This window comes from Neofelis nebulosa, chromosome 6 (genome assembly GCF_028018385.1).
Source record: "Neofelis nebulosa isolate mNeoNeb1 chromosome 6, mNeoNeb1.pri, whole genome shotgun sequence".
NCBI classification, from domain to species: Eukaryota; Metazoa; Chordata; class Mammalia; order Carnivora; family Felidae; genus Neofelis; species Neofelis nebulosa.
In genome coordinates, this window is record NC_080787.1 from 53,916,872 (window position 1) to 54,061,050 (window position 144,179).

The window sequence follows — 144,179 nt, forward strand, 5'->3', positions numbered from 1 at the left end:
TAGATAGTAGAATCTACCTACCTGATTTGTTTTCAGTGCCCAGGGAAATCCTCAGCCCTCAACCCTTTGCCCACCCACTCAGTTGTAGGTTAAAAAAAGTGCCTCAACAAAAATCCCTGAGCTTTAAAATAATAGAGCTTTAAATCTCAGTTTAAGAGAAGGTTTATATGTAAAACACTCCAGGAGGAGGGAAACAATTGGCTTACATTCAGCCTTAGCTGTAAATGACTGATACCAAGACCCTGTCCTGACAGCAAGGTAGTTTGTCAATTTTGTTCATCTTTTCAAACAACCAACTCCTAGTTTGGTTAATATTTTCTATCGTTTTTTATTTTATTTCATTTATTTCTGCCCTACTCTTTATTATCTCCTTTCTTCTGCTAACTTTGGGCTCAGTTTGCTTTTGCTCTTCTTTTTCTAGTTCCTGATGGCATAAAGTTAAATTGTTAGGGATTTTCTTGCATCTTAATATGGGCATTAATTGCTGTGAACTCCCCTCTTAGAACCATTAATACTGCATCCCACAGGTTCTAGTATGCTGGTTTTCATTTGCATTTGTCTCAAGAATCTTTTTTATCTCTCCTTTAATTTCTCCTTTGATCCATTAGTTGTTTAGGAGAGTGTTGTTTATTTTTCATGTGTTCTTGAATTTTCCAGTTTTGCTCTTGTTGTCGGTTTCTAGTTTCATGCCACTGTGGTCAGAGAAGATACTTGGTGTGATTTCAGTCTGCTTAAATTTGCTAAGACTTCTTGTTTGGTGGCCTCACATATGGTCTATCCTAGAAAATGTTCCATGTGCACTTGAGAAGAATGTGTATTCTGCTGTTGTTGGATAGAACATTCTGTATATGACTATTTGGTCTATAGTAGTATTCAAATCCACTGTTTCCTTATTGATTCTCTGTCTGGATAATCTACTCATTGTTGAGAGTGGTGTATTAAAGTCCCCAACTATTATTGTATACTGTTTATTTCTCTTTTTACCTTTGTTAGTGATAGGAAAAGATAGCATAAAATAGGCAGAGAGGGAAAGGATAGGGCCTGAGGTCCCTGGGTGGGGAAAAAAAACCTATTTTGGAACAATGCTGGGAATGTCAGACCACAGCAAACCCCCTCAAGCATAAGGTTCCTCTTAAGAATGTAACAGACCCACCTACTTCCCCTCAGGTTTCCCTCAGGAATTTGACAAAAGACCTAAGTATGGCATAGACCACCAATGGAAATGAGCCAATCAGGAATGGACAACCCAGCACCTAGAACTATAAGGTCAATAAGGGTGGAACCTGAGAAGGAACAAGGGGGAGGGATGGGGGGGGTGGGGCACGACCAGAACCTTATAAAACAAGGACCCTAGCTTATTGTCAGCAGGCATTCACTTTCTAGTGTCCCCTCTCTGTAAAGAGAACTTTCCTACTATTCTTACTTTCTAATTTATACTCTAATAAACTTTTGCCTGCTGCTCATTTTGTGTCCACCTCTTCATTCTTCGAAGCGGCAAGACAATGAATCCAGGGTATTGTGGTAAAGAATCCTGCAACATTAGTTTTTGCCTTATATATTTAGGTGTTCCTATGCTGGGTACATAAATATTTACATTTGTTATATCTTCTTGATGTATTGACCCCTTTATTATTATATAATGACCTTTTTTCTCTTTTTACCATTTTTAGTTCAAGGTCCATTTTGTCTGATATAAGTGTAGCTACCTCTGATTTTTGTCGTTTATTGTTGTTACCATTCACTTGGAATGTCTTTTTCCATCCCTTCACTCTCAGCCTCTGTGTGTCTTTAAGACTGAAGTAAGTCTATTGCAGGCAGCGTATTATTGAATTGGTGTGTGTGTGTGTGTGTGTGTGTGTGTGTGTGTGTTTACCCATTCAGTCATGCTATGTCTCCTTTAACTGGAGAATTTATCCCCTCTACAGTAAAGTAGCTATTGATAGTTAAGGACTTACTAACTGCCATTTTGTTCATTGTTTTCAGATTGTTTTATAGATCCATTATTCCTTGTTTCTTATCCTGCTGTCTGTTTTTGTGCTTTGATGTCTTTGGTATCAGTATGTTTTGACTTCTTTATCTTTTCCTTTTGTGGAATGACAGCAGGATTTTCCCTTGTGGTTACCAGGAAGCTTACACAAACTGGCAACTTACATATCTTAAGCCGATAACAGCTAACCAATAGAATTCTTTTTTTCCTGAGTTTATTTATTTATTTGGAGAGAGAAAGAGGAGGGAGAATCCCAAGCCAACTCTGTGAGGTCAGCCCAGAGCCTGACGCAGAGCTCAACCTCACAGTTCGAACTGTGAGATCATAACCTTAGCTGAAATCAAGAGTTGGGTGCTTATCTAATTAATAGATATTATCTACTATCTAATTAATAGAATCTTTAAGCTTTACACTAGTACTTTTCTCCCCCCTTCACATTTTAGGTTATTGTTGTTACAATTTACATGTTTTTTTATATTGTGCGACTAATAGCAGATTATTGCAGTTACGGTTATTTTGATTACATTTGTTTTTGTTTTTAACTTTTAAACTAGAGATTTATGTGAATTATGCATCACTATGATTATATAGCAGAATCTAACTATGACTACATATTTATCATTACCAGTGAGATTTATGCTATCTTTTCATGTTTTTATGATGTTAATTAGGGTTCTTTTACTTTCACTCAAAGAAATCTTAGCTTCCTTCATAAGGCAGGTCTGATGATAATGAATCCCTCTGCTTTAGTTTGTTCGGGGAAGTCTTTATCCCCCCCTTCATTTCCAAAGGACAGCTTCCCTAAGTAGAGAATTTGGGGCTGACAGTTATTTTCTTCCAATATTTTGGATATGTCATCTCATTCTCTCCTAGCCTGAAGAATTTCTATTGAGAAATCCACCAGTAGTCTTATCAGGGTTCTCTCATATGTAACCTCTCTTTAATTCTTTCTTTGTCTTTAACTTTTGACAATTTAATTATAATGTGTCTTGGTGTAGCCCTTTTTGGGTTTAACCTATTTAGAGTCTTTTGGTCCTAATGGATCTGGATGTCTACTTCTCTCCCCAGGTTTGGGAAGTTTCCAGCATTATTGCTTTAAATATACTTTCTGTCCCTTTCTCTTTCTCTTCTCCTTCTAGAATTCCCATAGTATGAATACTGTTTCATAGTGTGTCCCATAACTCATGGTGTCCCATAATCCTGGTAGGCTTTTTTCACTCTTTCATTCTTTTTTTCCTTTTGCTCCTCTGACTGGGTTATTTCCACTGTTTCATCCTCCAGGTCGCTGATTCTTCTACATGGTCAAGTCTACTTTTGAAACTGATGAATTCTTCAGTTCAGTTATTGTATTTTTCAACTCTAGGATTTCTAGGGTTTGGTGGGGTTTTTTTGTGGGTTTTCTTTTCTTTTTTTTTTTTTTTTTTTGATGGTTGCTATTTCCTTGTTGAACTTATTATTTTTCATGCATTGTTTTCCTAATTTCGTTTAGTTGTCTGTGTTTTCTTAGAGTTCACTAAAATTTCTTAAGAGTATTATTCTGAATTCTTCATCGGACAGTTCATAGTTTTCCATTTCCTTAGGGTCAGTACTCGAAGCTTTATTCGTTTCCTTTGGTGGTTTCATATTTACTTGACTTTTTTGGGACCCTTGATTCCTTACATTGGTATCTGTGTATTTGAGTAATGGGGCTCCTCTTCCAGACTTTATAGATTTTCCTTAGGAGAGACAGTTCTTCACCAGTCAGCTCAGTTTGGGTTTCTGGGTGTATCTGCTGGTAATGTCTTTGGACAGAAGAGGCCTACTATTATGGTCTATTTTTGGGTGAGGCAACTGTTCAAGCTCTGAGGATGGGGATGGGAGAATGTGCCACTGGCTGTGAACAGTTGGCTAGGACTGCTGGCTTGGTTCCCTCCCTAAGTGAGGCTGTAGGATGGGCTCCGCAGTTGCCTGACTTCTCTGGTGAGGCTTGCTAGATGGTCAGGACTGGGGACTATATTCAGTAATAGATGTGTCTATGAATTAATTTCCTTGCCTTAGCAGGATAGCAGGACAGAACCAGGATCTATATCTCATTGTTTGCGGACCCAAATCAAGCCAGAATGTGCACTGAATTTTGTGGTTAAGTAAGGCCATTGGTTTTGTTCTGCAGATGCAGAAAAACATGGCTGTGCTCTGTGCTCAAGTGTCACCATACGTGGGAATGTTGAATGGGCGACACAGTTCTCCGTGTGTGCTCTGGTTAGGTTCCCTCATTGGATACCCTGAAGCCTGTATTCAGTGATGAGCAGAACTATGAATCAGATTCCCTGCCTGGGTACAGCAAGGAGAAGCACATCTAAAGCTGGTAAAGCTCAGGGTGCCTGGGTGGCTCAGTCAGTTGAGCGGCCGACTTCGGCTCAGGTCATGATCTTGCGGTCCGTGAATTCAAGCCCCGCGTCGGGCTCTGTGCTGACAGCTCAGAGGCTGGAGCCTGTTTCAGATTCTGTGTCTCCCTCTCTCTGACCCTCCCCTGTTCATGCTCTGTCTCTCCCTGTCTCAAAAATAAATAAAAACATTAAAAAAAAAAATAAAGCTGGTAAAGCTCTTTATTGTCGTCTTAATTCAAGCCCACCTACACCCCAGTTCCCTGACCAAACAGGTCCACTGGCTTTGCTCTGCAAACTGTAGGCTCTGTCTGCTTCTAGGCTTGTGTACTGCTGGCTTCCAGGTGTTTTTGCCAGCAGCCCTTATGGTCAGATGGGGCCAGAAGACACTCTCTACAGCTAGTAGGGCCAGGTCTCAGCTCTCTTGCCTGGGTGGGAGGGGGAGGGACTGCTCCAGGCTACAGTCAATTTCCCCAAACTGGCTCTCAGGTTAGGAGGAGCCAGGAGCTACCCTCAGCCTTGGCTGTGAATCAATCCCCCTGCCTGTGCTAGCATAATACTCTGCACCTGATACTGGTTTTGCTCTTGTAGGGGATCAGCTCTATTCAGCCACCTCTTAGCTTGGATGCTGCTGGGCCACACAGCCTCCAAGAGTCATTGCCAGCCCTCCTGGGCAGATGGCGCTGGGAGATGGTCCACAGCAGATAGGGCTGTGATTCAGCTTCTTGCCTGGGCATGGACCAGCTGAGCTCAGTGTCAGTTGAGCTCCACTGGTTAGCAGTGTTCTGATGGGAGGGGCACGCTCTGGGATTCAGCAATTCATGTTTTGTAAACCACGTTCTTAAAAAATTCTTTCAAGGATTCAAAGAGTGTTTGGGAAATGAATTCCCAGTGGAATCTGGTACGTAATTCACAAAGTGATGAGTTTCTTTGGAAGGTTTATATTGTACATAGGAGTATGCTGTGAAAAGCTAAAATCATACAAGGTAAATATTAATCATGCTGAATGACAAAATCGGCAACAAGAAATTGTTTCCACCTCTTTTTTTTATATATATATATATTCCTACTCACCTAACTTGCTAAATGCTAAATTTAAAAAAGCCTCCAAAAAAATAAATACAAAAATGAAAGTCTCCAGATTGCAGAATAACTCTGCACACTGCTGCTCTAAGCGTATGCTTCCAATTTCATGGCAGGAACACTGCACTAAGCATTAAGGAGAAGTTATAAAATGTCAAAATTCCACATTAGGAAACACTTATCTTTTTTTTTTTTTTTTTTTCAATTTTAGAAGCGGGGGAGGGGTAGAGAGAGAGCAAGAGAGAGAATCCCAAGCAGGCTCCAAGCTCCGTGCAGAGCCCGATTTGGGGCTCAATCTCCTGACCCTGGGATCATGACCTGAGCCAAAATCAAGAGTGGGACGCTCAAATGACTGAGCCACCCAGGCGCCCCCTAATGTTATCCTTTGATGGAAGAATAACGAAAATAAAAACAGAACATTCAATCATTTTTTTTTCTTAAACTGTAACTTTATTTGGAGAATTTTCCTTACATAAAGTTAACATTTTTAAACACTTTAGGACAAACTATTCAAAAAGCAACATTTTATTTCAGAAGGGGCTTGTTTCAGTGGTTTTCTGTCCTTCTATCTTCTCATCATTATGAATATTTGCTTTATAAATAAATATATTCTCAGTGATTCCCTTGTAATCAAATCAGGTGACTAAACTGCTATCAGTACTAAGATATCTGAGATCAGAAGACTGTTTGGGTCATCTCAAATTCACATTAGCACAGTGTCCATAAGAAACTGATAATACAGATTAATGCGATGCTTGCCTCCAGTTTGTCTTCTGAATGGTTTCCATGAGAAGGTCCTCACAATAAGTTATATAAAATACAGTACTTTGGTTGGATATTGTAAAAATCATTCTAAAAATTAACCACATATATTAAACAAACAATTTGCTACAGTATGCTTTAAATGATATAAAATAATTAGCATGTCAAACATTTTCTTATAAACATATTGCTTTTGGTCATACACTGAGCTGGAACATACAGGCTGCACTCTTTTTCTCTCCTAAATGGCACAAAACAATGGCTTGATGGTAGGGAAATGCTACTTCATGAGAAAAGGTGGTGCCCATGAACTCTAGTGGTACTGGTGTTTGTACTTAGGCATTACCTTGATTTTATTCAATTTTTGATAACGTCAGAAGATGACACAGTGTTAATTTGTTAGAAGTATATAGTCCTTTAGGCTTTATATATGAGATGTGTCTAAAAAACTGTTTGAAAATCAATTTTATTCCTACTTAAACCCTATCATACATAAGCTGGGTGAGTGCTTAGTGATTAATGGAATTTTATTGTCAGATGAACAATCATACCAAGATTAGTTTTTATGCCCAGGAAGCTTGCCTTGCAGTTTACACATGTACCCCTTGGCATACCACCATCACTGGACCTTTGGGCTTGGAGTGAGAGCTGTCCTTGTACCATTTCCTAACATCCCAAAAAGCTTTCTGACTGGAAATGAGGTATAGTCACGAATAGGTACAGTGAAAAAAAATAGATGTACCAGGTAGCATGTGATTTTCACTTACCAAAAAATGGTCACTATTCCCTTTTATAGTAAACAGCTTGTATACACATCTGCCCTTTATCCATTTCAGGGGGAAAAAAAGAGAACTTCCTAGGATTTTGCTAGTTCTTTAGAATTCACATTGCTTTTTCAGTCTTCTGTTTTTCTAAACCGCACATCTGCTGCTCAACTTTCGCGTGGATAAACATGTTCAGCTTCCTAAGGGGAGTTGTTTACTCACAAATAAAGGAAAACGTAAGAGGATGAAAACGGAGATATTTTCTGAGTTTGGGCCCACAAAAGTATTAGAAAAACAAGTTTATAATGTGTAACAACCAGGTAACTAGGTTTTTTAATTTAAAAAATGTAATGACCTTAACATAAGCTAGAGGGCCACACATATGATATTCACAATCCATTAGCTTCTCTAAGAGGTATGTACAATTTAAAACCAGCTTTCCAGCAAGCTGGGTCAGGTTACAGATTCACTTACTTTTTATACATAATACAGAAAGGGAAAATAAATATTAATTGCAGTAAAGGACTCATCTCTGAAAACACACTTTCTGTTGCTTTAGATAATGAATTGAGCATATAATACAGAAGTGAATTCAGCTTCAAGTTGTGCTTACATATACATATTTGTTTTCTGAAGCTTTGCTGCCAGTTTGTGAACAGAAAATATTACCTACCAAATCCACATCCATCATGTACTTTTCTTGTGCCCCTAGGGATCATAGTGCTTGGTCAAGTACATTTTTGAGCCAGATTCTCCAAAGCAAAAATTACTCCGTGATTTAGATTAGGGCTCTTCGGGAGCCATGGCAATTTGTTCAGGCTGCAACACGTTACTAATATGTCAAAGCAGTCATTTACCAACTTATTGGGTTGAATCAAATCAAAGTGCCAATATTCACTGCAATGTATCTTTTTAACCTACAGAAATGACAACTTCATGTGGCTCAATTTGCTATACGTTGGAACCTGGAACCAAATAAGAGTAGCTTGGCGGAATGTGAGTCAATGCGCTATTGAGTTTGTATCTTGTTCACCGGCGGAGACCTTCCCTCCTGCCTTTCAGGTAACCATGGGTGGAGGCACAATGCCCTATAGAGATGGATGAAGAGTGGACCTTTTGTCTTTTTCTGTCTCCAAACTAGCTTTGTCATTTTCAAAATTGCTGTAAACATTCCTCTCAATGGAACAGCCTCTGCCCAACAAATAGAGTTCCCACTGTGTGAAGAAGCTACACAAGGGTTAAGAGTTCAAATGTGGCACGCTATGGACACTAACATCATGGTAACCGTGACTTCCCAGGTAAGTTCCTGCTCCCCAACGTGCCCTGAGAGTTTAGCTAGGACAGAAGATTATTCATTGTTTGTTCCTAGCCAGGCCTGGAGAACTAAGCTGAATGCAAAATCTGATCACTTATTATAATAAAAAACCCTTCTGCTGCTTTGAAACTTAGCTTTTTGGTCATGCATCCTGGCAGGGATCTAAGTTTAACTGACTGTGTTAACCTTTATGTTAAAAACCTGTTGGCCTGAAAAGCTTCCCTTCTGTGGGAACTTACACAGTTTGATTTCAAAAATAGAAGAAAAATAGAATATGACGGCCTAGCGTGGTAAAGCTCGGTTTCATTCGCTTATCTCCAACCACCGTAAAGCGTTGTTGTAAACATTTCAAAAAATATTTACTTAAGAGTTCTTTCATTTGGGAAACACAAAATGAAATGAACTGCATAATGGTACTTTCAGAACAGCACAGTGGTATCAAAAAAGTCAAACGAATAACATGATATTGAGAAAAGCAGAAGATCATTTCTCTAGGGCTGACACTGGTCCAAGAGAGCCTGAAGTGCCAATGTGCCACATTTAAAATTTAACCACTTCACAAATATCTGCACGCATTGAGTAAATAACCCTCTATCATGTAGCCTTAAATTGCACCCCTGTTGCAATACTGCATCAATATTATTAAATTTTTAAAAATCTGTATAAAATATTATCTGGAACCCCAAAGGAAAGTCAATTAATTTTTAAAAAGTTCATTACAAAGTTGACTGTATAAAATGCTAAAACATAATCCATATATACAAAATGCCGCTGTTTAAGAAAATAATGGGACCCAGTTTTAGAATAAAATAATTTTGTACAAAAAAAGGGTACTGCGTTCAAATCAATATTTAAAAAAAATTTTTTTAAAGAATATTGAAATGTCTTCGTTCAGAAGAACAACTATAAAGTGTTGGTTTGCTTTTACACCATCCGCAAGCTTCTTGCCAGCAGAACACCAGTTGGTGGAGGGACCGTGTCCTGCTTTCCTGCACCCCCAGAAGCTTCGGCACAGTCATCGCCGAGACGCGTACTTAGAAGCCCAGTCCGTCCGGCCATGCACTGGCTGGGCAGCCGGAGGCCGGGGCATCAACCCGGGAGTGCTTCTAGGCTGGGTGTGGAAAAAAGGTCGCCCAGGATGAGGTCTCACGGCCTTCAGGGAAGAATAGCCTGCAATAGAGAGGAAGGCAGGTCTGACTGATGTGGGGACTCATGCAAACAAAGCAAGTAAATGCATCTTGGCGACAAAATATCGGAAAATGAGAGTTCAAGAGAAGCACCGGCCTGCGTCTTACAGTCTTCCCTCTCTCAGTCAAGGACGACAACACTCTATAGTTGTCAGGCCAAAAATACTGGTGTCAATCCTGACCCCTCCCTTTTTTTCACATCCCACTTGTCATTGGTCAGCAAATGCTCCTGGCTCTACTTTCCATATGTACTCCGAGCCAGACCAGCTCAGCTCCTAGCACTCTGGCCCACCATTCCTTGCCTAGATCATGGCAGCATCCGGTTTGCTTCCCTGCTTCCAAACTTGTTTCCCACTTTCAGTCTAGTGACAGCCAGCACTGCAGTGAGGCTGGAAGATGGAAGTCCGATCATCCCACGCCTCTGCTCGAGACCCTCCAGTGGCTCTTCCATGTCATTCACGGTGAATGACAGAACGCTTACGGTAGCCTGCAGGGCCTCATACCACCCGGTCTCCTGTCACCCCTCTCTCTTGCCCACTCCCCTCCATCATTCATGTCACCCCTATCCTCCGCCTCCTTGCTCTTGCTTGAACAGGCCTGGGCTCTCCTGCCTCCAGGCCCGTGCACTAGGAACCCCGTGCTGGGGACAGTCTCATCCTCACTGACTGGGTGGCTCACTCACCTCTTTCACACCTTCACTCAACATCTCCTTTGCGGTGAGGTCTTCTTTGGGCTATGCTCTTTAAAAAATACAGACTCCAGAGGTGCCAGGGTGGCTCAGCTGGTTGAGAGTCTGACTCTTGATTTTGGCTCGGGTCATGATCCCAGGGTTGTGGATTGAGCCCCTGAGTATGGAGTCTGCTTAACATTCTCTCTCTCTCCTTCTCTGTCTCTGTCTCTCTCCCCCACTCTGCCCCTCTCCCCGGCTCATGTTCTCTCTCAAAAAAAAAAAAAAAAAAAAAAAAAATGCACACTCCAACCTCCACATTCCCTATACCCTGCCTAACTTTATTTTTCTCCCTAGCATTGGTGAGCATCTGATTCGGTTGTCTGTAGAGTGCAAGTTCATGGGACAGGGCATCCTGTCTGTCTCCTTCACTGGTGGATCCTGGCACCATGGCAGCAGACACCGGGCCTGGCACAAAGCAGCTACTCCATAACCACCTGCTGCATTGAGTCATGAATGATCTGAAATAGAACTTACCAGGGGAAGGGTCTGGAATAGGTGCCAAGTGTACCCTCTGCATAGCAGAACCAACTTCTTTTTTTAGAAAGGAGGGGATATAGTTTCCAGTCAGTCCACTAGAACTTGTAGAGCTGGAACCAACTGATACACAAAAGCAAAAGCTCATTACTACACAAAGACACATGCATGTAACATCAACAGGGTTAAACAGGTGCGGAACAATACAGAACTGGGACCTTACTTTTACAGGGGAAGTATGATAAGAACAGTGAATTCCGAGCAGAGCACTCCTCCACAGCACACTGTTGGAAAGACTGGGGAGAGGGACAGCAAAGACAGTGCCTCTCCTATAGCCTGCACCCACACCAAGTCCAGTTGGTTGGCTGGTCGGTTAAGAAAAAGGAAATGCAAAGTTTTCTTTCTCTTTTGGGATAATAAGTTTAGCCTGTTCTGAAATCTGTGTTTTTTTCATTCCATAACACAGAACAGTTATCCTTCCTCAGTATATACAAATTCTAGAATACAGCTAAGAGATAATTAATTTAGCCAGCCTCTTACTGATCAGCACACAGATTGTCTTAATTATTTAGCAATTACAAGTAATTCTACACTAAACGTTATTGTCTGTAATCAGAAAAGTTAATGATTATTACATTATATTAAATATATTCAGCTCTTATGGTGCTTTTCTATTGAGACTGCTTTAACGGCTGGAACTGTACGCTACTTATCTTAGTTATTCTAGGAGCTCAACAGGATGCTTTATAGATAGCCAGTAATCAATACACATCAGATGGATGAATGGATATCTAGAAGCCTTATCACTAAGACTTAAGGTACACACAGAACAATGACAAATGTTATTATGGGCCATTATACAAATGGGAGTTACAGCCAGTAGGAAAAGAGGGAATTTGTGGTAGAGTTGCTGTGTGTCTTCACAACTCAGTGTTCCTAGCAACTGCTTAGTTAAGCCAGAGTGGCAATGCAGGTGTGAGGAGTTGTATTATGCTAGAGCACATTTTGCATTTTTGGTGAATAGATATGGAAAAAAAAAAAAAAAGTGGGAAGAGAATTTGAACAGGTCCCAAAAGGGAAAAAGCGTATAGCCAATAAACACAAGAGAAGATGCTCAACTTCATTAGTACACGAGGCATGCAAGTTTACGCCACAAGATGCCATTTCACGCCCATCACATCAGCACACATTTTGCAATCTTGACAGTACCAAGTGGCATCAAGGATACAGCACAACTCCCAGACCCTGCTGGAGAGCAATTTGGCAACATCTGTAAAGTCAAAGATGAGCACACCCTTTAACTGAACATGTTTACATTTATACCCAGAGGAACCTTCACACAGGTGCACAACAATGGGTCCACAAGGTTCCTTCGGCGCTCTAATAGCAAAGATTGTTCACAGTTTACACACTCATCAAGAAGAAAAGAGTAAATAAATTATGATCCAGTAAAAGGTCATGGTGTGGCAGTTATATATATTATATATGTTATACAGTATATAATGTTATGTATCTTACATATATGTGTGATTGCTACATCACAATATACATCCAGAATTATGTTCACATTAATTTTTGAACATGCAAAAACATACTATGTCTTTCATGTATCTTTTAAAAATGCATAGAAACAATTAACACCCAAATCAGGAGAGGGGAAGAGAGAAAGGGTAAGAAGGCCTAGAGAGTGGGCTTCATGTGTATTTGCCAACTTTGATTCCTTGAGTTGGTGGGGAGTATGTGGAGGTTGATGCATCATTTTGTTCTTTTTTGGGTTTCTCAAAATAAATGAACACATAACGGATAAAGCCAGAAGTGATACCCAGATGTTTACCTGACAATGTGGAAAGGGAAGCAGCATGTGGCAGGGTTGCCTGAGTGAGAGAAAATGACTTGGTGGACTGGTCTGCTGGGAACGGGGTTAGCCAGCCTGGAAGGCTTATGAAATTCACTTACTCATTTAAAAAAAAAAAATGAGGATGGCCTTCTGAGCTGTCCACCTTCCAACCAGAAGGGGCTGGGGGGCTCTGGGTCATCTGGATCAAGGCGGATGGGGCTGAGGTGGATGGCCAGCAGGGCAGGGCCTCGGGAAGTCAGACGAGCCCCCCCCCCCCCCCCCCCCCCCCCTCCTGACGGCAGACCCTGAAGCAGCTGGCTGGGTCCCCAGAGCCTGCTGCCAAGAAAGAGACAGGATTAAAGGCCTGGAAAAGGGGCCCTGGGTTTCCACACCAGAAAACTTTCGTTTCCACAGCTTGTCTCTCTGTACCCGCCCTGCCACATTCAGAGAATTTGCCTCTTGTCATTTAGGAAGTAATAATCACTACTCACCTGAATTTATTTTGCTGATTACCGATACTGTCCCTGAAGATTTTCCAGACAAACCAGAACTAGACCATGGGTTAGATGGAATGAAATCCTTGCCTGGATTTGGAAGTATGCCATTTCTTATATTTATTCCTAGTGGGGAAGAAATGATTTTCAAATGCAAAAAAAGTACATCTTAAATCTTGCACCAGATTTTGTGACGAAGTTCTCACAGAACCCAATTTGTCCAAACTTCCTGTGGTTCAACAATTGGAGCAAGAACCGACCAGGCTGTTTTCTGATCGATGGCAGAGGAAAGATGCAATCCTTGGGTTTAGCATCCTGTCTCACTGGTGGGCAGCCTGAGAGAGGTCTCCTAAGCTTCTCCCGACAGGCATGTCTCACGTCTCCTGTCCTGGCCTGTCTCGTGCTGTCCTGACATCCCTACCTGTACCCCTTCAAGGGCCACTGCCTTTCTGTCACCTTCCCAAGGTTTTTTTCCACCCCCTTCCACCCCACCAGCTCTGCAGCCCCTGCTCTCCTCTCTGCATCCAGTCCCCCAGATCCATCTTCTCCACTGACCTGGACCATTAGCGCCATCAAGTGCTGGTGACTCGGGTCTGCACCGGTGACCCTCACTGACTCCCTCGTTTCCAAGGCTGCCTTGACCTTAATCAATCACCTCAACTTTAAGCCAAACCACCCACTAGACCGCCCACTTTCCCATTTATGTCAAGCACTGCAGCTATTTTTCAGAACTGAAAGACTGAATTCATCTTTTATCCTCTTTCCTCTCCTAGAGCCAAAAAGAAATAACTCTCTAATTCCCTCCCTGCTCCCTTGGGCCTGCGGTCACTGTAGCTTGAGTCTTTGCACCTGACACCTGGAACACTGCTAGACCCTGCCACCTGCTCTCTCTTCTTCCAGGTCATCCTGGGAGGCCAACCAAGGGCGAGGAGTCAACACATCAGCAGGGCCTGCCGTTCCCACCTCTTGTCCCTGGGACCCACAGTCCCAGCTCCGAGTCACCATGCCCCTCACCTGCATGAGAGCTATGGCCTGCCCTCATCCACTCAGCACACAGATAGACATAAACCCAGCATGCTCCCCAACTAAAACCCTTTGACAGCTTCTTGCTGCTTATGAAATAAATTCCAAATGTCTTACAAGACTCCCAAAGATGCCTCATGCCTCACACTATCACCCCCTTACAATGCTCTGGCCACACTGGCCTCTCTGCCCTTCCCCTCACAAGCCACACCCTTTCTTGCCTCCCCGGCCTTTGCACTTGCTGCTTTCTCTGCCTGGATTGTTCTGCTCATTTTTTCTTCCCCATTCTTTGGGGCCCAGTTGCTCAGAGAGGCCCTTCCTGAGCCCTCTATCTACAGTCGTGCCTCCTCCCTGCCTTATATCACTCTTAATGTGACTTATCACCACCTGAACTACTGGTTGTCTACTTGTTTAGGGTCTGTCTCCCCCCCACTAGGATACAACCTACATGGGGGTGAAAGTATTGTCTGCAGGGCTGCTGTATGCAGTCACTGCATGGACTGTGATACTACTGCAGACTGCGGTCCCCGTAATTTCCTGAGTGCCTAGCACACATCAGGTTCTCAGCACGTATTTACTGACAGAATGAACTTATGAATGAACGGTAGGCTGTAAGCTTGGAATCTGGAGAATCTGGAGAGGCTCGGGCACCCATCAAACTATAGCATTTATGCTTACCCCCTGTAATACTGCCAGAGAGTGTGACTGAACTCTTACTCTGGTCTCCTGAGAGCACACAGGGCTGCAAATTTTTCCTAAACCTGGTCTGCTGCCGGGGCTTCGGGCATGCCGCCTGGCTCTCGCCAGTTCCTTGCTCCCAGGGGCTGGACCCAGTTTCCACTACATTTTTTTATCTTAGGCAACTCTAGAACATAAAAACGTGAGGCCTCAGCAAGTATTTTTATGATGTTCCCACCAGTTCCGAGGTTCTAGAAGCCCCTAAGCACTTGCCTTCCAAAACAGAATCTTTGTGAATATGACTCCAGGCAAATGGTTTGTTAGCAATGACAAGAGCAAAGGCAAGTATTTCCGTTACCGGGCAAGTATCGGGAGTGCTTCAAGTAGTGCTGCTTGGCCGCGGACCTCAGGGTCGGGGTGTCTCGCCTCTGATAAGAGGTCTGGGTGGGGGCGCTATTTCCTGTACCGATGGGCTCAGAGGGCTTCAGGTCCAAAACACTCTCAAATCTGAAGCAAGGGAAGGTGACTTAGGTCAGCATGAGATCAACAGCATCATCAGAAAGACACAGATCATTTCACAAGTCCCAGATCTGATCTGTTTACAGACGTCAGGTGTACACTTGCCTGCAGAGGGTCTCTTCGCTCTGTCTCTTCTTGTTTTTCAGGTCCATCCTGCTGAGGGATGGACTGAAATCCAAGTCATCCAAGTCAGCCCAGTCATCGGAATCCTTTGTGGACCGGGACACAAGACCCCACCTTCTCCTACTCTTTGGCTTGATCTCCCCATTTTTGTGTTCCAGGCCAGCCAGCATTTTCTGCGTATCCAAGCATTGGGGGGACAAAGTAATACTTGGCATTAATGGAGCTCACCCATAAGGAATGCCTATTCCAAACTTCTTCGCTTATGAAAAGGAGGATCCGGGGGGGCATATCATTCCCAACATGCACTGCTTATCTGAAAAGGTAACCACAGAAAGCATGTTCCCAGACCTCTGTCTCTCACATACCCTGCGCCGGTCACATCAGTTTGCATCCTATGGGGGACAACTGTTGTACAAGATAAGGATTTTAGAAAAGAATATAAGGTACTCCTCACACACGGGGAAGATGGCTGGGTTGTCATCTGGGCCTCATCCCTGAAAGTATTAACATGCTTTAGTCTGTCCTAGAGATGCAGGAGAATTACAGCTCAGCTCAGACGTCAGTCATCCTGCTCTTTAACAGAAAACACTGCAAATAGGCCTTCTTTGCCTTTTAGTAGACCTGGATACTATTTAATCACAGAATTAGCTACAACAAGAAATTTCTAAATACATGCTGCTTCCAAAGTTGTGGGCTGGGGTAAAGCGAACAGCCTCACACAGTATCTCACAGCATTGGTTGGGAGCCAGCACTCAGTGAGAAGATCAGAAAAAAATACTACTTTTGCATAAAGGGTTAGAAAATTAGACTCGCAGGGGTGCCTGGGGAGCCCAGTCGGTTAAGCGTCTGACTTTGGCCCAGGTCATGATCTCACAGTTTGTGAGTTTGAGCCCCGAGTCAGGCTCTGTGCTGACAGCTTGGAGCCTGGAGCCTGCTTCGGACTCTGTGTCTCCCTCTCTCTCTGTCCCTCTCCTGCTCATGCTCTGTCTCTCATTCTCAAAAATAAATACACATTAAAAAAGAAAGAAAGAAAGAAAGAAAGAAAGAAAGAAAGAAAGAAAGAAAGAAAGAAAGAAAGAAAAAATCAGACTGGCAGACAGCATTATAAAGCTAACCAGTCACCTGATGCCCTGGGTTATTATTGAATCTAACCCAAACTGTTTTCTTTTGAGCACCAGCCCAAGAGGAGAAGAAAGATCTGGGCTCAATTAACAGCCCAGCATTAGCAGCATTACTTGATGGCATTAATAGGAATAATAGTATACAAATTTTATTATAGCACTCTGTGGTTTTTCAAAACATCTTCACAAGCAGCAGGACATTTGATCCTCATGCCTGGTCTGGTGGGCAAGATAGGCATGATGATCTTCCTTTTACAGATGAGGAAACTGAGTCCTCAGGGATTAATAATAACAGTGACTAACATTTATCAAGTTCTAACAAAGTGCTAGCTACGATTTTAAATTCTTTCAAGTATTAACTCATTTAGTCCCCAAAAGAATTGTTATCAGGTAGACAGCAATTGTTATCTTTGTTTCACAGGCAAGGAACTGAGGAGCAGGAAGGCCAAGGAAACTGCGCAGGGTCACAGAGCTAGGAAACAGCAGAGCTGAGACTGGAGCCTCTGGCAGTGTGAGTGCGCTGGGTGGCTCTCAACCCCGACACCACGGTTGCCTACCACGCGCACTGCTATTAACAGGCACAGCCAGAACCTGAATTTAGAACTTCAACTCCAAGGCCAAAGCTCTTTTCACTATCCCATGGTATTACAAAGATACATTTATTATAATTAGACTCTATGCTGAAAAAGAAAACATTCCACACAATAAATGGGGTCAGAGGAGGAACAGGCCAGACAAGGCTCACTAGCAAATCGCTCACCGACTGAGGATTCTTGGTATGGAGGGACGGGAAGAGCAACGGGCTTGGCTTGTCCTCTGGAAGATGGTTCAGGTGGTCTGTCCTGGAAGCCTCTGTTTTGTAGGGGTACATGAGATGCTGAGGGGGCTGGCTGGCCTGATGCTGTCTCGAAGAAATCCGTGTGTGTGGCTTGGTTGGGGGCTGGGCAGGTGGGATCGGCTTAATGTGAGGAGGGGGGCCCGCCTTTTCCAGGACATCCTTCTGTGGTTTTCCTGAATCCTGAAGGCTCTGTGTGGTGCTCCCTAGCGGATGCCCAATCTGGAAGTAAGGATATCGAAGCGCCTGGAATAACACATAGGGCTGCTTTAGGAGGAAAGTCTAGCCGGGAGGACTGACAGCATCAGGCTCACTGAGCTACATTTCATGGGACCATTTTACTACAGTTTCTTAGCCTAACCCAACCAGAAAACAGCATCTCGAATGTGTGACATTCTTTATGATTTTCCTTATTTAAAATATAAAATGTATACACTTAAAATTATTTGGATAAAGCAGCCAGTTATACTGCCATTACCTTTGCTACTTCTGAAAAGTATTCTTGCTCAACACAGATAATGGCTTGGTAACTTATTTACTATGTGCCTTAAATATAATGTTTCACCTTTCTGAGCCAATTTGCTCAGCTCACAAAAAGAAAAAAATAATATAAAACAGAGAGAGCCAATAATCCTGGAAGATTGAAGAATCAAGTGTAAAATAAGCAGGTACATTACCCCAGGAATGCCAAAAATGTAATACAGATATAGTTAAAACTTGCCTCTCAAGAATCACGGACAAACCTTGTTCTTCTGAACAATCCAGTTTTCTAGATTGTGCTGGGGTTACCCAGTGCTGGGGTTGATAATTCTTTCTGAAATATTCCCTGTATGCCCTAGTTTTTTTTAATGGAAATCACTGAACATAACATAACCCTTCTTGATGACTCTGGGACATAGTTATAAACATTTGCAATTATTATATGTAAGTGTAGATACAGAGGCCAATAATACAGATACTCTGGTACTGATCTTAAACCCTGGCATCTAACTTGAAAAAAAGCTCAACCAACTGAGCCACCCAGGTGCCAATGACACTATTCTTAAAAGTACACATTGTTCTCTTGGTTCCTTGTTACAGAATTTCTTCTTTTCTTTTTTCTTTTAAGGTTATTTATTTTGAGAGAAAGAGAGAGAGAGAGAGTGAGCACAAGTGACCTGGAAAGAGAAGGCGGGGAGAGAGAGAATCCCAAAAAGGCTCTGCTCTGTTAGCGCAGAGAGCCTGATGTGGGGCTGGATCTCACGAACCATGAGATCATGACCTCAGCTGAAATCAAGGGTCAGATTCTTAACAAATGAGCCACCCAGGTGCTCCAGAATTTTTTGATCTCTTGGGTACAACTTTAAAAAACTGGGTTCATCAGGAAGCTTTTCTTCTGCCCTCAGAATATTTGTGAATTTTATCCCCTGAAGTGCACTTCTGAGAGCTTTCCAACCCCAGCCACCCAAAGTTTTATGGTACCAAATTATGCCTTTTTCTTTTCTGAGCCTTTGGAAACGTGCTTTTCTATAATTCTTTAACCCCCAACTATCATCTCTCCAGTGAATTCTACTGTCACATTGGTCCTATCTTCACATGTCCCTGTCACTGTTGTTTGGCCAAATCATCCTCTCTATTAGAACTGGTCACCTTCGGGGCGCCTGGGTGGCGCAGTCGGTTAAGCGTCCGACTTCAGCCAGGTCACGATCTCACGGTCCGTGAAGTTCGAGCCCCGCGTAGGGCTCTGGGCTGATGGCTCAGAGCCTGGAGCCTGTTTCCGATTCTGTGTCTCCCTCTCTCTCTGTCCCTCCCCCGTTCATGCTCTGTCTCTCTCTGTCCCAAAAATAAATAAACGTTGAAAAAAAAAAAATTAAAAAAAAGAACTGGTCACCTTCGTCATTCTGAGCAACGTAACTCGCCAATGAGACAATTAGCAAACTTGAGCCTTGCAAGAGGCACGGGAGTGGTTGAAGCCACAGCATTACCACGCCCCTCTGGATGCATTTTACAATCTAAGACAAAGTGGCCTGGGGGAAGGCAGATTGAGAAAACAGGAGGTATGAGGCCAAGACCTACCATCTGCATGAAGGAACTGCAGTTGGTTGTACTATCTGTACTAGTTACTGGATGAGTGACTAGGGCAAACTGCTTACACTTTCTGAGACTCAGTTTTCTCACTTACACAGTGAAAACAATAACACTTATTTCATGGAATCTTCATAGGGTCAGAATCACGTAAAAACTAAAGCATCCACAAACTCTAAAGTGCTATAAAATGCTCATGGTGGTTATCATCCCAGCTCTATCTCATCTGTTGTTCTGTGTCATCTGTAAAAGGAGCAAGTTGGATTTTACAAGATATTTTCAAATTCCCTTTCAACAACCAGTACTGCCTTACAAGCAAAGTGCTACATAATCTTAACTGAGAGAGAATATATTTGAAAACATTCTCCAAAGAAAGGTAAATATATCTGTTTATTTTCATTTCCATGTATGTGGTGAAAATGAATGTATGTGGCATAGAGTTATGCCAATTTTCAAGGCCACTATATTGCTTAAACCATTAACTATATACAGTGAGTTTCAAACTATTTTATGTTTTTATGTATTATACATCATTAATGACATTCAATATTATTTTCCACCCATAATACCAAATAAAATATTTCCTATGAGATTGATAAGAATTATTCAGAGTCAGATACGAACTTAATAAGAAATGCATCAAACAAGGAAATGGAAGAAAACCTGACTAGCTGTTGGCCGTTTCTTGGGATCCCACTGAAGCATGTCTCTCAGGAGTTGAATGGCTTCACTGCTAGCATTTGGAATCAGGGTCTTTAAGTTATTGGGTACGCACTGGGGCCAGCGGAAGTTCATTGCACTTGAAAGTTGGTAGCCTTCAGGCCAGTCGGTCTGAAACAAGGAAGACATAGAAAATGTTGCTTAGCTGACGTGTTGTGATAGTTTACATTCCGGTACATGTAGCCATAATGGAAAAGCAATCATATCATTATCATGTTCATACGGTGCAGCACTGTGTGTGATGAAACCCAGGGGGATGCTAATGGAGAGACTACAAAGAACATGAAGTCTGGGCAACAGTGGAAAAGACACTGAATTTGCCACCAACTTGTTTTATAACCTTAACATGAGATGGTTCAAATTAGTATTTTCCTAATTGTGTTCCATGAAACAGAGGTTTTAGAAACTGCTAATGAGAAATTTTGCAAGGGGGGGGGGTGGATAATAAAACAAAACACCTTGTCTCTAATTAAATAAATTTGTGATACCCTACATATTACAATATCCCCATCTTGAGGATTCAAAATAAATATGCTAAGAAGTCCAACAGTAAAAAAAGCTGTTTCACTCAGTCTAAAGGTCTCCACTGCATCATGCATCATTCCCATGGGACACTAAATTTTGGAGGATATGACAGAAAGTGATGAACAAATAATCTTTAAGGTCCCTTCTAGTTCAAACACTCTACTATTTTAGAAAACACATTCTGGTATAATTGCTTTTATTTTTTGTAAGGTAAAGTGGCACTAAGGCTAGATTATATGATTTATTCACTTAGATAGTTACTGGGTGCTTACTACATGCTTAGCCCTTGTTGGGTATCCAAAAATAATCCAATATAAATCCTGCCCTTAAGGATGCCACTGTCCAAAAAGAGAAAATGAAACATTTATTTAAAAACACAATAATTCAGAGAAAAAAGTGATCACGGTCACAAGCGAGGTACAGGCATCCAGAAAAGGGAGAGATTCTAGCAGGAGACTCTGGAAATCTTGAAGACGTGGCACTAATGATTTGTTCAAACGATCAAAAAATTTTTGAGGGTCTGGTTTGTACCAGTAATGGTGCTAGGACCTGGGAAAATAAACACAAGGCAAAGCCTAGCCCTGGGTAAGCCTATGGTCCAGGGCACAGAGATGTACACAGACAATGATATTACAACATGGAATACAGCTGAAATGGAGAGGAGACTACAGCAGCAGAGAGGACGTAAATTACTGAGGAGCCTGGAAAAAAGAGTGAAATTAGGTCAGGTGAGACATTCACGCCCGTGTGCAGAGCGCGCCTGCGCAGAGCTCGGAAGTGGGGCGCCGCAAGAGCAGAGCCCAGAGGGCGCAGGTACCACATGGGAGAGAGGCCATAAGAGTGAAGAAGGCTGTGAGGTGGGGACTCAGCAGATATTTTTAGCAGGAAGGCCGGGACCAGGGCTGACGTTTAGCTAGGGGAATCTAGCTGCAAGATAAACTGGGGGCAGGGCTTGCGGCGAAGATGCCGCAAACACAGGCGGTGGGGCAGTCACGGCTGGCCTGCGCTGGCGGTAGTGGGGCTCCCAGGTGAGAGCTGGGCATGATGCGGCGGCTGCTTGCATGAGGGGAAGAGGAGTGTAAGAGAGAGAGAGAGAAAGAAACTCAGACCGAAGGCCGGCGTGCTGGGATTATGTGGGACCGCGGGCACAAACGGTCAATGGGGGAAGGAAGATAGCCGGGAGTAGGCAAAACACAATCTGTGTCCGATGTGTTGAGTCCAAGTTGACGGCGAGGGCGGGAGGAAATCTCACAGTCGGGTAAATACGTGAATGCAGCTAAAAGGAGGGATTTCACTCAGGAGACTTCAGAACAGATGCAGGAGTCGTAGCCATGATGATAAGAGATGGTGGAAAGAAGAGCCGAGGGAACCAAAACACATACACTGAAGAGCAGGAGGGAGGGAGGCAGCTGCTTCTGCAAACAAGGGCAGGGAAGGATCACTGAGGTGGAGGGAAAGACTGCAAGACCAGCAGGTGATCCACGGGGCCAGAGCTCTCCCGGGTGCAGGAGGAGCAGGAAAAGCCGCTGGCTTTAGCCAACAGGCCTTTGTTCCTTAGCATTACCTTTTTCGGTGTCCCCAACAGTTGGCAAATTTTGAAGATGGTGTCAATTTCACTGGCCCCAGGGAAGAGTGGCCTGAGGGTGTACACTTCTGCCATGATGCAGCCCACTGCCCAGATGTCAATGGGGGAGCTGTAGTTGGTAGACCTCAGGAGCACTTCTGGAGCCCTGTACCTGGAGGGACAAAGGAACTGCTGGTTATTGCTTCTCCAGGTCAGAAGTTCAATGACACACTACAATCAATTCTCAGTGAAAAGCATTCTATATTTCCTTTTTTAAGTCTTTATTTATTTATTTTGAGAGAGACAGTGCAAGCAGGGGAGGGGCGGAGAAAGATGGGAGAGCGAGAATTCCAAGCAGGCTCTGCATTCTCAGTGCAGAGCCCGATGTGGGGCTCCAACTCAGGAACCGAGCGATCATGACCTGAACTGAAGTTGGACACACTTAACAGACTGAGCCACCCAGGCGCCCCGACCTTGTTTCTAATTTCTGTCTAGCTCAGTGTGGTAGGTGGACTCAGGAAGACTTGGTGGCTGCTGTGGATGCTGTCATATACTAGGGCTTCTCTGTTTCATGGTATTTTCACTGAGCATTTCTCTCCATGACTCTTCTGTACAGCATCCTTAAGAAACAGTAAGAGTGAGGAAGAGAGAAGAGATAACATAAAACTTGTTGTCTGTAGGCCACTTCTGGTCATGGCCAGCTGCTTAAATTCTTGGGGTCTGAAAGTTTTAACAATAGCAATTAGCTGCTTTTTTCGGACAGGTCTTTGGAGAATCTTCTACACAACTCTTCCAGGAAATAGTCTTTAGTAAGGGCTATATATAAAATATTATTTATATCAGAGGGAATTACTTACAGCACAAGCTTTTAAACCTGGTACAACACCAATATACCTACAAATATGTGTTTCAAATTGTACTGTTTTTGTTAGTGAAGATTTAATATTTGTGACATTCAAATTATCCTCAGCATAATAGTATATATTTTTTAAATTTTTAAAAAATGTTTTATTTTTTATTTTTGAGAGAGAGAGAGAGAGAGAGAGAGAGAGAGAGGAAGAGGGAGAGAGAGAGAATGAGCAGGGGAGGGGCAGAGAAAGAGGGAGACACAGAATCTGAGGCAGGCTCCAGGCTCTGAGCTGTCATTGCAAAGCCTGACATGGGGCTTGAACTCACAAACTGTGAAATCATGACCTGAGCCAAACAAGGTCTGACGCTTAACCAAATGAGCCACCCAGGCGCCCTATAATGGTATATTTTTAAAGAAGTGCAATTAAATAATTTTGAGGAAAGAGTATTTACCATCTGGTGGATACATAGTCTGTGTATGGGGGTCTTGATCGGATCTCTCGGGCCAACCCGAAGTCTGCAATTTTCACAAGTTCTGGGCCCATGCAGAGGAGGTTCTCAGGCTTTAAGTCCCTATGAAAGAAGCCTGTGGAGACAGTGGAGAAGGAATCCAAATGCACGTTTGCTCCTACATTGCTCTTTGCAGCCGTATTTCTCTTTTTGTAATAGCTGTAACTTGAAAAGTAGCCTGGAATGACACTGAAGGCTCTATGCACAGGACTTCTTTCATTTCCCACTGATGAATTCAAAATGTAAAACAGTTCAAAAGCTGATCTTCATAATTTCTTTTTTTTTTCTCCCAGAGAGAAAACAACTTTTAAATGATCAAAACTCAGTTGTGGGCTGAGAGAACTTTGCAAAAAGAAATTGTCACTCAAGGAAAAAAAAAAAAATCATGCCTACCCTGGCCAAGTCAGCCAGAAAGAATTTGAGATTAAAACCGTTTCAAAAGACAAAAGTCTTACGAGTTCTGAGAGTTTATATCACAAGAAAACCACAAATGCAATTTTTGATTAAGGAACAAGAGATCTGAGAATATGACCTACTCATATCTGAGATTCTGGTGTGTTGCAACAAATGTTTAAGTGTTAAATGCTTATTATTTGCCTAATGAAGGAGAAAAGGTGTATCTGCAGCATACATTGTGAAAGGCAAAGACAGCTCATCAAATGGGAATCTTGTCTCAGTTGCAGCAGAGTTTTGGGGGTGTGGGCAGGTCATTCAACACACGAACCTCCAACTGTTGCACTCCAACACCCACTGATCGGTGATAAATGCCTCTGAAAACCTAAAACCTTCCACTTGTACAGAGCATCACTGACAGAGACATCATTCTATGTGACTCTAAATCTCACTGGAACACAAAAACTGGAAATACAACTCCATGAATGCCGCTGATGGTGTTATTTGTCCTGTGCTGTCATTATCAATGTTGTGAAAGGTGGATCCCAACTAGCACATTATGGGAGTAATCACCAGCCAGCACGGAAGAGCCACATTATTCCTTGACAACTTCTATGCTGAAAACGCTCAGATCTACATCTCAGATGTGCCTTTCCTACCCTTCTCTGGACCTGCGTCTCCAACAGGTTATGTCACTGTCTCCCCCCATTAACCTGTTCCAAACCACTTTTCTCCTCTCCCCAATCATCTCTCCTTCCCAAACCTTTCGATAAGATATCCCAGTTTCTTGTAGTTATATTGGATCCTTTCCAAACAGCCATGGAAATATGTTCTGTTTCTCACCCAAATATCTCCATGTGACCCCTCCTGCCCTTTTATACTCTTTCCTCCTAAATCTTTGCTTTCCTCATCCATCCCTACACTGCCACTTTCTGGTAGGCCTTTCTCACTCCAGCTTCTCTGGATTACTACACTTCCTGATAATTTAAACACTGTCTTTCCCTTGTCACTGACACACACACACACACACACACACACACACACACACGCATCCATGACTCCTTTAAGTTCTTTAAGAAGCTTGAACTCCTTTCAGTCTACCTACAGAGATAGACTTCTTTTCTAATACTTACCACCAGTATGTGTAAAGTGTGTTCCAATCACATAAAATCCCTCATTTCCTTCAGGTTCACTGCGTCTATTCCCATTAACAATGTTGTACCCTTGTTCCTTTTTATCTGTGTCAATCCCAATCTTTGCCATCCTTTGAGACCTGTTTTGAGTTTCCCTTCTTCCAGGAAGCGATTCAAACTATGCTAGCCTTCTTCACTCATTCATCCTACCAATAAATATTCACTGAGGGCCCACTCCAGCCCAGGTACTATGTGAGGCTCCGTGGATTGAGAAGCAACTTCAATGGGCATAGTTCTTGCCCTGGTGGACATGACAGGCTCTCCCTTCTGAACTTGAGCAGACTCTACCATTTTCAAGTATATTGACCATCTCTCTATAATTAGATGGAGCACTTTAAGGGTAGAGGCTACAGATCTATTTCTTCTGAATGCCTAGCACTGTGGCAGGAGCATGATGGTTTCATAAGGTAGTCTTATTGACAGAACAAAGGACTTCAGTAGGTTTGTAGGGAACATGAAGGAGCTTAACGGAGACAAATCTATCTTGGTCAAGTAGACAGGGACAACAGAGGGAAGACCAGGAGGCAGGAAGTCTCACAAGATAGCAACTGAGAACTGAGAAGAGCAGTGACCCTGAAGTAGTGTGGGAGACATTGAGGGCTCAGAGCAGGAAGTCCTCAGCATGGGGGGAGTTCCAGCAGGACTAAATCTACGAGTCAAGGCTATTTCCCCAAAACCCTCTCTGCTCTAGAGGAAGGGGAGGGTAACTGTGACGTAGTCATACTTGAACATGCACTAGATGTCATGCACTATGGAAAGCAATAGTGTTTTTTAATCAAAAGACACTCCTCTCTGTTCACCTGGTGAAGACACCAGAGCTTGGTATCAGGTCACACTCCAAATGGATGGTATTATGGCATAATGATGCATCTGCAGGCAAACGGCTAAGATGCACAAAATAAAATATAAGTACAGAGCACACAGAAGAGGCTGAAAGTGCAGAAGGGATCATATATATTCAAGAGGGCCACAAGTGAGAAGAGGAAGTACCTCTTTTGCACCAAATGGCTGCTTCTGTTTTCCATTATCCAAGGCATAGAGAAGATCAAAGGAGTCCTACCTGGGTTAGACCAGAGATAGGCACAGGGAGTTGGCTATTTGCATATGTGTATGCATATGCATATGTGCCTTGTTTGTATGGGAAGAAAAAAAATACATGTATATATTCCATTGCTTCATTCTTTATCCCGCCATTATACCAATGTATGCCTCATGGCCTTCTTCACACCAGTTCCTTAAGTATCCTAACCAAAGTAATAGTAAATTAAACCTAATTTATAGTAAGAACCAAACTTGAGGCTATCAGTATATTCAAAGGGTAATGCAGTATTTGTCAAAGATGGCCTTTAAAATGGAAGAAAACAATTTTTTTAAAATGTTTATTTTTGAGAGAGAGAGAGTGCAAGCAGGGGAGGGACAGAAGGAGAGAGAGAGAGACACAGAATCTGAAGAAGGCTCCAGGCTCTGAGCTGGCGGCGCAGAGCCTGATGCGGGGCTCAAACCCACGAACTGTGAGGTCATGACCTGAGCCGAAGTCAGATGCTTAACTGAGTCACCCTGACGCCCCAAAAACAATTTGTGATGTGGATAAGTTTGGATGGCTTATCAGACAAATTAAAGATTGTTAACGCACACTAGAGTGGGCAGTTTCTAAGACTCAGCATAACTGAGTCATCGTGTTCGGACCCTCTGTTCTTCAGAGCACGCTCCAGCTCCCAGAAGGCCTGATTGTATGCTCCCATCTTGGAACCGGCTTAAGAATGTGCAAAGGCACAAGCAGTTATCAGAGAGTGACCTTTCGTCAGTGCACACAGGAAGACTTATGTCACCCTGAAAATATATGAACTGTGGGTCCTCTCTTCCTAAACATTCAGAGCCTTAAAAACACACCAGTGAAAAAAAGAAATAACAAACATCATTTTCTTACTGAACAGATGGGAAAAGTGAGTCACCGGAGCTGGTGAAGGTGGGGCGGTAGTTAATTATTCACAATCTTATAAGAATGTACTAGAGCTAATGTACTACTCTGCTCTACTCTGTCCCTCTCAATCCACACAGTTAAATCTTGGTTTGTGGTTCTAGTCCTTTCAAGTCCAGATGGACGCTGTTTCTCCTCTTAGACTCCCTGTTTCTCCTCTATTTGGGTGAAATTATTATTTCCAAACTTATGTGGCATTTCCCTTATAGTGAGTCATTTTTCCTCCAGCCTCCAAGCCCCATGGCAAGCTCCCTCTGCACCCACGTGTAACACCCACCTCAACAAAGCTGCACCTTATCCTTGCTCAGTTCATCCCATTACATCGACTTGTACTGGGATACACCTAACCTCTTGCACTCTGGACCTTGTAACTTGCTTCCACTATAGGTCATGCTCCTGTGAGCACTAACTACCTCCTCCCATCAGTCAAGCTTTATCCGGTCCCTCACTGCTAACTCCTCTTTAATCCTACTAGAACAGATGCACTAATAAAATGAGGAGCATAAAGATTCTGGTCCCCCGTGTATCTAAGCGGCTTCACGTTCTATAGATCATACTTCAGGCCCAAAACAATCAGAGGAACAACGGCTAGGAAAAAAATTAACTGCAAACAGACTTTTAAAAATGACTAACGAAAACTGTATTTTTCAGCTGACATATGCTGTTTGTTAGACTGTATTTGAGTATAAGCCTTTTATAACTAGAAAGCATTTGTGAATATATCTGTAGAAGACCTAGCCTCCTGTTCTTTCCATTACTAAATTAGCTATTATTAGCCTTATACCGATGATTTCTTTTTTTTTTTTTTTTAATGTTTATTTATTTTTGAGACAGAGAGAGACAGAGCATGAACAGGGGAAGGTCAGAGAGAGGGAGACACAGAATCTGAAACAGGCTCCAGGCTCTGAGCTGTCAGCACAGAGCCCGACGCGGGGCTCGAACTCACGGACCACGAGATCATGACCTGAGCCGAAGTCGGCCGCTTAACCGACTGAGCCACCCAGGCGCCCCTATACCGATGATTTCTATTCCTTGGTAACTAAAATTATAAGACCCTCGTGTCATGTACATTTATTATTCATCTCTATTTTGACAAAACATTTAATTTCCATATGAGAGGCAATACAGCACAGTGGTTAAGTGTGGAGACCAATCAGGTTGCCCAGTTTCAAATCCCAATTCTGTTCACTGTCTGGCAGATCACTTAGGCTCTCTGTGCCTTATTTTCCTAATCTGTAAAATAGGAAAAAATAGCATCTACCTTAAGGGCTTGTTTTGCAGGACCAAATTCGTTAATTTTGCAAAGCTCTTAGAGCTGTGCTTGGCACGCTGGCACCTTGCAAGACCTTGTCATTATTAGTAGTATGAATCCTTTCATTTTACCCCCCAACAGGGGGGTGGGCAGACACAGCTGCATTTTTTGCACAGAAGAATGAAGGCTTATGAAGCTAGTCATGCACTTCACCTGTGAGGAGCTAGTGCTAAGCTCTGATCCAGTTCTTAGCCAGGTACGTGTTCTGCTGGTGTGTGCACTGGAGCTTGCAACAATAAGCCCACTTCTTCCTCTGGGCTTCTGATTCACAATGGAAACGCTTACAGCTGGGTCATTCAGACATCATGCAAAGGCCAAGTGCTATCTAGATAAGAATCTTCCTGTTCAAAACTGCTTGGCTTCCAGAAGACAGGAACAGACCTTCGATTTAATTTCAGGGTACCCCATGCCAGTAGAATAAAAGAGGGATTTTTCCCTTTCATCCTGGCAGAAACTGTGTTGTGCTTACTTTTCATTAACAACCCTTGGGCAAGGGAAAACATCCAGCCACAAAGAAGGCTTTCTCTCCTCCGCCACATTCTGTTAATGATGAACCTGATATGAATATATGGAAATAACCAGTGAATACCTAAGCACTCTGAATTTATGCAGTGCGCCTTCCTGCTGTGGAAGTTGTAGCTTCACAGATATTACTGATTTAAACCTACAATGTTTTCCTCAAGAAGGCCATTAGGACAGCAACATACAGAAAGGCCAAGGGCTGACTCAAGGTCATGCAATGCAAGGCAGTAGTGAAACACAGAAGCAGAGAACCACTTCTTAGGGCAAAACACTGTTGTCCAAGCCAGCTAAGACATTCTTGATTGCTTGCACAGGTAAGTGTGAGCTGGATATTTGTAAGGGCAGGTCAAGGATGAAGCAAGGCTTGCATTAATTATTTAATTCTGACAAAGTACATATGCTTTGGCATTGCTCAATCACTACCAAGTGGAGTCATGTTTTCATTCCCTGGGGCGGGGTGGGGGGGGAAGTACTCAGTGACATGAACTATGGCCATAGCAACTACCTGCAGCGCTCTTCTCCCCTCTCAAAGGAGTCTACTCTCTAGGGGCAGAATGCACCTTCTCACAGTGAGAACAAGCTAACAAGACAAATCTTACAGCTGATTTAGATGATTTTTTTTCCCCATTACTGGAGGAAAGGGATAGATACTATGGAGTTACATGTGCACTTAACCAGAGTCAAGTCAATACCACATAAAAACCATTATACAGTTTCTGAAAATCATGTATCAATAAAAATGAAATCAGACCTGTAAAATTAATATCCATCCCACCTACAATTATTATTGCTATTTTTTTCACCTCTTATTCCTTTGTTTTCCTTGAGAGAAGATGGGTTTTTCTAGTGGAGCATGGCAAATGGGCACAGATATCTGAGCTAATCTCCTCCCTGCTTTGTTGCAGTGGAGTCTTTGACAGGGCTTCAAACCTCTCTGAACCTCAGTTTCTTCTTCTTTGGAAGGAATAGCTACCATCTGTCCTTTCTAAGAAGTTGGCAAGGAAATAAGAAAGGTGACAGATGAAATGTTATTAAGCTTAAACTAGAACTGGGCACTCAACAGCTGGGGAGAAGTGTCCACAAGAATATTTGGTAGCAGCAGTGGTGCTAAGAGCAAAGGTATTCTGACTTGCTGCATGAACTGAGCCTTCCCTTGCACTGTCTTCATATGCAATCCAAGTGTCCAAGGAGTGTGAGAGAAACTGAGAGTGCAGAGCTTCAAAGAGCTGTTGTGTCACAATAGTATCTGGATGCTAAATTACAGGATACAAATATGTATTGCATGTGCACACATTCATGGGCATTTGTGGGTGTGGATGTGTGCATGTGTGAGTGTGTGTGTGTGTTCATTTGATGGGATTAGATAGAGACCCAGGTAGAAGGCTACAAGTTCTTTCTGGCAACAAATACCTGAATCTCATGAAAAGCAACCGAAAGGAAAAGAAGGGAAAGCCAATGAATATTAACTTTCTTTTAGGTCTGCTTCTCAGTTTCCAGTACTGAGCAAACAGCCCAGTAACTCAGATGCTATGACTGTCCCTGTGTGAAAACATTCTGGTTGACCTTTCTCTTTTGAGAATCTAATTTATAGTAAGAACCAAAGTGAGAACTTTGATCTCTCATCATATTCTTTTCCCAGGCTCTTAAACCTCATAAGTTACCCTTCTCCCCCTATTTGTCCCTCAGACACCACACCAGAAGTTTTTCATGTTTTGCAAATTCATGCCATCCTTCATGAATCCTGGTAACTGAAGGTTCTATCAATGCCAGCAGATCAGACTGACCTTCCCCCCCGCCACACACACACATAATTATTTCTCTATTGTAGTAAGAATATTTAAGGTTTACTCTCTTAGCAACTTTCAAGTATATACCACAGTATTATTAGTTATAATCACAACACCATACATTATATCCTTATTCATCTTGTAACTGAAAGTTTGTACTTTTTGACCAACATCTCCCTACTCTCCCTACCCCCCAGCCCCTGTTAACTACCCTTCTATTCTCTGTCTCTGCAAATTTGGCTTTTTTAGATTTCACACATAAGTGATATCATGCTGTATTTGTCTTTTTCTCTGACTTGTTTCATTTGAACATGATGTCCTTGGGTCCATCCAAGTATTATCAATTATAATTAACCTATAACATTGTGTGGGAAATTCTCAGTCATTATTGTTTCAAATATTTGTTCTGTTCTTTTCTCTCTTCTCCTTCTGGTATTCCCATTACATGTATGTTTCACCTATGTAGTTGCCCACAGGTCTTGAGTATTCTGTTCTGGGTTTTTTTTCCCCCCATATTTTTTCTCCTTGTTTTTCAGTTTTGGAGGTGTTTACTGAGATAGCCTCAAGCTCAGAGATTCTTTTCCTCATCTGTATCCAGTCTACCAATAAGCCCATCAATGACATTCTTCATTTCTATTACAATGTGTTAGATCTCTAGCATTTTTTTAATCCTTTCTAAGAATTTCCATCTCTCTGCTCAAATTGCCTGTGTGTTCTTGCATGCTGTCTACTCTATCCATTAGAGCCCTGAGTATTTTAATCATAGGTGTCTTAAATTTCTGGTCTGACAGTTTCAACAACACTGTCATACTGAGACTGGTTCTGATGCTTGCCCGTCTCTTCAACCTTAATTTTTTGCCTTTTAGTATGCCTTCTGTTTTTTTCTTCAGAGCCAGACATGTTGTGCTGGGTAGATGGAAGTGCTCTAAATGGGCCTCTATTAATGTGTTGGTGAGGTTTGAGGAGAATGAAGAAGCTCTGGGGTCCTATGACTAGGTCTCAGTCTTTTGGTGAGCCTGTGGAGGCTGACCTTTTACTAAAAACTTTTTACTGGAATTGGTTCACAAGTGGACTCAGTCTTGCATATTACTCGATTATTCAGTATGTGCCAAGGCTGACATGGATTTGTACAGATAGCCTCTCTGTGTGTTTCATTTAGTCTCTAACCAAAGGACTACTTAGAGGGGAAGAGGGAGGCTGGGAAGGATCCCAGGTGACCTATGCCACCAGCTGTGACACAATGTCTTTTCTACTCACTGCCAATTTGTGTCAAATCTGTACCGACTGTATTATCAAAGGGCTTCCACCCAGGTTCCTTATTGGGTAATGAAACTCATCTGCTGGCTCAATATTTGCAATGGCAACAATATCCTTAGGCTGGGGGTGAATGGCTTTCTGCCTATGCAAGATCAAACGCTTGGCGCATCTGTCTATAAAGTTAAAGTGACTTCAGATGACCCCCTACAGAACTCTTGGCTACACCAATGGACACGTCCATCCCATGGCTCTGTTTATAAGAAGGTGGGTCTGCGTCCAGTTAGTGGCAGAGATGTAGTAACACCCCAGGTATTTGCTAGAAAATATAGCCTCAAAGTCATTGCTACTCAATATCTTTCAAAAGCTCAACCAAGAACAATAGTATTTATTGGAGAATTTCCTGAAGGGTATGTGGCCATCCATTCCTCTAGATATTCTAAATCTCTCCTTGAACTATCCAGACCATCTCTACAATGAATCATACTGGGCCCCATTAGAACTGTTTTCTCTGATCAGGTGATGTAACTGGCCTAGAAAGAGGGATACAACATGAAACTGCTCTATGTAACTTGTCACTTCATTTTTGCCATGAAGTCACATTACATACTGTCACGTCTATAAGGATCCACAAGAGAAACCTCTCTGGTCTTAGTTCTAAGAACAGTTCCGCTTCTCTTGGGCAACTGGACTGTTTTTACCGGATTGAGGCGGGGGGAGTGGGTAACTATGTTGGATGCAGTTGGTCATGTTTCCCATTTTGCTCAGAATGCTCAGAATTAAATCTGTAGCCTGCTTCTTTTACTAATCAGAACTTGCTGACGTGCATTTTGCTGATTAACTCCCCCGCTCCCCCCAGCTATATCTACACCTTGTTTTGTCTTTGTCTTTCTTTGCTCATTTTTAATTGATTTTATTTTCCTGTGTTGAATAAATTTTGTTAGACCATTTTTTAATGCTTTTGGACAAACTGAAATATATTAGGAAAATGAGAAGCCACAGCAAAGCAGCAGATTAAACATAACACGTGAAATTTCTCTGAATTCTAATCTTAGGTTTCTCATTAATACACCAGATAATGAGCAGGAATAAATTTTAGATCTATGACAAGCTTAATGTTAAAGCCTAAAGAATAAGAACACACAGATGTGATAAATAATGAGAGAAATTCAGAAATCAAGTTATGAAAGATAATGTATTCCAAAACCCACTGTCAGCCTCTCAACTCTTTCAGCCTTTTCTGGGAGTCCATTACAAAAGGCCCTTATGCTTCCTGTATCTTCTACCTGATGACAACATTTCACTGCTATTAAAAAACACAGTACTCCAAATCACCTACCGTGTTTGTGAATAAATGCAAGTCCTTGTAATATCTGATACATGATATTCCTTATAGCAGATTCAGGAAACAACTTATTTCTGTATGGGGCAGAGGAGGAAAAAAGTCGTAAGTCTAGATTTACATATGAATCTGAATACCCGGTGTTCATGTTCTTTTGGTTATATAGTAAGATTTTAAGAAAACATTTGTTCAGACACTAATCTGACCAGATCCTCTGATAATAAAGACCAAAGAGAAACAACCATTTGTCCACACAAGATGGCTACCTTGTAAACACTGGTGTATTGGTATATTGGTAATTAGTATATTCAGTTATGTTACAAAGAAGATTAAAAATCATAGTAACCACCACCCCCAAATCCCTCCAGTCTGTCATATAAAAATCTTCTCTCTTCATAATATAAAACAAAACTTCAAAAATTTTAATGGGGACAATCTGAGGCCTTCCAGATAAAGCCCTTATGAAACATAGTGGATCCTGCCATATTCCCTTGGTTGGGCAAACCTTACAGCTTCAGTGTTCCTAGTGACAATGAGGATAGTATTTGTTCACCAAATCCATGCAGAGAAGCTGTGAACGGCACTCACTTGCCACTAGAAAAATATACCCCCAGGGTTCTACATGGTTCACTTTCAGAGTTAAAAATGACCATAGCAGGTGAGTTTTTTATTAGTGTCCTCTTCCCAACACACAAGCCCCTGAGCACTATAGCAAGAAAGGAAGTGCAGTCAACCTACAAGTTTTCAGTGGAGGTCTCAAAATAAACAAAGCTGTCACACCCTGACCTGTAATGGTTCTGCCCATGTTTCCTTGTGGGAATGAGGGCTGCAGAGGACCTGTTCAATCTGAGCTTCTCTGCGTGAATAACCCACCGAAACATGAAAACGGCTGCATTGAAAGTAGCTTCTGTGATGCTATCATGAGGCCTCCAAAGCAGGAATGTGGGTTGGGCCCCTCATCTAATGGGCAGCTTTAAACAGTGAAGCCTAAGTAGCACGACTGCAACAAACAAAAACAAAAAGAAAACCCATCCACTTTGCAATATTTATTTCTAAAGTCATGATGACGAGACTGTACCTTTCTTTAATGAGCTGGTAAAGATTTTCCTTCATGTACTCGAAGATAAAATAAAGATGATCATTTTCCCTGATAACTTCTTTTAATTTTACAACATTGGCGTGGTTGAGCTTCTTTAAAGACTGAAAGGCAAGGGGAAAAACACAAAAAATTGGAGGAAATCTGCTGTTGAGAAAGAAAAGTAATCCCACATATACTTAGGAAGAAACATCTAATTCCAGAACCTCAGAAATGCCGCAATTCCTATTTTATTGACAATTTAACAAATGGTATTTCTCTGAAGTCAATAACAACTTTATGTAGAAAACTGTTTTGATTAGCTGACTAGAAAGTAAGCACTTGATTATTATGGGTATTTCTGGCTGCATCCTGCGCCAGGCAAGGGGCCAGAACTATTTTAGGTGCAGTCCCTCCAGATGATGGAATTCATGCCATGAAAATGGCCAGAAGGGAACCAACTGGAAGCTGAAGCTTTGGTTGTTCATATTAGAGAAGGCAGCTGCTCTGGGCTGAGATGACCAGCCAACAGTCTGCAGACCCTTTGGACAGGAAATTGTTCAAACAGACAAGAGGCTCATAGCCCAAGGCTCTCAATTTCCCTCTGACTCATGTGTGTCCATGAGGCACACAGCACTCCTTACGATGTGAGTTTTAAAGGAGAAAGGAGGAGGAGAAATCTCACTGCAAAGACCCTGAAGTGAGATGGGAGAAATAGCTCCGCTTCTAAGAACAGCAAAGGCGAAAACGTCAGGCAGGGGATGAGAAACAAGAGGGTGGCTCAGAAGACGGGGCGTGACCTGATTCTTCATCTTGGCGCACATGCAGTTTTCCTGTTCCTGGCACATCCATGTGAGTACAGCCACGCGTAAACTATTTTCTGTTTGCATTATTAATTTTGTTGATGGGGAAAGAGTACACTTTTGTATTTGTGAGCAGCAATCCTGTTCATGTACGACAGCTAGAGAAACTGCTGGTTTGCTCAACAGATGGTCAGAACCTGATTGACAGTCTCCTTCAAGGGAGCCTCAAAGGGCCGCTGGACAGTGGGATGAGCTCTTCAATTCCAAAAGGCTTTTCCTCACAGAAGTGACTCCAATAATAATACACTGTAAAGCCCTCCTTATGTTTGACATAGCATGAGTAGGGGTCCAGCAGAGAGAGAGGGAGACACAGAATCTGATGCAGGCTCCAGGCTCTGAGCTATCAGCACAGAGCCCGATGGGGGGCTCAAACTCACAAATCGCGAGATCATGACCTGAGCCAAAGTTGGACGCTCAACCGACTGAGTCACCCAGGTGCCCCTGCGAATATCCAAATCTAGAAAGACAGTCAGTAATAACGCACCCAAAGAATCAGAGGTTGGGAGTGCTATAATATGATAGAGTAACTTCAAGCAGCTGGGAAGGGAGAGGAAATGTGGCCAGTGAATGAGAACAAAATAAAACTCTTCAGGAGGTTCTTCCCTGAAAGACAAGCTCCCACCAAGGAGCCCCTCTGGCAGGAAATCCTCAACCAAAGGACAGATCCTTCTAGAATCACCCAACGTGGCTGATTACCTGTTTCAGTTAAGTTGGCTTCCAGGTTCTCCAAAAGTAACAAGCACAAACATTGCTTCGCTTGTAAGTATTCACCCTGTGACCTTCTTTTCTACCTATTTGCTTAAAACGCATCACTGCAATGGCTGAGATACCCAGTGGATAAGCAGAATGAATGGGGCAAATTAATTCAGGGGAAAATGAAGTAGGTTTTTAAGCTTTTCGAGAAGGGGATTCTAGGCAAGGAGTAGAGTACCTTCCATGCTTGGCCTGATGTATGTTTTGAGCACAAACTGCTGGCTAAGAAGTCTAAGAAGGGCTAGCAGTTCTTGTTTGTTTGTTTGTTTGTTTGTTTGTTTGTTTCTTCTTCTTTTAATGTTTATTTTGAGAAAGAGAGCTTGAGAGGTCGAGTGGAGGAGGGGCAGAGAGAGAGGGAGAATGAGAGAATCCTGAGCAGGCTCCATGCTGTCAGCATAGAGCCCAATGCAGGGTTCAAGCCCACGAACTGTGAGATCATGACCTGAGCCGAAACCAAGAGTCAGACACTTAACCAACTGAGCCACCCCCGTGCCCCTTGCAGTTTTTTTCTGAGCAAGGATCACGGGCAAGTTAAAGTCTACATTAGTTTAATATAAAAGGGATTAATTGTGTGGGGGGAATTTCATGTGACTCATTTTACAGATAGAAGGCATCTTATTTTGGCCCAGGAAGAGTTTACAAGGAGAGGAAAAGACAGGACAATTAGAGCAGAGAAGCAGAAATAGCAAATTAAACCCAGGTCAGCAGTCCTAATAGAGATTATTTATCCCCGTTTGGGTGACAGTTCTTAACTATTAACAAAACTGCAATGTATTGCTCCCCAAAGGTACCCTGGGGCAGAAGACACAGTCCTTGCCTAGATGAGGCAAACAGCCTAATAGGGAAGAGAGGACACGAATACAAAATCCATAAAACAGAATAAGGGAGATCTTCTTAGGGTCAAGAGAATGACAGAGACAAGGAACATCAGAAACATTTCAAGAAAGAGTAATCAGCAAACTCTGAGCGGTCAGTGAGTATGTCATCTGAAATGTGACTTGAAGGAAGAGTAGCATCCAGATAAAGAAGTCAGTGGAAGGGAAAGAGTGAGTCCTGAAAGAAGCCCTTCTTAGGTATGGGCGTGGGAGTGGAGGGGCAGTCGGCTATGCCTGAGGGATGAGAACTACCCCAGTTAGGTTCTGAAGGAGGCTCACCCAGAAGACTTCAACTGGGGAAGTGGGCAGGGAAGGCACTGTTTGGATGCCAGGTATACACCCACTGAAGCTAACAAATGTGGGTTTGAAACAAACCTCTGTGGCTTAGAGTTGTATTTACCTCAAGCCAAGTTACTGAGTCTCTGGGCCTGAGCTATTCTCAGCAGCAAACTCAAGATACTAAAATTTTCCTCATGGGGTAGTTGTGACGATAAAATAAGACAGTGCATGTAAAGCACCTAAGGTGCTTCCTGGCTCATAATAGCTTCTCAGTAAACGGTACGTAGTGTGTGAACAGCTGAATGTAACGGAGATCTTTCTGGGAGCAGCACACAGGAGGGGTGAGATATGGAGGGAGTGAGGTCACACAGGCCACCTGCAATGAGCTGCAGTTTGTGGGTGAAGGAGTAAATGATAATTAACAGAAGAGGGGGAAAACAGGACAACTGGGGAAGCAGACATTCTAGAAAATTTAGGCACTGATATCCACCAAGCAGCTGGATATATGGGGCTGAAACAGGTGTCAGCAAGCTTTTCTTAAAGGGACTGAGAATAAATATTTTAGGCTTTCGAGGCTATGTAGTCCCTGCTGCAACTACTCAACCTTGCCATCAAAGCGTGAAATCAGCCATAGGCACTACAGAAACAAGTGGGCATGGCTGTGTTCCAATAAAATTGTATTTACAGGAACAGGACGTGGCCACTCATCAACCCTTGGTCTAATGCATACACAGGATAAGAGATTTGGTGAGACCACTGAAGCAAGGCAAAGATATGAAATTACTCAGGAGGAGGTTCAGAGCAAAGAAGAAAATTGCTAAGGATGGAATGTAAGAAATCATCAGTATTTAAAGGGTGAACCACGGAGCACTTGGTGAGGCAAGAAAGAGGTGGGACAGCTGGACAAAAGCAGAGTTACACAGTCCTGGGAGAGGACAGCATCCAACACCACAGGCATAAAAATGTCTGAAAAAATGAACTGGATTTGGCAACAGGTGACTTTTAGGACAGCAGCTTCAGTAGAGTTGCAGGGGCAAATGCCTGATTCAATTACATGGAAAGTCCATGGCAGGTGGGGAAATGATGGCAAAGGGAAAAGTCTGGAAGACTAAGCAAGGAAAGGGAAGGGGTGGAAGCTCCTGGAGAGAGAAGGCTGAGGCTGATTAGGGAGAATGGCAGGCACATATATTTATTTATAGGCTGAAGAGAAGGAGCCAGTGGAAAGGAAGAGCTTAAAGAAATGGGAAGGTCCAGGGACGCTTGGGTGGCTCAGTCGGTTAGGCAGCAGGCTCTTGATTTCGGCTCATGTCATGATCTCATGGTTGTGGGATTGAGTCCGATGTCAGGATCCGTGCTGAGTTTGGAGCCTGCTTGAGATTCTTTCTCTCTCTCTCTCTCTCTCTCTCTCTTTCTCTTTCTTTCTCAAAACAGACAAACTTAAAAAAAATAAAAGAAATGGGATGATTCACAATAGCCAGAAGGTGGGGAGCAACCCAAGTGTCCACCAATGGATGAATGGATAAACAAAATGTGGTCTATACCTACAGTGGAATATGATTCTGCCTTAAAAAGGAAGGAAATTCTGACACACACTAAGACATGAATCTTGAAGAAGCTTGAAGACTTTATGCTAAGTGAAATAAGCCAGTCACAAAAAGACAAATGCTGTAATGATTCCACTTACATGAGGTACCCAGAGTGGTCAAAGTCATAGAGACAGAGAGTAGAATGGCAGTTGCCAAGGGTTGGGGGATTGGTCACGAGAAGTTACTGTTTTGTAGGTAAAGAGTTTCAGGTTTACAAGATGAAGGGAGTTTTAGAGGTGCATGGAGGTGAAGGCTGCATAGCAGTATGAGCGTATGTGATACCAGCAAATGTACACTTACAAACTGGTAATAGGGTACATTTTACATATGTGTGTTTCATCACAATTTGAAAGAAAAAGGACATTAGTGGGAAACTGTGAGATCAAAATAAATCCGTGGTTTATCTAATACCAAAGTTTAAAAAAGTATATTCACCAATATAATGGCATGGGAACCTTCTCCCTTGAGCTATTAGCTGTATAATGTTGTCATTTGCCCCCTTTTGTTGGCATCAATGAAACAATTCAAACAGCATGACTAACTCCAATCAATCACAAATCTAAGCATGTATAAAGCTATTTTAATCAACCATACATAAATTATCCCCTGGTGTATTAATAAATACCTTAACCTCCCGAAGGTTCATGCATTCCTCCCAGGAATAAAACTTTCTTTTCATTCTAAAAGAGAACAAAGAAACAAATAGCATGCTTATTCCCGGTAACAGGCTAAACTTTCTTGTTCAAAAATGTTTCCATTCTAAATCCAGTGAATAGTGCTTAGAGTTGGTTTCAATTTCTACCAAATATTACACTATCCAAAACAGCATTCTATTTGACAGTTTGGCAGTGCGATTGATGCTACATCACAAAGCTTCCCCAAAGGGATGGTACAGTGCAGTCCAAGGAGGCTTCACCTGCTGTCTTGTTCTATCACTAATTGGCTAACCTTGCCCTGGAGGCAAATCCCTCAGGCTTATTTGATCTATAATAGAGCTCTCCAATAGAACTTTCTGTACTGATGGGAATGCTCTGTACTATCCAGTATGGTAGCCACTGGACTAGACACATATGGGTACTGTGTAGTGGAATATGGCTAGCACAATATAGGAACTTCATTTTTAATAAAATTTAAATTTAAATGCCATTTGGTTACTTGCCACCCTGTTGGACAACACAGTTCTAGACCCTCTGGTATAGGGGTTGGCAAATGATGGCCCATGAGCCAACTGCACCCCACCATCTGTTTTCATGCAGCCTGTGAGCTAAGAATGATTTATCATATTTTTATTAAAAAATTTTTTTTTATTAAAATTTATTTATTTTTTGAGAGTCAGAGAGAGACAGAGCACGAGCAGGGGAGGTGCAGAGAGAGGGAGACACAGAATCGGAAGCAGGCTCCAGGCTCTGAGCTGTCAGCAAAGAGCCCGCTGTGGGGCTCGAACCCACGAACCGTGAGATCATGACCTGAGCCGAAGTCAGTCGCCCAACCAACTGAGCCACCCAGGTGCCCCAATTTATCATATTTTTAAATGGGTGGGGGAAAAAAATCAAAAGAAAAATAAGATCTCATGATAGGTAATAATTTTATGAAATTCAAATTTCAGCTTCCATAAAGAGTTTTATTGGAATACAACCACACTCATTCATTTATACATAGCCTATGGCTGCTTTTACATGATAGCAGAACTGAGTTGTGATAGAGACCATATGGCCTACAAAGCCTGAAATATTTACTGCATAGCCGTGTACAGAAAAAGTTTGCCAACCCCGGCCTACAGCCTGAGGGGAGAGAGAGAGAACTCTATGGGCCAACCAGAAATCCAAGTTTCAAGGTTATATCTTTCATTGCACTGCAATCACATGGTCTCCTTTGGCTCTTCCAGCAGCCCCAGGAAATAGATGGGGCAAGTGAGGAAACGAAGAAACAGAAAAGTCATGTCATTTTTCCCAAGGTCTCACTGTTGGCCAATAAGAGACCAACTTCCATCTCTCCACCTCACTCTCATACTCTGTCCCCAGCATCATACCGTCTGCTAGCATAGTAACCAGTTCCTTTGTTCATGCCCCAAATATTATTTAGCTCCCAACCACGTGGCAGGGGCTTTGTCTGCACTGGAGATACGATGAAAGGGGCATCCCTCATGGAACTGACATTGCAGTGGGAAGGCAGGCATTTAATCACTTTCTGTGCTGAGTGCTAGGAAGGAAAGGCACAGGACATGGTGAGAGTGGACCCCAAAGTGACCTAATTTAGCCTGGTGTGTCAGGAAGCACTTGTGGAATGAGGTGATGTTTCAATTAAGACCTGAAGGATCAATTGGCCTATGAAGGTGGGAGGTAGGGAATATCATGTGAAGACTGGGGCAGAAAGATATTTGGTGAGTTCAAGAAGCTGAAAGGCCAGAGTGGCTAGAACAAAATCGACAGTGGGGTAGTGACAGGAGAGAAGGCTGAAGAAATCAGGCAGTGGCCAAGTGATACGGCAAGTTTTAAGTCCCATTAAAAACCGGGAGCTTGATCCTAAAATTGCTAGGAAGATACTGCAAACTGCTGTAGTTTGGGTTCCTCTGAAAGCAGAGCCTGAGGCAAGGACTTGGGTGCAGGTAGTTTATTTGGGACGAGATTCCAGAAAGCCAGGGCAAGGAACAGAGAAACTGGGAATGGAGGGATGGGAAACCCACTAAAGGGTGCGTTACTGAGCTGATACCAAGGTGGGCAACTGGGGCTCAGTCCTGCTGGGGACCTTCTAAAGACCTGTGTGGAAGGTGCCCTGGTTGAGAGTCTCTCAAGTGCACTTGGGGAGGGGGTGCTGGTAGTAGGCACAGAACTGTACACATAGCATGCTGAATTCAGGTAGGACAAGGCAACTTTATGGGGCAGAGGGGACACAGCGTTTGGCACAAATGGTTTTAGACAATTAGATTCATGTGTTTAAAGTAATTCTTTCAGACTGGAATAGAGAAGGGGTAGAATGGAAGCCAGGATCCCTACAGGGGAAATTCCTCTAGTGGCAGAGGTGGTAAATGATAATGGGTTGAATGGGAGGGTAGCAGGGAGAATACAGAGAAGTAGGTGGATCAGATAAATATATGGTAGTTGGAATCTATGGGTCTAGATGGCCAATGCTGGGCCTATGGAGGGAAGTCAGGAGGACATGCAGGTTTTGAGGGGATGGCAGTGTCATTTATCAAGATAGGAAACACTGACAGAGAAACAGGTTTGGGGCGAGAGAGGGAAAACGTTGGATATAAGCTCAGTTTGGGATAAAACGAGTCTGACGTGTCTGCAGGTATCCAAAATGGAGATGTTGAGAAAGTGACTGGATATAGAGATGGGTGTAGCAGGAAGGCCTTAAAATTGTCCCCGAAGCCTCCCACCTCCTGGTATTCAGAGCCTTGCATAACACCTCTCCTTTAATGACTTGCTTCTAACCAATGGAATCAGCAATCTGTGAGAGGATATCACTTCTGTGATTAGTTTACAAAAGCAAAAAGATGTAACTTTCATCTTGGTAGAAGCCTCTCTCATTGCCTTTGTGGCCCCCATGTCTTGAAGCAAGGTATCATGGTGTAAGCGGCTCTCTGGGGAGGCCCACATAGTAAAGGACAGAGAACAGCCTCTAGCCAATAGCCAGCAGGGAACTGAGGCCCTCGGTGCAACCACCCAGTAGGTATTGAATGCTGCCCGTAATCACGTGAGTGAGTAAGCCTAGAAGTGGATCCATTCCCAGCCCAGCCTTCAGATGAGACCCCAGCACTGGCCAACACCTTGATTGCAGCTTCATGAGAGACTCTAAAGAACTCACCTAAACCATGCCAAGACTCCTGACTCACAGAAACTGTGAGATAATAAATGTGTATAGTTTTAAACCATAAATCCTTGGGGTAAATTGTTATGCAGCAACAGATAACTAAGACAGTGAGACTGGACTCAGATTGCAAAAGGCAAGTGGGGTGGGGAAGTGAAGACAGTAGTCCCCAGACTGCTACCTGTGTAAATGATCCAAATTAAGTCCTTCTCAGGGTTTCAGTTTCCTTTCCAATAAAATATTTCTTACCCTGCTCATTACTATGTCACAATATAAGACACTCTGGAAAAGTACTCACATCATATGCAAATCTAAAGTAGGAATGTGTTTAAGACCTTTGACATGAGCATTCCAGGGCCAACAGTCATCGAGCCCACAGAAATCAATGTCTAAGACTTTCCTCCATGCCTCCCATCCACGTACCTTTAGAAAATTTGCAATGATGAGAAATGCAGAAGGTGGAGTTAAAACGATGTTGACAATGTATAGTTGAGGATGAATTGATGCGAGTGAAGAATAAAACTTACTTTTTAATAGCAATCAGCTCCCCAGACTCAATGCTTCGTCCCAGTAGGACGGAACCATAGGTTCCATCCCCAAGTTGCTTGATCGTTGTGTATCTATTCATGGTGTGCCCGCTCAGGCCGGACACTCATCTCAGGGCCGAGGCGGTGCAGTCCTGCAGAGGCAGCAGGCCTCCCCGGAGTGTAACCAGATTTTTCGATGGCAGCACCAGCACAAGGTATTCAACAGAACGTGACTATCTCCCAAATACATATTTTCAAAGATCAGTCTTCTGCCTGGAGAGAAAAATGAGAGACAAGGGTAATTGCTAAGGTACATTTTAAGTTTGTGTATTTTTATCATCTAAATCAGGAGTCAGCAAACTATAACCCCCCAGGCCGCCACCTGTTGTTGTAAATAAAGTTTTATCGGAACACAGTTATGGCCACCTACTTGCATACTGTCGACAGCTGCATTCACACAAGAACAGAGGTGAGTGGTTGTGACAAAGACTATATGGCCTACAAAACCTAAAGTAGTTATCATCTGGCCCTTTACAGAAAAAGTTGGCCAACCTCTGGCCTAAATAATGCTCTTTTCCAATTTTTACAAAATGAGAGATACCATTCTTGGAAAGTGAATTTGTCACTGACTCAGAAATGAATCCGTTCCAATTCAATGCTTTTCTGCTGACCAGCCACTGTGGGCAAACACTGCATGAAAACTATGGTCGACAAAAATTGCCGAGCTACAAGAATCTGTATATTTAGTCCAGATTTAGTACTAAATATACTGTGTTTTGTGTAATTCTGCTATGATTTCCAATGTAACAAAGCCAAGAAATGCTAAAATTAAAGCTCTCCTGATATGGAACTTACATGTGCTCCACGAACTATTTGTGGCTAGGCATCAACAGTATTATTTTTACTACTAGATGTACAGAAGCTAAACAAAGAACAACTAATTTCTTAAGGTCTATATGTAGGGTATGCCCTTTTAAAGTCATTGGGTTGTGGGGCACCTGGGTGACTCAGTCAGTTAAGCATTTGATTCTTGATCTCAGCTCAGGTCATGATCTCAGTCTGTGAGATAGAGCCCTGCACAGGGCTCTGTGCTGACAGCATGGAGCCTGCTTGGGATTCTCTCCCTCCCTTTCTCTCTGTCCCTCCCTTGCTCATGCTGGCTCACTCTCTCTCTCAAAATAAATAAACTTAAAAAAAAAAAGTCATTCAGTTGTGTTTTCTTTAATAAATCACTGATTTTTCAATTTATAAAATTGAGTCATTCAGTCTGCCTGGTAATAGAGAATATGTAGTAATAAGTGATTGCAATGCTTTTATGTAAACATTAATAAAATATAAAAGCCAAAATAAAAATAAGTTGTTTTTTTAATATAAGCTCTACACCCAACATGGGGCTTGAACTTATGACCCTGAGATCAAGAGTCACATGCTCTACCAACTGAGCCAGCCAGGCACCTTGAAAATAAAGGTATTAAAAAACAAACAAACAAACAAACAAACAAACAAAAAACCTATAGCTGTCAAACTAATTAGTGAGAAGCCAAAAGATCAGAGAATACTGATTAGAAGTATGTGACATTCTGCACCTAAATCCAGTCTATGCAGCTTCTCCTTCCAGAAGAATTCCAGTGAATAAATGTTGATGGAAAGAGGAAAATAAAAAATTCACTATTAGGTAAATACCACAGTAAGATTTGTTACAGACAACATTCACTGATGGATGCAACTATTAGTGAATGAAAGGTTGAGGAGAAACTGGATATTTGCATAGTTTCAAAGTATCTCTTAAGACACTAACTCCAAAAGGAAAGATGATTAACTCCATAAGGAAAAATCCAGCAAAAACTTCCTTATCCAAGTGATCAAATTCAATGTAACCATTAATAAAACTTATGACATCATGAACTCTGGATATGATGCTTTGAGAAGGGCATATCGCTTCCGTGGCATTCTTACCAAAAATGCAGAACTTCAATCTATTCATAGGAAAACTTCAGACAAACCCAAAATGAGGGACATTCTACAAACAAATGACTAATAGTCTTCAAAAGTGTCAAGATCATAAAAGGCAGGGACAGGCTGAAGAACTGTCACAGATTGGAGGCAATTAAAGAGACATGACACCTAAATGCAATATGGGATCCTGAATTGGATCCTGGAACAGAAAAAAGACATTAGTGGAAAAGTTGGTGAAATTTGAATAAGGTCTGTAGTTTAGTTAATAGCATAGTGCCAATGCTAATTTCCTAGTTTTGATCATTGTTTTATGGTTATGGAAGATATTAATATCAGGGGAAGATGAGTGAAGGATTTCTAGGAATTCTCTGCACTGTTTTTTGCAACTCTTCTGGAAATCTAAAATTAGTTCAGAATTAAAAATAAATCCAGGGGCACCTGGGTGGCTCAGCTGATAGAGCATGTGACACATGATCTGAGGATTGTGAGTTTGAGCCCTATGTTGGGAGTAGAGATTACATTAAAAATTTTTTTTAATAAAATAAAATATTAAAAAATAAATCTGGTTACAACCTACTGAATGGGAGGAGATATTTGCAAATGATGTATCTGATAAGGGGTTAATGTTCAAAATATATAAGGAACTGATACAACTGAACCCCAAAGAAACAAATAATTCAATTAAAAATGTGCAGGGGCCTGAATAGACATTTTTCCAAAAAAGACCTACAGATGGCCAACAGACACATGAAAAGATACTCAGTATCACTCATCATCAGAGACCTGTAAGTCAAAAATACAAGATATCACCTCACACCTGTCAGGATGGCTAAAATAAAGAAACAACAAGTGTTAGTGAGGATGTGGAGAAAAAGGAACCCCTATGCACTATTAGTGAGAATGCAAACTGGTGTAGCCACTGTGGCATGGAGGTTCCTCAAAAAATTAAAAATATAATTACCATGTGATCCAGTAACTGCACTACTGGGTATTTACCCAAAGAAAAAGAAAACACTAATTCAAAAACATATATGTACCTCTATGTTTATTGCAGCATTATTTAGAATAGTCAAGATATGGAAGCAACCCAAGTGTCCATTGATAGATTGATGGATAAAGAAGATGTGACACACACACACACACACACACACACACACACACACACGAATAGTACTCAGCCATAAAAAAGAATGAACCTTGCCATTTGCAACAACATAGATGGACCGAGAGAGTATGTTAAGTGAAATAAGTCAGTCAGGGAAAGACAAATACCATATGATTTCACTCACATGTGGAGTTTAAGAAACGAAACAAAACAAAACAAAGGAGACAAACAAAAAAGACTGTTAAGTATAGAGAACAAACTGTGGTTGCCAGAGGGGAGGTAGATGAAGGGATGGGTTAAAAAAACAAAAAACCAAAAAAACCAGTCTACGTTCTTGTGAAGGTTGTGCAAGACCTCAGGAAGCTTTACATGTAAAGGTTATGTCTGATTTCACCACACTCTATCATATAACTGGAGAGCTTTCTGAGATTAAGCTTCCCCCATCGCAAACTCATTTCCCTCCCTCTAGAGCCATTTTAAGGCCCCTGGTTAAAGGGGCATTTTCCTTCATCTTGAAGCGCTACAGGATCAAACTCCCTGCAACTTCCTGCAGCAGCTCTTTATAGTGATGTATTCCATTGCTGATTGATAAATATTTATAAAGCACCTTCTGTATGATAGACCCTATGTTAAAGCCTGGGGATACAAAGAATATACAATATCGTTCCTTTTTTCAAAGATCCTAGTCTCATGGCAGGGGATGAGGCTGGTGGGTGGGCCCAGATATGTACTCATGAATATGCATTAAGGTATTTCAAAAACATTTAGGTTTGAGGTACAGGACGTGGGAGGGGTTAAAGAGAAAGCCTGCCCCTGGCTTCCAGCTAGGTCAATTCCATCTGGGCTGAGGAGGGCATAAGCAAAGTCTTCATAAAAGATGGAGCTTGAAAAAAACAAGAAAAGTAGGTGTTCTGTTAGGTAAGACATTCTAGCAGTCCAAAGAGCTGAAACAAAGGCATAGGGGCTTCAACCTGGGAGGGAGGGGGTGGGGAGCTTGGAACTGGAGAGACAGAACCCCAGAGTTTTATTTGTAGAGGGCCTCAGATGCCATTTTGAAAAACAGAGGCTTCGACTGGATTCTGTACTAGGGGAGAAGGAAGCACTACAGAGGACGTCATTGGATCAGTGGAAACGACTGGAATACAGATGACAGATTAGGTAAAAGTACTGCATCTGTATTACATTTCCTGAAGTTGATGCTTGTCCTGAGGTTCTATAAGAACAGTGTTAGTTTTAGAAAATACATCCTGAAGGATATATAAGTAAAGGACCACGATGTATGCAATTTCTTCTCCACTGGGTAGAACAAAAATATTATGTGTGTGAGAGGGAAGGGTGTGAGTATAGAGAGGGAACAAATGGGGTAAAATGTGAATAATAGGTAAATTGGGGTAAAGGTATATGGGTTTTCTTTGTACGATTCTTGCAAGTTTCTTCCTGTATGTTTTAAATTACTCTACATTAGGAGTTTAAAAGTGCTCTTCAAAATGGTAGAGGAAGGGAATCATTTTATTTCAGCTTAAAACATACAAATGTAGATTTATTCAATAAAACTTACTATTAGAGGGGCGCCTGGGTGGCTCAGTCGGTTAAGCATCCAACTTCAGCTCAGGGCATGATCTCACACTCCGTGAGTTCAAGCCCCGCGCTGGGCTCTGTGTTGACAGCTTGGAGCCTGGAGCCTGCTTCAGATTCTATGTCTCCCTCTCTCTGACCCTCCCCCGTTCACCCTCTGTCTTTCTCTGTCTCAAAAATAAATAAACACTAAAAAAATTAAAAACAAAACCCCTATTAGAACACTATCATACACCATGGCTGTGTCTCAACATAACACAGAAAGAGTACTTGAACCACAACATAGGCAATTTTTGACTCTGCATTTGTTTTCCCCTTTTTCATATTTGTCTCCATCTATTTTTGATGACATATATGATTTCTACATCATTCATAATTTCATTTCCAACAAATAAAAATTCCTAAACCATTGTTGTATGTCATCTTCCTAAAAATCACTGGTACCTTGATTTGTCACATATCAGCTAATAAATCACATGCTCTATTAAAAAAAAGAAAGAAAGAAAAAAGGAGGCTTTGAGTTAGAGGCAGTGGGGCATTAGTTATTTTTTTTTTAACTTGAGAATAACATGATCAGATTTGTATTTTATAATCCAATTAAATAGAATATTTTTCTTAATGTCCAACTAAAACTTGCCTGTTCTAATTTAAGCTAATTTCCTCATGCTTTGTTTTTTTGCAGATATAAAGAAACTCACAAAAATATGTGTGGACATGAAATTAGTAATCCAATGTGTGTCTCTCAGCCTTCTTGTGCTTTAATTATGCAACCTTTCCTCATAGGACCTTTTTCCACTCCTTTAATTATCTTTGGCATTCATCTCTGAATCCTCACACATTTCTCCTCCCCTTGATGAGTTGTGGTGACCAATCTTAATAATGATGTACATTCCAGTACCACGTGGGCTCTCCCCCACTTTTTTTTTTGCAATGGTGTCATACTACTGATTCATATCTATAAATTATTAATCATAGAAGCCCTTCTTTGGTAGTTAGTGTCCTACTACTTCCTCATCCAATTAAATTGTATGATTGGGATAGTGCTTTCCTAGATTATCGTTGAGAAAGCTGTTTGTGAAAGAATTAAGAACTTGAGTGAAGTTAAGATAGAGTCATTTATTTAACACGGCCACCCTAACAATTTCTCTTTGTTATAGTTTGTCATATTATCATAGAACAAAATTCAATTACTCTAGCAAAATTTGACTCTCACCATGCCATGATAGCTGCTTTTTAATCTTACATTATTTTAGGTAATTACATAAATGATTGTACAATGGGTCAAACTAGTGTCTCTTCAGGCACTGATGTCAGGTTGACAGTGTACAATTTTACTGAACCTTTACTAAGATGCAAAGCATTATGCAAGGCTTTAGGGGCACATTATGGATAAGATAAGGGTCTTTCCTTAAATAACAACAGACACGATCCAAAAAAATGTAGAAAGTACTATGAGAATATGGTACAGAGAGCAACCAACTCCTGGGTGGAGGGAGGGATCTGACAACCCTTTGGAGAAGAGGTAGTATGGAGATATTGAAGAATGAGCAAAGTTTTGTTATACAGAAAAGGGAGAGAAAGGAATTACAGATGGCGGAAGCTATGTGTGAAATGTCGGTGGTACGGGACCTTGGTGTGTTCACAGGAGGGCAAATGCCTAGTGGTTCCATCCCTGGCTGAACATTAGAATCACCTTTTAAAAAATTTTTTTAATTAATGTTTATTTTTGAGAGAGAGAATGCGAGCAGGGTAGGGGCAGAGAGAGAGGGAGACACAGAATCCGAAGCAGGCTCCAGGCTCTGAGCTGTCACCACAGAGCTCGACACGGGGCTCAAACTCACGAACCACAAGATCATGACCTGAGCCGAAGTCAGATGCTCAATTGACTGAGCCACCCAGGTGCCCCTAGAATCACCTTTTAACAAATAACAGATGCCCAGGCCCCACCTCTAGGGAATGAGGTCGGGGGCGGGGGTGGGGGGGGATGAGTTTCAGTAGTTAAGAAAGCTCTCCAGGTGATTCTAATGTGGAACTAGGCTGTGAAGTATAGGGTTAGGACATAAAGACCATGGAGGGCAGTAAAGGAAATGGCAGGAAATGCCTAGAAACTCAGGGTAGGACCCAGCAGAGAAGGGGTATATTTGTCATGCAGGAATTTGGTCTTTACTCTGCAGAGGGGAGCTCTCCAGGGCTTTCAAGCAGGGAAATGATTGGAGAAAGATCCCTCTGGAGAACAAACAGATGTTAGGATAGAGACACTAGAAGCATAGAGACTAGTTTGGAGGGTCTGCAGTAGTCCAGGTGATACCTGCTGAAGGCCTGAACGAAGGTCCCTGACTGGATGAATCTCAGATACAGGAGATACGGGTTTGGAGTAGGGAATGTGTGTTTGTGTTACTCGGACAAGGTGCAGAAATAATGGGTCTGTTTTCTAAGGTGTTGAATTTGATGTATGTACAAAACCTCTCACTGGAGATGCTCCATAGATAGCTACAAGCGGTTTTATTTTTTCCAAAGACAATGCATTATTGGAGCTCTTATTAGGAGCACAGCATTCAGACAAGGTTGATACATTGCACAACTCTGGATGACAAACTTTGAGAGATATTGAAGAACACAATCAAGGGCCTAAATAAACACACAAGAAGAGTAGTTGAAGAAAGAATACTTGAAGTGAAAGAGACTTAGGAAGCCATGATCATAGTTTCAAGTGTACAAAGGGGTATAAGAGAAAAGGATTAGTTACGCTATGTCTGGATCCATAGAACAGAACCATGGCCATTCTCTTGGCCTTCTAGTCTCTACTCTAGTGGATTATTTCCCATACTAAAAAAATGCAGTGGTATTATTCAAATTAGCATTACACAAGAAGCATCAGTCAACCCAAAGTCTATTCTGAGCACACCCCAGCAGGAACTGGTTAAACACATTTGAGATCAGTATTTTCAGTTCACCATTTTTGTGGTGGCCCAAATATGATGACTCATGTCATAATCTGAAACCGAACAAAACCCCACTGCTGCTCTGGGAAAACAACAGGGCAATGGACAATGCAGTAGAAAAAAGAAGGGAGAGACAGCAGATGCCATTGCTGATCTACCCAATAGCAATGTTCCCCTTCTCGCTTAATTTACAAAACCCTGATTTTATTCAGGATCCAACATAATCAGGGATGGCAGCCACCTACCACAGCCCCAGGGCATGAACTCTGATCAGTCTAAGCCAAGCAAAGCAGTTCCACTTCTCACTAAAATTTGTTTAGGAATGGAACTATGGCTCCCACTTAGAAGATGGAAAGGAAAGTGAGCTGGTAAGGGAAACAGAAAGGCTTCTGAGAAGGAAAGATAAAGACAATTGACAAAGAGGCTGGCCTATGTTTCTGCCTTTAACATGGTTGCATAAAACTGTAATGTTTAGGGCTGAGACAGCCTTCTAGTGACTATGAAAAATCAGCTCTAAAGATGAGAATCCAATCTGCTGAGAATGGATAAAAAGAAAGAAAGAGGAGGCTGAGTCCATGATGATATGATCTCTGAAAATATCAGCTTTAAATTTCTTGTTATATGACCTAATTAAAGGTCTTTGTGGCTGAAGCCAATGTTAGATATTCTATTGAGTACAGCCAAAAGCATTCTGGATACAGTAGACTAAGGCTACCCTGACTTAAGAGGCCACATACAAAATTCTATCTATACAGAAGGTGGTAGATTAATCAATCAACAGTTTGAACTTCTGTGGCTAGCATGGTTTTTAAGACTAAAAGAGGAATATAGCTGGAGACAAATTAGAAGAAGTAATTCTCTGCTAGCCTAAGGTTTATTTTCCATCGACCATGATCTGCTTCCATTCTGGAAGAACAAATGACTACAAATCTTGTGGTGAAACAAACATGACTGTCCAAATATGGCCCTGGGTGTCACTCAGAGTTGCCTGCACAACTAGCCAGCTGGGACTGAGGATTCTTCTCCCCAGGATTTATCCAAACCCAACTTCTCTTGGACCTTGAAGGTCCCTCCAACTTAGGCAGATGGCGCTCCCAGATAAATATTCTCTATAGCTGGCAACTAAACCTAGATTCTGTAAATCCTCTAATAAGGGCCCAATGGACAACACCGTTCTGATGCCCACGTGGGACCCACTCTGGATGTTACCAATAGTGAAACTTACCGCATGGAACAACAGAGCTTAAGTGAAAGGCAACCAAGGAAATCCAAGAACTCTCAGTCTGAGTCTTAACAGGAAAGAAGTTTCAACATACTAATGACTGCTTGTATTGTACACTCCTCTTTGATGCTTGAGAGACAGCTACATCTACAGAGTCAGTTCTTGACAAAAATTAAGTGACAAAAAGAAGACAACCATCAAATGTGTAAAATGCATATGTGAAATAAAAAGTTTGGTACTTCAGTGTATTTTATTAACTGAGTGTTTTGGAATGCTCATTTAGAACAAAAGCCACTCTGCACTACTCTATGTTTTTAAACTGTAGCTAACTCAAGTTGACTCAACTCAGTATGAAAACAAATCATGGTCGTATCATTCTGATTCCCCTCAAGCCCATCATGTCTGCTCTTCTCCACAACATAGTGTCTGTAAGTCATTCCATTGAGATCTCAGTACATAAGGAGAAGACAGTTTCTACTTTTGAGTTCTTTACAACTGGTAAAAATTTTACAATTTTTTACAACTTGATAAAAAGGCAAAGCACTGTCTTTTCCATGGTTGTGAGGTTTACCCACATTTATGTTGCACAACATAGAAATATATGAGATATATATTTTTATAGAAGTATACACATATTGGGGCCCCTGGGTGGCTCAGTTGGTTGAGTGTCCACCTCTTGGTTTCAGCTCAGGTCATGACCTCAGCGTTTGTGGGATTGAGCCCCACATTGGGGTCTGTGCTGGCAGCGTGCAGCCTGCTCGGGATTCTCTCTCTGCCTCTCTCTCTCAAATAAATAAATGAAATAAAAAAATAAATAAACTTATTTATCAAAATAAATAAATAAACTTAAGAAATAAAGAAGTATACAAATATTTCAGATATACAGGAATATCTGAAATATGCTCAAAAAGTTAAAGTAGCAACAAAATACCACACATGTGAAAAATTATGCACAAGGGACTATGCTCAGTTTTGAGACATAAGATCCAAAGAGCTGTGGGAGGAGGATCTGGCCTGTAGGACCTTCCCATGTAACTAGGAGGTGGAACGTACACAATGACCAGGAGACATGGCGGTTGGGGTAGGTTCCCAGGAGGAGTGTGGAGACAACAAGAATGCTATAGGTGCACAAGAAGTCACTTTGCGAACCACAGGTAAGGAATCTTAAGGCTTTGGGCGACTGATCTCTAAATAATGGCTAATTTCTCTTGTTGAGGACATGCCATTTACCCATATGCTGACAAAAAATAACCTTTAAAAATATATATAGGGGTGCCTGGGTGGCTCGGTCGGTTGGGCGTCCAACTTCGGCTCAGGTCATGATCTCCCGGTTTGTGAGTTCAAGCCCCGTGTCAGGCTCTGTGCTGACAGCTCAGAGCCTGGAGCCTCCGGGTTCTGTGTCTCCCTCTCTCTCTGCCCCTCCCCTGCTTATGCTCTCTCTCTCTCTCTCTCATAAATAAACTTTAAAAAGGTTTTAAAAAAAAAAAAAAAAAAATATATATATATATATATATATATATATATATATATATATAAACTCTTCCTTATCAGCTGAATTAGTTTCCCATGGCTGTTGTAACAAACTACTATAATAGTACCCTGGTGGCTTAAAGCAACAGAAATTTATTCTCTTACAGTTCTGGATGTCAGAGTCTGAAACCAGTACTGGGCTTCTCAGTGGGCTGAGATCAAGGTGTAGGCACTCCCTTCAGAAGCTCTAGGGGAAATCCCTTCCTGGTTTCTTCCAGCTTCTGGTGGCTGCTGGCCTTCCTTGGCTGTGGATGCATCACTCCAGTCTGTGGTCATGTTGCCTTCTCATCTGGGTGGTGTCAAATCTCCCTCTGCTTCTTTAAGAACTTGTATTTGCATTTACGCCCACCCAGATCATTGAGGGTACCCCCCTCACCTCAAATTCCTTAATTTAATACACATCTGCAGTCTATTTTACCATATAAGGTAACATTCACAGACCTGGTATCTTTGGGGGATCTTATTTAGTCTACTACTCTCCAACAAAAGTCTCCAAGCCTTTCAAACAATCATCTGAATTATGGAGCAGTGCTTTTCATTCATTCAAAGTTGAATGTTTTAGGAATGGGATGAGAAATCTGTGCTTACTTACCCAACGAGTTCCTTTTTGAAATACAGAGAGGATTTCTCTTTAATTTTGCACAGTGGACAAGACTTGACAATGCTGACTGAAATCCCTGAATATATGACATTAGCATATGGTGATTCCTAAGTGTGGACCAGGGGTTGCCAACTAGCAGCCTGAGAACTGAATTCAGAGGTATGCTTTGAGGCTACATTTAAAAATGGGGGGGGGGGGGAGCCCTGGGCCACTCAGTTGGTTAAGCGTCTGATTCTTGATTTTGGCTCAGGTCAGGATCTTGTGGTTGGTGGGTTTGAGCTCTGAGTCAGGCCCAGTGCTGACAGTAGTCTCTTTTTCTCTCTCTCCCCCTATCCTGTACTTTCGCTTTCTCTGTCTCTCTCAAAGTAAATAAACTTTGAAAATAAAAATAAAAATAGGAGCTCTACGGGCGCCTGGGGGCTCAATCGGTTAACGTCTGACCCTTGATTTTGGTTCAGATCTTGGATCCCAGGGTTGTGAGATTAAGCCCCACGTGGAGCTCCATGCTGGGGCTGGAGCCTGCTTGGGATTCACCTCCCCCCTTCTCTGCCCCTCCACACCTCATATGCATGCACTCTCTCTCTCTCTCTCAAAATAAATAAACATTAAAAAATAATAATAAAAATAGGAATTCTAATATAAAAATGAGATTTGGGGTTTCTCTGGAAAAACTGAAGAGCTAATAACACGGGATCCTTAGCCTTCTATGGTAATAAGTAGCTAGAGAAATGTCACCATCCTTTTAGACTTGACAAGGGTCCCCATGCTCATCACCGTCCCCATCTTGCCTGTTGTCCCTAAAATGGATACCACATAGATTGCCAATATTTTTAGTTGTCATATATTTTTGTAACTTCACACCACTCGGTTACTGGTAGAAAAATATTTCTCTGTTCCTGTACCTCTGTTGAAAGAGACAAAGTAAAAACTAGCCTGAACCACATGAGGCACCCCCCCCGCCCCGAACTGCCACATTTGAAGAAAAACTGGAGAAGAAAAAAAAATTTTTTTTTTAAAAAGAGAAGAGCAATTCCTTTCCTGTTTAACAAGCACATACCCAGCTTTCCTGAGTCTTCTACATTTCTTCCTCTGCCTCTGACAGAATTTGAATTCACAGCTCCCAGTACTGACTGCCGTAGTAGTGAAAGGAATGCAGCCACGCATCTTTAACGTGGGAATCGGCTAACCCGATGATGAGCAGTGCTCCAAATACTGCTCGGACTCCAAGAATTAATTTGGATAAAGCACTTGTAACTAAGCCACACTTAGCCTCCTAATATATCAATGAAGCCAAAAGGGCAGTAACAATAATAATTTAAATACTTAGCATGTGTATAGTATTATTATGAGTGCTTTACATATATTAGTGCATTCAAATCTCACAACTCTATCCATAGACACTATTATTATTATCCCTATTTTACAGATAAGGAAACTGAGGCACAAGCAACTTGTCCATAGTACTATTACCATCATTCTCTCTCCCCCCAATTTTCTAGATCAGGAAACTGAGACATAAGTGACTTGTCCAAGGTTATGTAACTGGTAAGTGATAGAGCTAAGATAGGAACCCAGGCTGACTGTACCAAACTCAAAAGTAAGGTTGCAGAAGATCTAAAGATCATGAAACCTTTTGAGGATCTGAGAATGGGAGGAATTAGAAGTACTTTGTAGCTCAAAGTCCAAATACGGAAACCAGTGATGTCGCCATGCTCTAGGTGGCCTCATTCTGCAATCAAACATCAGCGAACCCAGCAGGGACCTCCCCAGCACCAACTGTCTACAATGGAGGCAAAGTGGATGCAGATAAAGAGGGACTGGATCCCACTTTCAACTCAAATGCATCGTCACATAGACTCTGGGCTCACAGGCTTGTTGAATGCTTTTAAATAGCAAATGATGTAATAATGTTTGAATGTCTTCACCTGTCCTGCAGAATAATCACCTTCTCCTTGGGGTTTTGTGTCTTGTTTTTGTTTTTTTTTAAGGAAAGGTTTTTATTATTATTATTATTATTGAATGTATGTGTAGCTGTACGTATGTAATCTTTACAGCAAACATGGGGCTTGAACTCATGACCCCCAAATCAAGAGTTAGATGCTCCACTAAGCCAGCCAGGCACTCCCTCCTTGGGTTTTTAAACCTGGTATCAGGAGTCATCCTTTGCTTTTAACTTGGGACCCACCTGGGATAAGAAACCTTGACCACTTAACCATGCTCACACCACTTAGTCAAAGTTACTGTTGTTGGGATCATTTAGTGCTCTATTTAAAAATCCTCTTTTTAATTCAAACAGAATAATTTTTCTGTGACTATGTCACATATTGTAGATTGCCCCAAACCATTATTCTGGCTAAAGCTGAGATGCCCTTGACACCCTCATTTTTTTGCAACACATCCAGTCTTCTAATGAACACTAAACAGAAGTCTTTTTCCCATAACACTATTTGATGCAGGCCCAGTATCTTCTGAGTCTGATTTCTTGGTTTTCTTTTACAGAATACATAATAAAGGAGAAGAGTATACAAAGAGAATGGTGTATGAAGTATACATCATCTGTAAGACAGCTGTTTAATCACTTAGATTAGTGCTCTCAGTTAGTTTCCTCCACCTCGTCCAGATCACATGGGTAGGGTCACAGGCACCAACCCTGTGACTTGGAGTACCTCTTGATCCTTGGGTTTACTTTCTGTGAAATCGGGATGTTGAACTGACTCATGATGAAATGAGGTGGTTTTCCCTCTCTAATGATCAGTGATTCTGTGACCCTGTGTAAGGATTCAAGTTAGTTTTTGTCTTAGAAAAAAAAGGACTGGGGCGCCTGAGTGGCTCAGTTGGTTGAGCGTCTGACTTTGGCTTAGGTCGTAACCTCACCTCTCGTGAGTTTAAGCCTCACATTGGGAGAGCCCTGTGTCAGGCTCTCTGCTGTCAGCATGGAGCCCACTTTGGATCCTCTGTCTCCCTCGCTCTCTTTACCCCTCCCCCACTTGGGGTCTCTCTCTCTCTCTCTCTCTCTCAAAAATAAATAAACTTAAAAAAAATGACCAATGTTTCCACGTTTCCTGTCACCCATGTAAAAGCTAGCAAAGGGAAGGTAGTAGACCAGAGGGACCCTGCATGCTACATGACATTCTTTCAGAAGACAGTGCTCTACTGACTCAGCCAGGCCCCCCAAATCAGAATCTACTCCTTTCCTTCCCTCTCAGTCCAGCTCAAACAGCACCTCAAGAGCCTCCTGTCCCAACCTGCAATAAGAGACACAGCTAATGGCTCTTTCCCCCAGCTACAACAGCATCCTGTCCCCACCTCATTGCTAGCCTCTCCCTGGGATCTGTGACATGCAAGCCTGCCCTCTGCATCAGCTGGAACACTCACCATGCTTCCTTCATCTCTGTGGCCTCACACCTCACATTCCACTTGCATACAGTAGGTACTCATTGTTTGACTGGTCAAAAGTTTAATTTTAGTCTTTGCTATTTATTTCCTGTACCACCCTTGGTAAGTATCTCCAAACATAGTGCTATTTCTTCATGTGCAAATTAATGATAATCAAATTGACCTGACCACAAATGCTGCGAAATTCTGAAATGGAGAATAGTAAATACCATGGAAAGGCTAAGGCAGGGCTTTCCCACCACAATGCTGGAATCAGTGCTTCTCAGAGAATCACAGAAAGGCCCCCTCAGTGTCATCAGATCAGGCCTTCGGCCTTTGGGAAAGGCTGTACTCCACTAACACAGACATGCAGCCTTATTTTGCTTTCAGAGTTCCAGCAAATCTCTGAAACAAATGTTATGGTTTCTCTGGTTAGGTGACATTGGGGAAAACCTTCCTGCAATCCGCCCCAATTCCCTCCCTCCCTCCAGCTTCAATCCTCAGCGGAGGCCAAGAACATCTGCTTGTGGCCAGCAGCTCATACCATGTACCCTGCTCATTCACAGCCTGGAAAACAGGCTAGGTGCAGGGACAATAGTAGTCCATTCTTTATTCTTAAACCTTGAGAGTCATTGAATTGATGTAATAATTACTATTTTTTTCTTTTAAGAAAGAAGACAGAAAACGGTACACAAACTTGGCCTTGTCTGGCAGTTGTGGTTTACCAGCCATGTTAAATTCAGACCCCTCCGAGCAGCTTTTCTCCCTCAGCCTTAATCGTTTTACACCAAAACTTTCTATCCTCAGAGGAAAACAGAATTACGTGCAAAATCATTAAATGGCCCTTCTCATGGCACTTTGGAATTCCATTTTACCTCATCCTTCAGGTAATTACACATTGTATTGATATTCAAACGTGTCATAACTTCACAAGAGTTAATGTTGTCAATTTACTTTAAAAGGGTACTAAAAATAGTACATTTGTGTTTATATTTTTCTTTCTGGGGCCTAATCTTTCTGCTCATATTCATTTTAGCAAAAATGTCTTCTAAGTACTTTGCCTCTTAGAATAGTGCTTTTTTCTGCATTGGGGACAGCAGCCAGAAGACCAAAAGAGCCTTCTTTACATGGAATCCGCCTTGCCTTTACCTCGACAAAGGAATGCATTAAAGATGCTTTTGGCTACTGCATCACCTGGAGTGAAGGGAGAAGAAAATCAGCTACCTGGTGTATCTCTGCTATTCCCCAGAAACTATTCCAGTCTCGCCCTCCGTCTCCTCCTTCAATCCCACTTCTGAGCAAAAAACTTCTCACGCACCAGGGTCCTTAACACCACAAGTAGGATCCATGACTTCCCATTGCTTCTCCTAGGGTACCAAAGGGCGCCCCTGCCCTGAACCAAAAAAAGTCTTCAGTCACTTGTAGGTTACTTTCAAACTGGGACAAGTCGTTGTATGTGGCTCATGCAGACCGTGAAGAACTGAAGGAAGAGTGAAATGTTGAAGAGCTGGAGGAAGAATCACTGTACCCTGACTCGTGTGACACTGTGGATGAGCTGGGGGATGGTCCCCAAAGCTTAATCAAGAAGGCCATCGAGGGTGGCGATAGTCGGGCCCCAGCTGCCTGCCTGATTGCCACCTCAGGATGGAAGGGTGGGCGAGGTAGGGTGAGGAGCAGATGGGGGCAGTGAACGAGAACAAGTCACTTATGACAGGTATTGTGCAGATATTACAGCACCTTTAACTCAGGAGCTGACCTCAGTCCACAGAAGATGCTACGCTGTCATACACAACAAACCAATCAGTAACACAGATGAAAGAGGTAAAGGCTTAATATAAAAATAAAATAGAGCAGGGGTCAGCAAACGTTTTCTGTGAAGGGCTGGTAAATATTTTAGGCGTTGAGGGCTATGTCTCTGTCACAACCACTCAACTCTGCCCAGGTAGCACCAAAGTGGTCACAGACAATACGTAAATGAATGGGCTGTGTTCTAGTAGAGTCTATTTAAAAAAATAGGCAGCAGACAGACTATGACTACAAGGCACAGCTTCTCTATCCCTGAAACAGGAAATCTGCACATAAACATTTTAAGTACTCTCCCCAATAACGCCTCGAGTACCCTTGGATTACAGGGTGGCTCACACAAATTGTGTTCATCCTGAGAATATAAGCGCTTTTTAATTAAAAATTTTTTTAAAATATAATTTATTGTCAGATTGGTTTCCATACAACACCCAGTGCTCATCCCAACAAGTGCCCTCCTCAAGGCCCATCACCCACTTTCCCCTCTCCCCCACCCCCCATCAACCCTCAGTTTGTTCTCTGTATTTAAGAGTCTCTTATGGTTTGCCTCCCTCCCTCTCTGTTTGTAACTTTATTTTTCCCCTTCCCCTCCCCCATGGTCTTCTGTTAAGTTTCTCAAGATCCACATATCCGAGAATATAAGCACTTTGTGGGCAGAAGTTTTATTATGTTCATAACTACATGCCCAGCACCTAGACGTGTACCTGGCATGCAGCTGGCACAAACAGCTGCTCACAACAAACATTTGTTGAATGAATAAATTAATGAAATGAGCACATGATGGGTCTGTAAAGGGTAATTGTGACTATTGGTGATTTTCCTGTACCACCAACCCCACGTCCACGGCTGTCCCATCCCCTTGTGCCCCTCCTTTGAAAAATTGGACAATAACATGGGGGCCAGGGCATGAAAATTATGAATCCTCCTAAAAATTTTTACACAAATTTGAGAAAACATTTGCTTTTTAACAGCTAAGATAACACGTAGAAATATGTTATCTTTATTTTCTCAGTTTTGCCTATGTTAAATCAAAATTTAATAAATTGACTTTCAGAGCAAAGGCAGTGTCCAAGAGGCCAAAATCATTAATTATTACTTATTATTATTATTACTCATGCAGTGAGTAACTTTCACAATATTGTCAAATAGTAGTGGGACGTTATACCATAATACTTTACCTTCTGGCTCTGGGCCATTATCTTTCATAGTAACCATGAGGGCAGTCACATGTTATCAGCACTTCCTCACAGGTCGTATTACACCTACAAGGTAAAATATGACTCACATTGATCTTTCCTCAGAAATATGGGGCTCTCACAAGTTCCTGGCCATCACTGCACATTTATCAAGTGGCTACTCACAGCCCCAGGTGTGGGGGAAAACATATCAAAGGAAATGTGAGGTACTGTCATGGTCCTTTCACTTAAAAAAATTGAGTTAAGGTGACAAACTTAAAATTCAGGAAAAATTTAAAGTAAGATAATATATAACCCAATACTAATTACTATAGATTGAATGCTAAGATCATAGACACAGCTTAAGGTTGAGGGAATTTTAGACTACAGAATTAGATTTTCTTTTCCTATATGGGACCTTAATGATTATGCAATACTCTCACTTTACCAATGAGATCTTGAGACCTCATTACTACGAATAGAATCTTGGTTATCTTCAGAGTAGCATACTTTTATAACTTTTTTTTCACCTTCATTTTAGAGAGAGAGAGAGTGAGCAGGGGACAGGGGCAAAGGGAAAGAGAGAGAATCTACAGCAGGCTCCATGCTCACTGCAGAGCCCGATGTGGGGCTTGATCCCACAACCATGGGATCATGACATAAGCCAAAATCGAGTCGGATGCTCAACTGACTGACTCATCCAGGTGCTCCAGACTAGCATACTTTTTAATGTGTGAATATAAGAAGTGTTTTAAGAATTTATTAATGATATATCAAATGCTCCCCATTTCCCCTTTTGTAGAAAGTATATATTGTTAATCCTGAACCACATATTTAAAAAAAGAAGGCAGACTTCCAAAGATGTACTTTCTTCAAACTCTGAGACAACCTCACAGGTCAACACACATAGGGTTTGATTCCACCTGCACAGGTAAGCCCCACCACAAGCACTCTTTCTATGAAGGTTCCCGACTTACAAAGCAGCGAGTCAGGCACTTACTCACTGTGCAAGGACATTTCAGTTTCCCTGCAAGGAAATCAGGAATGGAAGCTTTCCGCTTGGACTGAGTAATTCCCTAGGATCAGCTGAATAGTAGTATTTTCCCACCATCACACAGCACCTCACCAGGAGAAGAGGGATTGAGCGTGAATGCCCACATCAACTTTCCTTACCATCTTGAGAAGACCTGTGTTTCTTCTTTCATTTCTTTGGCTGCAAGTAAAGACATTTCTGATTTCTTCCTGCCATAAACACACAGCATTTGAATGCAATTCGCCCCACAAAATAGTTTGCTTTACCCAACTGTTTTTATAAGGTAACTTTCTAGAACACCTGTGTATTGATAAGAAAGTCAGAACTGTTTCAAGGTGAGCACAGTCACAACCTATGATACAGTTGCACCGTACCCCCAAACAACACGTGTGTGTGTGTGTGTGTGTGTCAGTCATCCCGTGCACACCTCTGTGCACAATCCCAGCCAACCACATCAACCACATCTGAGGTCCTTCTAATTCTCTACTCATAGGGCCCCTCTCAGGATGCTGTGGTTGGCAAAGCCTGCCAATGAGAGAATTTACAGTTCAGTGAGACCCTACTCACAGGCTGAGGGGTCAACATCCACAGAAGGGTCACTGTACCCAGAATTCTGCCAAGAAAGCACCATGGAAGCAGTCCTGCCGCAAATAGAGACACTCACACATACCCCACATGCAGAAACAAAGAAGGGCTAGATACACTCCAACTCAGCAAGGTCCTGCAAAATGAAACGGAGGCGCTTTCCGCAAGAGACCCTGTGAGAGAAAAACAAACAAACAAACTAGAAGGCAGTAGTGTTCCTGGCAAGGTTCAGATGGAAAAACAGCAACAGATCCCAGAAGCAGAGCTGCAGCCAGGGATAACCTCAGCTCAAGCCATGTTAAGTAAGGGCAGGATAACACTCACGGAGGATTCACCGCATGGTCGCCGTGTCCTCTGAGCCATGACTTGTAGTCTACTACAAGCCAGTCAACAAATACCTACCAAATAGGTGCTACATGTTCAGGCCCCTTTGAGTCACTGTGAGGGATGGGCAGATTTTAGTTAAGTGTATGTCAGGCACTGTTGAGGCACCATAGGGCATCTTTGCACCACCACATGCTGGGGAAGGCATTTCCCCTTTCAAATGCTAGGAGTATCCCACAAGGCCACGTGAGTAATAAGTGGAGTCAGGCCCTGACCTCAATTCTGCCTGACTCCAAAGCCCAGGACACCACGTCACCACGCATAAACTATGGCTTCTGCCCTAAAGAGGCTTAAAATAACCTAAACCAATTAGAGATCAATACAGCCAATATAATGAAGAATTAACAAACAAGAATCTTAAGACTTTAAAGAAAGAGAAGAGGAGTGAGTAGCTAGAGAAGACATTAGGTAAGAAGGAGAGCTGGTCTCCTCCTCAGAGGGTGGGTAAGACTTGCATGGGAGAGTGGGGAGGAGGGAGGGAGTTTCTAGGAGAGCAGTGTGAGCCTTGACACTGCAGTGGGAATGAGCCTGGCCCCCTTAGCAGGGCAGCAAGACCAAACTGCATAGAGCACATGGATCTACAGTGAACTGAAAATAGGATTTAGATAGGAGGGGTGAGGCCTGATTATGAAAGCCTTGAAAAATCAGGCAAATTATTTGAGATAGCAAATGGAGAGGAACTGAAGGTTGCAAGGCAAGGAGAGAGTCGAAGTGATAGTTAAAAAAAATTAGATGGACAGCAAATGCTGAAGAGACCAGAAAGGGGAACATCTCATTCATTCATTCATTGGTTTATTCAGCAAACATTTACTGAGGACTTACTAAGAGCCAGGCTTGCTTGGACTGCCAGTTAAGTGACTGCTCCAGTCTGCAGGAGAGGAAGGGTGAGGTTCTGGATAACAACATGGAGGGAGGGATCTGAACAAATCACATTTCAAAGGTCTTGGTGACTCATTGATACAGAGGCTGAAGGAAATGAAGGAAAAGATAAAGATAATTCCAAAGGTTCAAGACTGACATGATTTCCACCTTTACTGGGAACCTCAAAAAGTGCTACGAATAAAACAAACAATGAAAGTATAAAAAGAGCTTTGATGATGTTGAACAGTCAACAAAACTCCAAAAGACCTGTTCTTTATCCTGGCAAGTCGTTTATGAATTGACTGTAGGTAAGAAATTTCAGTGAGAAAAACCACTTCTCTGGCTAAATGCTGAGTTCCCTTGGCAAGGAGCAGAGACCTCTGCCTCCTCAGACAGGCTCCATCAACCCTCCAACACATCCCTCCATCATCTAAAACGAAACTGATCTCATTAAGAAATGTGGCTGCCCACTCCTGACTTTGGAGGAGGGCAAGGCAAAGTGGACAGAGGAAAACAAAAAGTGGGCAGGGTCACTGTAGGGGGCCATATATCTTACGGAGGGGGCAGTGGTACAGGATATCATTTTAAATAGAGGATCACAGCAATGCTTTCATTTCTATACCCACTTCCTAGTATTTTACAATTAATGATCCTCAAATAGATAGGAAGGGATTAAAGATTCTTTACCAAATCACAGCGCTTTGTCCAGAAACTATTTCAAATGTGCATATTTATGCATACATTAACTCCTAGTACAGCTAGCATATGGTTCAGACACAAATTCTTCTTAATAATTTACATGTTGACTACACAAATTTCAAGCTCATTTTAATTGTACATTCAGCAAGAGTACAATTCACTGTTGGGGCACATCCTGAAAGCCTACTCACTGGAAAATGAGACATGAAAACTGTAGCTATCAAACTTCTATCGCTACAAAGAGTGTTACAGGCCAAAATAAAAAAAACAATACCTTGGAGAAATCTAGACTTGCATGCAAAATTCAAGGCAGTATTTTCTCAGCCTGGCCCAGCTTTAGCAAAAGCAGATCTTTACTTAATTGTAAGTAGAAATGAGTACTCTTTTCTGCAGAATGACGTTTTCAACTACTTTTATATTTAAAGTAAAAGCCCTCTATGTTAGTGTCAAAGTCAGACTTTAAAAGGTATATTCCAAAAGAAACGGTTGCTCTGGAAAATCCTTCAACATCACTCTCCTAATATCTACTCAGGGTAGTAAGAAGAAATCAGAGCAGAAAGAAACCCGGTGAAAAATGGTTGCACATAAATGTGTGAAGATTCTGGCTCAGACCCCCTTGTGGGACAGCCACGGGCCTAGTCAGGAAAATTCCAACAGCAAGTCCCCCACATCCTACTAAAGAGGCTTAAAATCGGGCAAGGTCTTTTCTCTCTTTAACACCGAAAGGTAAACACCCATCAAAATCTTCCAGAGTCGGAGCAACCCGGAGTTTCCATGCCAAGAGGGAAAGAGCCACATGACCGCGGAGAGAAACTACAGCCCATTAGCCTCTCCCTCTCCTTCCAGCCCCTCGCGGAGGCCCCGGCGCCGGGGTCCCTCCGCAGTTCCACTGCTTCATCCCCAGTGACAGGTCGCCTAGCAGAAGCCCCTAAATCCCCGGCCCCACTTACTGGCGCCGCGAACACAGGCGGGGGCCCGCCCCTGCGGTGAGCGCAGTTCCTCGGCGACTGGGGCGCAGCAGCCGGATCGGGAACTGGGGGTAGGGGCGATCCCTGCTAGGACAGCCCGAGCGGTCCGTATAGGGACGCCCGGGAGGTCCGGCGAGTCGAACGGGCCGCGCGGCGCATGGTGGAGCAGCAGGAACCCGGCCGCTCTCCAGCCTCCGGCTGGAAAACAAACAAAAGGCAGGGAGGCTTCTAGTGGGGACGACCGGCCGCTTTCCCTGGGAAAAGTTACCCTGCAGCTCCCCTCGCTGGCCCTGCGCGTCCCTGCACCGCCGCGTCCAGGCAGCCCGGGGGCGCCGAGGTGCCGCGCCGCGCTCCTCGCCGGGGCGGACCAAGCCCAGGGATCCCTGCGGTCCGCTGACCACCCGTGTGTCCCCCCGCCCAGCTCCACACGCTCTCCTTGTTGCACGTCTGTGCATCAGGGATCAAGATTTAGAAACGAAGGCCGTGGACAGAGGTTCTGAGAACACTTCATTACAGGTAATCATGGTGAAAACGTTTGCCCGGTTTAAAAAAACATAACCGGGGATGCACGACATTGTGAATGAAATCAGTGCCACTGAAATGTACACTCCAAAATGGTTAAGATGGAAGATTGTGTTATACTTTACATCAATAAAAAATGTTTTGAAATAAAAACGCAACGGGTTGCTTGTTAGCATTCATTTGAACTTGGAGAGCTTTTATACGGTTAGCAACTTTACTTTGAAAGACTGGATTGTTATCCAGGTGGGAAACACTAGATATGATTCATACAACAATTGTATTCTGCGTGTAACTAGTTATATGTAATCTAACACACTTGTGTGTTAAACACAGTCACTTGTGTCATAAATTATATTGTAGACATTACCTTAAATCATCCATATAAAGGCTGGTTCTGACGCGACTTGAAAAAAGAAACTGCTTCAAGCCTTCTCCTCCCCCCTTCCCAATTTAAAGTTACATAATTGCCCCAAGACTTTACATTTTTCAGAACTAGTCGACTGCAGGAGGGAGCAACTTTAGTTGGAGGCATCAGAATCACCTGGCAGGCTTGTGAAAACAGATTGCTGGGCTCATCCCCAGAATTCTGGTGCTGATGCTGCTGGTCCAGGGAACCATACTACCCCGAGCAACACAATTTTAATCAATACAGCAATAACCCATTTACACATTGTGGATCTTTCTCTGAGTTTTAAATTCTCCAGCTCATCTTCATATCAATTTTCTCTTTTTATGTTTGAATTCTAAGAACTCAAGGAATTTTTTTTTCCTAATAGAATCTATAACAAAGGTCTGAATCCCTCTCTCTTCTTCCTCCTATTGAAGAAAAACCCACAAGATACAAGACTTCCTATCCCAACTGGGAAAGGAAGATACAAGAAAGAGGGTCTGAATCCCTCTCTCTTCTTCCTCCTATTGAAGAAAAACCCACAAGATACAAGACTTCCTATCCCAACTGGCCACTTGGAAAACGTGTAACATTTATCTATCTTTGTGTTTACCTATATAATACCCAAACCATATGGCAAATGAAAATTGAAAGTCATTATCAATGAAAAGATAGGGGGCTAAGAAGGGTAGCCTAACAAATTGTATGCTGCTCCCATGAAAAGTGATTTTTAAAATACCTAAAATTACCCGTTTTAGTCAAGTTCAGTTGTCCAAGCAAGTCTACCCAGCAAAAAAGAGAGACAGTCTTGATCTACCTTTAACAAGGGTCCACTGAGCTAGTAAATGGTTTGGGTCAGGAAAATTATAACCCTGTAAGTATAAGATAATACAAATCTGAGGTCTAATGGATACAGTGGATACTGATATAAAATAGAAAATTTAGTAACTGAAACAACAGCATTTTAATAAAATAGCTGCTTAATTTATCGTTACAAATGGTATATTTTATTAAGCTTTATTTATTAGCTAGAATAGAAATCTGAATTAATTGACCAAGAGATCTTAAATTAGCATTCATCATGTTTGATGAAATAGACTAGTTCTGAAAATATTTCAATGCCTCATTTTTCATTTGTGAAACTAATCTTTTGCATTCATGAGTCACATATATCACTTTCCCTGATTACAAATCCTTACATCTGCTCTCCCCCCTTCCTATTTAAACTGCAAAATCAATTTAAAGAAGTCATTGAGAAGAAAGTCATCTTTAAAAGATTTAAGTTTCCTTTAAAAATTAAAAACTATTAAAATTTTTGGCCTTCGTTAAACATGAAGGTACTTTTTCTAGGTAGCTGATTTAGGGTGGAAATAAAAACGTACACATCCAAAGGATGATAGATCCTAATATTAAAAGATAGCCGTTGGTCTTCCTTATTGTAGCTCACCATTCTGCCACCCTCTCCCTTTTTTTGCCCCTATTTTTCTGCCAAAGATGTACTGCATGTCTAAGATCTCCAGAATAAAATAATGGATAAGAGATTTAAACTGTGGGTTCGTTGAACTAGCTTCTTGGAAACCTGATAACTGTTAGTTATCTAACTAGTAGAAACTAGACATTTGCCAAATGAAGGTAAGGGGCTGTAAGAGTGTAGGTTTTTACAAAGCATGCAAACTTCCGTATTTAAAACAATGTAAAGTGCGGCAAAATAATAAATCGCCCGATAAAGGAGTGTCTTGTGAGGAAACAAAGTCAGGTGTTTGGGCTTTAAGAGGTGGGGCTCGTATTGCGGATAAGTTCCGGCGCTCTACGCGGAACAGCGGACTACAAACCCCAGAGTACATTGCGGGCTCCGTCTCCTCTGGACTCGGGTTTCAGGGCCTTAGGAGTCTCAACGTCTTTCTCCCCTCTTGCATGATGGGATGCAAACGGAGACACTTGTAGTAAGGCAAATCTTGCCGTGGCATTCTTTCGCCCTGCTTCTATACTAATCTTATCTTTTCCTGAACTTCCAAGTACGTACTTGCAAAAAGTTTAGCCATTTTAACAGCATGTGACTGCAGTGGGGTTTCTCCGTTTCCCTGAAATCCTGGCGTAGGACTCGAACCAGAGTCCCCGAAAAGCGTGTAGCGACTTTCCTGAGCACGAAGTTCGATGCTCCTGAAGGAATGTTTACCTTAGGGTCTCAACCCTAGATTTGAGTTATAAACATTTTTGATATAATGCTTGTTCAAGTTTACATAAGTGGTCACTGAGACGAATACATAGGTTGAATTCGAAGTCGGCAAATTGGTGATCTGACTGCCAAGGCGACCTCGTGCACACCTCCTACCCCTCCACTAGGGAGCGCGCTCGAGGCCAGGGAGCCGTGAGGCGCACGCAAGCGGCAGCGGCACTGCGCATGCTCGGTGCGTCCGCACAGGTTTCCGCAGTAGAGGGGGCAGCTCCTCCGCGGCGTCCGGGGTTTTCAGCAGCGTCGACGCTCTGGTGCTCGCTTGGTCCTCGGCCTCCGCTGGCAGCGGGCGTCCCTCCGCTCCGCGAGTTCCCGGCCGTCGCTCTAGCGCGCCCGGATCTGGCCCCCTGCCCTGCGAAGATGGCTGCCGTACGCCGGGCCCGCAGTTACTGCCGCTGCCTGGTGCGCTTCTCCGACCGAGAACTCTGCTAAGGCCTGTTGAAGCAGACGGACAGGAGTAGACACCCGGACACCCAGCACACCTCCTCGGGGGAGCGGTGCAGAGGGGGTGCGGAGAGCCCCTCGACGGCGGCCGGCCGCCTCGCCAGCATGGTAACCCGGGAGGGGGCTCGCAGGGACACTGCGAGGTGGGAGTGCGGTGTGAAGGAGGGGCTAGGCCTGGGAGGAGCCCCGAGAGAGCGGGAAGTGGAGACTGGGAGGAGTAGGAGCTGCTCGGCCGCCACCCATTGTGGGGCCTTTGGCCTGAGAGGGAGTGGAGCGGGTACCATCCCCGACCGCTCCCTTGCGTTCCCTCCTGCTTGAACCCCCGCAGCCGGGATCCGGTGTGAGAAAGAGCGGGTTTGCAGGACAACAGAAAAGAATGACTCTTTTTGGTTTGCTCAGGACGTGCCCCTCGAGGGATTTTATCAAAAGCAGTGAGGGTAGGTTCAGGTGAGCCGTTGCAGCATCTGAAATTGGCTGGGGGAACCTTGGGAAACGGAGACAACTTGTTGATTGTTACCCCTCCGGCAAGCAGTACCCACGGAGAGGCCGTTCAGGTCCTTTAAGGAGTCCTGGGTTTAGGACGCACCTGCCCCGTGACGCATCAAGTGCCATGGGTAGGATGTTGGCAGGCGGTCCTGGCGGTGTGGGATCAGAGAGATTATGGCTCTCTTCGTAGCGGTGAGGGCCTGAGCAGCGTCAGTGCGGTCCAAATGGAGAGACTGGCTTAAGCTCCAGAAATTGACAACGCAAATTCCATGGGACTGTTGCATGCTGGAATGTGTAGTCTCTACCCTGAACTGCCTTTCTTTGGCTTTGAGTACATTTTCCATCTGAGAGACTAACTAGGATTGAATGAATCAGGTGTGAAATGATACTAAACCAATGAGCTGACACTCAGATGTTTTATTAAATAAATGGATGGGTGAATTTATTTTGTTAAATTAACCAGAATGATAGAAAAAGCAGTAATTGATTACGCCCTTAAGCTTTCAGAATAGTTCTCTGACCGACCAGGATTAAGCACTTAACTTTTTTTTTTTTTTAATGTTTATTTAATTTTGAGACAGAGACAGTGTGAGCAGGGGAGGGATAGAGAGAGAGGGAGACACAGAATCTGAAGCAGGCTCCAGGTTCTGAGCTGTCAGCACAGAGCCCGACGCGGGGCTCAAACTCATGGACCGTGAGATCACGCCCTGAGCGGAAGTCGGACACCCAACCAACTGAGCCCCCAGGCGCCCCAAGCACTTAACTTTTTATATTTCATTAATCCCATCTGCAAAACAGGAGTAAAATGATGAAGACATAAGTAACTCAAGTCAAAGGTGATGTTTAGCTCGATTCAATTATGAAAAATAAAATGAAAATCTCTGGGTGACAGCTGGGGACCTACTTATTTCAAGTAGTATTTGAGTTGACAAAATGTAGTAAAACCCCAAATTTGATAGTCATCATACTGCCAATATCAAAGTAATAAAGGACTGGAATTCAAGAACAAAGCAGGAACTCAGGGGAGAAGATGCTTTCTGTATTAAAGATTTCCTGTTTCTTTTCCTCATTCTTTAGACATGCTCTGTATGTCCACATGACATTTTTTGTTAATTCAAACAATTTTTTTTGAGCTCCTATTGGTGCTAGACCCCAACGAATACTAGATCTCCAATATAACCAGACCTGTAAGGTGATTTATGGTAAAAATTTTTATTTATTTATTTTTAATGTTTATTCATTTTTAGAGAGACCGAGCACTAGTGAGAGAAGGGCAGAGCAAGAGAGGGACACAGAATCTGAAGCAGGCTCCAGGCTCTGAGGTGTCAGCACAGAGCCTGATGTGGGGCTCGAACTCATGGACTGTGAGATCATGACCTGAGCCAAAGTCGGACGGCCAACCAACTGAGCCACCCAGGTGCCCCGATTTATGGTAAACTGTTAATCATAAAATGTCACATATGAAAAAGTACCTCAGAGGTTATCAAATCCAACAACCCTCTCTTCACAGATGTGAAAGGTGAAGCCTGGACAGGCTTTTTCTACAACTTAAGCAATGTGTTTGGCCCTCTAAGGTTACTAATACGACTGATCCTGTTCCCAATGCACTGACTCTAGCAAAGAGACAAAAATAATCTCAATACAGCTATTAAATGCTATGATACAAGCACGAATGTTGTAGGGAAACAAAGGCAGTTCAAATGATTAGACTTACTGGGATGATCCCTGAACTGAACCTTGAAGGATGAGAAGTTACCAAGTGAGGAAGAAGTTATTCCATATGGAGAGAGCAAGCAGCATGTGCAAGAGCATGGAGCTGGAGAGAGCAGGGGAAGCTCTGGAATGAAGTCACTTTAGTAAGACTGCTAGGCCAGAGTTAGAAGGCTGAGTTACTAAGAGGATGTCAGAGGGAGCTCAGGTCCCCTCCCATTAGCTGCACTTAGTGTTTACAGTGACAAAGCAGCCTCTTATTTAAGGATAGAAAGATGCTCCTCAATGGGGTCTATAAATTCAAAGTCCTGGGGTACCTGGGTAGCTCAATCAGTTAAGTGTCTGACTCTTGGTTCTCCTCAGGTCATGATCTCACAGTTTCTTCAGTTTAAGCCCTGCATTTGGCTCTGTATTGGCAGCACAGAGCCTGCCTGGGATCCTTGCTGTCTCCTTCTCTGTCCCTTCCCACTTGCACTGTCTCTCTCAAAATAAGTAAATTTAAAAAGTAAATAAAAATATTTTTTTAAATTCAAAAAAAAATTCAAAGTCCTTCATTATGGGTTTTCCTATTAGTACAAAAGCTCCCAGCTTAAAGAGACCAAAAAATATATTTGATAATACATTAATGCTTCCATTTTCCATTTTTCTGGAAATTAATTCAGAATCTTGGCCTCTTTCATTGATATCTTCGTTAATTTATCCTTTGCGGTGTGCCCAGCACTTTCCAATATACTAACTAGTTCAAGTCTTAAAGTCACCTCTGCTGTGAGTCTGGTTGCCAGAGATAAGATACGAAATGAGGCTTATTTATGTTGTGCTGTAAAGTAGTACAAGTCTGTCTGGTTGCCAAGTTCAAAAATTTGTGTTAATGTGTTTTGTCCTAGAAACAAATTACAGTGAAAATTTACAATTATAAAGCTTGCATCTTGGAAACAAGTGAAATTAAGTAGGTTTTATTCTAATTTCTAATCCTCTGGTCATTTCCCCTATTACCACATTGTGGGACTGAACACATGAAGTGTTGAGCAAGTCCCATTTGCTACTGAGCCTGTTAGCTAACAGACTGAACTGAGGAAGCATTTCATTTTCACTGGAAAGTAGGATTCAGTTTAACTTAGCAAACACATATTGAGAATAAAAGGATAAAATGCAAGGAAACTGACCTGAGACCTTTGTTAAGCCCCAAACCATTGCACAGTAATTCCAGCTCATTTTTTTTCCACTTAAATCAATCCAGTAAATATAAATCTGGGTTTATAAGACAGAACAGGCTTCTTTACAGAAACATTCACTATTACATGTCTTTAATTAATGACCTTTCCCAGGACATTTAAAATAAGAGAAAAGTCGCATTCACATATTAGTAACATGCCAGTGGTGTAAAAGGAAGGGCATCTACCTATGGACTAAAAGTGCTGGATGAAAAGAAAACTATTTGCTGAACTCTATGCTACAACTAAATGTTATTTTCTGAAGCAGAGCTGTTTTAAATCATCTACCATAACATTTTAACTGGAGTCCAGTAAAGTTGTTTATTCTGCACTGTTAAAAAAAAAAGTATGGAATTTTATTCTACTGGAATCATTAAACTTAACTGTGAAGGAGATGAGAGAGAAGCAACTAAATATTTCACCGGGCAAGTAGCTCAAGGAGATGTGGATTACAAAGGGAAACTGATGTTTGCATATTCCTGATGATTATTTTGTTTTCCCCTTCAGGCAGAAGCTGAGGAAGATTGTCATTCTGATACTGTCAGAGCAGGAGATGATGAAAATGAAAGCCCTGCTGAAACAGATCTGCAGGCATGTTTCTTCAAGTGTATATTTAATTCTTATTCCATTACTTTCCATACGTGAGCAAAAATTGGTCATACTTACAAAGATATATCGGTTTTTATTTGCATTGAATTTAACTGTACCTTCGTACTGGTTTACAGAATAAGCAAATTAAAGCTATCTTACAGATTTTTTTTTTAAATCATTTATCACCATATGTTGTTGCAGTATTATTGGCTGTATTTCCTATACTGTACTTTTCATCTCTGTGTCTTACTTATTTTTTAACTGGAAGTTTGTACTTCTGTTTTTTCTTTTTTTAAGATTTTATTTTTAAGTAATCTCCATACCCAGTGTGGGGCATGAATTTACGACCCCCAGATCAGGAGTCTCATGCTCTACCAACAAAGCCAGCCAGGCAACCCTGGAAGTTTGTACTAAATCCCCATTTTACCCATTGTCCCATGTCTCCTTTGCCAACCACCAGTTTCTTTTCTGTATTTATGAATCTGTTTCTGTGCTTTGTTTGCTTGTCTTTTCATTTGTTTTGTTTTTAGATTCTACATGTAAGTGAAATCATATAGTATTTATCTTTCTGTGATTTCTTTTAGCATTATACTCCCTAGGTCCATTTCATGTTGTCAGAAATAGCAAGATCGCTGGGCACCTGGGTGGCTCAGTCGGTTAGGCGTCCGACTTCAGCTCAGGTCATGATCTCACGGTCCATGAGTTTGAGCCCCGCGTCGGGCTCTGTGCTGACAGCTCAGAGCCTGGAGGCTGCTTCGGATTCTGTGTCTCCCTCTCTCTCTGGCCCTCCCCCGTTCATGCTCTGTCTCTGTCTCAAAAATAAATAAACATTAAAAAAAAAATTTTTTTTTAAAAAGAAATAGCAAGATCGCATTCTTTTTTTATGATTAATATTCCATTGTGTATGTATATATACACACACACATATCCCATATCTTCTTTATCCATTTGTCTATCACTAGATACTTTAGATTACTTCCCTTTCTTGGCTATTGCAAATAATGCTGGAATAAACAGAGGTACATATATCTTATCTATTTATTTTTTAACTTTTCTTTTTAAGTACATATGTCTTTTCAAATTAGTGTTTTTGTTTTCTTTGGATAAATAACCAGTAGTGGAATTACTGGACTGTTACACTATTTCAATTTTTAATTTTTTGAGAAACTTCCATGCTGTTTGCCACAGTGGTTGGTACAATTTACATTCCCACCAGCAGGACACAAAGGTGCCCTTTTCTCCTCATCTTAGCCAGTGCTTGTTATTCCTTATCTTTTTGATTCTAGCCATTTTGACAAGGGTAGGACAGTATCTCACTGTGATTTTGATTTGCATTTCCCTGATGATTAGTGAGGTTGAACATCTTTCCATGAGTCTCTTGGCTATTGTCTTTTTTAGAAAAATGTCTATTCAGGTCCTCTGACCATTATAAATAGGATTATTTATTATTGAGTTGTATAAATTCTTTATATATTTTGGATTATCATCTGCAAATGTCTTTTCCCATTCAGCAGATTGCCTTTTTGTTTTGTTGATGATTTCCTTTGCTGTGCAAAGCTTTTTATTTTGATGTAGTCCCAATAGTTTATTTTTGCTTTTGTTTCCCTTTCCTGAGGAGACCTATGCATATATATGTTGCTGAGACCAATGTCCAAGAGATTACTCCCTATGTTTTCTTCTAGGACTATTATGGTTTCAGGACTTACATTTAGGTCTTTAATTCATGTTGATTTTATTTTAGTGTATGGTGTAAGAAGGTGGTCCACTTTCATTCTTTTGCATGTAGCTGTCCAGTTTTCCTGGCACCATTTATTACAGAGACTGTCTTTCCCCCATTGTGTATTCTTGCCTCCTTTCTTGTAGATTAATTAACCATATAAGTGTGGGTTTATTTCTGTGCTCTTTGTTCTTTTGATCTTTATGTGTATTTTTGTTCCAGTACCATACTGTTTTGATTACTGTAGCTTTGTAGTATATCTTGAAATTCGGAGTTGTGATAACTTCCAGCTTTGTTCTTTCTCAAGATTGCTTTGGCTCCTTAGGGTCTTTGTGGTTCCATACAAATCTTGAGATTATTTGTACTAGTTCTGTGAAAACTACTGTTAGTATTTTGATAGGGATTGCATTGAATCTGTAGATTTGATTTGGGTAGTATGGACACTTTAACAATATTAATTCTTTATGCAAGCATGGGATATCTTTCCAGTTATGTGTGTTGTTTTCCATTTTTTTCATCAATGTCTTACAGTTTTTAAAGTATAGCTCTTTCTGGGGCGCCTGGGTGGCTCAATCGGTTAAGCGTCCGACTTCGGCTCAGGTCATGATCTCACAGTCCGTGAGTTCGAGCCCTGTGTCGGGCTCTGTGCTGACCGCTCAGAGCCTGGAGCCTGTTTCAGATTCTGTGTCTCCCTCTCTCTCTGCCCCTCCCCCGTTCATGCTCTGTCTCTCTCTGTCTCAAAAATAAATGTTAAAAAAAAAATTTAAAGTATAGCTCTTTCACCTCCTTGATTAAATTTATTCCTAGTATTCTGTCAATTAATGATAATAATCCCATTTAGGATTATTTTCTTAATTTCTCTTTCTACTACTTTGTTCTCAGTGTACAGAAATGTGACAAATTTCTGTATATTCGTTTTGTGTCCGGCAGCTTTACTGAATTCATTTTTCAAAAAAAATTTTTTGTGGAGTCTTAGGATTTTCTATATGTATCTGGAAATAGTGACAGTTTTTTACTTCCTTACCAGTCTGGATGCCTTTTATTTCTTGTCTGATTGCTGCCACTAGCACTTCCAGTATTATGTTGAGTAAAAGTGGTGAGTGGGTGTCCTTGTCATGTTCCTGATTTTCCTTTAAAGGAAAATCTTTCAGTTTTTCACTGTTGAGTATGATATTAGCTGTGGGTTTGTCATATATGACCTTTTTTATGTTGAGATATGTTCCTTCTAAACCCACTTGAGTTTTTATCATGAATAGATATTGAATTTAGTCAAATGTTTTTTCTGCATCTGTTGAGATGATCATATGGTTTTTATACCTGTTAGGGTAAAGTTTCACATTGATTGATTGGCATATATTGAACCACGCTTGCATTCCTGGAATAAATTCCACTTGATTGTGGTGAATGATCCTTTCAATGTATTACTGAATTCAGTTAATATTTTGTTGAGGATTTGTACATCTATGGTCATCAGAGATGGTGTCTTTGTCTGGTTTTGGTATCAGGGTAATGCTAGCCTTGTAGAATAAATTTGGAAGTTTTCCTTCCTCTTTGTTTTTTGAAATGGTTTGAGAAGACTAAATATTAACTCTTCTTTAAATGTTTGCTAGAACTCACCTGTGAAGTCATCTAGTCCTGGACTTTTGTTCATTGGAGTGTTTTGATTACCAGTTCAATTTTGTTAAGGTATTTGATCTGTTCAAATTTTCTATTCTTGATTCAGTTTTGGAGGATTATATGTTTCTAGGAATTTATCCATTTCTTCTATGTTGTCCATTTGTTGGCATATGCCTTTTCAAATATTGTCTTGGAATTCTTTGTATTTCTGTGGTGTCAGTTGTAATATCTTCTTCTTTTGTGCATTTACTTAACTTGACGACTCTTTGTGTCTTTTTGGGTTTGGCTAAATGTTTATCCCTCTTGCTCGCTTTTTTTTTTTTCCCAAAGGACCAGCTCTTGGTTTCATTGATCATTTCTATTGTTTTTTAAGTCTCTATTTCGTTTATGTCTGCTCTGATCTTTATTATATCCTCCTTTGTACTGGCTTTGGGCTTTGTTCTCCTAGTTCCTTTACGTGTAAGGTTAGATTGTTTGAGATTTTTCTTGTTTCTTGAAGAAAGCCTGTATCACTGTGAATTTTCCTCTTAGAACTACTTTCACTGCATCCCAAAGAATTTGGACCATTGTGTTTTCCATTTGCATTTGTCTCCATGTATTTTTTTTTTTTATTTCCTCTTTGATTTCTTTGTTGATTTATTGGTTGTCTAGTAAGGTGTTATTTAGCCGTTTTGTGTGTTTGTAGTTTGCCCAGTGTTTTTCTTTTAATGGATTTCTAGTTTCATAGTGTTGTGATCAGAGAAGATGCTTGATATGATCTCAAACTTTTTAGTTTTTTAATTCTAACATACAGTAATAGTTTTCCGGTGTACAATATAGTGATTCAATTCTATACATTACCCGATGCTCATTACAGCAGGTGCACTCCTTAATCCCCATCACCTGTTTCACCCATCCTCTCACTCGCCTCCTCTCTGGTAACCATCTCAAACTTTTAAAATTGGGACTTGTTTTGTGGCCTAACATGTCCTCTGTCCTGGAGAATGTTTCATTTACACTTGAAAAACGTGTATTCTGTTGATTTTTGTTGGAACATTCTGTGTATATTTGTTACATCCATCTGGTCTAGTGTGTTGATAGATTTTTGTTGGTTTTCTTACTGATTTTCTGTCTGGATGATTTGTCCATTGGTATAAATGAATTGTTCATGTCTCCTACTATTGTGTTACCATCCATTTTTTTCTTTGTTAATGTTTGCTTTATGTATTTAAGTTCTCCTGTATTGGGTGCATAGGTATTTATAGTTGTTACGTCCTCCTTTTAGAGTGATTCTTTTATCCCTTTTACACTATTATGTAGTGTCTTTGTCTCTTGCTGCGATCTTTATTTCAAAGTCTATTTTGTCTGATGCAAGCATTGCTTTTTTTCTGCTTCTGTTTACATGGTATATATTTTTCTGTCTTCATTTTCAGCCTGTATGTGTTGTTAGATTTGAAGCGAGTCTTTTTTTTTTCTGACTAAAACTACATTTGATTGGTTTATCTCTAAATATTTCTGTCACACAAATTACAAAAAAAATTTACTGTGCATTAAATACTGTATGCAAAAGTTAAAACCTGATAATGCTCTCGGACCTTGGCTGCTATGTTTTGTTACTGGTTTCATAGCTGAATAAATTTTTTTTTTATGGTTTAGTCCCATAAAAAGTCTCAGTTTAGTCCCATTACATAAAGTAAACTTTGGAAAATACAAATAGGTTTTTTTTTTTTTCTTTTTTTTTTTTTTCAGTTTTTATTTTAATTCCAGTAAGGTAACATACAGTGTTATATTAGTTTTGGGTGTACCATTCCATACATCACCCTTTGCTCACCATATGACAAGTGTACTCAAGACCTCTGCCCCACCCACCTCCCTTCTGGTAACCATCAGTTCTCTATAGTTAACAGTTAACCATCACTTTATTTTGTATAGTTCAGAGTTCTCTATGGGTTTGTCTCCCTCTCTTTTTTTCCCCCCTTGCTCATTTGTTTCTTAAATTCCACTTATGAGTGAAGTTATATGGCATTTGTCTTTCTCTGACTGACTTACTTTGCTTGGCATTATACTCTCCAGCTCTACCCATGTCATTGCAAATGGCAAGATTTCATTCTTTTTATGACTGAATAACATTCCATTGTATATATATGGCACTTCTTCCTTATCCATTCATCTATCTATAGACACTTGGGCTACTTCCATATCTTTGCTGTTGTAAATGATGCTTCTATAAACATAGGGGTGCATGTGTCCCTTTGAATTAGTACTTTTGTGTTCTTTGGTTAAATAACCAGTAGTGCAATTACTGGATCATAGGGTAGTTATATTTTTAATTTTTTGAGGAACCTGCATACTGTGTTCCATATTGGCTATACCAATTTGTATTCCCACTAGAAATGTAGGAGGATTCCTTTTTCTCCACATCCTTGCCAATACCTTGTGTTGTTGATTTGAGCCATTCTGACAGGTATGAGGTGATATCTCATCGTGGTTTTGATTTGCATTTCCCTGTTGATGAGTGATGTTGAGCATCTTTTCATGTGTTTGTTGGCCATTTGTGTGTCTTTGGAAAAATGTCTGTTCATGTCTTCTGCTCATTTTTAGTTAGATTAGTTTTTAGATGTTGAATTGTATCAGTTCTTTATAGATTTTGGATACTTGCCCTTAATCAAACATGTCATTTGCAGATATCTTCTCTATTCAGTAGGTTGCCTTTTAGTTTGATTGTTTCCTTTGCTGTGCAGGTTTTTATTTTGACAGAGTCTTCCAATAGTTTATTTTTGCTTTTGTTTCCCTTGCCTCAGGAGACCTATCTAGAAAAGTTGCTATGGCCAGTGTCAGAGAAATTACTGTCTGTGCTCTTTTCTAGGGTTTTTATGGTTTCAGGTCTCACATTAGGTCTTTATTCTGAATTTATTTTTGTGTATGATGTAAGAAAGTGGTCCATTTTCATTCTTTTGCATGTTGCTGTCCAGTTTTCCCAAAACCATTTATTGAAGAGTCTTTTTCCCATTGGCTATTCTTTCCTGTTTTGTCAAAGATCAGTTGACCATATATATATAGCTGTGCGTTTTAAATATATGGCCTTTATTATGTTGATGTATGTTCCCTCTATACCTATTATGTTGGGGTTTTTATCATGAATGGGTGTGGTACTTTGTCAAATGCTTTTTCTGCATCAATTGAAATGATTACATGGTTCTTATTGATATTATGTATTATGTTGATTGACTTGCAAGTATTAAACCACACTTGCAACCCAGAATTAAATGCTACTTGATCATGGTGAATTATTTTTTTTAAATGTATTGTTGGATTCAGTTTGCTAGTATTTTGTTGAGGATTTTTGCATCTATGTTCATCAGGGATATTGGCCTGTACTTCTCTTTTTTAGTGGTGGTGTTATCAGGGTAATGCTGGCCTCATAGAATGAATTTGGAAGTCTTTCTTCCTCTTCTATTTTTTGGAACAGTTTGAGAAGGATGGATATTAACTCTTCTTTAAATGTTTGGTAGAGGGGCGCCTGGGTGGCTTGGTCGGTTAAGCGTCCGAGTTCGGCTCAGGTCATGATCTCACGGTCTGTGGGTTCGAGCCCCGCGTCGGGCTCTGTGCTGACTGCTCAGAGCCTGGAGCCTGTTTCAGATTCTGTGTCTCCCTCTCTCTGTGACCCTCCCCCGTTGGAGCCTGTTTCAGATTCTGTGTCTCCCTCTCTCTGTGACCCTCCCCCGTTCATGCTCTGTCTCTGTCTCAAAAATAAATAAACGTTAAATGTTTGGTAGAATTTGCCTATGAAGCCGTCTGCTCTGGGACTTTTGTTGAAAGGTTTTCATTACTGATTAAATTTCTTTCAGCTTTCCTTCAATTTGCAGTTGTATTTATTTGAGTCCTTTCTCTCTCTCTCTCTCTTTTTCTCTTTGATAAGTCTGGCTACAGGTTTATCAACTGTATGGATTTTGTTTTCAAAGAAGCAGCTCTTGGTTTCATTGATCTGTTCTATTTTTTTAGTTTCTATAACATTTATTTCTGCTCTAATCTTTATTATTTCCTTCCTTCTGGTTTTAGGTTTTGTTTGTTCTTTTTCTAGCTCCTTTATGTATAAGGTTGGGTTGTTTATTTGAGATCTTGAGGTGACCTGTATTGCTATAAACTTCCCTCTTAGAACTGTTTTTGCTGTATTCCAAAGGTTTTGGACTGTTGTGTTTTAATTTTCATTTGTTTCTTTTTTTTTTTTTTTTAACGTTTATTTATTTTTGAGACAGAGAGAGACAGAGCATGAACGGGGGAGGGTCAGAGAGAGGGAGACACAGAATCTGAAACAGGCTCCAGGCTCTGAGCTGTCAGCACAGAGCCCAACACGGGGCTCGAACTCACGGACTGCGAGATCATGACCTGAGCCAAAGTCGGCCACTTAACCGACTGAGCCACCCAGGCGCCCCAATTTTCATTTGTTTCCATGTACTTTTTAATTTCTTCTTTTATTTCCAGGTTGATTCATTCATGGTTTGGTATTATGTTATTTAACCTCCCTGTATTTTGGTCTTTCCAGATTTTTTCTTGTGGTTGACTTCTAGTTTCGTAGTGTTATGGTCAGAAACGGTATGGCTTCACTCTTCTTGCATTTGTTGAGTCTTGTTTTGTGGGCTAATATGTGATCTTTCCAGAAAATGTTCCTTGTGCACTTGAAAAGAATCTGTATTCTGCTGTTTTAGGATGGAATATTAGGGTATATCTGTTAAGTCTATCTGTTCCAGTGTGTCATTCAAAACCATCTTTTTCTTTTTGATTTTCTGTTTAAATCTGTCCATTGGTGTAAATGGGTGTTAAAGTCCCCTCCTAGTATTCTATTATTGATTCGTTCCTTTATGTTTGTTATTATCTGTTTTATGTATTTGGGTGCTTCTGTGTTGGGTGCATAGATATTTACAATTGTTATATCTTCTTTTTGGATTCTCCCTTTAATATTATGCACTGTCTGTCTTTTGCTGTTGTGATAGTCTTTGTTTTAATGTCTACTTTGTCCTACAGAAGTATTGCTACTCCAGCTTTCTTTTGACGTTTGTTAGCATGATAGATGTTTCTCCATCCCCTTGCTTTTAATCTGCAGGTGTCTTTAGGTGCCAAATGCATCTCTTATAGGCAGCATATCGATGGGTCTAGTTTTTTTATCCATTCTGTCACCCTGTGCATTTTGATTGGAGTGTTTATTACATTCAAAGTAATTATTGATAAGTATTTATTGCCATTTTATATTTTCTTTGGTGGTTTCTGAAGATTTTTTTCAGATCCTTTTTTGTCTGATGGTTTGTTGGTTTTCTTAATGATATATTAGATTTCTTTCTCTTTATTCTTTATATATTTATTAGTGGTTTTTGATCTTTGATTACCATTAGGTTTGTTTATAACCTCTTCTGCATATAGCAGTCTATATTAAGTTGATGGCCATTTGATTTTGAACCCATTTCTCTGGAGCATGGGGTGCTGGGGTTTGGTATAAGCAAGTTAGGTAGTAGGTGTCCACTCTGAGCTCTCCCCTGTTTGTTACTCTGCCTCTTGCCCTTCTCCACAACCGGGGCTCCCTCCCCACTGCAGTGGCTACCATCTGTTTATCTTCCACACTGTGTCTGTAGCACTTCCTACTTTCTTCTGTGTGGCTTCTTCTTTATAGTTGTGGAGCTTGTTCTGCCAGTCTTCGGCTCAATTTCTGGAGTATTTAGGATGATTTGATAGTTATCTAGTTGTATTTGTGGGATGAGGTGATCCTAGAGTCCTCCCACTCTGCTGCCATCTTCCAGACTCTGAAGTGAGTCTCTTGTAAGTCAGTCTCTTGTAGGCAGCATATAGGTGGTGGGTCTTTTACCATTCACCACCCTGTATTTTCGGTAGAGCATTTAGTCCATTTACATTTAAAGTACTTGTTGTTAGGTATATTCTTATTGCCATTTTGTTAATTGTTTTGGGGTTTTTGTGTTTTCTCTCTTTTTTCCTGTTTTCTTGCTCTCTTGTGATTGATGGCTTTCTTTAATGTTATGTTTGGATTCCTTACTCTTTATTTTTTGTGTGTCTATTATGGTTTTTTCATTTGTGGTTACCAGGGGGTTCGTATATCATATCCTATGTTTGTGCCAGTCTATATTAAATTGATAGTTATATAAATTCAAATACTTAAAAAATTATTTTTTTTTAACATTTATTTATTATTGAGAGACAGAGCATAAGCATGGGAGGGGTAGAGAGAGGGAGAGACACAGCATCTGAAGGAGGCTGCAGGCTGTGACTGTTGGGCAGCCTGACGTTGGGCTCGAATTCACAAACCGCAAGATCATGACCTGAGCCAAAGTCAGATCCTTAACAGACTGAGCCACCCAGGCCCCCCAAGTTCAAACACTTTCTAAAAGCACTAAATCTTCATTCCCTGTCCCCTGCTTTTTGCATATGATGCCATATTTTACATCTTGTTAGTTTGTGTATCCCATGACTAATTTTTTTTATAGGTACGATTGATTTTATCACTTTTATTGTTTAACCTCCATTCTGGCTTCACAAGTGATTCATCTACTGCCTTAACTATATGTTTCCTTTTACCGGTGCATTTTTTTTCTATCAGTATCTTCTAGTTATGGCCTTTCCTTTTCACTTAAAGGATTCTCTTTAACATTTGTTGTAAGGCTGGTTTAGTGGTGATGAATTTCTTTAACTCTTTTTTTTGTCTGGAAAACTCTTTATCTCTTCTATTCTGAGTAATAGCCTTGCTGAGTAGAGTATTCTTGGTTGTAGGTTTTTCCCTTTCAGCACTTTTTTTTTTAATTTTTAATTTTTAATTAATTAATTAATTAATTATTTATTTTTTTTGAGAGAGAGCACGAGTGCAGGTGGGGCAAAGGACGAGTGAGAGAGAGAGAATCTCGAGAAGACTCTACACCCAGTGCAGAGCCTGATAAGAGACTCAATCTCATGACCACAAGATCATGACTTTAGCCAAAATCAAGAGCTGGAGGCTTAATTGACTGAGCCACCCAGGCCCCCCTGCTTTCAGCACTTTGAATAGAGCATACCACTCCCTTCTAGCCTCTAGTAAAGTTTCTGCTGAAAAATCAGTTGATAACCTTATGGGGTTTCTCTTGTATGTAACTGTTTTGTTTTGATGTTTTTAAGATTCTCTCTTCATCATTACTTTTTGCCGTTTTTAATATGTGTCTTTGTGTGGACCTCCTTGGGTTCATCTTGTTGGGGCAATATATGCTTTCTCGACCTGGATATCTGTTTCCCATTCCAGATTCGGGAACTTTTCAGCTATTATTCTTCAAGTAAGTTTTGTGTCTCTCTGTCTCCTTCTGGGACCCCTATAATGCAAATAATGTTACACTTGATGATGTTACAAAGGTCCCTTAACTATTCTCATTTTTTAATATTTCTCTTTTTTTCTGTTTGGCTTGGTTGCTTTTCATTACATCACTGACCCATTCTTCTGTGTCCTCTGATCTGCTATTCCCTCTAATGTATTTTGCATTTCAGTTACTGAGTTTTTCAGCTCTTTTTGGTTCTTTTTTTTTTTTTTTAATGTCTATTTATTTATTTAAATTTTTTTTTTTTTAACGTTTTATTTATTTTTGAGACAGAGAGAGACAGAGCATGAACGGGGGAGGGGCAGAGAGAGAGGGAGACACAGAATCGGAAGTAGGCTCCAGGCTCTGAGCCATCAGCCCAGAGCCCGACGTGGGGCTCGAACCCACGGACCGCGAGATCGTGACCTGAGCTGAAGTCGGCCGCCCAACCGACTGAGCCACCCAGGCGCCCCTGTTTATTTATTTTTGAGAGAGCGCACGCAAGCAGTGGGGGCTACAGAGAGAGAGGAAGACAGAGGATCCGAAGTAGGCTCTGCACTGACAGCAGAGAGCCCACTGCAGGGCTCAAACCCATGAACCATGAAATCATGTCCTGAACTGAAGTCGGACGCTTAACTGACTGAGCCATCCAGGCACCCCTGATTCATTCTTTTTTATATTTTCTATCTCTTGGTTGAAGTTCTCACTGAGTTCATACACTTATAAGTCTGTTGAGTATCTTTATTTATTTTCTAAGTATTTATATGAGAGACAGACAGATAGATGGTGCATGGGCAGGGGAGGGACAGAGAGAGACAGAGACGGAATCCAAAGCAGGCTCTAGGCTCTGAGCTGTCAGCACAGAGCCCAACGCGAGGCTTAAACTCACAAGCTGTGAGATCATGACCTGAGTTGAAGTCGGATGCTTAGTTGAGGTGCCCCTGTTGAGTATCTTTATGACCATTACTTTGAACTCTTTATTAGGCATATTGCTTATCTTGGTTTCATTTAGCTCTTTTTTTGGGTGATTTTTGTCTTGTTCTTTCATTTGGGACATTTTTCCCTGTCTCCTCGTTTTGTCTCTGTTTCTCTGTGTTAGGTAGGTCAGCTACATGTCCTAGTCTTGGAAGTAGTGGCCTTGGGGAGTCTGAGTGGCTCAGTCGGTTGAGCATCCAACTTTGCCTTAGGTCATGATCTCGCAATTCGCGGGCTTGAACCCCTGTGTCTGGCTCTGTGCTGACAGCTCAGAGCCTGCTTTGGATCCTCTGTTTCTCTCTGCCCGTCCCCTGCTTTGTGTGTGTGTGCTCGTGCGCTCTCTCTCTTTCTCTCTCTCTGAAAAAAAAAAACATTAAAAAAGTAGTGGCCTTGTATAGAAGAGGTTCTGAGATGCTCTGTAGCTCAATCCCCTGGTCACCAGAACCAGGCAGTCCCATGAGTGTTCTCTGTGTGGGCTGTTTGTGCCCTCCTGTTGTGGCTGAGCTGTGATTGATATGGGCATGCTGATAGGTTAGACTGTTCCAGGTCCAGCTGGTTTCAATAATCTGCTGTTTGCTATAGGTGCACTGGACGGGTTTTGCTCTTGGTGCTGTTGGATGCCCGACTGTAGCTGCTATAGACTTTACAGTTGGTGGAGTCAGTCCTCACGTTGGCTGTCTGCAATTAACTGCTACTGACAGCTGCAGGCACACCAAAGGGCACGGCTTCTCCCAGCACAGCCAGCTAAGATCCTGGCTGCAGGAATTGATGTGTTATTTTTGTGGGGTATCTCCCTCCATTCCCACGAAAGGAGTCACTTTGGAGGGGTGCTGGTCCTGCCCAGGGCTGCCTGCTGGCTGTAGCTATTTTCAACGGGAGAAAAATGTAACTATTTTCGGCGGGAGGTCTACAGGGAAATGCAGCTGTGGGGCACACAAGTGTTAGCAAGGGAGACAGATAGTGTTAGAATTTGCTTCTTGCATGTCTCTAGCTCTTCAGACTGGGGGAGGGAAGAAAAATGGCACCCATTAGCACTTTTGTTCCAGGAGAACTCTCCTGCAGGTACCTGCACCTTTGGTACATGTCCTGGCATTAATTAATAAATACTTTCATGCATACCCTAGGCACTTTCAAAGTGCTGCTTCTGTGCGATTTGCTGATAGGGTTTTTAGTGTGCTGGCCTTTTAAGGGTGGAGACTCATCCAGTAGCTCTCTTAACTCTCCAGGAGTTAGGCCTCGGGATTTTTAAAGCCAGATGTTATGAGGACTCATCTTCCCAGGGCTGGGAGTGCTTGCTGTGGGGTGATCCCCTTGCTCCTCTGTGCTTGCGATATCCCTCCTGTTAGAGGTTAATTACCCTGGGGATTTGGTTTCCAACTGTGTCTCTGTTCTTCCTACCCTTTTCAATGTGGCCTTCTCTCTCCAACTAGCTGTGGAAGATCTGTTCTGCATCTTCAGGTCATTTTTAGAATTAATTGCAGTAGATATACTTGTTGTCTTGGTGTGTCCATTAGAGGAGGTGAGCTCAGGATCCTCCCACTTACCATCTTCCACAAACAGCAGAACCAGTTTATCCATCCCTTACTGCTACTTCTAGGTACTTTGGATGATACCCCCACTCCTCATGGGCTTCTTTCCTATAGGTACACTATCTTCATGAAACTCTTGTTGGTAATTTATGGACCCTGGAGTTTCACTTGGCCTCTCAGTTTATTAACAGAAACCCAAAAGAGGAAAACTTGTTCAAATGTTAACATTTGCAAAGATCTTAATGCAGTATTTTATAATATTCTGCATTGAACAAAATATATAATACATTAATTATTTCCTTCTTCTGGAAAATTCTGAGTACTCATGTTGAAAATGACAATAATTGCTGTTATATAGTTTGATTTATGAGTTTAAAGTGTTCAAAATAAGGCATAACTCATGGTGCCTGGGTGGCTCAGTCAGTTAAGCGTCTGACTCTTGATCTCAGCTCAGGTCTTGATCTCAAGGTTGTGAGTTCCAGCCCTGCATTGGGCTTCATGCTGGGTGTGGAGCCTACTTAAAAATAGAAACAAAAAAACAGAACAAAATATAAGGCATAACTCAAAACCCATCACCTTATAAAGATTGATGGATTTGACCACCTAAAAGTTAAAACCTATATGTAGAAGAGACATATATTCAAGAGAAATGATCAGCTAGAAAAACTATTTACCACATATAGGCAGATGATTGATACCCACTCTCAGTATATGGAACATCCTTATAAATTAGTAAGAGGGACACAAGATAGATATGAATGGATAGCTAATGGAAAAATAATACAAATAGCTATTAAATATTTGAAGAGATTATTGGTCTCATAGTTTTTAAAATACAAATTGGATCTACACTGGTGTTTTCTTAAAACAATCAGATTGGTGAACATTGCCCATTGTTGTTCAGTCTTGGAGAACACTTAATCAGTGCACATGATGTATAAACTGCTACAACTTTTTGGGGGGACAGACTAGCAAGATGGAACAAAATGAAAAACATACATTGCAGAAAATTAATCTTAAGAAAATAATGAGTAAACTGAGTACATACATATGTACAAAAATGTTTTTTACAACAGTTTTATGAAAAAATTGAATAAAACCATAAATATCCATCACTTGTGTTAAGTAATGGTGAATTCAAACAGTGAAATACACTGTAGTCATTGAAAAGGATGGGGTAAATCCTTGTGCACTGAAATAGAAAAATGTTCATTGTAATTAGATAAATATATCTTACTGAATTTAAAACTGTGATAACTTATATGAAATGTGTCATCTAATAGACATTCAGTGCTACTAAAGACTCTGTAGGTTAGAGGTATATGTGTTTTGGGTTAGAAGTAGGGTGGGAACTAAAACAGAATGGCAAGAAAAATTATTTTAAAACCATGTATTTTATATATACCTCTTCAAAAAAAACTAGGAATAATATACACAGTCCTGTTGATAATGGTCTTCTTTGGGACAAGGGACATTGCCAGTTGGGTTCCCAGAGAGCAGACTTGAAGGTGGAGATTATGATGAGGGAGGTTTAGTGGGGAGTGCTTTTGGGATCAACACCTATAGAAGGGAGAGGGAGGGAAGAATTGGCCTTAGTCAATTCTGTAGTTCTCAGAATGGAGGAACCAGAGCCTTTCAGACTTAATAGCCATTGGTAGTCATTGGGTAGGGATTGCCTGGGAAGGGGTGTAATCTTGCTGAGGCAATACCTGAAAGGGCTGACAGCTAGCTGGGGGCTGTTTCTGTATTAGTCCCAGTATTAGTCCCAGCAGGTGGGCTCATCAGTGCCTTCATTCCTAAAGGGATCTGGGCAGCACAGCAGTCTACCACAAATGGGAACTTCACTTTTTTTCTGTATTTAAAAATTCCTATTACATATATGAGAAAATAGTTCCTTTTTAAAAAAGAGAATGGCTATTGAAAGAAAGGTTTTAGGTTCAACTAGAGAATTTTTAACAGCACTTTTCATATCTAGTAGATGATGTATTCCAGGTAACAAATGTTTGAAAGCTTCTAAGTTCAGCCCCTAGGTGATGGCCTCTCTTTTCAGCTCAACAGAATTTGGTTTTCTGATACCATTAGATTTTTCCTATATAGACAGACTTAGGTGACTCTTCATAATTTTTTTAAAGATTTAAGCAGAACATTATTTTAGAAAGTAACGTGTCGAATGGATATTAGTAACTTAAAAGACCATGTTTTCTAGTCTTCTATTATTTATATGGAAATTGATGTTGGACCTGTTGATAAATTGTTCAGAGCTAAGCTACTCTTCCTTAATGAATCCTAAAGTACTTTTTCCTTCCTTAGGCACAACTCCAGATGTTTCGAGCTCAGTGGATGTTTGAACTTGCTCCAGGTGTAGGCTCTAGCAATTTAGAAACTCGGCCTTGTAGAGCAGCAGCAAAAGGCTCTTTACTGAAAGCAGACACCAAAGGAAAGCAAGAACTGGCAAAGGAAGAAAAGTTAAGTATTATGGACATTGTGACAAAGTAACTTTTTTTTCCAGTTGCACATGAGAATTTGCGTGGTCTTAAGCAAGTGATCATTATAGTTGTATTCTGGTGAAATAAGCACATAACTTATAATTATAACAAAACTTTTCCTCATGTGTGAAAGTATACCAGTATGTCCATCCTTCACTTCTGCTTCTAGGTACTTTGGATGATACCACCATTCATGGGCTTCTTTCTGGAGGTATACTATGTTCGTGGAACTGTCGTTGGCAATTTATAGATCCCTGAGATCCATTTGGTTTCTAAAAGATTGATGCCTCTGAATTTATTAGCAGAAGCACTAAAAGAGAAAAAACTTGTTCAAATGTTAATACCTTTGCAAAGGTATTAATGCAGTATTTTGTTAAAATTTGTGTTGAACAGATGTATAATGATGCATTAATTATTTCCTTATTCTGGAAAATTTTGGAAGTGCTCACACTGAAAAAATTTTGAATGCTGCTACTTATGTGAACTAGGCACAGCACGCTTTCCATTTTTCCTATTCCATAGAGGCTATCATCTTTACATCAATTTTTCTTACAAGTGATTTGCCAGTAAATAATTGAAATTACCGTGATAACTAAAAACTTCCATATTTGTTTTGTTTTTTTATTTTGAAACAGTTACAGAAACAGGTATAGGGAGGTCCCGTGTTGGTGACATCTTACATAGCTATAGTACAATATCAAAAACTAGGAAATAGACGTTGGTTCAATGCACAGAGCTTATTCAGACCTCTCAAATTTATAAGCACTTCTTTGTATGTATGTATGTAAATAGTTCTATGCAGTTTTATTACATGTGTGGCTTCCTTTAACCACCACCATGATCAAGATAACTGTTGGCACCACAGGGCTCTCTCTGTCAACACCTTTATAGTTGTACGCTTTCGTCCCCCCCCCCCCCCCGACCATTCATAACCCCTGGCAATCACTAATCTCCATTCCTATCATTTTGATACTCAAAAAATATTGTATAAATGGAATCATCTAGTGTATAACCTTCTGAGGTGGGCTTTTTTCACTCAGCATAATTCCCCTGAGATCTATCCATGTTTGTGTGTAACGGTAGTTTGTTCCCTTTTTTTGCTCAGTAGTATTGCACGGTATGGTATACCCCAATTTGGTTATTCATCGGCTGAAGGACATTTGGGTTGTTTCTAGTTTTTGGCTATTAATAGAGCAGCTATGAATATTCATGTACAGGTTTTTGCATGAATGTAAGTTTTCATTTTTCTGGCCTAACAGTGCAATTGCTGGGTTGTATGGTAAGTGCCTGTTTGATTAAAAGAAACTGCCCAGTTGTTTTCTTGGGTGTCTGTACCATTTTATGTTCCCTGCAGCAATGTATGAGTGGCCCACGGTCTCCACATCCTTGTCAGCCCTTGGTGTTGTCGTTACTTTTTAGTTTTAGCTATTCTGATAAGTATGTAGTGATACTTCATTGTGATCTTAATTTGTATTTCCCTGATGGCTAATGATGTTGAATACCTTTTCATGTGCTGTTTGCCATCTTTATATCCTCTCTGTACAATATGTTGTCTTTTCTAATTGTATTGCTTGTGTTTTGACTGTTAAGTTTTTGAGGGTTCTTTATGCATTCTAAATACAGTCCTTAGTTGAATACGTGGCTTTTAAATGCTTTCTCTCAGCTTGTAGCTTGTATTTGCATCCTCAGGGTATTTCACAGAGCAAAAGTTTTTAATTTTGATGAGATCCAGTTTATCATCCTTTCCTTTTATGGATTATGCTTTGGGAATTGAGTATAAGAACTGTCTGCCCAGCCATAAATCTCCAAGATTTTTTTTCCCTAAAAGTTGAAAGTTTTATATTTTACATTTAAGTCTGTGATCCATTTTTGAGTTAATTCTTTTTTTTTTTTTTTTTAATTAAAAAAAATTTTTTTTGAGACAGAGACAGAGCATGAGCAGGGGAGGGGCAGAGAGAGGGGGAGACACAGAATCTGAAGCCGGCTCCAGGCTCTGAGCTATCAGCACAGAGCCCAACGCGGAGCTTGAACTCACAGAGCGTGAGATCATGACCTGAGCTGAAGTCGGATGCTCAACTGACTGAGCCACCCAGGCGCCCCTTGAGTTAATTCTTATGTAAGATGTGAGGTTTAAGTCACAGTTCATTACTTTGCCTGTGGATGTCCAATTGTTCTGGCACTATTTGTTGGCAAGACTGCCCTTCTGCCATGCATACTCATTTTTTTTATTATTAAATAAAGTGGCTTTAATTAATTTATTATCTTTTAATTTGTTTTATTTTTTATTTTTTTAGATTTACATCCAGATTAGTTAGCATCTAGTGCAACAAAGATTTCAGGAGTAGATTCCTTAGTGCCCCTTACCCGTTTAGCCCATCCCCCCTCCCACAAGCCCTCCCATAACCCTGTTCCCCATATTTATGAGTCTCTTCTGTTTTGTCCCCCTCCCTGTTTTTTTTTCTTTTTAATTTTTTTTTTAAACGTTTATTTATTTTTGAGACAGAGACAGAGCATGAACAGGGGAGGGGCAGAGAGAGAGGGAGACACAGAATCCAAAACAGGCTCCAGGCTCTGAGCTGTCAGCACAGAGCCCAATGCGGGGCTCGAACTCACGGACCGTGAGATCATGACCTGAGCCGAAGTCAGACGCTTAACCGACCAAACCACCCAGGTGCCCCAACCCTCCCTGTTTTTATATTATTTTTGTTTCCCTTCCCTTATGTTCATCTGTTTTGTCTCTTAAAGTCCTCATATGAGTGAAGTCGTAGGATATTTGTCTTTCTCTGACTAATTTCGCTTAGCATAATACCCTCCAGTTCCATCCATATATTTGCAAATGGCAAGATTTCCTTCTTTTTGATTGCCAAGTAATACTGCATTGTATATATATACCACATCTTCTTTACCCATTCATCCACTGATGGACATTTGGGCTCTTTCCATTCTTTGGCTGTTGTTGATAGTGCTGCTATAAACATGGGCGTGCCTCTGTCCCTTCGAAACAGCACACCTGTATCCCTTGGATAAGTACCTAGTAGTGCCATTGCTGGGTTCTGGGTAGTTCTATTTTTAGTTTTTGGAGGAACCTCCATACTGTTTTCCAGAGTGGCTGCATCAGCTTGCATTCCCACATGCATACTCATTTTTAATACAGACTTTCAAAAATTGCATTTCACTATTTTTATAGGCTCGAGAACTCTTCCTAAAAGCAGTAGAAGAAGAACAGAATGGAGCTCTCTATGAAGGTAAAACTCAGGGCCCAGGATCATATGGTCATGACATTTCTGAATAACAGCTCTTATTGACCAATTCTTTTTTTAACTAGACTATATTTGGTATATAAACATCAGTCACCTTATATTTGAAATTGTTTTTTAACAAATCAAAACTAAAAATTATATTTCTGTGTAACATTTTCCAGAATATTGCTGTGACACATCATCATATTGGTCTACATTTAGGTTTTACTATTTATTAATTCTTCATTATTAAAGTCTTAAAAATAATTGTTTCTCATTTAAAAACAGGGTATTCTTTTATGGATGAAAATGACTTCAGAGGAGGAGAATATAAAAGATAGTTTCAAGAACCTATCTTCTAATTTACATTTACACAAAGGAATAATTGTCAGCTTTAATTGTCTCTTATTAATCCATTAGAAATGCATAAATAAAGTGATGGGGCATTTTACTGTATTAGGCATGTAAGTAGGCTTCCATTTTGTGAAAGTAAAGCTGATAATTGGGGTGTGGGAAAGATGCTTTGCTTTAATTATTTGAAAATGCCCCAAAAATAACATTTTCAGGATTACTGCATTTTATTTGCACATTTCTTCTAGTGATATTTTTACCCTGAGATATTAAAAGAGCCCAAATGGTGAAAGCCCTCTATAGTCTTCATTAGTTTGTGAGAGTCCCATTTCCACTTAGTGTATAGTAATTCACCCAGAGTGATAGAACACAGCAGAATATATTGAATTGAATAGACTCCATCTAAGGGAAAAAGAGCTGGTAGGCTTTTGAAGTTTCAAGTTCTGTTGGTATAGCTTTGTGGGAGAGATTACTAAGTATTACAGCTCTAAACCACCTGGCCAGGAACTTCATAAAAAAGTAGCTTTTAAAGGTTATTTAGCTAAATAATAGCTTGATTAAAGGAAGTTGGATTTGAAGGTTAAATTCAAAAAAACCTCTTTATTCTACCTAGTAGGAAGCATTTGATTATCCTCAACTCTGCAACCTAGAAAGAAAAGGTTGCTTAAAAGTGTTTTTCTTGGGGCTACAACAATTGCTTTTTCAAAGCCCAAGAAAGACAACCACTTAAGATCACTTCTAACAGTGCTTAAGAGGCTGAGGGAAAAGGTGGGAAAAAGCGAAGAGTGAATGAAATACAGCATCCTTAAGCCTGTATAATGTGTTAGCTTTAGAAAAAGGAAAGGTTACTTCTGAGTAGTGAGGTTTGGAAATAAGTTTGTTCACTGAACTATTGCATACAGAAAAAAAGGAATTTGGCTCTTTGTAAAGAAAGTTACCAAATTAAACCACAGTTACAGGTAAAGGAAATGACAAAAATGTGCGGTCATAGCTAATTTAGCTTTATTTCTTCTTTTAGCCATCAAGTTTTATCGTAGGGCTATGCAACTTGTACCTGATATAGAGTTCAAGATTACTTATACCCGGTCTCCAGATGGTGATGGCGTTGGAAACAGCTAGTGCGTATATAATTCGATAGACAGTAATACGTAGAGTTTGTTAAAGTTAAGCATCTTTGCCCTGTTGACTCTTAACATGATAAGAAGATGGTGGTAATTCTGTTGAATTATATAGTCTTTAGTATAAAGACTTGTTTATACAGTTGTAGAATTTTTTTTAGTTAGGGAAATACTAAGATTAAAATATAGAAATGCACATTTTAGGCAGATATAACGAAGACAAGGTAACAAGAGTTTTTTGTTTTGTTTTTTAAGTAAAACCAGTGATTATTGAAAGTAAATTAAAAGACACATTTCAGCTTTCTGAAACCTGTTTTAAAAAGTCAAACCTATTAAAATGTAATAGGCCAAAGTTGACAAAATGTTAATAATCGTTGAAATTGGGTGATGTGTACACGGGGTTTCATCAAACTAGTCTTTCTCCTTTTTTGTATGTTAGAAGCTATACATTTTTTTTTTTTTAATTTTTTTTTTTTTCAACGTTTTTTATTTATTTTTGGGACAGAGAGAGACAGAGCATGAACGGGGGAGGGGCAGAGAGAGGGAGACACAGAATCGGAAACAGGCTCCAGGCTCCGAGCCATCAGCCCAGAGCCTGACGCGGGGCTCGAACTCACAGACCGCGAGATCGTGACCTGGCTGAAGTCGGACGCTTAACCGACTGCGCCACCCAGGTGCCCCAGAAGCTATACATTTTTTTAAAAAAAGGTTTTTCATTTTATTAAGAAAATGCTGAATTATAACAGGACTTTATTATTCTTTTAAGGTGTCTAGGAGGACATTGAGACTGTAACATTTGCTTAAAAGCACAGGTACAGGAAAGAAACTGTTTCTTTGGACAGATGCCGCTTGCAGGAAAGTCATGAAGTGGCATTGATAGTTTTATATGGACAGAGCTCAAGAGAATTTTAAACCAGTACTTTTGAAGCTATTTGCAAAACAATTCTATAAAACTGTTTTTGGCTTAATCCATCATTAAAAGCTTAATTTGCTGAAATGAGAAGGGAGGAGTGTCTGTACCCATGAGAGAATGTCAGGTTTTTGTTTTTTTTTTAACTTGTTTTATTTTTTTATTTTTTAAATTTACATCCAAATTAGTTAGCATCTAGTGCAACAATGATTTCAGGAGTAGATTCCTTAGTGCCCCTTACCCATTTAGCCCATCCCCCCATGCACAACCCCTCCAGTATCCCTCTGTTTGTTCTCCATATTTATAAATCTCTTCTGTTTTGTCCCCCTCCCTGTTTTTATATTCTTTTTGTTTCCCTTCCCTTATGTTCATCTGTTTTACCTCTTAAAGTCCTCATATGAGTGAAGTCATGATTTTTGTCTTTCTCTAATTTCACTTAGCATAATACCCTCCAGTTCCATCCACGTAGTTGCATATGGCAAGATGTCATTCTTTTTGATTGCCGAGTAATGCTCCATTGTATATATATATCACATCTTCTTTATCCGTTCATCCATCGATGGACATTTGGGCTCTTTCCATACTTTGGCTATTGTTGATAGTGCTGCTATAAACATGGGGGTGCACGTGTCCCTTTCAAACAGCACACCTGTATCCCTTGGATGAATGCCTAGTAGTGCCATTGCTGGGTCCTGGGTAGTTCTATTTTTAGTTTTTTTTTTTTTTTTTTTTTTTTAACGTTTATTTATTTTTGAGACAGAGACAGAGCATGAACAGGGGAGGGTCAGAGAGAGGGAGACACAGAATCTGAAACAGGCTCCAGGCTCTGAGCAGTCAGCACAGAGCCCGACGCGGGGCTTGAACTCATGGACTGCGAGATCATGACCTGAGCTGAAGTCGGACGCTTAACCGACTGAGCCACCCAGGCGCCCCTATTTTTAGTTTTTTGAGGAACCTCCATACTATTTTTCAGAGTGGCTGCACCAGCTTGCATTTCCAGGGAATGTCAGGTTTTTAAAATGAGCAATACACAGGAAAATCATGTTTTGGTAATGATTATTATATTACCTCTGTCATGAAATAATTAAGTTCCCCTTATGGATGATGTACTTATTGCCACTGTTTTTTTAACTGCTTACAGTATTAACACACAGGCTTTGGATATTAAAAACATCCAAATGAAGTCAGTCTTAATTGTGTGTTTGAACTTTGAAGCTAATAGTATATTGTTCACCAAGTGAGAGTTACCAGTGTGAAATAGTTCATATTCAAAATGAGTCATTTGGACTTTTTTAAACCGTCTTTAAACTCAGGTGGTCATTTAGACCTAGCTCTTAGCCAGTTTTATGAATAGATATAGGTACTGTTAAGAAAGGTTGCCTTAAAACATGAAAGAAGCATTTCTTTTCTGTCCCATCCCTTTCTGCAAGCCCATATGCAATGAAGGTTTTTTAAAGATACAGCTGTTTTTTTGTTTTTTTGTTTTCTTACTGATCTAGTAATCTCTGAAAGTCTCTTTCCTGGCTTTGTTTTGGTTTCTTGCCTTCCCTGAAATGTCAGTAGAGAAGCCTTTGAGTCCATCTGGCCTCAACCACACATGCCTTTGTTGTATTATAATAAACCTTTCCTGGTCTTTTGACTTCACTCTTCCTCTAGGCCTTTTTGTAGTCTGATCACTTTTAAGGTTAATTTCAGCAAAAATGGAAAGCTAGAGGTTTTTTTTTTTCTTTTCCCAGAACTCTAAACTGCACATTTGTTTATGTTGGTAGATGATTTGTGGACCCTGCTAAGATTTTTTTAAATTACATATTTTCCTCTCTTAAGGTAGGGTGATAAGGCACATCTGTTACAAAACCCTTGGTAAGTAAGTACCACAGATGACATCTGTATGTTTGATTTTTATCCAGTTAGAATGGAGTATAGTCATACTAGTATGGAATATATTTACACAAGTTTTTTTAAATCATTTGAAATGATCTTTTTCACTAATCCAAGAAATCTCTACAATAAAATGGACTAAATGTCAGTAATTGTATCCCAAATTCTAGTTCTTTTTTTTTTTTGTTTTTATTTATTTATTTTGAGAGAGAGATGGAGACAGCATGAGTTGGGGAGGGGCAGAGAGAGAGGGAGACAGAGAATCCCAAGCAGCCTCTGCACTGTCAGAGCAGAGCCCATCATGGGCTCAAACTCACGAAACTGTGAGACCATGACTTGAGCTGAAACCAAGCAGACGTTTAGCCAACTGAGCCACCCATGCGCGCCCCTGCCCCTCTGAATTCTAGTTCTTCCTGGGTGAGAATGAAAATTGCTTTTTCCTTCAAAAGATTGGGTATGATACTCCTTTGCAAGGCAGAATAAACTTTTTTCAAATCAAAAAAGTAAAGATAGTTTACTTTTAGATGACTTTTTCTGAAGCAGATTTTAAAACTACTATGAAAACTCAGTTTCTGAGCTCTGTTGTGGACTGAGGCACTTAGTTTATTCACCTCCCTCCTTTTTCAGCATGGAAGATAATGATGATGACAGCAAGATGGCAGACCTCTTGTCCTGCTTCCAGCAGCAGCTCACGTTTCAGGAGTCTGTGCTCAAACTGTGCCAGCCTGAGCTGGAGAGCAGTCAGACTCACATATCAGGTATGAGTTCAAGGTTGTTAGAACTCGGCGAGGCACACTTTCACCAGAGATTTAAGGTTTCCTGACTTACAAGGTCAGATAACTTGCCAGGTAATTGCTTTAGTTCAAGATATGTTGGGAGAGCTAGTTACAATTACTGTTTGCAAAACCTCAAGTAGAAAGCAGTTTGTAGCACAATTCAAGGAGGTCCAACTTGGTTCAGTGAAGATCTAAGAGGGTGTTGAAGCAGTCCAAGAAAATTAGAGGAATATTGGTGTCACCAGGCATTTTAGCCTGAGATAGGCACATGTTCAAAAATGAATGTTTTTCTTTTCATATGTTAAATGTTATTTAATTAGTTATGGGATTTTCCAGATTCAAGGAGATGAAAATAAGTTTTTAGTGTTAGCGAATGGAATATGGATTTTGTGTGTGTGTGTGTGTGTGTGTGTGTGTGTGTGTGTATCGGACTATTTTTCTAACACTTGTATTTTAATATATCTTGGTGGTAAAATGATCCTTTGAGGGAAAGGGTGCTCTATAAAGGTGACTTCTGATTCGCTCTATAGTGAAAAAAACAAAGATTTGTGTCTTGATGTTAGAAACCATTATTACTTTTGGATAATTAAATACACACGTGCACAGCTCTGAGCAGTACTAAGGGTGTGATTCACAAATGTGTGGGAGTACGGAGAGCTACCTGCACCGAGAATGAGATGGTAAAATAACAGAGTCGCCGAACGGTTGGTTTCTTTTGCAGTGCTGCCAATGGAGGTCCTGATGTACATCTTCCGATGGGTGGTGTCTAGTGACTTGGATCTCAGATCATTAGAGCAGCTGTCACAGGTGTGCAGAGGATTCTATATCTGTGCCAGGTACTTCACCTGTTTTAAAACAACTTGGGCAGTGGTGAAAAAAAATTATGGTCTTTTGCTGGTTTTGATAAAAAACTTGATTGATGTTCTGGGTAAAAATTTAGAATGAACAGTTTGGCCTAAGTTGTATTTGTGTGATTTTCTCAAACCACTTAGCATTTAAAGGTAGAATGCACTAGGTTTCCAGAGTATAGACTATTACGTAGAACAGAGGTCGTCACACACATTACTTCCACAGGGTAGTTTGCATGCTAGTCTCGCTGATTTGGAAAAGAAATTGCACTAGAAAAATAAACTCAAGTCATTTTCAGAATAACTCTAAACCCATTAAGTGATAATGATTTAGGGGTACCTGGGTGGCTCAGTTGGTTGAATGTCTGACTTTGACTCAGATCATGATCTTGTAGTTCACAGGTTCGAGTCCTGTGTCAGGCTCTGTTCTGACAGCTCAGTCTGGAGCCTGCTTTGGATTCTGTGTCTCCCTTTCTCTGCACCTCCCCTGCTGGCTCTCTCTCTCTCTCTCTCTCTCTCTCAAAAATAAATAAAAAAATTAAAAGAAATTTTTTTTAAGTAATGATTTAAACTTAGATTGCACTAGAACTTTCTTTTGGCCCATTAAAAGTTATTCTATACTTTTATTTTTTAATGTTTATTAATTTTGAGGTGGGGGAGGGGCAGACAGGGAGAGAGAGAATCCCAAGCAGGCTCCACTCTGTGATGCTATGTGGGACTCCATCTCATGATGTTGAGATCATGACCCAAGCCAATATTGAGAGTCTGATGCTCACCGGCTCCACCCTGAACATGGAGACTGTTTGGAATTCTCTCTCTCCTTCTCTCCCTCTGCCACTCCCCTTCGCGCAGTCTTTCTTCTCAAAATAAATAATTAACATTAAAAAAAAAAGAAGAATCGGACGCTCAATGTACTGAGCCACCAGGCACCCCCATCGTATACTTTTAAAATATTGCTACATAAAGAATAATCCTAGCTTAGTATAAAATTATTTGAGATTGGTCATCTTTCATGGATATCTTACATAAAAATACATACTTTGTCCTTAGCATCTAGAAGTTTTTTATAACTTCTTAAACTTTATTATTTTTTAACAACCTAATTTCATTTGGAGTCTTGTATTTTGGGTAAAATATTTGAATTGCCTGATGCCTTTGTTTTTTGGTGATTCTGTGTGCTATTCCATTTAACCAATTCTTATTAAACAAGTAGATTTCAGTTTTGAAATTGGAGTCTCTACAACTGTTAATCTATTAACTTTTTTAAAAATTATATTATAGGGGCACCTGGTTGGCTCAGTCGGTTAAGTATCCAACTTCAGCTCAGGTCATGATCTCACAGTTCATGGGTTTGAGCCCCATATGGGGCCCTGTGCTGGCAGCTTGGAGCCTGGAGCCTGCCTTGGATTCTGTGTCTCCCTCTCTCCCTGCCTCTCCCATACTGTCACTCTCTCTCTCAAAAATAAATAAACATTAAAAAAATTATAAAGGGAATTTTCAGGTATAAAACTTCTGTGTGTTTTCATAAAATAAAAATAATCATAAAAAGAAAAAATTGGGGAGGTAGTTAACCCTTTTTTGCAGCCCGGCTCAGATACAAGTAGTTTTTTACATCTTTAAAACTGAATATTTCAAGTTACAGATAGAGTTAAAAGTATTTTGAGCTGTATCGGAATCCTGTCAATATTCAGTATATCTTTTGCTTAGTTTTTCTACACTAACCCCATAACAGTCTTGTTGGTGCTGCCTTAAAAGTAGACCTCCAGTCTGACCATTTCACCCTTCTCCAAGTACCCTTCTTGGTCAGCCACAGTTATACCTGGTCTGAGTTATGGCAGTGGCCTGCTTCCACTGTGACACCCCTAGAGCATATTTTCCAGACTACCAGAGTGATCTTTTAAAAGCATAAGTCTGGGCGCCTGGGTGGCTCAGTTGATTAAGCATCCAACTCTTGGTTACAGCTAGGGTCATGATCTCACAGGTTGTGACTTTGAGCCCCACATCAGGCTCTGCACTGACAGTGTGGAGCCTGCTAGTGCTTCTCTCTCTCCCCCATCTCTCTGCCCCCTGCCCATGCTTTCTCTCTCTCAAAATAAATAAACTTAAATTGGAAAAAAACCCCAAAACCCGGTAAAAGCATTAAATCATACTCAGAGCTCTTCAGTGGCATCTGTCTCACCTAAATAGCCTGCAAGCTTTTACCTCCCCTGCCCTTGACTGCCTCTCTAATCATGTAGTCTGTTAACCTTGCTTAGTTTGCTGCAACCTCATGGTCCTTGTTGAGTGTGCCAGTCACACTCCTACCCAAGGGCCTTGCACTTGCTATGGCTTCTGCCCAGGGTTCTTTCCCGGCCACTATATCTGAAATTGTCTCTATTTCCCCACTGCATTTCTTGTCTGTTTACCCTGCTTCATTTTTTCTTACACTGGGCACACTACCTGAAACTTTTCTGTTTTCTTAGTTTTGTTTGCTTTCCCACCAATAAACCAGCAGGGCCTTAGCCATGTCTATCAGTCTATCTCCAGAACCCAGACAGTGACTTGTAGGAGCTAAACAAGTTCTTGCTGAATAGAAGATGATTGCTAGTAGCAGAGTTATTTCTTGTATCTGCATAGATGGACTTAGCCTTTTTTATAAATTGATGTTATGTTTTATCACCTAGAGACCCTGAAATATGGCGTTTGGCCTGCTTGAAAGTTTGGGGCAGAAGCTGTGTTAAACTTGTTCCATACACATCCTGGAGAGAGATGTTTTTAGAAAGGCCCCGTGTCCGGTTTGATGGTAAGTTGAACTCTTTAGAACTGAGAAGAAATAGTGGTCTGTCCTGCTGATTTTGATAAATACATAGTCTTCATTTTCTGTAACAGATGTTAGTCCTCTGATCATATTTAAAGGAAACCACAATAAAATTAAAACTAGAAACATGTTATGTGCTTGTAACTATAAAATTTTTGTTTGTGTTCCTACTTAAAAAAAAAAACAACTTTCTTTTTTATAGGAGTGTATATCAGTAAAACAACATATATTCGTCAAGGGGAACAGTCTCTTGATGGTTTCTATAGAGCCTGGCACCAAGTGGAATATTACAGGTACAACTGTAGTAAACTGAGTGAGTGAAAAATTCTCTCTCTCCAAGTATTAGTTCATTAGTAGGAAGCTGTTCTCTGTGGCTTTTGCATTTATCTATAGAATGACCCTCAGTATTTTTTCCAGTGTTATAATAGGACCTGCACTCGAAGAACTAATAGGTTAATGCACATGATTTAATTCCTCCTAGCCTCTAAGTCTAAGAATCGTTTTATGTTTTTCTTTTCTTAAATTTTTTAAAGTTTATTTATTTATTTTGAGAGAGACAGAGACAGTGTTGGGGAGAGAGAGAGAGACAGACAGACAGACAATCTCAAGCAGACTCTACACAGCACAGAGCCTGATGTGGAGCTCGAACTCAAGAAACTGTGAGATCATGACCTGAGCTGAAATCAAGAGTCAGGCACTTAACCGACTGAGCTACCCAGAATTGTTTTATGTTCTAGAGTTCTTGTTTTTTGGTTTTGGTGTACTCATTCATTTGCCTTTTCACATAGCTTTTGCTATTATTCAGCTTTACTATCCATCAGATGTTATCATCGTTGAGAAATAAGTAGACATGGGGCACCTGGGTGACTCAGTTGGTTAACCGTCCGACTTTAGCCCAGGTCATGATCTCGTGGTTCATGAGTTTGAGCCTCACATCGAGCTCTCTGCTGTCAGTGCAGAGCCTGCTTTGGATCCTCTGTCCCCCTCTCTCTCTCTGTCCCCCACCTCGCACTATCTCACTCTCTTAAAAATAAATAAACATAAAAAAGAGGAATAAGTAGACCTGTTAACTACTGTGTATTATCATTAGAGCTCACTTTTGATATTAATTAGTGCTTTAGGAAAAGTGCTTTAATAGAGGAATATTTTTATTCAGGAGTAAAACTGAAAGTTAAACAGTTCCCTCTGAGAAAGATAATAAAATGCCTTCACTTCTATTGTGCTGGCCTCACAGGTTGTCAATAGTGTTTGTTTTAACGATGTTTTGTCAGTTTTTGACCCATGGTATTTCTGTTTTGATTTCACAGCAGAGAACAGGTTTAGGGCTAGAAAACAAGGACATGTTTTATACTTTGTGTGTGTGTGGTGTTTTTTGGTGTTCTTTTTCTTTTTACACAGGTACATAAGGTTCTTCCCTGATGGCCACATGATGATGTTGACAACCCCTGAGGAGCCTCAGTCCATTGTTCCTCGTTTAAGAACTAGGAATACCAGGTAGTATTTTTCTGTAGTTCTCTATCCAGCCCACATTTTATATGGATACCTGCAGATTAATGTCATCCAGTGCTTCCTTAAGTTAGTACTGCATGATTAAAACAGCACTCCGCAAGAGCCCTTGTGAACAATACTAATTCCTGGGCATCGCTCTAGAGAGGACAGTTCAGTAGGTCTTTGGAACCTTACCAAACTAGGTTTATTCACATCCTAGTTGATTCTTTTCGGGCAAGTTGAGTAACTACTATTGTAATATATTACTTCCTAGGTTATTTAAATACATACAATAACTGATTAATGGACTTGTATTTTTTAATTTTTAGAACTGATGCAATTCTACTGGGTCATTACCGCTTGTCACAAGATACAGACAATCAGACCAAAGTATTTGCTGTGATAACTAAGAAAAAAGAAGAAGTGAGTATACAAGGTGGAATTGGCAGTTCTCTCTTCATTTCAGTACCCTACTCATTTAAGAATTCTTGATTAGAAAGGATAACAAAATTGTGTTTTATAATTTATACGTTTCACAAAATGTATGTTGACTTATAGCATCTCTTTAAACAGAGCTGGAAGGTTTTCTAAAATGCGGGGTATTTTGAATTATGGATTCGCTTGTTTTTCTCTAAATGATTTCTTGTTCTAGTCCAGGCTTTTTACATATGAAAATGTAAACCCAAAATATCCTATGAAATAACTAGTAAAATCATACCTGAATATGTTTTTAGCTGTTCTCATTTTGAATCATAAGGGATTTTGTTCTTAAGTTAGCTCACACAGATGATTCTTTCTCAAGGATACTTTTACAGAGAATTCAATTTTTTAAGTTTATTTATTTTGAGAGACAGAGAACATGAGCAGGGGAGGGGCAGAGAGAGGGAGAGGAGGAGCATCCCAAGAAGGCTCCTCACTGTCGGCGCAGAGCCTGTTGCGGTGCTCAAACTCATGAACCATAAGATTGTGACCAGAGCCAAAATCAAAAGTTGGATGCGAAACTATCTCAGCCACCCAGGAACCCTGAGAATCAATCAGTTTATACTGGAAATAAGCTAAAGATAATTTCCTTCTTCCTGTGGTTTTTTTGTTTTGTTTTGTTTTGTTTTTGTTCTTTTAATGTTTATTTATTTATTTATTTTTTTAATATATGAAATTTACTGTCAGATTGGTTTCCATACAACATCCAGTGCTCATCCCCAAAGGTGCCCTCCTCAATACCCATCACCCACCCTCCCCTCCCTCCCACCCCCCATCAACCCTCAGTTTGTTCTCAGTTTTTAACAGTCTCTTATGCTTTGGCTCTCTCCCACTCTAACCTCTTTTTTTTTTTTTTTTTTCTTCCCCTCCCCCATGGGTTTCTGTTACGTTTCTCAGGACCCACCTAAGAGTGAAACCATATGGTATCTGTCTTTCTCTGTATGGCTTATTTCACTTAGCATCACACTCTCCAGTTCCATCCACGTTGCTACAAAAGGCCATATTTCATTCTTTCTCATTGCCACGTAGTATTCCATTGTGTATATAAACCACAATTTCTTTATCCATTCATCAGTTGATGGACATTTAGGCTCTTTCCATCATTTGGCTATTGTTGAGAGTGCTGCTATAAACATTGGGGTACAAGTGCCCCGATGCACCAGTACTCCTGTTTCCCTTGGATAAATTCCTAGCAGCGCTATTGCTGGGTCATAGGGTAGGTCTATTTTTAATTTTTTGAGGAACCTCCACACTGCTTTCCAGAGCGGCTGCACCAATTTGCATTCCCACCAACAGTGCAAGAGGGTTCCCGTTTCTCCACATCCTCTCCAGCATCTATAGTGTCCTGATTTGTTCATTTTGGCCACTCTGACTGGCGTGAGGTGATATCTGAGTGTGGTTTTGATTTGTATTTCCCTGATAAGGAGCAACGTTGAACATCTTTTCATGTGCCTGTTGGCCATCCGGATGTCTTCTTTAGAGAAGTGTCTATTCATGTTTTCTGCCCATTTCTTCACTGGGTTACTTGTTTTTCGGGTGTGGAGTTTGGTGAGCTCTTTATAGATTTTGGATACTAGCCCTTTGTCCAATATGTCACTTGCAAATATCTTTTCCCATTCCGTTGGTTGCCTTTTAGTTTTGTTGGTTGTTTCCTTTGCTGTGCAGAAGCTTTTTATCTTCATAAGGTCCCAGTAATTCACTTTTGCTTTTAATTCCCTTGCCTTTGGGGATGTGTCGAGTAAGAGATTGCTACGGCTGAGGTCAGAGAGGTCTTTTCCTGCTTTCTCCTCTAAGGTTTTGATGGTTTCCTGTCTCACATTCAGGTCCTTTATCCATTTTGAGTTTATTTTTGTGAATGGTGTGAGAAAGTGGTCTAGTTTCAACCTTCTGCATGTTGCTGTCCAGTTCTCCCAGCACCATTTGTTAAAGAGACTGTCTTTTTTCCATTGGATGTTCTTTCCTGCTTTGTCAAAGATGAGTTGGCCATACGTTTGTGGGTCTAGTTCTGGGGTTTCTATTCTATTCCATTGGTCTATGTGTCTGTTTTTGTGCCATCTTCCTGTGTTTATATAAGGAAAAAAATGCCAAGCAAATGTGACTATTGAATTATTACATTCCAGATTACTTTTAACTGTCTTTAATACATTGAGGGCCTAATTTTTTTCACAACTTTTCTCCATATGCGTTTTTCAGTCCTGGTTTTAAAAATGTATGCCCAAGGAGTCCATACACCTGAGTAGTCGGTTGTGACGTAGTTGGAATAAAGACTTGCCTAATGCTTTTATAATTAATGTAGTTTTTGAACGTTTTCCTCCCATCAGATCCTCCTCTCTTCCTTGGCATCATGTGTTGAGATAGTTAGGGCAGGGTTTCATCAGAGTCCCTTCACTTTGTGGCCATCTGTTGCCGGCTTCTCTGCCTGCCTCAGGTAGGCTACAGGAATTTGGGCAGCAGTCTGAGGGGCAGAGGTGGCTGCTATGGTTGTGATGTTGGCCATGAGCTTCCTAAGGTCAAAATGTGAGGCCCTTGTTATTTAGGTTTTATCTAATAAAAGAGTTTAGGAACTGCCTACATTGAGTTCCAATTTTCTCTTCAGAATATGATACACTGAAACCATGTATAGTGATGGCATTCTTGTGTCATTAGCAATAGTATTTGCAAAAGTGTGATTCTAATGAACCTTGTCCACATCTATTTCTTCATTGACTTACCACAAAAGTTAAGTTCTACTCTATGCTTTTTCTACATCTTTCACCAGTTCATCCCTTTGCCTCCTTAAAAATTGTGTTTTCAGTAGAAAGAAGTACTGGGCTTACATGTAGAAGATAGCAGTTTTCATTTCCAACGCTGCAACTGCTGTGTAATTTTGATTAACTTGTTTGACCTCCCTAGGTCTTCATTCTTTTAGCCATTAACTAGCAATGTACAATCATATTTAACAGTTGGGGTTACTGTGATGATTAACTATGTCGATGATAGAAAACCTTACTTTAGAGTGCTTTAACATTTGTCAGAGCGCTCATACACATTCTTATTTGATACTCAGGACACCTCTGCTCTGTGCAGATGCCATGTTACTTTTAGCATCACTCTTGCATAATGTATTCCTATGATATTTCTACGTGTCAGTGAGTTGAGGTTTCATTATGGCTCACATACTTTTTCTTTTACAGAAACCACTTGACTATAAATACAGATACTTCCGTCGTGTCCCTGTACCAGAAGCAGATCAGAGTTTTCATGTGGGGCTACAGCTGTGTTCCAGTGGCCACCAGAGGTTCAACAAACTCATCTGGATACATCATTCTTGTCATGTTACATACAAGTAGGTGAATGTGATACAAATACTAGAGTTACACAATAAATGTGTACTTCATGTCAGGCTTAGAAAACCCTCACATAGCTTTCAAGTTCCTCCAGACTTGACATTACATTGTAAAACAGCATTACATTACAGAGTGTTACGTGCTCCCATAGATGCGCTCAAGTCTGTTGTACTTACCTAGAGAACTCTCAGTGTGGTAGTTAGTGCTGCCGGTTCAAGCTGGTCATGTTCTTCCGTTTTCTGGGTGGGGGTCACCTGCCCAGAAAATGACAGTCTTTTCTATGGCAGTGTTATTCTGTCAGGCATTCAAAAACCAAAACAACAACTGCAAACCAAGAAACTTGCTGAAAGGAGATAAACTGAGAGTGGACCAGGAGGCGGAGCTCTTTCCAGTGCCCCTGGGAATGGGAACCGGTGCCGCCACTTTGGAAGTGAAAGTCGAGCTCCTCAAGCAGAATGGTACTCATTCACTCAAAGCTGTCCGTGCATTACTTACTTGTTGACTTACTCAAGGCACTTTTAAAACACTAGATCTGTTTTCTTCCCCTGGGTTTCAGTCTTACCATTTTTTTTACTTATTTCCATTGTGTTTATTCTCAGGGATTATACACTGATTTTAATAAAATGGTAGGTAGAAGAGTAATAAGTCTTCTAAAAAGATCTGTGTTCGAAAGCTAAATCTATCAGGTCATTCCTAATTTAAAGCTCTTCATGTTAGGATTACCTGTGTGAAATAGTTAATGAGCAGAAGAATGTGTGTGAGAAAGGAGCAGTACAGAGATAAGAGAAAGAGCAATTTGTGTGGATGTTGAGGTTCACTATTGTTAGGTTTAAAGGAATATTGGTGTGTGGTCGAGGGTTCTCCGTTCCAAAATTGAATCCACAATTCTCAGAGACAAGTTTTGAGGTCATCTCCTATTAACCTACCTCATAGCCTTGAGTTTTCACAGGGTCGAAAACTTTCTGCGTCTTTTTTCCACCTTACAAGGAACTTTCCCCCCACTCATATGAAAGGTCCTGAGAACTGAGAAAGCATTTTTCTTTCTTTTAATTCTTACCTACCAGTCCTATACCTCCTCTTTTGCTTCACTTAGTAAAATTGTGCAGTGGAATTTTTTTTTTCTTTTTAAAGAAAGATACCAAACCCAGAGTAAAACCAAACAAATAGCATCACGTTTTAGGAGAAAAAGGACATGGTAGGTGTCATCTGTAACTGCTAATGATAACATTGATTTCCTTACAGTATTTATAAAGTCACTTGAATTTTCAGCCTTTGTTTATTTCTCACCTTTTTGGAGACAAATAAAAGGCTATAGTAGTTTAACTTGTCACCTGCTTCTTCTCCCTCTGAACTGTGATCATGCTGTTGATCATGCAAATATTTAAGTCATTAAATTCTATTATAGGACTATAATTCTTTATAAATTACATTTTAACGAGATCCTTAAAATGCCTATAGTCTTTAACTTAGAATTTCTATTCTTAGAAATTTGTTCAAAGGATATAATAAAAAAATATCATATTATTTTTAATTATCAAACAGTGAAAACAACCTAAATCTCCAAAAAAAGGGGATTGTTATTAAGTAAATTGTGATATAGGCAGACAGTGAAATATTACACAGGAACTAAAAATGACTTCTGAAGTGTATTTATTGATAGGAGGAAATGCATATGTCAGAATGTTAAATTAGAAGCAGGATTACTAACAGTATGATCTCAATAGAAAAGCTCAATAGACAGGTTAAGGTCCTTGGAAGGAAGTACAGTTGACCCTTGAACAACATGGGTTTGAGCTGCATGAATCCACTTATATGTGGATTTTTTTCAATAAATAGAGTACTTTAAATGTATTTTTCTTATGATTTTCTTAATAACTTTGCCTCTTCTCTAGCTTACTTTATTGTAAGATTATAGTATATAATGCATATAGCATACATAATATGTATTAATCGACTGTTTGTAACTGGAAAGGTTTCCAGTCAGCAATAGGTCATTAATAGTTCTGTTTTGGGGGACTCAAAAGTTATATGCAGATTTTTGACTGTGTGGGAGGTTGGCGCCCTTAACCCTGTGTTGTTCAAGGGTCAACTGTAATTCATATGCTATGTCTAGGTGATGGAATTATGAGTGATTTTTCTTTGTACTTTTCTAAATTTGTCAGTTAAAAAAATTTTTTTTTAATATTTATTTATTTTGGAGAGAGAAAGAGGAGGGGAGGGGCAGAGAGAGAAGGAGACACAGAATCTGAAACAGGCTCCAGGCTCTAAGCTGTCAGCACAGAGCCCGACATGGGGCTTGAACTCACAAACCGTGAGATCATGACCTGAGCTGTGAAGTTGGCTGCTTAACTGAGCCACACAGGTGCCCCTAAATTTATCAATTTTTTAATAATATGCCTAGTAAATAACCAAGTAAATTTTAAAGATTTAATTGGCTTTATTGAAAGATTCATGAATGGGGAGCTCTGAGGAGTTGTACAAAATGGAAGGTTTTATAGGAGAGCCAAGCAAGAAGGTTATTAACAAAAGAAAAGGATTGTTTCAAGCAAGGACACTTTCCCTTAGAGGGAAAAGCCAGGTGTCTTATGCAGACTACCTCATCTTACTTTGGGGATTGCAGAGGGCCCATGTGGCAGACTCCTTGGTACCATCAGAAAATTCCTGACTGACCAGTTAAGTCTACATTTCTGAGGGAGGTGGAAACTGCAGTTAAATTACGTATTAAGCCCCAGTTTGGGAGCTCATTCTGATGATGCCATTTTGGACCTGTGGTTTTCTTAATAGTTCCCCCTTTAACAGTTCCCCCTTTTGATCAGACTCTCAGCTTAACTGAGAGATGTGATAAAAATTTAAGGCATTAGCACCAACTGTCAATTACCATTCTGTACTTCTCACAGCTTTTGTAGATCCTTTGTGTGGTACCTATAGCTCCTGATTCTTTTCCTTAATCTCTCTGATGTTGCTAGGTCACAGCTTCAGGTTCACATTCCAGTCTTAGGAGATCATTTGCTTGCTGATCAGTGGCTGTGAACATACATTCAAAGATTTTGAGAGAAGATAATGCATCAAAGGGATTATTACTATAAGGATAATACCCAATAGTGGGAGTACACTTTAGAGCCATGGTCTCCAAGACTCAAACCAAGAAAAAACAAGTCAAAGACCCTGCTGAAGGAGTCATCTTTTTAAGCCCAGGGGCTTGCTCAGTGATCTTATATAATTGAGTTTTAACTTCCCCCTAAGTGTTCTTAATCCAGTCACAGTGGGTGGTGTTGGCCACAACACAAGATGTTCAGCTAGAAGATAATCAAGGACAATTTTGGCTAGAGAGTCTAAGGATCTCTGTTGTGCTACTGCTTTAGCAGCAGATTTTGCAATACTTTTGAGAATTAAGAAGTTCTTGATCATAGCCTCATTTATATTTATCCCTAACCAAGAAAATAGGGACCTGTGAAAAGGAGTGAATCTGAATCATGAATGTCTCTTCATAGGTCTTCTTTAATTCAACAGCGTAAATTTAGAGAAATTCCAGAGGTTATACACCCCATCTCCCTTAGCAATGGCCTAGGAGATACAGATGAGGGTGTTATCTTTCCAGGCCAATGCCAGAGTGAAGGAAAGGCGAAGAGGAGAAAGGCGTTTACGTTTAGTTAGCATATGAGGTGTTGATCCATCATCTGGGAAGGAAGGAGTCTACCTTGATGTCAGCTACGTCTTTTCCTTGTCAATTTGATACAGAGGTCTCCAGCATCTGTACAGGACCAGGTGTCAGGTGGAGCCTTCTCTAATTGTGTGATGTGTACGCAGGGCTTAATACTTTTTAGTTTTGGAGCAGGGTCAGTGGTCAGGAGCACCTGGTACTCCTGGTAAGGTCCTTTTCCAGTGGGGCTGGAGGGTTGTTTTCCTCTGACGTTTATGTAGTCACTAAGCTCTAAACTGTGATCAACAGGTTTCTCTGAACTGGGATCCAGAAGCTTCTTGAACCTTTTGATGTCAGGCTTGAACACAAGACATTAGAGACTTGTAGTAGCTGGTTATATGAGCATGAGACAACAGGGGTTCAGCAGAATGTTGTGTACTAATAGAATTCCAAGAAGTTTGTAAGGTTTCATTAAGAATTCCAAGAAGTTTGTAGGGTTTTCATTAAGGCTCGTATGATTAGTCAGGTGAAATGGCTGCTTTGATCACTGGAGATGAAGTGGAAGGTATACCCCAAATGGGAAACACATTTTTTAATGTTACTTATTTTTTCCTGTGAGGGCATCTGTCTTACAGCAGTCATGACCCATCTAGAAACCACCCTTATAATAACAAAAACACATTTCTTGATAACCCATACTAAGTGGCAACTGAATGAAGTCCAGCTGCAAGTATTCTGAGTCCAGAGGGTGGAGGTTTAAGGCTTCTGGGAACAAAAGTAGATTTTTGGGAGGAGGGGAGTGGTGGTGACCAGTCAGGTCAAATATTGCTGATAAACATCTATAAAATTACAAAACCAGTCTATCAATGTCTGTTTATAATTTGAGTCTTTTTAAATGTCCTGTGGTAGGAATGCAACAATTGAAAAATGGGATTTGTGGGGCACCTGGGTGGTGCAGTCAGGTAAGTGTCCAACTCTTGATCTCGACTCAGGTCATGATCTCACAGTCTGTGGGCTTGAGCCCTGCATCAGGCTCCGTGCTGACAGCGCAGAGCCTGCTTGGGATTCTGTTTCTTTCTCTCTGCTCCTCCTTTGCTTTTGCTGTCTTCCTCTCAAAATAAATAGATAAACTTAGAAAAAAAAAAAAAAAAAGGGATTTGCCAGGGAGCCAGAAAGAACGAGGCCATCTTGGGTTTCCCATAGCCCAAGTGTTGGTTTCATTTGCAGTCATTGCTTACTCAGCTCCATTTCTCCAGTTTAGAAGCAGGCTGCTGCCATGTCACAAGGACATCAGGATGACAAGAGTCTCATGATGAGGGGCCATTTTTATGGAAGCAGAGTAGACTTTATCCATATGTGCCACAATTTTACAAACATAGAGAAGGCTTAGTGTTAACTCATTTGACAATGCTTTCCATGTAATTTACATACTAAGTAAGCCTCATTAGTTTAACAGGTCCTTTGGAAGTTTTTCAAAAATTTTTAAAAAGGGTTTTAAAGCACTTGCCTAAATAGGATTACAAATCATTATGAAACTTAATATTTAAAAGGTAAAGACATTTTTGCAACTTATCAAAAGCAGACCAAAGTCCAAGAAAACTTTGTTTTTCTTAACAGAAAGCCAGACTCTAATTTTGCACCATCTTATTTTGGTGTTAAAACTTATTTAGTTTTTATGTAAGGGAGACAGCATGAGAACAGAGGAGAGGGGCAGAGGGGAGAGAGACTCCCAAGCAGGCTCCACACTCAGAGTGGAGCCCGACAGGGGGCTTGATCCCACAAGCCTGGGATCATGACCTGAGCCGAAATCAAGTTGGACACTGAACTGACTGTGCCACTCAGGCACCCCTAAAACTCATTTTTTAAAATAAGTTTTAATCTTAACCAGCTTGACCACACATTAAAATTCTTTTTCAAAGATTCTTTCTGCAAACCTTTTATAAACTTTTTTTTTTTTTTTAATGTTTTTTATTTATTTTTGAGAGAGAGAGAGACATAGCAGGAGCAGGGGAGGGGCAGAGAGAAGAGGAGACACAGAATCCAAAGCAAGCTATAGGCTCTGAGCTGTCAGCACAGAGCCTGACGCGGGGCTTGAACCCATGAACTGTGAGATCATGACCTAAGCCCAAGTTGGACGCTTAACTGACTGAGCTACCCAAGGGCCCCACCACTTCTTTGTACACTTTTTGTCCTTTTTAAAATTTTTTTTTCCCTTTAAACAACCAGCTTCATTTTAGGATAAAACTTCTTTTTCCTCAACAAAAAACACATCTCCATTTCTCATACCTTTTGTTACTAAAAACACATCCTACTTTTCCTGGCATATACAGATGTTTCCCTAATTATTTTTAGTGGCTTTAATTATGTATATTAGAATTCTTAACCCTTAAGAAACCTTAATTTCTAGTGAAAACTAAGAAGTGAGCTTAGATTTTTTAAATTTGCATATTTATGAATATATTTTAGAATTTCTATAAGCATGTACCTTTTTAAATTTTTTAATGTAGCATTAGCTTGTTTAAATATCTTTTTGTTTCTCTGTAATAGGAAGCCAAAAGTAGATAAGCCTATGTTTACTAATTTAAATGTTTTAGAATTTTCTCTTATTTAGAAATGACCTACATATTTAATGACTTTAACTTATTTAACCTAACTCAGTAAAACTTCAAGGTTTTAGACTATCCAAATAAAAAATAAAAAACTTAGGGAAAATATTGCTGAAAAGCTCATTTGTAAACTTTTGTCTTTATTTTTGAAATATCCTGAATTATGTTTAGATTACCTACAAGAACTTTATTAAACATTAGACATTAAAGTCAGCCATTATCCTAAGCTATTATGTTTTGTGTGGCTACATCTTATAAGAGAGAACGTGAACTTAAAATAGCTAGTAAACTCAGGTAGAGTAAGTTTTATATTTAATGTTGATAACTAAAAACATGTTTGTTTTAATTAAGCCATCAACCATAATCTAGTTTTTGTATCAAATATTTTCCCAAAACCTGTGAACTTAAACATTTGGGTTACTTTCTGAGTTTCAGACTACCCGTCCTTACAGGCACTTGCCTTCAAACCAACTACGTAGAGCTTTTTTAGAAATTCATTTTAGCAATACCATGTGGAGATAGAAAGTAACACATAACACACTTGTAGACACATGTGAACAGACAGGCTCAGGGACTTAGAGCTGGTTTTGAAATTTCTGCTATGAAATCAGTACAGGATTTACTAGTTAATGAAAGTTGGATGTGAGTTTGTTTTTCTGGTAGATGATGTATAGGTTAAGGTTACCCGGTTAGGGGGTAAAGCTTTTTTTTTTTTTTTTAATATCTGTCTTTGGATATTAAGTTTTGTGCTTGTCCTTGGTAATTAAAATTCCAAAAAATCTTTCTGTTTTATTTTTTTCTTGATAAGAATTATCTCCCTTAAATTCTCATTTTAACGAGATGGACTAAAGAGCTTCTGGAGAAGACCAGGTAGAACATTGAACATTTAGATTTAAAAGGTACAGGGGAAAATGCAAGCTCCTTTTAGAGGAACTTCGGTTTCCTAAGGCCAATAATGTACAAGCTGTTTGAGATAAACAGGGCAAGTTTGGGGATTGCTAGAGGCATAGGTGAACTCATGATTGCCTATAGAGCTACATTTCTGGTTTTGTAAAGATTTGTAACATCAGGACCAGTTGCTTTCAGTTCTTCAAAGAATTGGATTGTAATTTAAATGAAATCATAGGTTGCTCCATCTATCCAACTACAGTGCCCTCAATTTGCTTTTTTTCCCCTCTCGGTACATAATTCTAAGTATTTTTGGCAATACTGAATAGCCTCCCTTGGGTATAAGATGGGTCACCAAAGGGAGTGCAGGGGATATCAACTTTCCCAAATCTAGAACCACTCACAGTGATGGCCAAAAGAAAGAACCAACAACCTGTGTATGTTCCAGGCAGGCAGAAACCAAGACCAGTTACACAAAACAAGACCAGCAAGGAGGCAATAGCCGTCCCTGGGAGAGAAGGGATCAATAACCAATGGGTCTGGATTTAGAAGGGAAGGGACAGTGTGATTTTATTTTCTCTTTAATTGTGCAGACAGATTTGGAAGAGCTGGTTCCAGTAAGAATTTTCACCTTTTGCTGGCTTCTGCCAGTTTTTCCAGGATCACTTTGGCAAGATCTGTATCTGTATCTGCCAGTTTACCCTTGACTGTTTAAAGAATAATGTAGCAGCTTATGAGAAAAATCCCTCAGCTTCATCAACTCTGAGAGGGGTTCACATGAGGGCCCTTCTTTGAAGGTAGATATTGAAGGTAGATAACAGGGAACCTGTAAGGCCATTAACTTGGCAGAATTTTGTTTATGGTTTTATTAGCCTTCTCAGAGTGGAAGAAAAAATTCAGACTAGAGTGAGTACCCAAAGGAAGACAGAGAGGAAGCAGTAGGAGTCATGTCAGTCTTAAAAGTCTTGTTTTAGATAGTTACCTTTTCTGTGTTTAATTTTTCATTAACTTCCTGTGATAAAATCTTTCAGTGAAACTATTTTGGAATTTTAAAACCTTTTGAAAGCCTCTGCATGCCAGAAAACAGGTCTCCCATCCTGTTTAATTTGGAAACCCTTGCTTGCAAGTGTACTTCTTAAATGATCTTATCTAATTGGCATGTTCCCCATACTGGCCATTGTAGTTCTAGGTTGTAATTCCTCTGAGGGCTGGCGGCAGTTTGGTAGGACCCTAGCCACGGAGTTAACCCACATTTATGTTCAGCTGCCTTTTGGGGCACCCAACCTGATGGTTACCAAGCCAAGTTCCTCAGATACAAAACAAGCTTAGGAGGATTTTGCCATTTTTGCTGGATATCTAAAACTTCTGGGACTAGAGTTCTTAGGGAATAAGCAGGTGTGCTGGAACATGGCACGCTTGACTTATTAGGATTTAAGGATCCCATTAGCTAGGACTTTGGGTTTCTCCAAGTTGAACCAACACCTAAAAGGGATGCACCATGGGGTTGGGAACTGTGTGTTTTACAGTCTACTTTGTTGCCTGGAAGGTTTCTTGAGGTTGGTAGGTGACCTAGTGCCTGTCTAACCTGTTCCATGACCAACTTCTATCCCAGGAGACTTCTTGAGGTGGGGAGCCCTCTAACAGCCTTTAAATGCTCCACCCATACCCACCAATTCGTGCGGCTTTTTGGCCTCCAAGATCCCCACTATTGATAGCCTTTTCTGCACAAAACCATCCTGGCAAACGTGCACCTCAGTGTTTCGGCCTGTAAGAAGGCCCTGTGCACACCACCACCAATTCCTGAGGAACCTTGCTTTTCTACCAGGAAATTGTGGTCTGCAAGGCTAGGGGCTTGGCTCAGGCAGACCCTTCTGCCACCTCAAGCTGACCTGCCCTGTAAAGGAAAACCAGCTAGATGGGGAGCTTGAACATCAACAACAAAAAACTCAGAACTGAGAGGAACTTACCCACAGCCCTGAAAATGGTGAGAAAGGCAGTGAACTCAAAGGGTCACAGGTACCATACCTGTTTCTCATTGTCCCCAAGTGCTGCTGGAAATTCACCTGGAATCCTGTTGCTGCCACCAAATGTGTTAAATGACAAAAATTCAACCAAGTACATTTTAAATGTCTAATTGGCTTTATTTAAATAAGTTACGAATTGGGCAGCATCCCATCTAACAAGTAGAGGGGAGGTCGGAGGAGTTGCACAAAATGGAAGGTTTTTGTAGGAGGGTGGGGACAAGAAGGTTATTAACAAAGGAAAAGTCTTGTCCCAGGCAATGCTGCTTTCACTTAGAGGGAAAGAGCAGGGAGTCTTCCCATGCAGATTACCTCCTCGTCCTCTGGGGGATGGAGAGGGCCCATGTGGCAGACGCATGGGCGCCCATCGTAAAATTCCTGACTGATTTGAAATTGCATTTCGCTTATGTATTAGGCCCTGGTTTGGGAACTCGGTCTAAGTGACACCATTTGGGGCCTGTGGTTTTCTTTTAGCATGCCTCTATCATGTAGAATTTACTGAGATGAATTAAAAATACTAAAATATAAGATAAGCCCTCCCCTATAAAGATGGAAGAATTTTAAATAAGTTGCAACTTCCTTGTAACTGGTCTTTTTGTGCTTTCTTGCAGATCAACTGGTGAGACTGCAGTCACTGCTTTTGAGATTGACAAGATGTACACCCCCTTGTTCTTCGCCAGAGTGAGGAGCTACACTGCTTTCTCGGAGAGGCCTCTCTAGGGCCTCCCGTCCAGTCCTCTGTCACTGTTGCATGAATCAAAGTATATAGAGCAAAAGAGCACCTAAGTTATAAATGTACATATATATATATATATGGAATTGGAACTTATTTTACATTGTTAGAGTTCTTTTAAGAAGAGTATAAATTGATTATTTTTTTTATTTAAAGGGATAGTTGATACCTGGGGTATTTTGTTTTGAAATTAAGAAGTTGAGATTACAAGTTGTTTAAGCACATTTATGTTGTGACAAACCTTAAAATGAGCTTTAAATCCTGTTCTTTTTCAAGAGGATTTCTGAGCAGAGCTCTGTCACATAATTCTCTTTCTGCCTGATCATCCCAATATTAATTGCATCAGGGAAGGGCTCCACTGGACCAGCATTTCTTTTACGCATGACATAGTCTCTCTGCACTAAAGGCTCAAAATGTGAAAACTTGTTCTGGATTTGTTTGAAACTGTTTGACCAATAAACATAATAAACATTTCTTTCAAGAAAATGTATTTAGATGGCCTTTTTTAAATGTTGGAATAAAACATAGCCCTGGGTAGCCAGCGAAGGTCTAGGAATCTGCCTCCTTGTATCTGTGGTCTCCGTATGTGGCCACAGATTGTCACTCTCCATACTCCAGCCTCATCTAGGCACCTTACAGATGTGTGACATTAAGTGAGAAAGACTGAACTCTGGCCTGGAGCCCTTCAACAAACTCAGCTGGGCACCTTTGTTCCTAAAAGAGGAGCAGATGATCATATCAACCCACGCCCAACTCTGTCCAGAATTAAAGTGGGGAGAGAGCCAGCCACTGAGTGTGCTGTGTTACCTCCCTGATGATGGTGCCATTGCTGTGTGATCTCAGAGTTTGTGTGTGGCAGAACTCTCCTGGAATCAGCTTTGTTGTTGGACATTCAGACACAGCTGGGGTTGAAGACTCCCGTCCTTTCAGAAATCAGCATCTGCAGCCAGTTGCTTTCAAGTTCATGTTGACATTAAGAGATGCTTCCCAAGTTCCTACAATTCGGTGTGGGAGAAAGTTACTACATGTTATGTTAAAGCAAGCATCCAGCGTGTGTGTGAGAAGAGACTTCTGCTTAGGTTGGCTTTGTGTAACAATCTGAGAAATGATGTTTTCCTCAAGGTAGAAAAGAGAGAAGCAAAATGCCTTAGAGAAGGCAGCTCTTTATGATGTGACTACTAGTTTTGACATACAGGTTAAGAGGACATCTGATTCGGACGTAATCAAATAGAGCTAGAAAAATAGATTCCTAAGGAGAGTGGGAGTCGATTCTGCTTTGCCACCCATGCCTGGATTAGAAGACCTGCTGCATATAGCCAGTGGATACCAAGTTCAAAGCTTCCCTCGGGTGACCACTAAAGCAACTTTTACATATTTACCTTGAAGCTGAAAATACTATTTTTTCAAATTTTATGTACATAGGTTTTCAATACAAAAGCAATATACCTGTATTGTGAGAATATTAGAATGTACAAACAATGGGGCACCTGGGTGGCTCCGTCAGTTGAGCGTTCAATTCTGGATTTTGGCTCAGGTCACGATCCCAGGGTTGTAGGAATCAGCCCCACGCCAGGCTCTGCACTGAGTGTGGAGCCTGCTTAAGATTCTCTCCCTCTGCCCTCTCTCCCCTGCTCCTGTGCTTTATTAAAACAAAAATTAAAATAAAAAAATATATACAGAGAATCAAAAAGCTACCTAACACCCAAAGAAAACTAACCAGGAGGAATTTTTGCTGTGTAACCTTTTCCTCCTATTCTCTGCAAGTCCTGTCGCAGAAGCCTTTCAACTTCAGGAATGTCCTTCCTTTGCTCTATTTGGACAAACCAACAACTACTATGGAAAGCTGACAGCAGTATGTCGACTCCTAAAAAATCAAAACATTTTCCAGAAATTGCATTTATATCCTGCTTGAACTGCTCAGATGTCCAGATGCCCTTCTAGGGAATCTGGCCTAAGAACTAACTGTGGAGACAGCTTCTCTCCCTCTTCTGTTTCCTCCACAGCCCCCTTCTCACACCTTAGTGGAGGACAAGGTAGGAGTGCTAGGGGCTCTCCCTCCCCTAGACTAGACACTGGTGGGAACCAGCACTAACTCCCCACCTACCTTGCTGGCCCCCTGTGTGCCACCCCTGAATTGAATTCCCCTGCAAACCTTGCATCATCTAACCCTCTTGCCTCAGCAGGTGCCCACCGAAGCAGCTCTGGCAAGGACTGGCACCACTCCAAAGTGACTCTTGGCACGGGGAGAGGGAGAGAGAACCCCACATGCCAGTGTGCCTACAGTTCCATTAGCAGAGCCTTTTGGCTGGCTGTGCAAGGCAAAAGCGCTGCTGCTTGGTGCATCCGTAACTGCAGCAGACGGATGAACTGCAGACATTTATTCTGACGTCCAGCCCTGCTGGTGAATGAGAGCCTCTGTGGACCACAGGGAGAAAACCCGGCCTTCTGAGGGCCTGCAGCCGCAGCAGAAAGGCTGAATGCAGACACCTGGTCTGATTACTGAGCACATCACCTGCAAGTCCCAAACCGGTATTAGGCCCCTCAACAGTGCAAGAACCAAATTCTGCCGTGTGCCCACGGCAAAGTGGCTCATTGCTGCTGCCTAGGAGAAGGTAAACACCACTCAGCCACGACAGCACAGTGCACTCAGCCCCCACAAGGGGCACCCCTGGAGCACCTGGTTTTGGTGACTGGGGACACTGTGTTCCAGGACCCCACAGGACATCTTCTACACAAGGCCACTACTATGAAGACCAGGTGACACAGCTGACGTCCCTAATCCATAAACACAAAGACTAAGATAAAATGGGGAGGCAGAGGAATATGGCTGAAAGGAAAGAATAGTAGGAAATCACAGCAAAAGCGCTAAATGACACAGATAAGCAATATGCCTGATAAAAAATTCAAAGTAATGGTCATACAGATACTCATTAGACTTGAGAAAAGAGCAGATAAACTCAGGAAGAACTTAAACAAAAAGAAGAAAAATATAAAAACCAGAGATGAGGAATTCAATAACCAAAATAAAAATTACACCAGCGGGAACTGACAGCAGATTAGAGAATGCAGAACATATCAGTAATTGGAAGGTGGTAATGGAAAGCAACCAAGCTAAACAGAATCAATAAATAAAAAAAATAAAAAATGAGAATAGGTTAAGGGAATTCAACATCATCAAATATAATAACATTTGCATTATAGGGATCCCAGAAAGAGAAGAAAAAGAAGGCGACAAAATTTACTTGAAGAAATAATAGCTGAAAACTTACCTAATCTGGAGAGGGAAACAGACTTCCAGGTCCAGGAAAGACAGAGAGCCCCTTGCAAGATGAACCCAGGAGGGGCACCTGGGTGGCTCAGTCAGTTAAGTATCTGACTTCGGCTCAGGTCATGATCCTGTGGCTCGTGGGTTCAAGCCCCGCATCAGACTCTGTGTTCCCAGTGCAGCGCTTCAGATCCTCTCTCTCTCTCTCTCTCTTTCTGCCCCTCCCTTGCTTGTGCTCCACTCTTTGTCTCTCAAAAACAAATGAATAAACATAAAAAAAAAAAAAAAGATGAACCAGGAGGTCCACACCAAGACACACAATTAAAATGACAAAAAGTAATGATAAAGAGAGAATTTCAAAAGCAGCAAGAAAAAAAAATTACGTACAAGAGAAACCCTGTAAGGCTATCAGCTGGTTTTCAGCAGCAACTTTGCAGGCCAGAAGGGAGTAGAATGATATATTCAAAGTGCTGAAAGGAAAAAAAACAAAACCTTGTAACTGAGAATATTCTATCTAGCAGGCCATCACTTAGAATAAAAGGAGAGAGAAAGAACTTCCCAAACAAAAGGTAAAGGAATACATCATCACTAGAATATCCTGACAAGAAACATTAAAGAGAATCCTTTGGAAAGAAAAGGCCATAGCTAGAAGGAAATGATGAAAGGAAAAAAAATTCACTGTTAAAGCATGCAGTAAAGGTAATAGATGAAATCACTTATAAAGTCAGTATGGAGTTTAAAACAAAAAGTAGTAAAATTGGTTATTTACACAAAATTCAGTTAGGGGATACACAAATAAAAATTTAGAATGTGCTTGAATTTAAGTGACCATTAACATAATATAAATTGATGTACACATGAGACATTATATATGAATGAAATGGTAACCACGAATCAAACCATATCATAGATACACAAAAAAGAGAAAGGAACCCAAGCATAACACTAAAGTAAGCCATCAAACCACAAGGAAAGAAAGCAAGAGAAGAATAAAGGAACAGAAAGTACCTGCAAATTAATAATAACAACAATAATAATAATAATAATATAAGTTCATACTTATCAATAATTCCATGGGAAAAGACTGAATGCTCCAATCAAAAGAAACAGAGTGACTAAATGGATTAAAAAAAAAAAAAAGACCCATCTATATGTTGCCTACAAAAGATTCACTTTATAACTAAAGACACATACAGACTGAAAGTGAAAGCATGGAAAAATATATGTAAATAGAAGTGGATGGGGAGGCAGGAATCAATGTAACAATACTTAGATCAGACAAAATTACTTTGTAACAAGAGACAAAGAAGGGCATTATTACATAATGATAAAGGGCTCTTCCAACAAGAAGATAGAACAATTGTGAATAACTGTCCCACCCCACATTGGAGCACCTAAGTACATAATGGAAATGTCAACAGAAATAAAGGGAGAAACTGACAGTAATATAATAAAAGTAGGGGGCTTTAACACTCCACTTACTTCAATGGCTAGAGCATCCAGCAGAAAATCAATAAGGAAACAGTGTCTTTGAATGACACATTAAACCAGAAGGCCTTAACAGAGATGTACATTCCATCCAATACCAATAGAATACATGTTCTTTTCAAGTGCACATGGACCATTCTCCAGGATAGGTCACATGTTGGGTCACAAAACAAGTCTTAATAAATTTAAGTAGACTGAAGTGCGTGGGTGGCTAAGTCTGTTGAATGTCTGACTCTTGATTTGGGCTCAGGTCATGATCCCAGGGTAGTGGAATAGAGCTCTGTGTTAAACTCTGTGCTGAGTGTGGACCCTGCTTAGGATTCTCTCTCTCTCTCTCTCTCTCTCTCTCTCTCAATCTCTCTCTCTCTCGGTCTCTCCCTCTCCCTCCCTCCCTCTGCCCTTCTCCCCCACTCACGTGCTCTAAAATAAAAATTTAATTAAGTAAATAAGTTTCAGAAGATTGAAACTGTATGCATCTTTTTAAAAAGTGTTAATGTTTATTTCTGAGAGATGTGTGCACACAAGTAGGGGAGGGGCAGAGAGAGAAAGAGCTCTGAAGCGAGCTCCATGCTGACAGCAGAGAGAGCCCCTCATATACCTCTTTTCATATAACATAATGAATTGCAAGAAATGAATCACAAGAAAAAAATTTAAAAAACATAAATACAGGTGTGCCTGGGTGGCTCAGTCGGTTAAGCATCCGACTTCAGCTCAGGTCATGATCTCACGGTTCGTGGGTTTGAGCCCCATGTTGGGCTCTGTGATGACAGCTCAGAGCCTGGAGTCTGCTTCAGATCCTGTGTCTCTCTCTCTCTCTCTGCCCCCACCCCCCCATTCAGGCTCTGTCTCTGTCTTTCAAAAATGATAAACACTAAAAAAACCTTTTATTTTTATTTTTTTATTTTTTAATATAATTTATTGTCAAATTGGCTTACATACAACACCCAGTGCTCATCCCAACAGGTACCCTCCTCAATGCCCATCACCCATTTTCTCCTCTCCCCACCATCCACCCTCAGTTTGTTCTCTGTATTTAAGAGTCTCTTGTGGTTTGCCTCCCTCCCTCTCTGTTTTTAACTATTTTTACCCCTTCCCTTCCCCCATGGTCTTCTGTTAAGATGCGCAAGATCCACGTATGAGGGAAAACATATGATATCTGTCCTTTTCTGACTTATTTCACTCAGCATAATACCTTCCAGTGCTATCCACGTTGCTGTAAATGGCATGATTTCATTCTTTCTCATTGCCAAGTAGTGTTCCATTGTATATATAAACCACATCTTCTTTATCCATTCATCATTTGATGGGCATTTAACTCTTTCCATAATTTGGCTATTATTGAAAGTGCTGCTATAAACATTGGGGTACAAGTGCCCCTATGCATCAGCACTCCTGTATCCCTTGGGTAAATTCCTAGGAGTGCTAATGCTGGGTCATGGGGTAGATCTATTTTTAATTTTTTGAGGAACCTCCACACCATTGCAGGCTGCACCAGGTTGCATTCTCACCAACAGTGCAAGAGGGTTACCATTTCTCCACATCCTTGCCAGCATCTGTTGTTTCTTGAGTTGTTAATTTTAGCCACTCTGACTGGTGTGAGGTGGTATCTCATTGTGGTTTTGATTTGTATTTCCCTGATGATGAGTAACTTTGAGCATCTTTTCTTGTGTTTGTTGGCCATCTGAATGTCTTCTTTGGAAAAGTATCTATACATGTCTTCTGCCCATTTCTTCACTGGATTATTTGTTTTTCGGGTATTGAGTTTGGTGAGTTCTTTATAGATTCTGGATACTAGCCCTTTATCTGATATGTCATTTGCAAATATCCTTTCCCATTCCATTGGTTGCCTTTTAGTTTTGTTGATTGTTTCCTTCACAGTGCAGAAGCTTTTTACCTTGATGAGGTCCCAATAATTCATTTTTGCTTTTAAATCCCTTGCCTTTGGATATGGTCGAGTAAGAAATTGCTGTGGCTGAGGTCAAAGAGGTTGTTGCCCTGCTTTCTCCTCTAGGGTTTTGATGGTTTCCTGTCTCACATCTAGGTCTTTCATCCATTTTGAGTTTATTTTTGTGTATGATGTAAGAAAGTGGTCTAGTTTCATTCTTCTGCACGTTGCTGTCCAGTTCTCCCAGCACCATTTGCTAAAGAGACTGTCTTAAAAAAAAACTTTTTTTTTTAAAAAAAGGCACAAATACATGGAGACTGAACAACATGCTACTAAATAGCCAATAGCCAATGAAAATATCAAAGAGGAAATTTAAAAAATACCCAGTGAAAAATGAAAATGAAAACACAACTCTCCAAAATCTTTGTTAAAGCAGTTATAAGAGAAAAATTTATAGTGATACAGGCTTACCTCAAGAAACAAGAAAAATCTGGGGCTCCTGTGTGGCTCAGTTGGTTAAGCATCTGACTTTAGCTCAGGTATGATCTTACAGTTTGTGGGTTCGAGCCCCACATCAGGCTCTATGCTGTCAGCTCAGAGCCTAGAGCATGCTTCAGATTCTGTGTCTCCTACTCTTTCTGCCCCCCTCCCCCACTTGCACTCTGTCTTGCTCTCTTTCTCAAAAATAAACATAAAAAAAATTTTAAAGGGCAAAAAGAAACAAGAAAAATCTCAATCTAACTTCATACCTAAAGGAACTAGAAAAGGGAGAATAAACAAAACCCAGGGTTAGTAGAAGGAAGAGAATAATAAAGATCAGAGCAGAAGTACATGAAATAGAGAACAAAAAAACAAACAACAGAGGGCATCTGGGTGGCTCAGTCAGTTGAACCTCCAACTCTTAATTTTGGCTCAGGTCATGATCTTGGGGTCATGGGGTTGAGCCCTGCATTGGGCGTGATGCTGGGTGTGGAGTCTGCTTAAGATTCTCTCTCTCTCTCCCTCTCTGTCCCTCTCCCCTGTTCACACGTGCTCTCTCTCTAAAATTAAAAAAACAGGGGTGCCTGGGTGGCTCAGTCAGTTAAGTGTCTGACTTCTGCTCAGGTCATGATCTCATGGTTCATGAGTTCCAGACCCGTGATGGGCTCTGTGCTGACAGCTCAGAGCCTGGAGCCTGTCTTCAAATTCTGTGTCTCCCTCTCTCTCTGACCCTCCCCTGCTCATGCTGTCTGTCTTTTTCAATCTCTCTCTCAAAAATAAATAAAAAACATTAAAAATTTAAAAAATGAGGGGCACCTGGGTGGCTTGGTCGGTTAAGCGTCCGACTTCGGCTCAGGTCATGATCTCACGGTCCGTGAGTTCGAGCCCCACGTCGGGCTCTGTGCTGACAGCTCAGAGCCTGGAGCCTGTTTCAGATTCTGTGTCTCCCTCTCTCTCTGCTCCTCCCCTGTTCATGCTCTTTCTCTGTCTCAAAAATAAATAAACGTTAAAAAAAATTTTTTTAAAAATTAAAAAAATGAAAATTTATTAAAAAATAAAATTAAATTAACAAAGAAACAAACAATAGAAAAGATCAATGAAACCAAGAGCTGGCTCTTTCAAAAGAAACAAAATTGAAAAACCTTTAGCTAGATTCATCAAGAAAAAGAGAGGATACCAAAAAAATGAATTCAGAAACAAAAGAGGGAAGGTAAAACTGACACCACAGAAATACAAAGGATTGTGACACTGCTATGAAAAATTATATGCCAACAAATTGGAAAACTTAGAAGAAATGGATAAATTCCTAGAAACATACAATCTTCCAAAATTGAATCAGGAAGAAATAGGAAATCTAAACAGGCTGGTTATCAGTAATGAAATTGAATTGGTTATCAAAAAGTTCCCAACAAACAAAAGTCCAGGACTAAATGGATCCACAAGTGAATTCTACCAAACATTTAAGGGAGAGTTAACATCTATTCTCCTCAAACTATTGAAAAAAAAAGAAGAAGAAAGAAAAGCTTCCAAATGCATTCTATGAGGCCAGCATTACCCTAGAACCAAAACCAAAGACACTAAAAAAAAAATAGAAAATTAAAGCCAATATCCCTGATGAACATAGATGCAAAAATCCCCAGCAAAATATTAGCAAACCACATTCGACAATACGTTAAATGGATCTTTCACCATGATCAAATGGGATTTATTCTGGGGAAGCAAAGATGGTTCAATATTCACAAATTAATCAATGTGATACACAACATCAACAAAACCAAGAATGAAACCACATGATCATCTCAGTGGATGCAGAAAAAGCATTTGACAAAATTCGACATCTGTTTATGATAAAAACTCTCACCAAAGTGAGTTTAGAGGTAACACATCTCAACATAATAAAGGCCACATGTAACAAACCCAAAGTTAACATCATGTTCAATAGTGAAAAATGAGAGCTTTTTCTCTAAGAACAGGAACAAGACAAGGACATTCACCCTTGGTACTTTTATCCAGCATAGTACTTAAAGTCCTAGCATAGCAATCAGACAAGAAAAAGAAAAAAGGAGTCATCTAAATTGACAAAGAAGAAGTGAAACTGTCACTATTTAAAATGACAACAACAGAAACTGTCACTATTTGCACATGATATGATACTATACATAAAAAAAAACAAAAGACTCCACCAAATAACTATTAGAGTTAATAAATGAATTCAGTAAAGTTGCAGGATACAAAATTAACACACAGAAATTGCTTGTGTTTCCATATACTAATAATGAAGTAGCAGAAAGAGAAATTAAGAAAACAATTTAATTCACAACTACACCCAAAATAATAAAATACCTAGGAATAAACTTAACCAAGGAGGTAAAAGTCCTGTACTCTGAAAACTGTAAAGCACTGATGAAAGAAATTAAAGATGACACAAATGGAAAGATATCCCATGCTCATGGATTAGAAGAATTAGCATTGTTGAAATGTTCATACTACCCAAAGAAATCTATAGATTCAATGAAATTCCTATCAAAATACCAACAGTATTTTTCACAGAACTAGAACAAATAATTCTAAAATTTGTATGGAACCAAAGAAGACTCCAAATAGCCAAAGCAATCATGAAAAGAAGAACAAAGATGTAAGTATCACAACCCCAGATTTCAAGATCTACTACAAAGCTGTAATAATCAAAGCAATATTGTACTGGCACAAAAGTAGACACACAGACCAGTGGAACAGAATAAAGAGCCCAGAAATAAACCCATACTTTTATGTTCAATTAGTCTATTACCAAGGAGGCAAGAATATACAATGAGAAAAGACAGTCTTTTCAATAAATGGTGCTGGGACAACTGGACAGCCACATGCAAAAGAATGAAAGTAGACAACTTTCTCACACCACACACACAAATAAACTCAACCTGGATTAAGGACCTAAATGTGAGACATGAAACTATAAAAATCCTAGAAGAAAACAGGCAGTAATTTCTTTGACATCAGTCTTGCAACATTTTTCTAAATATGTCTTCTCAGCCAAGGGGGTGAAAAGCAAAAAATAACCTGATGGAACTACATCAAACTAAAAAGCTTTTGCACAGCAAAGGGATCCATCAACAAAACAAAAAGGCAACCTATGGGATGGGAGAAGAGATTTGAAAATGATATATCAGGTAAAGGGTTCATATCCAAAAAATATATAGAACTTTTAAAACTCAACACCAAAAAAACCCAAATAATCCAGTTAGACAATGGGCAGAGGATCTTCCTGAATAGACATTTCTCCAAAGAAGACATAGAGATGGCCACCAGACACATGAAAAGATGCTCAGCATTACTCATCATCAGGGAAATACAAATCAAAACCACAATGAGATATCCCCTCACACCAGTCAGATGGCTATAATCCAAAAGACAAGAAACAAGTGTTGACAAGAATGTGAAGAAAAGGGAACCCCCATGAACTGTTGATGGGAATGCAAATTGGTGCAGCCCCTGTGGAAAACAGCACGGAGGTTTCTTAAAAAATTAAAAATAGAAATGTCATATAATCCAATGACTTTACCACTGGATATTTACCCAATGAAAACAAAAACACTAATTAGAAAAGATATATGCACCTCTAGGTTTACTGCAGCATTAAGTTTTTATTTGTTTATTTTGAGAGAGAGCATGTGAGCGCATGAGAGTGGGGGAGGTTGAGGGGAAGAGAGAGAGAGTGGGAGAGAATCCCAAGCAGGCTTTATGCTGTCAGCACAGAGCCCAAGTTGGAGCTCAATCTCATGAACCGTGATACCATAACCCGAGCCGAAATCAAGACTCAGACACTTAATCGACTGAGCCACTCATTTGCCCCTGCAGCATTGTTTTTAATAGACAAGATGTGGAAGCAACTGGAGTCTGTCAATAGATTAATGGATAATAAAGAAGTGTTATAGACACATGATGGAATATTACTCAGCCATAAAAAAGAATGGCATCTAATCCTTTGCCACAACATGGATGAACACGAGGTTATTATGATATGTGAAATAAGTCAGAGATAGACAAATACTATATGATTTCACTCATATATGGAATCTAAAAAAACAAAACAGACAAACAACAACAACAACAAAACCCAAACCAGCCAACAAACGAGAAAGATTCTTAAATACTGAGAACTGGTGGATGCCACAGGGGAGGTAAGTGGGGGGAGGGGTTTGAGTAAAATAGATAAAGGGGATTAAGAGGTACAAACTTCCAGTTATAAACCACTCATGGAGATGAAAAGTACAGCATAGGGAATATAGTCAATAGTATTGTAATAATATCAAAAGGTGACAGATGGTGAGGGACTACACTTACCACAGTGAGTGCTGAGTAATGTATAGAACTGTTGAGTCAATGCTGTATACCTGAAACTAATATATCATTGTATCTTAAATATACTTCAATAAAAAACTGGGACTGTATTGTACATAATGCTTTGTAGGCTTGCTTTCTTCACATAGTAATATCATGTACATTTCATTATATATTCTTAATGGCTATATAATCCAACTTTAATCTCCCCTTAAACATTTCTGTTTTCTAACTTAATGCTGGTATAAATGTTTCTGGAATGAACATTCCTGTGGCTAAATCTTAACACACATCCTTAATTATTTCCTTAGGATACTTCCAAGAAGTAGAAATGCTAAATCAAAGGGAGAATGTTTTTAAATATCTTAATCATTTCTTGTTAAATAACACATGCAGCATAAAAATCTGGAAAATAGATGAACACAAAGACAAAAATATAAATCACCTATAGTCACATCACCCAACAAAATCTACTATTTACCTTTTGGTGTTAATTGTTCTGGCCTCTAATATATATGTGTGATTTTTCACTCCCACAGTAAAATACTTCCAGTTCTGTCTTCTTTAGCTGATGGTCTCATGCTCTGAATCTTGCAACCTAGCAATCATTTCCTCAGTGGCAGATTCTGTCAGCAACAGTTCTAGATAACTTGACCATGATACCAATATATATATGAGCCAGGGCTCCCTGAGGCGTCTGTGGCTACAAAGTCTAATTGGGGTCAGAAGCAGAAGCTGGGACAGCAGGTTTGGCCTTAGTCTCACACTGGCCATCCATCAGTCAGTGTGACCAATTGTGACAGCTGCCTATATCCAAAAAGGGATTTCCGTCTCTGGTTATATATGATGAATGAACCTGCACATTTGTCCCCACTCTTTTCTGAAACCCTCCTAAAGTGACAGTAAGGAAATAAAGCATACATTTCAAAGACAAGGAGAACAGGAGAGGCACCATCAATGGACAAGAGAGGGTAGTATTTGGGAAATAGAAAGCAGGTGGACAAATGACATAGTGGCTTTGAGCATGGGCTCCGGGTAGAAGTGTTAGATCCATGGCTTTGTGACCTTGAGCAAGCCACTTAAACTCTCCCTATCCGAACAAAAAATAGTACCTACCCAGAGAGTGGAGGGGAATAAATGATACACTCCATGTTAATCACTTAAGACAATGCCTGATGGAGTTGGTACTTAACAAGTGGCAGCCATTGTATGTACTATTATTACTGCTGTTGTTCCATAGAGACTCGAGACCTTGGCTGGAAGTAGGGGAAGCTAAAAAGAGCAAACCAACTCAACTGACCTCCAATGGAAGGTAAAGCAGCACACTGAAACGGTTTGACCTGCAGGAAGGATCCCTAGTTAGCCGCTAGAATTCAAATTACCAGGCTTACCCCCATCAAGCAGGAATGTGGAGGCTTCCTCTTTGATAAATATCCTCCATATGAAGACCTATAGATACTGACACTGAGCTGCCTCAACAAAATATGTTCATCCCTCACTGCTCAGTCAACACCACCCCCCACACCCCACCCAACACACAGAGATTCCAGTTAGCATTCAGTGTCTCATTCTCAAATATCAACGGACAAGCCGGGGAGACCAGACATGTGAAGGGAAAGTCTAACACAAAAGATAGAGAAGCAAACTTACTCAACAGAGAAAAGGAACACAGAGGAAACAGAAAAGTATGGGTAGTAGAAGAAAATTTTAAAAACAAACCAAAATTACACATCTTCGGGAGATGAAAGAAGAAATAGAACCAGGAAATAAGGACAAGCTGGAATTGATCTTAGAAATCATTTATTGATCATCCCAGTGTAGAGGCGAGGAAATGGGGATCTAGCAAGGTGACCTGGTTTGCCTAAGGTGGTAAAAGTAGAATTCGCACAAATTAGAGGGAATTCATACAAAGGGCTTAGCAGTAGGAAGCACTAGATAAAATTTTAGTATTAATATTGTTCACTAAGGTATTAAGAATATTATTTGTAAATGAAGCCTCAATAAAGCTGTTTAAAAATTTTTAGAGCTTAGGGGCACCTGGGTGGCTCAGTTGCTTAAGCATCTGACTTTGGCTTAGGTCATGATCTCATGGTTTGGGAATTCAATCCCTGCATTGGGCTCTTTGCTGTCAGCACAGAGCCTCCTTCTGATCCTCTGTCTCCCTCTCTCCCTCTGCCCCTCCCCAACTCATGCTCTATCCCTCTCAAAAATAAACATTAAAAATTTTCTTAAGGGGCACCTGGGTGGCTCAGTCGGTTAAGCGTCCGACTTTGGCTCAGGTCATGATCTCACGGTCTGTGAGTTCAAGCCCTGCATCGGGCTCTGTGCTGACAGCTCGGAGCCTGGAGCCTGTTTCAGATTCTGTGTCTCCCTCTCTCTGTGCCTCTCCCCTGTTCATGCTCTCTGTCTCAAAAATAAATAAACGTTAAAAAAAAATTAAAAAAAAATTTTCTTAAGAACTTAAATATGTTAGGTATGGAGCAAAAAGCTTTGGTTGATAGGGGTTATCGTGTTTATGCTCATAATTCATAGGTATTACTGTTCCCACTTTACAAATTTTAAGAACCCTGACATCTAAAGAGTTTATTTAAACTTCTTCAAGCTTACCCTAGCTACTGAGTAGTGAAGTAAGCCTGACTCCAGAACACCTACTTGTAGCAGAGCCAGGAGCCCGGTTCTAAAGGACTCACATCAAAACTCAAACATGCTAGAATTCCCACTGGAGTTGAACCAATGACTTAGACTAGTATTGCCTAGTTCAAGTATAATTTAAACTATATATATATATATATATATAAACTAAATATAATTTAACTATATATATATATTTAAACTATATATATAAACTAAATATAATTAAACTATATATATATATATATATATATAATTTTAAGTTTTTTATTATTTTAGACAGAGAGTGAGAGACAGGAGGGGCAGAGGAAGAGTGAGAAAGAGAGAGAGAGAGAGAGAGAGAGAGAGAATCCCAAGCAGGCTCCTCGCTGAACCTGGGATCCCATGACCCTGGGATCATGACCTGAGCCAAAATCAAGAGTCAGACGCTCAACTGACCAAGCCAGCTCCATATAATTTTAAGTTTTCTAGAGCAACACTAACAAAAAAAAATAAAAAGAAACAAGTAAAATTAATTTCAGTAGTATACTTTAATTCAATATATCCAAAATAGTATCATTTCTACATGTAATACAAAAACATTAATGGAATTTTTTTACACTTTGTTTTTTATTAATTTCTGAAATCTGCAATATAATTTACATTTGCCACATATCTCAGTTCCAATTAGCTGTATTTCAAATGCTCAATACCTACCTGAGGCGGGCGGGAGGGGGGGGCGGCTACACTAACGGATAGGCACATGGTAAAACAATGAGAGCAAGAGGGTGATCTGGGCTGAGCTCAATCCCCACAGCTTCTCCACTTGAGCAACTGGCGGCAGAGGTCAATGAGCCCATCATGGAGCTGATGAATGCCCTCTTAACGTTGGGCTCAGCAACTCTGTGATAGATTCCGAGACTCTACCAGAACATACCCCTTTCTGTGTTTCCTAAATCCCCCATAATGTCTCTATCCTAGCAGTTATTGAGGTGGGGCCATGGAGCGCAATGGTTAAGAAAGAATTCTTGAGACATCTTACGGTGCAAACATGTGCTTTTATTATGTCATGGGGACAGGACCCCTATAGGCAAAAGGAGATGTTCTTCTGATTGTGAGGAGCGACCGATTACATACTTTTAAGTTTGGGGGGAGGGAGAATAGATATGTTAAAGAAGACTACTAGGAGCCTGTAGATCCGGCTATTATTGTCAAGGTAAGGTTGCTCATAGTCTGTAGGAAACCATTAAGACAGCCATGAATTCTCTGAGGAATATCAGCCCCTGCAGGTCTCAGGTATTTACCACTGGGCTGCAAGTTGTAAGGAAATTTAATTTTACTGCATTTGTCTTGCCTTGGTTGTCCTCATCTTTTCCCCCCTGAACAATTTTGACCCTTAAATCTTTAAGGTTGCTGAAGGTGGAAGGTCTTCTCTTCTGTAACTTCTTCCTGCTGAACAGGGGTGAAGAGATGTCCCTACCTATGGGTCAACATTGGTCAGTTGGGGAATTTTTATATAGGAGTTACAGAAGGCAGAGACAGCTGAATCCAAGGTAGACAACATGTATGAATCTCAAGTAGAGAGAACCATCTGTCGGCTTGAATTTATGGCACTGAAGGAGTCTCAGCACCAGGTGGGGAGACACCAGAGAAAACAACAAAATAAGATTATTATGATAAAAAGAAACCTGAGAAAAAGACCTTTGATAGTTGACCAAAATCCTTCTCCAGCCCAGGAGTTTAAACAATCATTAAAGGAGAGGGAGGGATAATGTAAAGTGCCAATTTGAGTATTCATATCTTTTCACAATCCTGTTTCATAATGTGGAATATATTCACAACATCCCATTTTAATAATAGCGTATGTACCACCCTGTGCAGCTGTTAAAACACCTAAGGCATTTGATTTTGTAGAACTGCTTTGAACATCTGTGTAACTTCAGCATTAGGTAAGGAAATAGTGTTTTTTGAGTCATTTTGTGTTTTTATAGTGTATTTGTTAAAGGATTCCATATGCCAGATGACATCCTTCAGACCCACTGATGGAACAAAGATGGACGTTAAATGATCATACCAGTGAAATACTGATTGTGTCCATTGTTGTCTTAAATTTAGAAGATTAGCAGAATAGTGATGGTTTTGGTAATGCACCCATGAATGCCAAACCAAAACCAAAACCCAAGCAAAACCCAAGGTGCAATGACCTATCCATCCTGGAGGAAGCCAGGGCCATATATTGGACCCAAGTAACCATTGGGTTCCATTTGGAGTGAGCCATCTAATTCTGGGTTTCTCTGCCCAATCAGTAGCAAACCAATCAGTAACCTGGAGTACAATGGTTTGAGAATATACTTCTAGTGATAGCCATCCCAAATGTCATGTGCTATTTGTCCAGGTATCACATGTATGATTTCTTTGTTCCCAGCATAAACTCATCTGTTGATTGAGTTGTCCAATGTTTGGTGTGAGCCATAAATATTCATCCCAGATTTGGTATATTCCATCCTGGGGATATCGATATGTAGGGTTTTTAAGATTACACTCATTGGCAGGCATTAATTTGTAGGCTTGTGAGTTCAGTTTAAAACCCTAATAGTTTGAAAAATGAAAAATTCTCGTTATGGCTTGGAACGTTCCAAGTCATATGGATCATAGGACAAGAAGAAACATTTTGTCTAGTGACAGAATTACCACGATATATGCTAGTGTTAGAATTAGGTATCACATCTAAAATATAAGTACCTAAAGGATGTCAATCAGTGCTTTGTAAAGGAGAAACCCATCAGGGTAACCTGGAAGTACTTGACATGGGAAAAATTCTACATATCCAACAAGCTGTTTCATTTTGAAGTTCAGTATAATACTGTGTCCATTGTAGAAAGGAACTGTCAAAATGTGTGAACAGAGAACAAAGAGAAAATATACAACCTTCATTGTCGTTTGAAGAGGAGTTTGAGGCCTTCCACAGGTTCACAAGAGTAAGAAGGCATATTAGTTTGTTCATTGGTTTCCTGTGAAAGAGGTGCAGGTTTTATTTTAGATATGAGTCCAGAAAGAATATCTAATTTTACTACAGTAAGAGTTCCTAATATGACCTGATGAGGTCCTTTACATTTTGAATTTAGGTACCCTCCCTCCCCCATATTTGAATTCCAACCTTTTAAGTAAACCATGTCTCCAGGGCTTACATGGGGTGGACATTCAGTTATAGTTCAATCAGGTTTTGGGAGCATGCGATCAGCATAGTCATTAAGTAACTTATGAATTAAACTGGCCTTGAGTGAATAATTTAATAAAGTATTATAATCTTTATCTAATAACATGTCCATTGTAAAAAATCGCTTTTCATATAATAACTCATAGCCTGTAGGTTCTTCTGGAGCAATTCTCATTCTGAGAAGTCTTCATGGTAAGACAGTAACCCAATTTTCTTGGGTCTCTAGGCTAAGTTTAGGAAAGTGTCATTTTCAAGTATGATTAGCTTTCTTTAACTTTCTAGAGGATTGTGGACGCCAGGGTAAATGTAGAAAATATTTAATTAAAAAATTTTTTTTTCAACGTTTTTTATTTATTTTTGGGACAGAGAAAGACAGAGCATGAACGGGGGAGGGGCAGAGAGAGAGGGAGACACAGAATCGGAAACAGGCTCCAGGCTCCGAGCCATCAGCCCAGAGCCTGACGTGGGGCTCGAACTCACGGACCGCGAGATTGTGACCTGGCTGAAGTCGGATGCTTAACCGACTGCGCCACCCAGGCGCCCCAGAAAATATTTAATTTTTAAAGCTTGTGCTATTTGTTGAGTTACTTGTGCAGTAAGAGAAGGTCCACTGTCAGTTTGAAGGGATCACGGAAAGCCTAATCTAGGCATAATTTCTCACAACAGGACCTTGGTTACTTCTGTGGCTCTTTCAAGTTTTACATGGAAAGGCTTCAATCCATCCAGTGAAAGTATTACAGACACTAGTAGGAACTTAGAGCCTTTGCAAGGAGGCATTTGTGTGAAATCAAGCTGCCAGTCCTCTCCTGGATATGTTCCACCTCTTTGGACTGATTTCAAAAGTTGGGGGGGAGGGGTATGGATTATACCTTCCAGATTTACTTGTACACAAACAATATAGGGTTGATATACCTGTTTTATAGTTGTTAAATGTATTCCACCAAATATATTTTTAATCAAATGTTCTAAAGCATTTTGCTCAAATGCTTAGCTTAGTGTAAACCTGTGTTACCTTCCATTGGTTATTTTTGGGTGTGAAGATTTTTCCCTCATCATTAACAAGATAGTCCTGTGTATTTTTTGAATACCTCCATTTCTGGGCTGTATAAATTTCTTGATCTCAATATACTGGAGATACGGACTTATTGGAGTTAAAACTGGTATAAGGCTTAATATTTATTTTGTGCTGCCTGTTTGGCTGCATGGTCGGCCAAATTGTTTCCTTTAGATTCCAAGGTCATGTTCTTTTGATGTCCTTTGAATGAGTTACAGCCATCTCCATAAGTAGATTCACAGCTTCAAGAAGGGTAATGATTTCAGGCCCATATTTGGAGAATTACGATTTGATAATAGTCACTCTTCCTTCCAAATTGCTCCATGGGCATGTAGCACCAGGAAAGTTTATTTGGAGTCAGTATAAATATAATTTTTGGGTCTTTGCTAATTGAAGAGCATGAGTAAGTGCTAGTAATTTAACCTTTCAGGCAGAAGTATTTACTGGAAGGGCTTTTACCTCAGTGGTCTTAAGTAGGCTAACTATGGCACATCCAGCTTTCCTTTCTCCCTTATCCATGAAGCTACTACCATCAGTAAACCCACTGTCATGTGCATTTTCAATATGGGAATCTTTTAAGTTTGGTCTGCTAGAATAATCAAGATTGATCATTTCTGAGAGGTCATGTCCTAACATAGAAGTATGATGGTCAGGTCCAGGCATCAGGGTAACTGGGTTTAAAGTTTGACAGGTTTTAAGTATTATTTCAGGCATATCTAAAAGCATAGCCTGGTATTTAGAAAGTCAACCTCCTATCATCCAATGGTGGCCTTTGGTCTCTAGGACATGCTGGACCTGATGTGGAGTCATTACAGTCAAGGACTGTCCTGTGGTGAGTTTTTGAAGCTTCTTCTACCAGAAGGGTCATTCTGGCCACTGCTCAAAGACAAGCTGGCCACCTCTGAGCTACGTTATCAGGTGTCTTTGAAGAAGCAGCCCACCAGTCTTGTTTTGTTCCCTAATTTCCAGGTAAAACCCACAAGCTTCACCTGAATCATACAATGGTTTGGCTAACAGCCAAAATCCAGGAATCCATAGGCAGCAACGTCCTACCATACTTAGGAAAGCACAGAGTTATTTCTTTGTAGTTGAGGGTCCAAGATCTAATATAGCCATTTTCTTGTTTGTAGACAGGGTACAGTGACTTGTTGTTATTTCGTATCCCAGATATTGTACCTTTTGTGTGGAAATTTGTGCCTTCTTAAGAGAGATGCAATATCCCATTTCCCCAGATATTAAGGTTATAGAATTACTATCAGATGTTTCTTTTGTGGGACTACAGATTAAATATCATCCACATATTGGGGGCGCTTGGTGGCTCAGTCGGTTGAACATCCGACTTCGGCTCAGGTCATGATCTCGCTGTCCATGAGTTTGAGCCCTGCGTTGGTCTCTGTGCTGACAGCTCAGAACCTGGAGCCTGTTTCAGATTCCATGTCCCCCTCTCTCTCTGCCCCTCCCCCACTCATGTTCTGTCTCTCTGTCAAAAATAAACATTAAAAAAATTTTTTTTAATATCATCCACATATTGAATTATAGTCCCTTAAGGCAAGGATATATCATAGATGTCTTTGCTAAATGCAGCTCCAAATTGGTGAGGACTCTTTCTAAATCCCCATGGCAAGAATGTCCAAGTTAATTGAGCAGTCTGTGGGCTTGAAGGTGAGGCCCATTCAAAAAAAAGCAAATACTGGCTGTGTTTCTTCACGTAGAAGGATGCAAAAGAAGGTGTCTTTTAAAATAAGTACTGTAAACCAGTTAGCATCGCCAGGGACCTGGGTGAGAATAGTATATAGATTTGGCACTATGGGATGAATTGGTACAACCACTTAATTTATTGCTCTTAAATCTTGTACCATTTGATATTCTCCCTTTGGCTTTTTTACTGGTAAAATTGGAGTATTATAAGGAGATTCATGAGGCCTTAAAATACCATGTTTGAGAAACTTATCAATAAGTGGTTGTAACCCAGATTTTGCCTCAGGTTTTAAGGGATGTATATTTCTTTATGAGGTATAGTGGTTGGGTCCTTTAAGGTCACTTTAACGGTTGGGCTTTAAGATGCATCCTGGGGGGCTCAGTTGGTTGGACATCCGACTCTTGATTTCGGCTCAGGTCATGATCTTAGGGTCGTGGAATTGAGCCCCACATTGGGCTGTGTGCTGAGCATGGATCCTGCTTAAGATATTCTCTCTCTCTCTCTCTCTCTCTCTCTCTCTCCCTCCCTCCCTCTACCCCTCTCCTCTGTTCACACTTCCTCTCAAATTAAAAAAAAAAAAAAAAAAAAAGGATCCAGTCCTGGGACACTGCAATCCCAGACCTGTGGATTCACTTCTTTCCAGATATTAGAAGGGATATCAAGGCAAAGTTTTAATTCTCCAAGTATTAAAGAGAATGAGCCATGCTCTTCTTTAGTAAGAGCACACCTGCTCTCTAGTTTATATGTTAAGTCTCATCCAAGTAATGGAGTGGGACAAGATGGAAGGACTAGAAGAACATGAATAACCAACTGACTTTTGTATTTGCAAGTTATAGGCATTATCTGACAGCACATTTTAGTTTCCCCTTCTATGCCAACAATGTTACAGTTAGAAAGACAAGGAAGGCCTGAGTGCTGAGTAAGAACAGAGAAAGTGGCTCCTCTATCAATAAGGAAATGGACAAACTTACCTTCCACGTCCAGGGTAACCTGGGGCTCAGTCATCTTGATGTCAAAGGGAGCCGGACCAGCCTCAGGGCCCCATCATGCCATATCCTCTGTTTCCCACTATTGGGCAGCAAAGTGAGTTCCTGTCTTCCTCTCTCTTTGGAGACGAGGACAGTCTCTCTTCCAATGTCCTTCTTCTTTACAGACAGGACATGGCCCTGGTGGAGAGCTTTTGTTTGGACATTCCTTGCTCCAATGTCCGATCTGGCCATACCTACAGCATGGGTTTTTACCTGGTCCTTTGTCTGATGCCGGCTTTTTTTTGGCCCCTGGTTAGTCTGGCATTGTGGTAAATCTGCAATAGCAGAAGCCAATATTTGAGCCTTTATTTTACCCTGCAATTTAGCTCTCTGGTTCTTTTCCTGTCTTAAAACTCTATCTCTATTATTACAAATTCTAACAGCTACCTCTGGTAGGCACTGGGTGGGGGATTGAGGGCCTAAAGTCATTTTAGTCAATTTTCAGTGGATACCAGGTGCCAACTGACTTATAAAATGCATGCTTAATATAATTGTTCCCTCAGGTGAGGTTGGGTCCAGATTTGTATATTCACAGATGGTTTCTATCAAACCACCCTGAAATAGAGCTGGATTTTCATCTGCAATTTGAGTAACTTGCTGAATTTTATCAAAGTTTACAGGTTAAGAGGAACATTTTCCATTCCTTCCATGAAACAAGTGATCATATGGTCTGTTTTTCCCTTCCTTATCCTCTTGATAATTCCAGTGTGGTTTGGTATGTGGGATTGCAGGCCCCTGGTAGGACAATGATCTCAGATCTGGCTGATCAAATATATATATATTTGACTTGCCAGGTCAAGTCACATATAACAGATAATCGTTGAAAACCCTCAATAAATTGAGAAGGGTTTTTGAGTATCATCCTAATTGTTGTTTTATCTGAGCCAAGTCTGCCATAGAGAATGGGATGTGGACTCTAATAGTGCCCATTTCTCCATTAGCAGCCTCCCTGCGGGGGTATTGTTCAGATTTAGGAGGAACTCCTAGAAGATAGGGAGTTCTGCTCCTGGTATGTCCATCTGGGCTGGGAGCAGAAGGGTCCCGAGCTTGTAAGGAGGAGGGATGGTAACAGAGCCACTGTCTTATTTGTCCAAACTGGCTGGTGTTTCCTCCAGTAGTTCAGGTTTGTTACAAGGAGGCAGCCTTTTTAAACAATCATCATCCAATATGTTGAGAAGAGGGTTATTAGCCTGCTTAGTGGCTAAACATATCCTGCAAGACACCCTTAGGTCAGTATCTTGATTTAAGGTCAAAAGGCCTGGACATGGGACACTTTGGTCCATTTGCCTTATTTCCTGCAGAAGAGATTAAATTGGTATATAATACTGAAGTTTACTGTCCCATTAATAGGCCATTTTCCTCCCTTCCTAAGGAATACTGAGGCCATGCGTTATTGAAGGAGATAAATCTTTTCTTCTTTAAATCTTGCAATCAAAATTGGCTCCAGTTTGGGTTAAGAGACACCCCAAGGGGGAGTTCTTGGGGACTAAAGTGGAAGATCCCATGGTCTTATAAAAGTGGAAAAGTCCATTACCATACTCCCTCCTGGATTGCTGAGTGGTGTTCCACTCAGGATAATGTCAAAGGTTCTAAGTGTTCAAAGACCAGAGGCATCCCTCAAAAAGCCATTATGAATGCTGACTTGTTTACCAAAAGGATGTCAACATCCCTTCACTTCCCTATTGTTTTTCCCATGACACACTGAGTGCCTGTAGACAGACCAAGAGAGCCTGCTATTTTAATCCATGGAGATGTAAAGAATTTGCAGGGGGACATACCTAATGTTACAATTTAAGCAGTCAGTACGGGACACTGATGAAGAATAGTAAAATGGAAATCCATCATGGTCTAAGCGACATTTCAACACACATAGTCTTTATAACTGACTTCTCTAGGAAATGGTCCCTGGTTGGGTTTTAATTCAACTGGGTACGAGTTTTGACTGGCTCCAGGTGGAGGTCTCTTGGCCAGAAATGGCTAGACCAGAGATGTGGAGGGGATCACATTAGACCAATGAGGAGGAAATCTTACATGGGAGTCTTAAGATTAGCAACAATCTGTTGGGGGGGGTGGTGGGTAGGTCAAGGATAGGTATTAAGGAGGGCACTTGTTATGATGAGCACTGGGTATTATATGTAAATTATCAATCCCTGAATTCTATTCCTGACACCAATAGTGTACTGTATGTTAACTAATTAGAATTTAAATAAATATTTGAAAAATTTGAAAACATGTTTTAAAAAATTAAAAAAAAAAAAAAAGATTAGCAACCATCCTAGTGACTTAAGTGGCCATCCCATGCCCAAGAAAGACAGCTTTGTGTAAGTACAGGAAAAAAGAGAGAGCATCAAGTTTCTGGGTCTTGATTACCATTCGGGCCAAGGTACTAGCTTCCAGTCAAAAGGCAGGCTTTTTGTTCCTCCCCAGAGAGCAGCCATGGGTGAGAGGATTGCAGCCTGAGCAAACAACATGAAACTGTCCCAATAAGACCGTACTCCTTGAATAAACTCTGAAATGAAATAAAAGGAGAGGAGCATCTGGCTGGTTCAGTATGAAGAGTATGTGACTCTTGATCTCGGGGTTGGGAGTTCGAGCACCATTTTATGTGTACGGATTACCTTAAAAGGTTTTAAAAATAATTTTAGGGGCTCCTGGGTAGTTCAGTCAGTTGAACATCTGAGTCTTGATTTCGGCTCAGGTCATGATCCAAGCCATGCTTGGCTCCAAGGATGGAGCAGGCAGAGCCTGCTTAAGATTCTTTCAGTCTCGGGGCACCTGAGTGGCTCAGTTGGTTAAGCATCTGACTCTTGGTTTCTGCTCAGGTCATGATCTCACAGCTTGTGGGATTGAGACCCACATTGGGCTCAGTGCTGGCAGCGTGGAGCCTACTTGGGATTCTCTCTCTCCTCCCTGTTCTCTCTGCCCCACCACCCCTGGTCTCTCTCTCTCAAAATAAACTAACCTTAAAAAAAAAACAAACCTTAAATAGAAAACGATTCTCTCTCTCCCTCCCTCTGTCTCTCTCCCTCACTCGTGCTCACTTGCTGTCTCAAAATAAAAGTAAATAAAAAATAATTGTAAGGAACACGTGGTTGGCTCAGTTGGAAGAGCATATGACTCTTAGGGTCATGAATTTGAACTCCACATTGGGTATAGATATCACTTACTACATACACATATACACAAATGTAAAAGGAGAAGAGGGAATAACCTGCCAGATTTCTACAAAGGCTCCAAGTCCAGTGAAAGAAGATGAAGAATCCCTGTACTTATGGGCCACCAAAAATGATGTGGGGCCATTGAATACAATGGTCAAGAAATAATTCTTGAGACATCTTATGGTGCAAAAAGGTGCTTTTATTATAGCATGGGGACAAAATCTGGGGGCAGCAGGAGCTGCACTTACGACTGACAAGCAACTGATCATATACTTTTAAGTTTGGGGGGCTGGGTAGAGATCATCTAAGTCTCTAAAGGGATGTCCTTATGTTAAAGAATTGTAGGATCTTAAAGGTCTAGAGGTCTAATTGTCAGGATAAGGTTGCTTTCAGTCTCTAGCAAAACATTAACATTAAGGCAGCCATGAGTTCCTCGAGGAAGTCACACTCTGCAGGTCTCAGGTATCATCAGTGGCCTGTAAGTTGTAAGGAAATTTAATTTTACTGCATTGCTCTTGCCTTTGTTCTCCTCATCAGTTATCACCTGCTATTCTAAAGTTTTTACATGTCAGTGTCCCTCTATTAAAGCTGGTTTCTTTGAGGTCAGGACTATTCCTTTAAAATTCCTGATTCTAAAGCACCTCTGTGCTGTGTACATTAAATAATCCCTAGGTTCCAATCCAAGACAGCAACAAAGGCCAGCATTACCCTGATACCAAATCTACCCTAAGACACTAAAAAAATAAAAAAATAAAACCACAGGCCAATATACCTGATGAACATAGATGCAAAAATCCTCAGCGAAATATTAGCAAACCACATTCAACAATACATTAAAAGGATCTTTTACCATGATCAAGTGGAATTTATTCCAGGGATGCAAATATGGTTCACTATTCACAAATTAATCACTGTGATACACAACATCAACAAAACCAAGGATGAAAACTATATGATCATCTCAAGAGATGCAGAAAAAGCACTTGACAAAATTCAACATCTGTTTATGATAAAAACTCTCAACAAAGTGGGTTTCGAGGGAACATACCTCAACATAGTAAAGACCACATGTAACAAAACCACAGCTAACATCATATTCAATGGTGAAAACTGAGAGCTTTTCCTTTAAGACCAGGAATCAGAAAAGGATGTTCACTCTCACTACTACTTTTATTCAAACTAGTCCTAAAAGTCCTAGCTACAGCAATCAGACAAGAAATAAGAGGCATCCAAACTGGCAAGGAAGAAGCAAATCTGTCACTATTTGACAAACAAACACAAAAACAAAAACAAAAAAAGACTGTCACTATTTGCAGACAACATGATACTATACACAAAAAACTATTGGAAGTAATAAGTGAATTCAGTAAAGTTGCCGGTTACAAAAATAATCTGCAGAAATTGGTTGTGTTTCCAAACACTAATAATGAAGTAGCAGAAAGAGAAATTAAGAAAACAATCTCACTTGTAATTGCACCCAAAAGAATAAAATATCTAGGAATAAACTTAACCAAAGAAGTGAAAGACCAGCACTCTGATGACTATAAGACACTGCTGAAAGAAACAAAGACGACACAAATGGAAAGACATTCCATGCTCATGGACCGAAGGAGCAAATATTGTTAAAATGTCTACATCACCCAAAGCAATCCACACATTCAATGCAATCTCTATTAAAATACTAATAGCCTTTTTCACAAAACTTAAGCAAATAGTCCTACAATTTGTATGGAACCAAAGAAGAGCCTGAATAGCCAAAGCAATCCTGAGAAAGAACAAAGCTGGAGTTACACAACCCCAGCTTTCAAGATATACTACAAAGGAGTAATACTCAAAATAGCATCATACTGGCACAAACCAGTGGAACAGAATGGAAAGCCCAGAAATCAACCCATGCTTTTATGGTCAGTTAGTCTCTGACAAAGGTGGCAAGGAAATGCAACGAGGGAAAGACAGTCTTGTCAGGAAATGGTGTTGGCAAAACTGGACAGCCACTTGCAAAAAACGCAATTAGACTACTTTCTCACATCACACACAAAAATAAACTCAACATGGGTTAAAGACCTACATGTGAGGAGCGCCTGGGTGGCTCAGTCGGTTAAGCATCTGACTTCAGCTCAGGTCACGATCTCGCGGTCTGTGAGTTCGAGCCCTGCGTTGGGCTCTGGGCTGATGGCTCAGAGCCTGGAGCCTGCTTCGGATTCTGTGTCTCCCTCTCTCTCTGCCCCTCCCCCGTTCATGCTCTGTCTCTGTCTCAAAAATAAATAAATGTTAAAAAAAAAAAAAAACCTACACGTGAGACATGAAACCATAAAAATCCTAGAAGAAAACATACGCAGTAATTTCTTTGACATCAGACTTAGCAACATTTTTCTAGACATGTCTCCTCAGGCAAAGGAACCAAAAGCAAAAATAAACTGATAGAAATACATCAAGTTAAAAGACTTTTGAACAGCAAAAGAAATCATCAATAAAACAAAAAGGCAACCTATGCAATGAAAGAAGAGATTTGCAAATGATATATCTGATAAGGAATTCATATCCAAAATATACGAAGAACTTCTACAACTCAAAAACAAAAAACCCCCAAATATTCCAATTAGACAATGAGTAGAGGACATGCCTGAATAGACATTTCTTTTTTTTTTTTTTTAACGTTTATTTATTTTTGAGACAGAGAGAGACAGAGCATGAATGGGGGAGGGTCAGAGAGAGGGAGACACAGAATCTGAAACAGGTTCCAGGCTCTGAGCTGTCAGCACCGAGCCCGATGCGGGGCTCGAACTCACGGACCGTGAGATCATGACCTGAGCCGAAGTCAGCCACTTAACCAACTGAGCCACCCAGGCGCCCCTGAATAGACATTTCTTTAAAGAAGACATATAGATGGCCAACAGACATAGGAAAAATACTCAATATCCGTCATCATCAGAGAAATGCAAATCAAAAACACAATGAGATATCACCTCACACCAGTGAGAGTGGCTAAAGTCAACAATACAAGAAACAACAGATGTTGGGGAGTTTTGGAGCAAAAGGAGCCCTTGTGCACTCTTAGTGGGAATGTAAATTGGTACATCCACTGTAAAAAACAGCATGGAGTTTTCTCAAAAAGTTAGAAATAGAAATACCATATGATCCAGTAATTCCACTACTGGGAATTTACCCGAAGAAAACAAAAACACTAATTCAACAAGATATATGCACCCGTGTGTTTCCTGCAGCATTATTTACAATAACCAAGATATGGAAGCAATCCAAATGTCTGTTGATAGATGAATGCATAAAGAAATGGTATATATATACACACATATATATACATATACATACATACAATGGAATATTACTCAGTCATAAGAAAAGATGAGATCATGCCACCTGAGACAGCATGGATGGACTTAGAGGGTATTATGCTAAGTGAAATAAGTCAACAGAGAAGGTTCCACATATGATTTCACTGATATGTGGAATCTAAAAAAACAAAACAAATATATAAACAACAAAATGTGGAAACAGACTCATAAATACAGAGAATAAACTGATGGTTGCCAGAGGAGAAGAGGTAGGGGGATGAGCAAAAAGGGTGAAGGGGAGTGGGAGATACAAGCTTCCAGTAATGGAATGAGTAAGTCATAGGGATAAAATGTACAGCATAGGAAATCGTATTCTAATTATATTGTATAGTGACAGATGGTAGCTATTCTTGTGGTGAGCATAGCATAACATATGGACTTGCAAAAATCACTATGTTGAGCACCTGAAACTAATATAACATTGTGTGTCAACTATACTTAATTAAAATAGTAACAATAATCCCCAGTAAGCACTGGTCACATTCTATGGGCTTTTGATACTAGCTTTATTGAAAGAAATAAATGAAGGCATGCCTTTGCCGCTAGGTGACACTCTTGTCCCATCATTTCTTTGTTACTTGTTTGTTGTAGTCAATGCTATGGAGGGCTGTTTTTCACATTCACAAGAAAACAGGAGCACCCCCAAATCCTTTTGATTGGCCTTCAAAGCTGCAAATGATAGGATCTAAGAATGTAGGTGTGTATCCAAAATGAAAAGCCATCTTGATGACAGAGCGGACTCTTGCCATGCTGAAGTCCTCAACAACTAGCCAAGGAATCTCCATTGTCTTGGTCAGTTCAGTTTTTATCTGGCCAGTTTATCTTGGCCGGTTGAGGAAATCGAATATCCTGTTTTGGAATGAATAGGAAAGGGATCCTGGGATGAGTCATCTGGGGCAGGAGTGGGGGTAGGAGAGATGGGAAGGGGTAGAAGAGAGGTCAATCTGTCCCCATATCACAAACAAACAGCTCGAATTGTGACTACTTTGCATCTGGAGGCCCCCCACCTCGCTTCCCATAGTCTTCCGCCCAGTGCCAGATTTGGTATGTCATATCAAATCCACTCAATGTTTCCTTATTTGCACCTTCTTGTGACTCCAATAGACATTTGGCCATGGAACTGAGATTCACAAAAGCATTCAGGACTGTTCAAAGAATGCCGAATGACACTAGACACTGTGTGCGTGTATGCACTCGCACAGTAGGTTGAAGATGGATAGGGTGGAATTTTCTTTAGTGGCACTGGCTTCTTTTTCACAAAATGGAAGTCTATGCAGATTAACTTTTCCTTAAGCACAGGAAATATATCCAGCCCATTTTATTGTGTGCAGGCCAAAGGAACAGGAAGTTGAAACCTCCTGTGTTAGCAAGGTGACCGTATTTATGGTCAAATTCAGGACACTTGTTA

At 40.7% G+C, this 144,179-nt stretch overlaps 3 protein-coding genes and 1 long non-coding RNA gene across 15 annotated transcripts; 2 read left to right on the plus strand and 2 right to left on the minus strand.

Moving 5' to 3' along the window:
* Nucleotides 1–5,861: 5,861 nt before the first annotated feature.
* CILK1 (ciliogenesis associated kinase 1) lies at nucleotides 5,862–43,183 on the minus strand. Of its 3 annotated transcripts, XR_009263036.1 has the most exons (14): nucleotides 43,077–43,183; nucleotides 39,365–39,419; nucleotides 34,387–34,508; nucleotides 33,306–33,385; nucleotides 23,471–23,603; nucleotides 22,169–22,340; nucleotides 20,023–20,190; nucleotides 17,221–17,541; nucleotides 15,322–15,512; nucleotides 15,056–15,204; nucleotides 12,994–13,122; nucleotides 11,875–11,935; nucleotides 10,666–10,788; nucleotides 9,332–9,444 (listed from the first exon to the last, which is right to left on the minus strand). XR_009263036.1 is itself a non-coding variant. In XM_058734250.1 (13 exons), the coding sequence occupies exons 1-13, from the start codon at nucleotides 43,175–43,177 to the stop codon at nucleotides 9,290–9,292; spliced, it is 1,899 nt and encodes a 632-aa protein (XP_058590233.1). In that variant the 5' UTR covers nucleotides 43,178–43,183; the 3' UTR covers nucleotides 5,862–9,289. The 3 variants fall into 3 exon arrangements, 2 of the variants coding, with proteins under 2 accessions (XP_058590233.1, XP_058590235.1); XM_058734250.1 differs by lacking the exon at nucleotides 11,875–11,935 and having other exon boundaries at nucleotides 5,862–9,444; XM_058734252.1 differs by lacking the exons at nucleotides 11,875–11,935; nucleotides 39,365–39,419 and having other exon boundaries at nucleotides 5,862–9,444; nucleotides 43,077–43,176.
* On the plus strand, nucleotides 15,439–24,816 carry LOC131514354 (uncharacterized). 2 transcript variants are annotated; one of them, XR_009263038.1, is made up of 4 exons: nucleotides 15,439–15,660; nucleotides 16,882–17,102; nucleotides 19,612–19,735; nucleotides 23,821–24,816. It is a non-coding gene; the product is annotated as an uncharacterized LOC131514354 (long non-coding RNA). The 2 variants fall into 2 exon arrangements; XR_009263037.1 differs by having other exon boundaries at nucleotides 15,440–15,660; nucleotides 16,882–16,971; nucleotides 23,821–24,815.
* LOC131514353 (uncharacterized) lies at nucleotides 43,077–65,173 on the minus strand. Of its 7 annotated transcripts, none has more exons than XM_058734253.1 (4): nucleotides 64,873–64,983; nucleotides 61,534–61,573; nucleotides 60,364–60,447; nucleotides 43,077–43,349 (listed from the first exon to the last, which is right to left on the minus strand). In XM_058734253.1, exons 3-4 carry the CDS (start codon nucleotides 60,398–60,400, stop codon nucleotides 43,207–43,209), a joined length of 180 nt encoding a protein of 59 aa, XP_058590236.1. In that variant the 5' UTR covers nucleotides 60,401–60,447; nucleotides 61,534–61,573; nucleotides 64,873–64,983; the 3' UTR covers nucleotides 43,077–43,206. The 7 variants fall into 7 exon arrangements, with proteins under 7 accessions (XP_058590236.1, XP_058590237.1, XP_058590238.1 ...); XM_058734254.1 differs by having other exon boundaries at nucleotides 61,361–61,573; XM_058734255.1 differs by lacking the exon at nucleotides 64,873–64,983 and adding an exon at nucleotides 62,064–63,174.
* A 3,161-nt stretch (nucleotides 65,174–68,334) lies between these two features.
* On the plus strand, nucleotides 68,335–115,686 carry FBXO9 (F-box protein 9). Of its 3 annotated transcripts, XM_058734261.1 has the most exons (14): nucleotides 68,335–68,585; nucleotides 70,211–70,395; nucleotides 72,392–72,475; nucleotides 87,922–88,075; nucleotides 91,283–91,342; nucleotides 92,706–92,805; nucleotides 96,221–96,351; nucleotides 97,091–97,205; nucleotides 99,881–99,999; nucleotides 100,217–100,307; nucleotides 101,413–101,508; nucleotides 101,832–101,925; nucleotides 105,156–105,307; nucleotides 115,075–115,686. In XM_058734261.1, exons 2-14 carry the CDS (start codon nucleotides 70,393–70,395, stop codon nucleotides 115,181–115,183), a joined length of 1,308 nt encoding a protein of 435 aa, XP_058590244.1. In that variant the 5' UTR covers nucleotides 68,335–68,585; nucleotides 70,211–70,392; the 3' UTR covers nucleotides 115,184–115,686. The 3 variants fall into 3 exon arrangements, with proteins under 3 accessions (XP_058590244.1, XP_058590243.1, XP_058590245.1); XM_058734260.1 differs by lacking the exon at nucleotides 70,211–70,395; XM_058734262.1 differs by lacking the exons at nucleotides 70,211–70,395; nucleotides 72,392–72,475.
* Nucleotides 115,687–144,179: the final 28,493 nt, after the last annotated feature.

Bases quoted from the DNA above. Each gene is read 5' to 3' on its own strand.
- CILK1 (XM_058734250.1), bottom strand. From the start codon at position 43,177: ATGAATAGATACACAACGATCAAGCAACTTGGGGATGGAACCTATGGT. The intron at 39,420-43,076 runs GTAAGTTTTATT...GTTCTCTTTTAG, and splicing joins GAGCTGATTGCTATTAAAAA to AATGAAAAGAAAGTTTTATT. The intron at 33,386-34,386 runs GTACAGTCTCGT...TGCCCCATACAG, and splicing joins TACCAGCTCATTAAAGAAAG to AAATAAGTTGTTTCCTGAAT.
- LOC131514353 (XM_058734253.1), bottom strand. From the start codon at position 60,400: ATGGTTACTATGAAAGATAATGGCCCAGAGCCAGAAG. The intron at 43,350-60,363 runs GTAAAGTATTAT...TTTTCTCTCCAG, and splicing joins TAATGGCCCAGAGCCAGAAG to GCAGAAGACTGATCTTTGAA.
- FBXO9 (XM_058734261.1), top strand. The intron at 92,806-96,220 runs GTGCGTATATAA...CTCCTTTTTCAG, and splicing joins GATGGCGTTGGAAACAGCTA to CATGGAAGATAATGATGATG. The intron at 101,509-101,831 runs GTAGTATTTTTC...TTTAATTTTTAG, and splicing joins TTAAGAACTAGGAATACCAG to AACTGATGCAATTCTACTGG.